The sequence below is a fragment of the Pinus tabuliformis genome, chromosome 7 (genome assembly GCF_031772625.1).
Source record: "Pinus tabuliformis cultivar Carrire ecotype Pingquan chromosome 7, CPIR1, whole genome shotgun sequence".
Taxonomy (NCBI): Eukaryota; Viridiplantae; Streptophyta; class Pinopsida; order Pinales; family Pinaceae; genus Pinus; species Pinus tabuliformis.
In genome coordinates this window covers 268,879,028-269,023,206 of record NC_142293.1, presented here as the reverse complement: position 1 = coordinate 269,023,206, position 144,179 = coordinate 268,879,028, and the positions used below count along the sequence as shown (strand labels likewise).

Sequence of the window (144,179 nt, the reverse complement as noted above, 5' to 3'; positions counted from 1 at the left end):
ACAAACTTCTTTCCTCTTCAGAAGTGGCTGGAAGTAATTCGATGGCCATTTGCAATGACGGGATTTCGCATTCAATGGGTAACACATCTTCGAGACCATAAACTAGTTGGAAAGGAGTGAACCCTGTTGATGTTTTTACTGAGGTTCGATACGCCCAAAGCGCTGAAAATAGCATGTTATCCTAATTCAACCTATGAATCCCAATGATTCGTCGGATCATGATGACTAGAACTTTGTTGATCGCTTCAACCAAACCATTAGCCTTTGGATAATACAGAGTTGAACTATCGTGACGTAAGCCAAGCTGGCCTGTAAGTTGAGTCATCATAACATTTCGAAAATGATGCCCATGATCAGTGATAATTGCTTGTGGAACACCAAAATTAGCAATTATATGATTGAACACAAAAATAGTAGTTGTTTTTCCATCTGCCTCAAATGTAGGCATCACCTTGGCCCACTTGGTAAAATAATCTACCGCGAGGATGAAATACGCATGCCCCCCGACTGAGTGAGGGTTACATGTAATAAAATCGATACCCCATTTTGCAAATGGACCAATGACAATGATAGGGTGGAGAGGAGCAGGTGGAGTGTGCATCTTTCGATCAAAAATTTGGCAGTTGTGGCATTTTCGGACTACGTTAATACAATCTTTAAACATAGACGTCCAGAAATAGCCAGTGCACAATATCTTTTGGGTTGTGGCATACCCAGACATATCACCGCCACACGGTCCAGAGTGACAGTCATTAAGAACCCTCTCAGCTTCGTCATGAGTTAAACAACGTCGAAAAACAGAGTTCGCTCCACGACGATAAAGAGTATCTCCAATAATTCTGAATTGTTGGGACTCGAATCATATTTTTCGACATTCTGACCTTGAGATTTTTGGCCGAAAGGATTGGGTCTGGAGATAAACGATGATATCCTCATACCATGGATCTAAAGTGCTGATTAGAAACAAGGATTCATCTGCAATGCGCTCCTCCGCAACAGCTTCCATGTCAGCACATGGGAAATCACACATTAACTCCGCAAAACTAAAGATTTCTTCGACTTAGACTTTTCAAATTCCAAGTTGAACTCCTGCAGGATCACAATCCATTTGGAGTACTTGCCCCCTAGAAACTGCTTCGTTAAAATATAAATCATAGGGTTGCAATCAGAAATTACTATAGTTTTACGTAGTAAAATGTAATGACGATAATGTTGGACAACTTGAACAACTGCCAATGCCAATTTCTCCACATGTTAGTATTTTAGCTCAGTTGGATTTAAAGTTCGACTAAGGTAATATATCACATGTTCAGTACCGAATTCATCTTCCTGAACTAGCACAATTCCAATGGTGGAATGCGAGGCGGCGAGATACAAGAAGTAGTCCTGGTTGTAGTTGGGAGGATGCAATAACGGTGCATGGGTCAACGCGTGTTTTAGTGCATCAAAAGATTTATTAGCTATCTCATCCCAATAGAATGGAGTATTCTGTTTCAACAACTGGGTAAAACCCTTTGTGATCTCAGCGTAGTTAGGAATAAATCGACGTAAAAAGTTTTCTTTCCCCTGCAAACTTTGGAGTTGACGAAGACTCGAAGGAGGAGGAAATTTGACAATAGCTTCAACCTTCGAGGGATCGACGTCAATGCTGGCTTTCGAAACAACAAACCCTAGTAACTGACCGGTTTCTATACAGAAAACACACTTGTGTGGATTCAACCTAATCCGATAATGCCTACACCTCATAAAGATAGCTCGTAAATGGATGAGATGATGAGCTCGATGTAATGAATGAGCAGGAAAATCATCGAGATAGGGTTGCACAATGTGCTTGATGTCATGAAACACATAAGACATGGTCCTTTGAAAAGTTTTCCTGACGTTCTTGAGCCCAAAAGGTAATTTGCAATAAGCAAATGTCCCCCATGGACAAATGAAAGTTGTTTTTGGTTGATCAGCAGGTAGAATATTGACTTGATTGTATCCAGAAAAACCATCCATGAAAGAGAATATTTAGCTGCCGGCACAATCATCAATGATTTGATCGATATAGGGAGTTGGGTAATTGTCTTTTGGACAGGCTCGGTTAATGTCCCTATAATCAATACATATTCTTATTGTCCCTTGCTTCTTGTTAATAGGAACAATATTTGATACCCAATTCGTTAACAGAATCGGATAAATGAAACCTGCTTTGAGTAATTTTTCAACTTCTGCTTTAATAGCAACAACTTTTCGCAGGTGTATCTGACGCAAATGTTGCCGGATGGGTTTAGCATCTGAGTAAGTTTTGATTTCATGAACAACAATTGCGGGGTCAATTCCTAGCATTTCCTCATATGACCAGACAAACACGTTATGGAATTCTTGAAATATGGCCTTATATGTTTGAATTTCATTTTCCGTACAAGAGGCACCTATATGAATGTTTTCAACAATTTCAGGCTTAACCGAAATATCAATAGGAATAGTTCAAAAAATGTTTCCCAAATTTAACTCTGAATCAAGATTGTTCATTGGATTCTGAGGTTCCTTGACATATTCAGTTGTAAAAATAGATGAAAAATAATTTTCGAAATGATCACTCTCGGGTAAAAACGAAGATCTATGATGAAGATCCTCCCATGGTAAATCATCGACACATAGGATTTCATGAATTTGCTCATCAGTGTGAACAAGTTCTGAAAACGTTGTTGAATCTAAGTTTGATGTTGAAAGTGATTCCTCATGGACCACATTCATTAAGTAAATTTTGGTTGAATATGGGTCGGAAAGCAACTGCACGGCCTGATACTCAATTTCATATGGACTCAAAGGCATAACATCACTGAGTGAGTCTATCTTATATTCAGAAGGTACGATCCAAGGATCATCATAAAGAATAGTGTCTGAAAAAATCATATGAATGGTTGCAGTAGAAGACGATGCATTGATAGGAGGAAAAGGAAAAGTTCCCAGTAAACCAACATCTTTAACTAGTCCTACTCCAACATCCTTATACGGGATAGTCGTTTTTCTGACATGCTGAAAACTTTCAGAAGAGGCATGGTCAGATGAAAAGTAAGTCAGCTGGTATATAGTTACGATCTTCCCATTATGAGGGAACTTTATAAGCCAAAATACCGATGAAACGACAACTGTCATAGCGTAAGACCAACTACGACCCAAGAGAAGGTTGTAATGTATAGGGGCATCAACCACCTCCACATCTAGATTAATAGTTTTGCCTTCTACCCCTATAGGTAAATCCTATAGAATTCCAAAAGGATGAAACCCACGGCCATCAAAGGCCTTTAGAATCATTGGGGATTGATTTAGCGAAGGAGAACCAGCAATCTCCAACACTGTATTGAAATAATACACGTTGAGGCTCCCTCATCAATCACAGTCCTATAAATAGGTCGGTTTTTTACTAACACTGGGATCTGGAAAGCCATTTGATGAGGTAAGTGTGGTGTACTATTCTCTAGATAAAAAATTATAAGATTCGAGTCCTGAACGTCAACAGCTCCTATAATAAAAAATAGTAATTTATGTTGTGTTGGACATGATTGCAGCACTTCCAAAGCCGACATTACCGAAGGTGAAACAGCTAAATATTCAACAATGTTATAGTTCTAAGCCGCTCTCGCATGTGGATTTAAAGATGACTTTCGAAGTATACCGTTGGCAGGCGGTTTGATTACTAAGTCTGGGTTAGGTTTCTCGATCTATAGTGGATCGGAACCGGGAGCTGAAGTTGATGGGTTCAAATGAGAAGATTCTACTTCTTTACCATCAACAGGACTTTTACTACGATAATCATGCGATCAAGTCACAATCCTAACATGGGACATCATCATTATGGGTTCCTCGGAGGCATTTGAGGAAGAACCTATCATCTTACTGTCTTGACTTGGAAAAGGATCCTTCAAAACAACAAGCATTTGGGAACCTTTAACAATTTTCAAAACCTCTACATGATGAGGGCAGTCTCTTGTAAAATGCTCTTCATCACAAATGATACAAGGATAACGAGGTTTGCGTTTCTCATCATTTGATTCCACTTTTTCTGGTCTCTCTTTTGAATTTTTATCTGTTTTATTTTTCTTCTTCGCTTTCTTCTTACTGCCGGATTTTGATTTGGTCGTAGATGACTCTACAACATGAATACCAGTGGAAATTTCCGTGGAAGAATCTCCTGTCGGGGAATTTGGTAAGGTTATGATAGGAGAAGAATTCTTGGAAGGATTCTCCTTACTTTTGGTATTAACCATACCAATCATACCATCAATCGCAAGAGACCCTGAAGGAGCTGCAGTTATTTTATTTTGCTTAGGAAGATCGGGGATTTTCTCGTGTAACGTACCTGACTACGTATAAACTAAGTCAAGGTACTGTGCTTGAGCAATTACTTGCTCCTCAGTAACGACGCCGGCCTTAGCTACATCCTTAGTGCTCTTTGGCAGTAAAGATTTTACAAACCATTCAGCTAAGATCTGATCCAGAATAAAAACCTTCACTAAACGCCATCGACGTCTCCATTCATGAATGTGATCTAAAATGAAAGTTGACGTCGACTGCTTTAATGAAGTTAATAATTCCGTGCCACTATCATATCTGACTGGCAACTGAAAATGAGTTAAAAACGAAGTAGCTAACTGACTAAAGTTATAAAACGTGGCTCGTGGTAACAAAATGTACCACTTGGTTGCAAGACCAATTAGAGTGCACTGGAAAAGCCTTAAACGGATTGAATCATCTGAAATGGAGTTAGACGCACACCAGAGGTGATAAGTCATCACATGGTTCGACGGGTCCTCTCCTGGTTTTCCTTCAAACCTAGGAATATCACTAGGAAACTTATTCGGCATTGGTGGCCAAAATGGAAGATAGTTAATTGGATCGTTCGTAAGGCACGACAAGTCAGGAAAATCCAAAGTTGCGATAAACGGTAACCGACAATTAAGGTCCCTGAAACTCTGGGTCATGAGACCAGCCCTAGGAGGAGGATATCCACGATAACTAGGAATTGGAATTGCATTTGGGATATTTCCTCCCGGAAAACCAACATTAACCAGACCATACTGGGGTTGCTGAGGTTGTTGATATGTATACCCAGGGTACATTTGATACTAATATACTGGCTGCTACACAGCAGGACCAAAATGGTACTATCCCTAGTATGGTTGATAATTAAATTGAGGTTGACTTGTGACAACCGTACTTGGACCGGGCTGTCCTACAGGCATCTGAACTGAAGTTTGAATTGTGGATCGAGACTGAGGTAAAGATGTCTGAGGAGTAGATATAGGGACAGTAGAAACCGGAGCTGTCGATACTCCAGAAGTAGGTGTGGTAGATTGAACAGATGTTGTAGCATTTGTTTGAGGCAGAGTACGAGGCGTACTAGGCCTAGGCTGAGAAACTACAGAAGGTGCAGAAGTTTGAATAGTAGACTGGACCGGTTGCTGGGGTGAACCAGAAACCAAGGGTTGTCCAGCTTGAGATGACAAATGTACATTCTGTTGCAAGACCTTTTGAGTTTGAGATGGATCCCACACTAATTTCATTCCAGGGTATGGACCCATAACAGGTTGAGAATATTGAGGACGATAACCGAGTTGAGGGTAGGGTTGATAATTCAACGGTACATTTCCTTGAACATATGATTCACCAGAAGGTGGTTGGTAACCTTGGTTCCGGTACTGACCTTGAGGTTGATAACCTTGAGGCACGTACTCGTACTGGGGTTGACCTTGAGGTACATATTGATACTGGGGTTGACCTTGAGTTACATATTGAGTTTGGGGTTGACCTTGAGGAACGTACTGTCCCGTAGGTACGTACTGTCCTTGAGGTTTCCCCCCAGGATGCCCCCAGGTGATACTTGAGGACTTTGAGGCTGGGCCCTAGGTGGTAACTGACCACCTTGAGGTTGAGGATTAGGAATAGTACCTGACATCATGAGAATATCTTCTACACTCAACGACTTAGTTCCATTATTTCAAGTTAATAACCCGGTTGAGGAAATGCTCCCAAAAGGGTACCAGAAAGTGACTGATACCTAGAGGGAACAGAAGGACCGCTGTGCAAAAAGTTTTCCGGAGATTGAGAAAACATGGACGACTATCTTGACATATTTAACGGAGGATAGTAACCCCTAGGTGTTGGGTGGTAAGGAATACAAAGTGGTGAAAAACTTAGTCCCGTGTTTTCCAAAAAGTTAGTCAATGAAAGATACCAAGCACTGCACCTAGGTGGACTGTAAAATATTGATTCACGCTCCCTAAGCTCTATAACAGGTTGATTTTCAGGGATAGGGATGCCTTCTTCTTCTTCCGGAGTAGCAAGTCCTTCAATAGCTATTAGTCCAGAAGGAAGATATTGTGTAATTATTCTTTCTACCCTGGGTGAACCAGGACCACTAGAAGTTGGAGAGGTAAACTCTGATGTTGGAGTAGCAACAAATTCAGTTTCAGGTTCATATATTTCAGGTTCCTCACCTAAATCACTAGTAGATGAAACACTACCAATAACTTCAGAAAAAGAAATAGATTGTGGATTATAATCTGCCACTAGAGCTTGAAAATCAGGATGTACCACTAAGGAAGACTCTGCTTCTTCAGGTGACCCTACTCCACTGTCTCTAGGAGTAATAAGGGCTCGTATCCCTTCAGGTTGGCTCGGTAAAAATTCAGGAGGTTGGTCCCGAAGTCTTTCCTCGGTAATTGAGCCATGGTTAAATATTTTAACTACTTCACATGCAAACAAAGAAAAATCTCAGTGAAAACCACCTAAAGTCTCTAAAGAACCAAACAAATTGAATCACACACCTAAACAATCTAGGAGATCAAACCACACACAAATATTAACTTTCCGTACTAAAAACACTAGTTGGTGATGAAATCCAACGTCGCAGAGTTCAATACAGAAATGGCGGTTGGAACAATTACCCCGACAACCTGCTTAATGAATAGACTGGCACAAGTTCCTCCACTAAACCATCTTGATTAAAGAGAACCCCCCAGAAAATCCAAGTGAGTCTAGATGACGTCTGCTCCAAGTACAGTGGGATCTTCCCTCCACGGTCACCTTAGGAAGAATCCTATAGAATATGGTCACTATGGTTACCAACGGAAACAAATATACCTGGGGGAACAGTCTATGATCCGATACACACACAAGGGCAGAGTAACAAGCTCAACCTCCTTGAAGGCTCCTTGACATAATCCAAGGTTTAGAAACAAGTGACCCCAAGCTCCTCGACAATGGTTAATCCAAGGTTTACCGTTTTTAATACGTGAATATCTGGCATCATTCCCAATGAGGAAGGATTGATTCCCACACTGGTTCGGACACGATCTCGCGCTCCTCCTTTAAGAGGAGCTTTCCCAGAGCATAGATGTAACAATTGGATTCTTCTCCTACCGCAAGATACAACTACTTGTTTGCTTTACTGTCTTGGAGAGTTAATTACTCCCTACTCCAAGATACTAGCCTAAGCTATGTTGGTGTAATAGAGTCCTATAAATAAAAAGATTACTAGATAGATTTTACTTTAAGCGTTATTTTTATTGGTTTTTCTTTAAGTAAAGAGGTGCGGAGAGGAAACTTGTGGTGTGAAGACTCGACTTGAAATCACTAAAAAATGCACTTAAGATGATTAAGCAATCTTTTCCCTTCAATGAATTTCTAATTAGGAAAGAGTTTGAGAATGCAAATGCTTGTGAACACAATTCTTTCTTAACAAACAAATCAAAAGAAGAGCTTTTTGTCTTTTCCAATGCACTCGAAACGAGACAACTAGTTATATTCACAAAAATTTCCATTTTCTTTCAAACACTCAAATACTACAAAAACAAACTTTTTCCAAAAGAGATTTTTTATTTTTTATAAAAGACTTAAAACTATGGAAAAATGAAATCTTGAGATCTATAAACTATAAAAAATTATTTGAAGTAAAAGCCTACAAGATCTATTTTCAAGGATGTTTTACTTAGCTACAAGCACACTAAGGACTAATTTGTCCAAAATCACAAATCAGTCAAAAACAACCAATTTTTGTTTTCTTTTTAAAAATGAAATCCAAACTTTTAACACAAGCCTTTTTGAAGTTTTGCAAAGGGAAAATACAAGATGGGTTCCTCAAAAAAGGTAGATTTTACAAATGGTCAGACTCATAAGAAGGCCAGTAAAAACCAAGGTGATCTGAGGCTTCTACAGCTTCTAAGCTCTGAGCTACTACAAGACCAAAATGAAAATCAAGCTCGGCAACCAAACTTCCAGGAATTTCACCTAAAACCCTAACACCAATGGAATTAACCTAAGGAAAGTTCCTGACAAGTCACATGCAGGTATGGGCGGGGGATAACAACACCTAAACAAAAACTAAGCTGACTAAAAGAGAAAATCTTAAGTTTTTCAAAATTTTAGTAGGGTCTACAGGCCCACAGTTCACACAGGTGCGGTACCGCTCTGTGCGAAAAGAAAAAGTGCAGACAAGTCTGCACTGTGTTGCAACCCGAGGGTGCGGTCCTCTCCCAAAGTTATGAAAAACAAAAAATAATCCTGGACCTACTAAATCTACCCAATTCCACACACAACAAGCCAAAAACAGAAAAAAAAACACAGTTTCTCAGGTCAAAGCAAAAACAAGGAAAAAATCAAGTCCCCAGCGGAGTTTCCATTTTGTCACACAGAATGAGTCATTCTTGCGGATAAGATCGACCTCCTAGTATCTAAAGATATCTAGTGACAATCAAGCCAATCAAACCCAATCTTTCTCTAAATATGCAATTCATAAACAAAGGCAAACAAGTGTTTTAGCCCTACTTTGGATCCAATGCAAGTTTGTGGAATCCTCTCTCTTTTGATCCAAATGAGCTCCCTTGTAGCAAATCTGCAAACACGAACAAGCACAAAAATTAAATAGCATCTGAAAAGCCAATGTAATAAAGCATACTTAACATGATGATCAAGGAATTCATGAAACAAATGACATAAGACAATTTGTTGAGAAAAATGAATCTAATTTTATTAATTCAAATCAAAGAAGAATTTTACAACGTGTGCCTTGATGTTGTATAAGCTCCTCCCAGGGTCCAGCAATAAGTCTCCTCTACTTTGACAAGTTTCACTGTCTTCCCAATGAAGCCAAAAGGTATGTGATCTCTCCTCTCAAGCTTAACTAGGAAGTCTCAATTCCACCAACATTTACTCTCAAGAATGTTCAGCTTCTAACCTCCCTAGCAACCAGACTAATGCCTTAATTTATAGTGCAATGGAGGGAAGTTACTAGGTCCTCCTTCAAAGGGATAAAGCCCTCCTTCAAAGGGATACCTCCTCTCATCAAGGGATTAACTCCTCTTTTGGGATGCATGAACCACCTAAGAGCGAACCATCTATGCCAAAACTCCTTCTAGAATCATCTAGAATTAACCCAAAGTGATTTTTTTATAATAAACTTGTGCCTTTTTGACTTTCACAGGGGTCTGCACCCACTCCTTTAGAGACAAAGCGGGCAGGTCCGCAGGTAATGTGAACAGGGTGTGTGGGACCGCAAGTAACAATGAGAGAAAGTGCGGAACCATAACTTTATTGATTTTCAAAGGTCTTTCTCTCATTTTCAAAGCTTGACATGAAGAGTTGAGGTCTGAGACATGCTTAGGAGGACAATATGAATGATGATAGACCCATACTGACTGCAAATAGTCATGGTGAGAATATTTTGTGTAACACTCTCTATCTACTCTCTCTTCCTGACTCAGAAGATAGATTTAAATAGATGTAATACAATTCCCTCATATATAGTGAGGGGTTGCCTTCTAGGGAAAAAAACCCAAAATCAAACATAAATTTTACCGTCATATCTCTGCCTAATGAACGACCCAAATTGACTACAAAATTATAACATTTTACAAGGAAATTTTACATCTATTCTTAGCTTTGGGGGTGCTTCCTCCGATCTCCGCACCATGGGGGGGCTCCCAAAAGGTTGCAGCCGCCCCTCCGTAGAACCCCCCCCCTGTAGTGAATATTTTACAGGCGAAGTTGTCACCCCATTTCGAGATAGGGTCCAATGCAGCAATACCTTTGAATATAGAAGATAATCAGGCTCCACATGCAACATGCATGAAATTAGTGAAGAGAAAATAATCTCTTTCACTTAGTTGAATTTAGAATTCCATGCATTAACCTAGTGGGAATGTTATGTTGCCACCCAAATAATTGAGTAGGAACCACTAGTAAATCAATGGGAAACATTAGAGTCTCATTATGTGGTAGTTCTATCACATTGGATATGAGTAAGAAAGAAAATATAATGGAATCTCTTTCAGCAGAGACACGGACAAACCATACAAGAGTCCACCATTGACTTTTAAAAATGGGCCATTCAATTGATTAGATCTCCTAATAACCATAATTTTTTAAGTCAATATTTGGGAGGACTACATAACAATATCCAAAGACAACTGATGGTTTGAAAACCCAGCTCTTGAGGACAAATAACATGGTAAATTTATGATGTGTATTGTTACCTTCAGTTTTTTATTATCTAGGGGTTGAGCACAAAGGGGGACTGTACTTATTTTTTTCAAGATTCTATTTGTAGGTTGGTTTATTTAATGTCGAGCTTGTATATTCAACACAATTGCAGATTGTCAACATAGGTTACATGAAATAGTAAAGATCTTGGATTCAAATAAGTGAGAGAAATGTTCAAACCCCATGGAAGACATGATTGGTTGTCAAGATGAGAAGCACAAACTTTGTAAGGAATAAAAATTCTCTACTTCTATTTTTACAACTTGAAGAGAAGGGGTTTAGAAGTAGTAATGCAGATAGTGTGGATGAGAGAAAATAGGCTTTCATTGGGATAGTTATAATAGACAATAAGCTTCTCCTTGGCCTAGAAATAAGCTCTCAGACAAATTATATTCTATTGTCAAAGCTTACCCACCATATCCATATGCCTCTCAAATTCATCCCTAGTCATGTTGTTATAATTTGTTAATATCTTCACAATTATAATCATTTTGTTCAACATCAAAGCCTTATAAGTAGTCCCTAGCATGCCTTTCTCCATAATTTTTGCAGATGCATGGAGCAGATCCTCCAAAGTGTACATCTAAGCTTCCCCACTGCAGAACATAAGAACTTGACTCCTTTGCTACTCATAATGAAGGCTTTTAGCATCTGTATTAACATAATACATATCATAACCAGTCTTCTCAATTGAAATATTATCACCTGCAGCATTTTCAACCTCATCCCCAGGTTTCTGCTATCTATACCTCTTGCCATAAAAGCTAATAAGGAACACCATGGAAATCACCCCAACAACGGATCCTGCAATAATTCCTGCTATCATAATTTCATCAGATGCATGGAGTAGATCCTCTGAAGTGTACATCTGAGCTTCCCCACTGCAGAACATAAGAATCAACCTCCTTTGCTACTCATATTGAAGGCTCTTAGTATCTATATTAACATAATACATATCATAACCAATCTCCTTAATCAAAATCTTATCACTTACGACATTTTCAGCCTCATCGCCAGGCTTCTGTTGTCTGTACCTCTTGCCATAAAAGCTAATAAGTAACACCATGGAAATCACCCCAACAATGGATCCTGCAATAATTCTTGCTATCATAATTTTAGCAGATGCATGGAGCAGATCCTTTGAAGTGTACATCCGAGCTTCCCCACTGCATAACATAAGAATCAAACTCCTTTGCTACTCATATTGATGGCTCTTAGCATCTGTATTAACATAATACATATCATAACCAGTCTCCTCAATCGAAATCTTATCACCTGCAGTATTTTTAGCCTCATCCCCAGGCTTCTACTGTTTGTACCTCTTTCCATAAAATCTAATAAGGAACACCATGGAAATCATCCCAACAACGGATCCTGCAATAATTCCTACTATCGATACTAGATTTATCCTTTCATGCCTCTTAAAAAATGGCGTAAAAGATTGCTCCATTGGCAAGCTCAATAGGGCATGAAGAGGGGATCACTATTATGTTAAGCATGTAGGGCCTGAGCAATGGGCTCCCATGGAGCCCTGGATTTCCTGCAAATGAAGAAGCATTGAACATGGCCATAACAGTAGTAGTTGGAATTCTTCCATAGAGTTGGTTATTAAAAACATTGAATGATTTCATGCCAGACTGATTAAAACTAGGAACAAGGCCCTCAAAACGATTGTTCTCCAAAAGAAGAGAATACAGGATTGGTCCATCAGAACTTGAAAGGAAAGGACTCTTTGAGTGTTCATTGTCCCTTGGAGCATTCACTATTCGAGATTGAGAAGATTGAGTGACTTGAGGTTCTATCATGCTATAACTAGACCCATTCCACTCTTCAACACCCCTAGTTTTTCATATTACTCATCTTCACAACCCTGCTTCTCCAAAATGAAAAAACATGCCCGTGGTTACAAACTTATTTCAAAAAGCCAACTATATAGTAACCCATCTACAGCCATTACAACAACAGATTGAATCTATCATAGGCTTTAAGTTATTCTATGCAAGTAAAAACCAATCCGGGATATAATAAAATTTGGGTATTTAAACATTCATCATATTCTAACAATGGCATTCCAAAAATCTCAGAAATTCACTCAACATTGTTGTGGGGAAAAGTATCCGACTCGGATGACTCTATCCCTACTCTAAAGGTGACAGTCTTTAGCAACAACTGAAAGTAAAGCTTTGATATTTTCCTTTATGAAAGTACAGAGAGAAGGAAGAAAAGATTAACCAACCTGGTGTCTTTCGCTTAGTCGATCCTTATCCTCTCTCTTTGTCTCTTGTTCCCAGCTCCTTGCTCTCTTTGCCGGTCCAGCTACACACAGATCCTGCACAAAACAAGAGAGGAAACTACAAGATACAAGTACTCATAACTGATGCATGGATTAGAGTGAATCAAATATACATGTAAATACAATACATCAATGCAATACAAGTATATAGGAGAACATGAAAAACTTTATTGATAGAAGTAACAGGGTTCTGAGAAGGTTACAACCAATGATGGCTCCAATCCAGCAGCACCTCCCCAGCAGCAAGAACTCTCCTCTTCACCTCTAGTAAAACAATCACCCAATAGCTCTAACTGTAAACCAACAGCACCTCCTTGCTTTACACAAAATTCCAGCCTCCTCAGACCTCATAGAAGAGCTCTATATATAGGAGAGAAGAAGAGAGGATGAGTCAGCTTGAGACTGACATGAAGCTGCCTTGTGTCCTCTCCCTCTTCAGTTAATCTTCAGTTCTTGAGTCCACTTGGAGATCCTTGCTTACACATGGTGATCAAGTACCTCTTACTCATCACAGGGCGAATCTCATGAACCAAGTGTCAGTTTGGAAGCTTCCTGGGCAGTTGACACCTTGCAGAATGACTGTGCCACTTGGCCAATCTCGCCCAGCGCAGGTAGCCTTCATTAGATTTGACTTCTAGCGCAGGTACAAGGAGGAGCAGTTGCATTCCAGCGCAGATGCTCAGTGGAGCAGCTGACATGATCCAAAAATAGCCTGTTTTGAAGTGTTTTCAGGTGGAGAACTGATTGGAAGTGCTGTTGTTTGATGACCTTGTTCTTTTAGGGGTAAGAACAACATGTTTAGGGACTGAGGATCCCTGTAATTATTGACATTTCATGCTCCATGTTGCGAGGCACAAAAATGTCTATAACAGTTGCCCCCTAAAGTATGAGGCCGTTTATCGGGTGAAATGCTTTATCTAGAGGGTCCGAAGTTCATTCCAGTGCTGAGGAGGCGCCCTGTAATACAATACAATACAATACATTATTTTTCATTCTATTTTCATGATCTAGCTGAGGCGGGCATTCCCATGCTCATCTTTTATAAATACATTTTGGTACATATGACAGACGATCGTCTGAAGGTAGACTGATAATTTTCTGCTGAAATTATCATCCTTTGAATAGGATGATCATCTGCTGCAATGATGTACATGGCAAATGCTTTTATATTTCCTGAATATATATCGCAGCCCGGATGGATGAAACTAGATCCGGGGTCTTCAAACTCGTTCTATCTTCACTCTAAGTACAAGTCGATCCATGTGGGAATTTCGCTGAAGTCGAACATGGAAAGACATCGCTTGATTACCGGTCAATAATGAAAACCGTTAACAAGCGCGAGAGGAATCACCAATAATGACGATGACCCTCAAGGTACTGCAGTACAATTCACGTGGCGTGAATAAAGGACTTGGCGTCGAACGCCACGCAAAATCTTCTGGTCGAAGGTCATTGACGTATACCTGTCGCCGGAAGTGAGAAACTTGCCATTGAGGCATGCAAGCTTCAAAGTACTGATGGGGGTGTTCCTAGATCAACTTCTTGGATAATGAGCTGAAGTCGACAAGAAGCGATCCGTCAAAGGAGGGCCTTAATGAATCCCACATCAATGACACGGAACGGAGCTAATGATTTTAGTGGAGGTGAAAACAAACTGTGACATATGATTCAGGGTGGCGATCATGAATGGATGAAGGATAATGTATGGCAGTGGATGGGACACGGTTGACACTTTCAGAATGACCCCTCTTGAACATATAACGACACTGATGCGATGGATCGGTAGCATTACCCCAAATGTGGATGGTTTGGCGAGGACCATGATGATGAGACCGGTGAATGAAACAACCCAACCCGATGTGGTACGGAGGAAAAGTGTCATGTTCAAGAGTGACTTGCTACCATTAAACTTTGATGTTCTCCCAATTTTTCCCCAGTCATTTCTGACCAGTACCTCTTTATTTTTGTCAAGCTTGAGGAGGATAACATATGCTTGTTCTATAAGCCGCCCTTCGGGCAAGCCCATCGCTATGTTTTAACGAGCCTAGCGATAGGGAAACTCGTTCTCGTCTAAAGACAAGTTTGTCGCTATTTAATCATTTTAACGAGTCTAACGACAAGGAAAACTCGGTCCTTTTCATTTTTAGAGAGTCTAAAAAGGTACAGAAAGTTAACTCCATAATCCCTTTTTCGTCAGCTAATCCCTTAAGTCCGAAAAAGTATAAAACAATACAGAAGGGATGGCTGTTCGGTACTTTTAACGAGCCGAACAAGACAAGCACTCGATCCTTTTGTGCAATAATCCCTCAGGTCCAAAAAGATTAAAATTTAGAGGAGGGATAGCGTTCCGGTCATTTAACGAGCTGGAAGGCCAAAACTCGGCAAACTTTTCATATTTTACGAGTCAGTGAAAAGAGCTCAAAGAAGACTCGTCTTTTGAGGAACGAGTGATAAACAAGGATAGCAGCAGATTCCAGGTACAGGTTGGAATTTTCCAATCACGGCAGTGTCACAAGGGTGGCTAGGTGAAATCACTCTTCGCAGCTGTTCCTCAAAAGAGGTAAACACACAAATGGAAGTGAATGATCGGCCAAATGAACAATGGAGGTGATGGATGAAAACACGATCAAGGTTCTTATGGCTGATGAATTTACAATCTCAAAAGGTTATTTACCAGGATAGGTTCATTTTTTCCATGAGCTTGAACTCTGGGGGAAACTTTTGCTCACACTTTTCTATTTTTTAACGAGCATAAATTCAATCATAAAACTGCTCGAATTTTGCGTTTATTTTTTAACGAGCATGAACTATATGCTAAAAAACTGCTCGATATACCAGTCATAATAAGAACGCCTCCTATGAGATAACCATTTTTTAAGGAGCTTTATCTCACAAAGCTATGCTCCAATTTTGGCAAATTTTACTTTTGCCCCACAGGCTTTTTTCATGCAAGGTCGGAAACGGCTAATCCTACGAGTTTAAAGGGTTAGACCTACAGGTTTAAAGGGAGGACCTAAAAATTTAAAAAATAAATAGTCGTCCCTTGCTTGCATTCCAAAAGTTTGCATGCCCCCAGGTATAGGGTAGAATTTCGAGACTGCCCCTTTATCAACGAGGTTTGCCTCTTTCTTATTATCCGAAGAGGGTTCTATTTGCTGCCGCAAATAAATCTCTTTCTTCGGCGGTGTCTACCATTGGGTTGTCCAAAGATGGTTACCCTCTGTCACAACAATATAGTCCCCTACTTTGTAGGCTGCCCCTGCTTATCCTTCAAAACATATGTTTTAATGGGCGAGGCTTGAATTCAAAGATGGTTACTATTCGTCGCGATAAGGGAATTCCTACTTGGGCATTGCCCACTTTTTTAGACAAAGGTGAATGACTCTTTTGCCAAACACATAACTTTAACAAAAGAACACTATTCCAGAACAACCCCACTTCCTTCCACGGACGGGGTACGGACTAGTCATATTCTTCTGCGGAAATTCTTCCTTATACCCGGGGTTTCTTCTGCCCGAAGCAGACCAGGGTGCATGCCCCCTGGGTCCTAGTCTTTCTTTCCGAATCACTCGCATTCATCGGGAAGGAGGACTGGGGGTGGAGGCGAATCTTGAGTGAATAGACCCTTTAGGAATGGTATTTGACTATTTGCGATGCGAGATCCCGGAAACGAAAGTTGGTCTACGAGCTTGACCACCCTTCCTTCGTGTGGAAAACACATTACTCTAAAGAGTGAGGAGACTATCGCTCCCATGCAATAAATATAGTCGCGTCCAAGGAGTAGGTTATAATCCAAGGGTCCTTGGACGACCATCACGTTTATATTAACGGTCTTCCCTTTCAATGTAACAGGTACATTGGGGAGGATTCCTAATGGTCGACTGGTTCCTTTATCAAAACCTGAGAGATTTCTCAACTCAGGTAAAAGCGCTGGGGAACCCAGTGCTTTCCAAGCAACAGAGGAAAGGATACTCACAGACGCCCCTTCATCAATGATAGTACCAGCCATAATCATTCTATAGATCTGGACAATGATTCTGAATGGTATACTGGCTGGTAACCGGGGTCTGCCTAGTTCATTCCAATCAAAGGATACAACCAGGTTGCTTGGTGGTGGGACCGAATATACGGCCGGATATGACTCTGATGCTGTTCCTCCCTGCGATAAAGGAATGGGCGCATTGCCCTGACGCTCATCGAAGTCGGTGCTGATGAAAAGAACCTGGACGGTGTCATCCTTATTCTCTTCAGTGAGGGTGTCGCATGAAGATGACTCTTCGGCGACGGTGTCATTTGAAGACGGGTCTTCAATGACGGAGTCATTGGACGATAGAACCTCTGAAGGAAGAACTGGGTCAACTGTCGTTTCGACCTTTAGACTTTCGTCTGGTCTAGATTCAGTAGGTTCATTCTCAATGACCGACACTTCAGCTGACCACTTGAGCGGGTCAACTGGATTTTCAACCATCGAGGGATTAGGCGCGAGTTTTCGGTATCCAGGAGGAAGTTGCAACGGTGAAATCGGGCGATCTTCCAAAACTCTCTTTGCCTCATCTAAGAATGGACATTTGTGGATGGCATGATTGCCTTCACACAATAGACAGGGTGATCTTGGTCCCCTTCTTCGTCCTTCACTCTCGCTGGTTGACGGAATGCAATCAACATGACAATCAGAGGTTGATGCTACCGGATTGTGCAACCTTGGGGACCAGTCCCTTAGTATCCGGGGAATACAAGGACAATCACGATGGAAGTGGATCCCTTTGCAAATGACACATGGCGATTTAGGCCCGGTCGGTGCGGTGTGTGGGTTTTTGTCAGCTTTCTTCTGCTTGCCCCCAGTCGCCTTCGCCAGAGGCTCCTTCTGCTTCTTTTCTCTCTTCTTCTTTTCCTTCTTCTCCTTGGGAGGCTGACTTTTACCAGCTCTACCTTGCGAAGATGAAGGATCAGAGGAAGTATCATAAGAAGTGGAAGGCTGGTGGGTAGTTCTAGATTGTTCTGACTGTTGATTCGACTGCTTAGGATTAGTGGCGATCTGGACTACATTAGTTGAAAAGAGCCATACAGGGAGGCCGATTGTCAATCCTGGAAGTGACAATGTAGCCATATGAGGCGCACCAACATCTCCCCAAGAGGAGAAGGGATTTGGACTTCCGCCAAGGTTACTTCCTTGGTTGGTGGGCTCCATACTTTTCAACTGAAAGATCAACGTGGGAATAACAGGTGATTATGTTCCGCTTAAAATAAATTTTATTAACGACGCTTTTAGACACAAACTTGCTTTTTCATGTTTTAAGAGTCGAGAAAAAGCTAAAGATGACTCTAGTCGCCTTCGATGTATTAACGAGCCTGAAGTGACAAATGCTCGGTTGGACTTTTTCAGTTATAGAGTTTGAAAAAGGCCAAAAGAAACTGCTCTGGAGATCTAGGCAGAGGGTGTGCCAAACCTTTCGCGAAACCACAGAATACGTTTTACGGTACGGGTGGTCGATCTTCGTGAATGCTGTGTTCACTGCATCGCGATCAGTAGGGCGGCCGACACGGTTTCCTAAGGATAAAGGATAAAAGCCTATAGGGGTCTCCCAATATACGCGACGGTACGCGGGAGCACAAGTCCGTGTTAGTGCCACCGACTCTCAGGAGGAATCACCCACCTTCGTAGAGATCGACAGTCACTATGTTTAACGACGCCGGAACACGTCTCTACCTAGACCTCTAGATGTTTGCGTTATGTTACAAAGCGTTGTTATGTAAATTGAGTTTATTTTAATGTTGATCTTGTTTAACAGTTTGCCTTTCAGGGTCGCCACGAGATGTATATATACAACTTCCTATATGCAATCTAAGATGAGAAGCAAATCTTTTCAACCTTTCAACTTTCAAAACCTTAATCTACTGAGGGAAAAGAAAGACACAACTTTTTCCACAGATCATAGAACACACACTAAAATGCACATTTTCCTAAATCGTCAAGCACACAGTCAAATGCAAAATGCACAATGCATGTATTTCTTTTCGTTATCCTTAATGTTGATGTAAGACAGAAAGGAAACTGTTGTATAATTTTGAATCTAATTTCAAGTAGAGATAAACAAGCTTGTCCAATAATAAAAAAGACACCTTATGATCGACTTGTTTAAACACAGGAAATGTATAGATCCAAACCATAAAATGAAAAACAAACAAACTCAAACAGCCATGAACAGTAATAAAACTAGCTCATAAGATCACAAAGACACTTTTACAGTTCAGGATCTAAGAGGCCACAACTATACTGGTTCGCTTTTCACAATGGGAAACTGTAACTGAAACAAGAAATACTGAAAGAACATTCACAGTTTCATCACACAACTGAGGCGGAATAATGTCAAGGAGAATGGTTTACAGCAAGTACAATGACCAGCAAGCAATCAGCAAAAAATCAGTGAAAACAGGGCTCAGACACAAAGGGAAACCTCAGCAATACACTGGCTAACTGGACCAGCGCAGGCTCTGGTCTGTCAGTTTGATTCTCAGCGCAGTTCCCGAAGGGAGTACCTGCGCTGGAATGCAGACTGCCTATGGACAGCCTGCACTGAGACACGAGAGTTGCGTTTACAAGGAATTCCGGGTCATAAAAAGCTCAAAAATGCACTGTTTTTGCTGAAATAAAAAGCTATAGGTCAAGTACAGGCTAAGGGATGATCAAGAGGATGAAAATCTATCACAAAGAGTAAAGAGTCTTTTGTAGATAAGCTCTTCAAATCTTGAATTTGCTCAGCAAATGAGCAAGAGTAGCAGTCCCTCTACTTCGCTTTTGATATAGTCAAAAGCTTTTCGATTTGGTACTCTTTTCTTCAAAAAATGAATAGCAAAATACTACAAACACCAACAAGATACTGGGTTCCCCAGCGGAGTCGCCAATTTGTTGTGGGGAAAAGTATCCGACTCGGATGACTCTATCCCTACTCTAAAGGTGACAGTCTTTAGCAACAACTGAAAGTAAAGCTTTGATATTTTCCTTTATGAAAGTACAGAGAGAAGGAAGAAAAGATTAACCAACCTGGTGTCTTTTGCTTAGTCGATCCTTATCCTCTCTCTTTGTCTCTTGTTCCCAGCTCCTTTCTCTCTTTGCCGGTCCAGCTACACACAGATCTTGCACAAAACAAGAGAGGAAACTACAAGATACAAGTACTCATAACTGATGCATGGATTAGAGTGAATCAAATATACATGTAAATACAATACATCAATGCAATACAAGTATATAGGAGAACATGCAAAACTTTATTGATAGAAGTAACAGGGTTCTGAGAAGGTTACAACCAATGATGGCTCCAATCCAGCAACACCTCCCCAGCAGCAAGAACTCTCCTCTTCACCTCTAGTAAAACAATCACCCAATAGCTCTAACTGTAAACCAACAGCACCTCCTTGCTTTACACAAAATTCCAGCCTCCTCAGACCTCATAGAAGATCTCTATATATAGGAGAGAAGAAGAGAGGATGAGTCAGCTTGAGACTGACATGAAGCTGCCTTGTGTCCTCTCCCTCTTCAGTTAATCTTCAGTTCTTGAGTCCACTTGGAGATCCTTACTTAAACATGGTGATCAAGTACCTCTTACTCATCACAGGGCGAATCTCATGAACCAAGTGTCAGTTTGGAAGCTTCCTGGGCAGTTGACACCTTGCAGAATGACTGTGCCACTTGGCCAATCTCGCCCAGCGCAGGTAGCCTTCATTAGATTTGTCTTCCAGCACAGGTACAAGGAGGAGCAGTTGCATTCCAGCGCAGATGCTCAGTGGAGCAGCTGACATGATCCAAAAATAGCCTGTTTTGAAGTGTTTTCAGGTGGAGAACTGATTGGAAGTGCTGTTGTTTGATGACCTTGTTCTTTTAGGGGTAAGAACAACATGTTTAGGGACTGAGGATCCCTGTAATTATTGACATTTCATGCTCCATGTCGCGAGGCACAAAAATGTCTATAACAAACATTACATAAACTCATCAACGAACCTCATGCAAAATTTATCATAAAAACAAGATAACTAAATACATATTGTCACCGCATACAAAATAAAGACCCCAGATTTGAAATCTAATAAATGCAGCCAACCTTTGGGCCGATAAGCTTCATCTTATGGCCAAGATGGGAAAAGTCTTGATGACTACTGGTTCTTTCATGCAACAACTAAAATTCAAACAAACTTTGATTTGAATCTCTGATTGCTAATTGTTAACAATAGCTAATTTTTTTTTAGATGCCATTGTAACCGAGCCAAACCATCTCCTGATAGCTAAGTTGCATAGATGCCGCTGTAATTGCCAAAATCCGATCTTGAAGCTCCTAGGAAATTACAAATTTTGAAACTTCGATTTTGAAGCTCTCAGAAAATTGTTAAATGCTTAGAGGGAAATTTAAAACTCAAAGTTGTGATCACTAAAAACGAAAGGAGGGAAACGAAAATGTCTTAATTTAATTTGATGAAAAATGGGTAATAAAAAAAATGAGGTAGGTTATAGTAAGAAAAATATAACACATTATATGATTTTTGCATAAAAATAAATTCTTTAGTCATATAAATAATTTTTTATTATTTTTTTTGTTGGAAGAAGAATGAAATATTTTATTTATTTATTTTATTTTTGTAATTTTACGAGCACAAATTTTAAGAAGGAAGAGATCACAGATTAGATTAGTTTTAAATAGTCTTTTTTTTTATTTATTCATTTTTGTAGTTTCTTTTTTAGTTCTCTTTACTTTCTATGTTGCTAGGAAAATTTAGGAAAATATTCGAAAATCTCCCTAAGCTAAAAGATATCAAAAAAATAATAGATGTTGATGTGGAGGCATGGAAATAGGTGTAGGTAATGGGGAGTAGTGAAAATGAGGGTTTGGTTGCAGACAATGAACTCGAACCATTGTCTAGGTTATCATTGGTTTTCGGTGATGGCGGCCTGCCCATCGGCTTGGATTGATTTCGCTTACCTATGCCCTACACCATTTAGATTATCACTGGCTCATTAACTAGGTGACCACCTCCTTTTTAGTCCATCTGGTCCACTCTTTATTTTTTTTCGCGGCGACCTGCACTGCATTCCCTCTTGACCTGACATTTGTCAATTATAGTTTTGGGACGATTATACATATATTTTCGTTATCATGGAGGACAACGTCGTTGATTACTCCAAGGACCCCTCTCCACTCGACCCCCATTGGACTATCTTCCCCTCGCATTTGCCAGTTATTTGCTCGAATCTTTCGCTTAACATTCTCTCTACCCTAGCAGGGTCTTATAGGGTTTACTATGTCCCGTTATATCCTACTTTCACCTCTTCAGCTCTACAAACTCACCATTTTGGGTCGTCCTCCTCTACCTTGTTGTTTTCTAGCTACCCATATCTGGTGGATTTCCCACCTGGAACCGACCTCCCTCCATTATCCCCGACCTTCCTTCAGTTCATTTCTACCTGCCTCATTCCCCATATCCATCGCATCAACCATCATCCTCTTCACCTGCCCTCTTCCACATCCCACCACCGATGAAATCTCAAACCTTCTTGGCCCAGCCACTTGAACCTGTAGTCCCATTCCCCCTTCCTCCATCCCACGACCCTCCCACATCTAGATGATTTGCTGATTCATCTTCCCCCCAAATCAGTTTGTCTAGGAATCCTAGCTTGGAGGCTATATCGAACCTGCCACTATCCCAGTAGGTGAGAACACCGCCCATTTGGTCGGGGTGCTCTACAAAGCGCTTTAAAGGGGTTAAAAAGGGCAATAAACAGATATCCCCCACTTTTGTGGTAGATATACAGATGGGAGAAGTTATGGATATGTTCGACCAAGTTCTGGTTGGTCGTGTTTGGGGACGAGCATACTCGGCAACGCATTTGAGGTATTGGGTGCTAGAGATTTGGCGTCAGTTCCTCATAGAATTGTCATCAGTGGTAACTCTCTCTTCAGGATGGTTCACATTTTTCTTTCAAAGGCCTAAGTTTATCCCATGGGTGTTATCAAAACACTCACACATTGAATGGGCCCCGGTCCTCCTTAAGTGTTGGAGCCCCCTCTTCAATATTGAGCGTGAACACCTTCAGGTTGGACCCATCTGGGTCAGATTACCTAGATTCCCTCTACATTTTTGGTCAGAAGACATTTTCAAATGGATAGGAAATTCTCTTCACAGGTATATGGACTTCGATAAATCCTACATGCTGATAGGCAGCATGTCCATGGTGCACATTCTGGTAGTCCTTGATACCAGAGAAGTTCTGGAGGGAAGCATGCAGCTGCATTGGTGGGACACTTGTAGGATTCAGTTATTGGACTATGAGGGAGTCCCTTACTGATGCAGGAGATGTCAAAAAATTGGACACATCTATAAGGATTGTCCCGTTCTTACATCCAACTTGGCTTTGGTCGCTTGGTCTAAACATGCTTGTGCAAATCTCAGTATTGATTGATGAGGGAAGGCACCTACAGGTGAGATGGATAATCAACATTTTGACACTCAAGCTGCTTGTGGCATAGGCACTCGCAAGGAGCAATTTTCTCCCCCAACGCCACGTATCACCAGATTGCGTGCGGCTACGGCGGCGACTGCCTCTGATGCAGGTACTATCTCTAACCCTCCTTCTTTCCATATGATGTCATCTATTTCTTCTCCTAGTCTATCTGTTTGTAATGTTGGCTCTGTGCATTGTCCCCCTATTGTTTGCACTCTGATTACCACTGCAACTATTTACTGCCCCACCCCCCCTACCATCTTTACGATTGTGGACTCCCCCTCCCCTCCTATGTCATCTGATGAATCTATTTTGGGACATGGTTATTTATTTCGTTCTATATCTCATATACCTTTAGGGAATGGTAGTGGCCTTGGCATTACACCTCATCTTCCTTCTTCCAAGTCGGCCTAAGGTCGACAATCTAACATCTCCAAAGCCATTCTTCAGCCTAGTCTAGAAGTGGCAACTGGTAGATAACTCCCCATTGATTAGGTCCTTAAAGCACTGACCTCCCCCCTAGCTCCCCATGAAGTGTCTCTCTTACAACTATAGGGGGTTGGCTAGCCCTGCAAAGATATTAGCCTTTCGTCATTTTATGGAATTAGAACCGGTGGATACTATATTACTACAAGAAACCCTTGCGACTGGTATGCAATTTTTTCCCACCGTTTAGGCTATGCTACTTTGATGGCACTTCACTGCACTAGATGCTCATGGGTGATGTGGGGGTTTATTACTGGGTATTGACCTCAAATCCATTAGACTATTAAAATTCTAGGGGGGATGGGTTTCATTGCAGCAGATATTTACTCAATAGAGCTTGGTAGAGAGCTGTATATTTTTAATGTCTTCGGACCCTGCAACAACAGGCTCAATTTCTAGCAAATGATTCTAGACATGAAAAAATCCCATGCTAGGAACATTATTATTTTCAGGGATCTTAATTTATCTTTGGGACATGCTGAGTCTTGGGGCATCAACTATCAACTAGACTCTCTATCAGATGGGATATTACATCTTATGGAGAATCACCTATTGATTGATATCCCCTCGCCCAACTTAAATCCCACCAGGAGAAAACGAAGGACCAAGAGTGCAACATTAGCTAGAATACTGGATTGGTTTCTAGTAAAGGAAGCACTTTTGGAACAATTACCCCTTTATCTAAAATGGGTGGGATATGAGGGGTTATCATATCATCATCCCATATATCTATAGATTGTTGGCGGTGTTAGAAAACCTAATGCACCCTTCAAGTTCAACTCAACCTTGCTAAATGATGAGGGCTATATACAGTTGACTACTCAAACATGGAAATCCATAGATGCTCAACAGGGTTTAAGTCTCTCCAAGACTTTTTCAAAAAAAATGGAAATCATAAAAAATAAATATATTAAATGGGAAAAGGACAAAAGGATTAAAGATGTGATGATACTGAGAGACACTGAACTAGAGATTCAACAATTTAATGGACTTGAGATTTGTGGATTCACATGTGTTGAGGCTTAAGAGCATTTGATCTGGCTTGAAATCAAGCAGAATTAGATCTTGAAAGACATGGCAGAAACATGGTGACTCAGAAGTAAGGCCATCTAGTTAAAGGAGGGAGATGAGAACACAAATTTCTATCATCGTGTTGCAAATGGGCGCAGGTCATTAACACCTTCTGGAATCTCAAGGATGAGCATGGAACACAAGCAAATACCTTTCATGAATTGGCCAACCCTGGTATGTCTCACTTTGGACTTTCATTCAGAGCTCCCCCTGATGCTTGATATTATCAAGGTAGTTGTACTATTCCACAGATATGTCAATCAGGATGTCGATGAAGATCTACTTAATCCTGTAACAATATGGGAGGTAGATGCTACTATTAAGTAGTTTAATAAGGATAAAAGTCTTGGATGAGATGGTTGGTCACTTGAATTTTATATTGCATTCTTTGATATAATTGGACAAGAGTTATTTTAGATTATCAAAGAATTTCATACTTCTGGGCAAATGTATGATGCCTTCAATTCAATATTTATCACTCTCATTCCCAAGTTGGATGACCCACAGAGTTTTGATGATTATAGACCCATATCCCTATGTAACTGTATATACAAGATCATTGCTAAGATCATTGCAAATCAGCTCAAACCCATCCTATCTGAGCATATATCCTCGGAGCAAGTTGCATTCCTTAACCATCGACAAATTCATGAAGTATTGGGCACTACACAAGAAGCACTTCACTCTATCAAATCAGAGAACCTCAAAGGTATGGTACTTAAAATTGATTTAGCAGAAGCATTTGATCGCACTTGTGGGATTACATCCAAATGCTTCTTACATATCTTGGCTTTCCTATACTATTCATTCAATGGATTATGTGTTGCATTAACAATGTATCTTATAGCGTTTTGATCAATGGATCTGTATCTTCTTTCTTTCATGCAGAACGAGGATTGAGACAAGGATGTCCACTCTCCCCTCTACTCTTCCTATTGATCATGGAATGCATGAGCTGACTCATCACGGCGGACCGATTGTAGGGTAGATATAAGGGCATCAAGATCACAAACATCTGTATTCTCACCCATCTCTTATTTTTCGATGACATTCTTATTTTTCTGAATGGATCCCTTGGGGATTCTACAGCTTTTGCTGATGCATTCCGTTTATTTTTACATGCTACTGGGATACACTACAACAACGAAAAATCTAGTCTATCCATTTATGGGTGCAGTGAGAATGAGATCCATTCTTCTTTACTCCGCTTTCTCTTTATCACTGAGGAGGGACTCGAATATCTGGGATTTAGGTTGAAACCATCAAACTATCAAATTGCAGATTTGGTCTGGCTAGTTGCCAAGATTGAAAGAGGATTAAATATCTGCAATAATAGGTGGTTGTCTCGCCTTGGTAGACTGACTCTCATCAAAGTTGTCTTGGAGGCCACTTTTGTCTACTGGATGTGTTTAGCTTAGATACCTAAGGGAATCATCCGTAGAATACAACAGTTATGCTACAAATTCCTTTGGAGGGGTAAATAGACTGGACACACCTTTTCTTGGGTTTGCTAGGACATGATCACACTTCCAAAGAAATGGGGCAGATGGGGACTTCAGAATCTTTATTATTTTCCTAGTGCTCTAGCAGCCAAAATGGGCTGGAATGTTTTGTCATCCAACAACCTATGAACAAAGGTTATCTACCAGAATTAAATCTCCCCATTACATCTGCTTGACTGGATTAGGTTACCAACATGGGATAGGAACAACATATCCACTGTCTAGTGGGTGGTACTAAATACAACAAGTTATCTATGGGATGGATTGACCTGGAGGATAAGAAAGGGTTTCTCTGTTAAGATTGGAATGGTCCCCTGGATTGGATGTGGACAAGCTAATATGCTCCCACCTAGACTTATCCATCACTTGTCAGATTCAGGACATCAATTGTACATGTGTTCAAAAATCACATTTCTGCTTGTCTAAATGAGATGATATTTAGATCAATTTTGGTCCTCTCAAAAAGAAGAATTTAATGTAATCATCATATCCATCAAATGAGTTATCTCAAGGTGGACTTTGGCCCTAGTTTCCAAATTTAACACAATCAAAATTTTAAAATATCCTGTAAAAACCCAAATAGAAAATGGGGTAACAAATCCCATGACATCTAACTTGTGATCTATGGTGGGAAATCCTCAAAGTATCTCTGAAGAAATATGTCTCATTGAGGCCAAGGTCAAGAAGAGGTATGATGCCTCACTAATTTGGTAGTTGAATAAGTTTGAATCTTGGTTTGTCAACTTGGCCCTAAGTAGGCAAGGAAAAATGGAAGGAGGTGACCCCCTTGGAAGAGTTTTATAGGGGAAGGCCACATGAGGCCTTATATAAAGATCTAAATCAAAGTATCCCCCTCATAAAATGTTATATACATGTATTTTAATAATTTAGATAAAGACCCATCCAAATGTTGATAAAGACAATAGAACATCCCTTGAATCTCATAATAAATGGGGGCATCTACAAATGAGGTGATCCTTTAATTCTAGTATCTCGTGTATATGGAAAAGCTAGCAGATGTTATTAAGAAGAGGAAGGTCATTATGATTAGTTTCTACTCAACGTGAATGTAAACCCACTTTGAATGCACCAAGGGGGATCTTAAGGGAAACATTCGATGCTCTTATGCGTATGTGGTTAAACAAAAGGGCCCCCTTTCATTTGCATGAAGTGTTCCTGGTACAAATCCATGTTAGAGTCGAGGCCCTGAAATAATGAAGTCTAAGTACATTGAATGTATTGCCTATAAATAACCTCTCTAACAACCTAAAAAAAACATGCAATGATGTAATTTACATTGGAGGTGTAAATCACTTGAATTATGTTACAAATTTAATCGTGCCCCCACAAAAATTTGTCGTGCTTGCATATGATGATGCTTCAACCTTATTGGAGAACAACATCACAATGTAAAAGGAATTGAAACATGATGTAACTTTAATAGTGTCCCAAATTCACCCCCTAGATAACCACTCATGGCTAATTTAAGGTTATTTCAAGCATTGGTGTGGATAATATTATTATTTTTTCTCTTATGTGTATAATTCTACATTGACACAATTGAGTTTCGAGGTTAAGGACTTAAAATTAAGGGGATTTAGATGTTAGTGGTTAAGGGGTTGGCAGTTAAGGTGTTTAGGCGGTGAAGGGTGAGGTGTTAAGGGTCACATATTAAGAGGATAAGGAGTTATGGATTAGGAGCTGGTTCATGGAATATTATAGTTTAGGCGTTAGTGTCTTAAGATTTAATGAGTCAAGGGGTTTATGGGTTATGAGTTGTGAGTGTAGGGGTTAAGGGATTATGGATTGGGGGTTAAGGGGATATGGAATTTAGTGGTTATGAGTTAAGGGATTATGGTTTGTGATAATTGGACCCTTAATCCCTTTATCGCGACTATTTGGGGATCCATTATCAATTGCTCCTTTTACCTTCCCTCTAGGTCCCCTAGACCCTATCAAATTAAATCCTAAGCCCCCTTTTCATTCTATAATGTTAGGATTATAGATCTTAGTAAACCATGATTTTACCTCCAATTTCTACCATTTATGCTACCCTTGTGTCCCGTTTCCTCGTTCAATACATTATAACATACCCCCCCACAATGTTTTCCAACATGCCATTCCACTTTTCATAATGATATGAACCCCCAAATTTGGCCCAAATGCCCCTAAGACTACACCCTTGGGCCACCTTGGCTAATGGATTAAACACATTAGGGGTTACAGGTTGCGATAAGGAAGCCCCTAATCCCCTTATCACAACTAGAAATAGGCCCATGAACACCATGAATATCTATTGGAGGTGTTGCGATGAAAGAAATAATGAATGCAAAAGTTGTGGTCAATAGGACAGGGGTCATCAAGATGTTAAGCCATCCAATATAAACATGGTTTTCAATTCTAGTGATCTAGTCACATAAAATACCCCATAAATTTGTGCTTTGGGACACCCCTACGGTTTACTAATTAATCCAAACGAGAATATTTTTTTGTTGATGTGACAATGGCAACAACCTTGAGTTGACACAAAATGACACTTTGTGAGCCTTGCACAACTAGGTTCTTGATTTCATCATCGACAAGAGGCACAATTGAAAAGTGGAAAACATCTCACATTTAGGGCACTTGGTCACAAATAATTATGCATTTTTTTCCACTAAGGGTACATTTCACATTTCCCAAGGCAAAAATTACATATTTGGATTAATTTTGGATAACTTATCACATTCCACTACTTTCATGCATGAAGAGGAGTTCCCATCCTTTAAGAAGATTTTGGAGGATTTCATGGCATAGTCAAGGGTCACATGTATAAAATAAGAACAACATAGCCAAGAATAAGAAAATTGGCATTTGTGCTAGGTGTCAAGGAGTGTTAGGGAGTTCCATGGAAACACAAGGGGGAACTAGCTCAAAATGCATGGAAATGAATGAATAAGAGTGTGTGATAGGGAGTATCACTGAGTTTCATATGTGTTAAGGAGGGAGTGAAAAGGTTATATGCTATGCAATGCCAAGGCATGCTATATTTCCAAGGCATGTCAGGGAGTGCTAGTGAGTTCCAAAGCATGCCAAGAAATGTAGGGGGTGCTAACACATGCCACATAGTGCCAAGGGATTGTTAGATGTGCTAGGTGCTATGGCATGTCAAGTTGTAAACTATGTTGCTTAGTTATTTTATGGCCACAGTTCGACGTGAGCCTTGACATGGTAACTTGTAAATTGTTAAGTAGGATAGGTTGAAATTATACATGAGTAGCCTACGATGAGTTATAATCAATTCTTAGGTCAACAAGGCATAGTTTAGTTGTAGTAATTGTAACTTTGTCAAGTTTTTATAGTCGAGGCAAGACTTGGTTGGGTTCCCAAGTCCCGAAAAAATTAAGGGTAGTTGTGAGGGAATTATAGGTAAGGAGTGCAAGGGCATGCTAACAAATGTCGAGAATTTCCAATGCATGTTGAGGAATCTTAGGGAGTGTTAGGGCACCACAAGGGAGAACTAGGTCAAAAAACTTGGAAATGAACAAATAAGTGTGTGTGCGAAGGAGTGTCAATGAATTTTAGGTGTCTCAAGGACAAAGTGTGTTAGGAGAAGGTCATAATAAGAATTGTAGGAGGCAAGCCTATGTTTACAACTATAAGGGGTGGTCAAAGCATTTTCTGACAAAGGGATACTTTGGGTTGGGCACAACATTGTTTTGAAAATGACTTGGTTGGGTTCCCAAGTCACAAAAATAGTAAATCTATCTATGAGGGCATGATAATTAGAGAGTGCCAAGTTGTGCTAGGGAATTCCAAGAAGTACTAACACATGATAGACAATTCCAAGGCATGTTAGGCATGCTAAGACAAGCCAACTTCTAAGGCATGCCAAGATGTGCTAGGTGCCAGGGTATGGCACGAATGCATGCTAGGGAGTGTAAGGGTGAAGTGCCAAGGAAACACAAGGAAACACTAATTTCAAATGCATGGAAATGAAGTGTCAGCGAGTTCCAAGTGTTGTAAGGAGGGACTGACAAGGTATGCTATGCCATGCCAAGGCATGCTAGCATGTGATGGAAAAATACCAAGATGTGCCAAGCGCCAAGGTGTGCCAATGTGTGCTAAGGAGTGTTAGGGAGTGCAAGGGAAACATAATGGAGAACTAGGTATAAATGCATGGAAATTAATGAATAAGAGTGTGTGAAAGGGAGTTCCGAGTGTGTTAAGGAGAGAGTGACATGGTATGCTATCTTTCACTAAGTCATGCTATATAGTTAGGGCGACATGAAACCAATATGTGCCAAGTGCCAGGGTGTGTCAACATGCGCTAGGAAGTGTTAGGGAGTGCCATGGAAACACACGGGAGCACTAGGTCAAATTAATGCATCAAAATGAATAAATAACATTTTGTGATCGGAAGTGTCAGTGAGATATAGGTGTGATGATGGAGTAACAAGGTATGGTAGGTAGTGCTAAGGCATGCTAGAGGCTAGGGAAACATTCCAAGATGTGCGAGGTGCTAGGGTGTGCCAATTCATGCGAGGGAGTGTTATGGAGAGCCAAGGAAACAAAAGGGATCACTAGTTTCAAATACATGGAAATGAATGAATAAGAGTGTGTCACAGGGAGTGTTAGTGATTTCTAGGTGTGGCAAGGAGGGAGTGACAAGATATGTTAGGTAGTGCCAAGGAATGCAAGATTTCTAGGGCAACACGCCAAGATGTGTCAGCTGCTAGGGTGTGCCAATGTGTGCCAATGAATGTTAGGGAGTGCCACAAAGACATAAGGGAGAACTAGTTCAAAATGCATGGAAATGAAGAGATAAGATTGTGTGATAGGGAGTGTCAATGAGTTCCAAGTTTTCTAAGGAGTGAGTGACAAGTTTATATGCTAGTTAGTGCCAAGACATGCTTGAGTGCCATGGCATGTCAAGGAGTGCTAGGTGTTATAGACATTTTTGTGCCCTACAACACCAAGCATGAAATTTCCATAAACCAAGGGCTCCTAAGTCCCTAAAAGTGTTGTTCTAACCCCTAAAGGAACAAGGTCAACAGATTACTGCTTCTCCCAGAAGTTCTCCACCAGAAACTACTAATAATTGGTCAAAACAGGATCATTTCAGCTGCTCCACTAGCTAAGTGCGTTGCATTGCACCCAAATACACTATGAGGGTGCGTTGCATTTCAAAACTCCCTTCTGTAGGGTGCGATGGGTGAGAAATGACAAATGGCAGTGTCATTCCGCAAGGTGGAGAGGCAATGGAAGCTTCTAGAATCTTCTCCTGTGACACTTTCCTCACTGAATTCGACCAAGGATGAGTAAGAGGCCCTCAGTCTCCAAGTGGAAGCAAGAACTGACAGAGCAAAGACACTAATAAAATAACAAACTGACTCATCCTCCTTACACATATCTATATATGGATCCCTCATCCCAAAGATCCAGAGGATGGAATTTTGCATATTGTAAGGAATTGTTGTTGGTTTCTAGAGACAAACATCATATTGTTGGGTGATTTATGCTTTGTTTGAGGTGAAGAGGGGCTTCTTTGCTGGGAGGTTGATGCTGGGTTGGAACCACTGGTTGTAACTCCTCCTGGATCTTTTCTTATTTATCAATAAAAACTATTTGAGTTTTCCTCCATGCTTTTGTATCATTGATGCTAGTTACATTTGTATGGTTAACTTAAATCTGATCCTAAGTTGTTTATGAATATAGATCTGTGTCTTTGTATAGTGCTCTGCTTCTGTGATCTTACAGGTACTTTGTGAAGCTGGGCATGCAAGGGAGCAGGTAGCTGGAGACCATCAAAGAAGAGAGGGATTGGATCAAAGGATTAGCGCAAGACACAGGTTGGTTCTTTCTAATCCTCTCTATATATAATTCATAAAGGAAATACAAAAGTAGTTTTTCTCTGTTTGTTTCTAAGGTAGTTGTCACACCTTAGTGGGATAGAGTAGTTCTAAATAGACACTTTTCCCTGTAACAAAATGGCGACTCCGCTGGGGAGATAATTAGTTTGTTTGTTTATCATTTTTGTTGTTTGTTTCATAAACTTATAAGTAGCATTCGAACTGCATTTGCCATAACTGCTGCTTCAATCCATTCACTGGATCTGTTTATGATTTTAACAGCTGATTCAAAAACTATATGATTGCCCTTGTGATAGCTCTTAGATCCTCCTTAGATCTACCCCTGATTTTTGCATTACTGATTGCTTTTTACTCGGCCAAAAACCAAGGACTGAACTGTAAACTGTGACCCGGAACCCGGATAGAGTCTCGTTTCTGGCCCAGCGCAGGTACTGTTAAGAGATCCTGAATTTCGGCGCACTTCCCGAAGGGGAAACTTGCATTGCATTTCAGATTCTCTGTGTTACAGGTGTGCTGATCAGACTAGCTCTGTGCAGCTGTGGTTCCTGTGCTTCATTATTTCCAGTTCTATCCCTGAATTTTGCTGCCTGTGATCAGTATATGTCTGTTTGAAACCTCTTTTCCTTGTTGTTATTCCGCCTCCTTGTGCAAAAGAACTGTAGACGTTTTTGTGTGTTTTTCAAGTCGTTTACAGTTTTCCTTTGCAAAATTAGCATAGTCTTGTTGTCATCCTTTGATTTGAATCTATCGCAAGTGTCGATTTTGATCATAGGAGAAAGTTTGATTGCTGTTGATGGTCGATTATCCTGTTACTTTTGCCTTTGGTCTGAATTTGTAATTTTCTAGTGTCAAGAACAAGTTTTCATTTCAAAATCGTAAGGTGTCATAATCATCTCTGCTTTGATTTCGAAAAAGAGCTTGTTTATATTTGTCGCTTGAAAAGAAATTTAGATTTGTACATCAACTTTCTTTTTAGCATCAATACTAAGAAAGTCGAAAACAAATACATGCATGTGCATTTGCATATAGACAGTCTGTTTGGCTTGATTTAGGAAAAGTGCATTTACAGTGTGCTCTTTGCTCTTTGTGAAAAGATTTTGTCTTTCTTTTCCCCTAGTAGCTAGGATTTTCATTGCACAAAAGAGATAAAAGTTTGTTTATCATCTTTAGATTGCATTCTAGGAATTACATCTACATCTCGTGGTGAACCGGAAAGGCAAACTTCATAAACAAGATCAACTTAAAATAAATTCAATGAATCTAACAACGCTTTTGAACTTAACGCACAACATTTAGAGGTCTAGGCTAGAGTGGTATTTCGGCGTCGTAAAGCCTGGTAACTGTTGTCCTCACTGATGGTTGGGTGATTCCTCCACTTTGAGATGATAAGTTCCAGTATGGACTTGTGCTCCCACGTACCGTTGAGTATATTTTGGGAGACCCCTATAGGCTTAAATCCTTTATCCTTAGGAAGCCGTGTCTGCCGCCCTATCGATCGCAATGCACTGAACACAACATTCGGGAAGATTGACTGCCGTACCGTAAAAAGTATTCTGCAGTTTTGCGATTGGTTTGGTACTCCCTCTACCTAGATCTCCAAAGCAGTCCCTTGCGTTCCTTTTCAGACTCCTTAACGAAAAAGGTCCATCTGAGCACTTGTCACTTCAGGCTCATTAAAAATCGAAGGAGAATAGAGTGATCTTTTGTTTTTTCTCGACTCTTAAAAACTAAAAAAACAAGTTGTGTCAAAGCGTCTAAAATTCATTTAATTCGGAAACATACTTCCCATTTATTTTAGTTGATCGAGTAATCCGCAATCGTGGAAGAAAGTCAATTGAAACCCTGTCGTTCACGAAGGCTTACGAGTCAAGTGTCTTTGTCTCCGGAATCGAAGCCAGTACAGACAAAGCGAACTTGTTTAACCAGTTCCAAATCTCCTATTAAAGTTATAACAAGTGTTCCAACGACATCAGAGACTCCGGTTACTCCAAACATTTATGGAATCCTTGCCTCTATGGAAGAAGTTCAACATCCACAGAAGGACAGTGATACTGATCCTAGTCTGAGAGTAAACACTTATGCTACCGATCCAGTTCCATTTTCGACTGGTTCGGAGAGTCTTTATTTTCAAACATCTGTCGCTGTCGATTCCATACCTTCTTCGGCACCAGAAATATTCTACAGACCTAACAGTCTTCCCCTTCTACCTGGTCTGATTGCCATAGAAGAAATTGTAGAAGATCCTCAAACAAGTACTCCAACGCAATTTGGAGTCAGGATCACTCTATATCCTTCTTCGTCAGAAGTTAGTCTGCCACCAGTAGAAGCTCCTATAGAATCGCTAGGTAATCTTTTGGATAGACTAGAAATATCTGAACAACCGTCAACATCTAGGACTGTGTCGTCTAACACAGCGACGACAGAAATCCCTGGTATCACTCCGACAATGTTCACCGGTATACCGTCTGTCTCGACTAGCTCTCAGCGGCTAGAAGGAGCCCACTCAGGGGCCATTTTGACAGTATGGTCCGTTCCCGTTTGTTCATCCGGAATAATATCCGAAAACTCGTGTGTTGAGACTCAAAAAATTGATCCATTTGGAGGTCAATTTGGGCAGTCCGGCCACCAAGGGCAAACAATTCCCTTGAGTTCTAGATTACCACCGTATGGGGGGTAGTATACCTTTTCATTATCCCCTCCGGGAGGATATCCATACGGGAGTTCACAACAACATTCAGGTTATACTGGAATTACCTCAAGTGGTTGGGTACCTATACTACCTCAACAACCAAGAGTTGTATACTCAATGCAACAATGCGTACCTATGTCGAATATCCCAACTACACCAGCTATTGTGACGGTGTCGCAAGTTCAAGCGCTGCCTGTTGTATGCCAACCTTAGATATCTGAGGTTGTAATGCAACAACCCTTTGACCCTCCGACTCAACCACAATCGCCGACTGGGGGAACGACACAGGTTCAGATAGGTACAATTACCCCTCATCTTGGTGAGACTGTTAGTATAGGGCAACACCACATGGCTTCACAACCATGGCTGGTGCAATACCAACAACCGCAATTCCAACAAGTATACCAAGGTTCTGAGCAACAAATCTTTGCTAACGGTGGACAGTCATACATTCAAAACAGTCAAAATCAACCATTTTACAATGGTCATGTCCACCAACCTTACCAAACATACTAGCATCAAATGCATTATGCCGGTATGCAAAGACCAACTGTTCAGGCAATCCCACCTTATCCTGGGTATGCTTTGCCTAACCTGAATCAGCAGTTACCCTTTGTGGCAACTTTGGAGTTACCTGATTTAAACCGGTTAACCAACGATCCAATTTCTTACGCCCCTTGGTGGCCATCGATTCCGCATAAACTTCCATCAGATATTCCTAAATTTAATGGAAATCCGGGTGAAGATCCATCGAATCACGTGATGACCTTTCATCTATGGTGTTCATCAAACACCCTAAATGATGATTCGATAAGACTTCGCCTCTTTCACAGGACGTTAATGGGTCCAACGAAAAAATGGTACATTGAATTACCTAGAGCTTCATTCGACAACTTGAGTACCTTAGCCACGAATTTTTTAACCCATTTTCAGTTACCAATAAGGTACGAAATGGGAACAGAGCTTCTTACCAACTTCAAACAAACAATGGCCACTCACATATCTGATCATATACATGAGTGGCAACGTCGTCGTAGAATGGTAAAAGCATATGTCCCCGATCAACTATTAGATGAATGGTTTATCAAGTCATTACTGCCTTCCATCACAGAATATGTGGCAAACGGGGGGGGGGTCGTAACAGAAGAGCAAGTTATCGCTCGTGCGCAATATCTGGACTTGATTTACACTCAGTTTGGCACGCTCTACGATAAAATACCTAAAGCCCCTAGACCAGAATTCTCAATTCCTCCTCCTCCTAAATTGAACAATGAATCTCATACCGGCGATGGTGTGATTGGCACAATAGACACGAAATCGACAAAGGCTACTTCTAAAAAGGCCCGTAAGATTTCAGGTCAAAATGCAAAAGACGAACTTCTTGCTTCAGAAGTAAATGTCGTATCGACAGATAAAGGTAAAGAAACCAAACAACTAGGGAGCAAGAAAAAAGGCAAAGGGAAGAAGAAGAAACGAGAGGAATCATCACCTCAAAAATATTCTTCAAACCCTCCTGGAGATAGGAAACCAAAAAATCCATGCTTGATATGTGATGAAGATCATTGAACCGCAAATTCTCCACACAGAGCTGAGGTTAAAAAATTCTTTACGAATTGAAAAACCTCAGCAGTGTTAACTGATTTGTTTCCAAATCCAGGAACAAATCTTGTTGAAAGCGGAAATGCTTCCCCGTCTCAAGTGCTAATGTTGTCGGTTTCAAAACAGCAAAGTGATGCTTTGATATCGACAAGGAACAAAGATTACGGGAATCCACAGCTGTCGAACAACAAGGATAAAGATCAACCTACTAGTTCGACAACAACTTCGACAGAAGTGGCGCCACCCATCATCCCTGAATTGACAATAAAACCACCAAAGGGAGTAGTACACAAGTTGACGTTTAATCCCCACGCTAGAGCGGCACAACATTATAATATGGTGGAAGATTTGGCCCAATTTCCATCCACTATGTCGACTCTTGAAGTACTACAGAATTTCCCATCCCAAAGGCAGGCTTTATTATCAGCCATTGGTGGGATTGATCCAAAGGATTCCAATCTTGTATCATTCGACCATAAAGGATACAATCCTCAGTTACCAGCTCAACTAGCTTTCCTTGTTCAAGTGAAAGCCCTCAACAAAACTGTTCATCGAACAATTATTGATGAGGTTGCTGGAAAACTTTAGGATTTCCAACCTTGTCGTGATCTTCGACGACATTAAAAGCATTCGACGGAACGACATATACCGCATATGGTATCCTAAGTAACTTGAAAGTTGAACTAGGAGGGAAAACGGTAGAAATAGATGTTGAAGTCATCGATGGGAATCTTGATTACAACATCCTACTAGGAAGACCATGGATATATGCCATGGCAGCTGTTGTGTCGACCTATTTTAGGAAGATTGCATTTCCCTTCCAAGGAGGGATTACAATTGTCGATCAACAAAACTTCCTCCCCAATGGTTCTCAAGTTATAGGAAGCATTCCCATGATCCATGGAAGCCCCCATTCGCTTCAGAATATTGAAGTAGGCCTACTGAAAGATCCTATACTAATGGGAACTTTCACCTTTCCACCTCCAATCAACTTGGCGGAAGTGGCATCAATAGGAACCTGCAATATGATATCTTCTAAAAAGATCTCAGAAAATGATCGACATGGATCATGCTATGGTTTTGCCCCCAAGCCCAAAGGAAGTATTGTAGCAATCAATGTTCCTAGCATGGGAGGCAAACCCAAATCAATGCTCATCAAGCATTTGGATAGATAGGTCTAAAGAATATGGTACCCCTTCAGATCCTTGGTCGCAAGTGCATGTCGCAGACGAAGGAATTATCCAATCAATGGTAATTGAAGAAGCACCATGGAATGATTCCCACCATCGTTCCCTTCTTCCGGATTGTGGAGAAGATACTAAAGATGACCTTCATCATCCTTCAGTCTTTCATTTCCTATCAAACACTGTAAACAAGGTGGATTCCGAGCGAAACTTGTCCAATATTGAAGAGACTATCGCCATAAATATCTCGACCAAAACAGATGTTGTAGAGAATATTTATGTCGGCAAATGTTGTTCTCCTTCAGAACTAGAGATATATAATGCTCTTTTTCACGAATTCAGAGATGTCTTTGCTTGGTCATATGACGAAATGCCAGGCATTGACTCAAGTATCGTTGAACATGAAATTAAGATGTATCCAGATGTCAAACCAGTACGACAACGGCTACGGCAGGTGCACCCCAAGGAAGCCGCTGCCATTAAGGCAGAAGTTGAAAAACTTCTCCATGCTGGTTTCATCTACCCGGTTTCTCTAACCGATTGGGTATCGAATATTGTCCCTGTTGTGAAGAAACAAGGAACAATTAGAGTGTGCGTTGATTATAGGGATGTAAATCAAGCTTGTCCAAAGGACAACTACCCTACACCCTTCATTGACCAGATAATTGATGAATGCGTCGGATGCAAAATCTTTTCATTCATGGATGGATTCTCCGGGTATAATCAAATAAATATCCACCCACAGGACCAGTCAAAGACTGCATTTATTTGTCTGTGGGGCACATTCGCATATTGAAAATTACCCTTTGGTTTAAAGAACGCAGGGGCGAAGTTTCCGAGGGCAATGAATTATGCCTTCCATGACATCAAAAACATCGTTCAACCATACCTCGACGACCTTCCTGCTCATTCACAAAAGCGGACTGATCACTCGCAACATTTAAGAGCGATATTTCTACATTGCCGACACTACAAGATACGACTCAATCCACACAAATGTGTGTTTTGCATCAGTTCTGGTCGTTTACTTGGCTTTCTAGTCTCAAAGGACGGGATTCGTCTTGACCCATGTAAGTTCCAGGCAATCATAAATTTTCCTCCACCTTCGAATTTGCTTCAAATTCGGAAACTCCAAGGGAAAGCGAACTTTCTGAGGAGGTTCATTCCAAATTACGCTGAACTTGCTAAAGGTTATACACGTCTTTTGAAAAAGGAAGCACCCTTTGTCTGGGATCAGGCTGCGCAAGCTTCCTTTGATGCTTTAAAATATTCCCTAATGAAAGCATCATTAATGTTCACCCCTGATTATCAAAAAGATTTTAACCTGTATCTGGCTGCAGCGGATACGACCATCGAAATGGTTTTAGTTCAAGAAGTCAATGGAATTGAACATCCTATATATTATTTAAGTAAAAACTTAAATGATACAGAGAGCAAATATTCTTACGTTGAGAAGCTAGTGCTCGCAGCTGTTCAAGCGATACAGAGATTTCGACACTATGTCCTCTTTCCGAAAACTACCATTCTATCATATTGCAACCCCATGACTTATATGTTGTCACGATAGTTGCTGGGGGGCAAATATTCAAAATGGATAGCAATCCTACAAGAGTTTGATCTGGAATTCGTAAAATCCAAGTCAAAGAAAGCTCTAGTTTTTGCAGAGTTATTGTGCGATCTCCCATCGTCGTCCAACGATGACACATCCGAAGAAACAATCATGGATGAAAGTTTGTTTCTGATATCTGCAAGCAATGAGTGGTATGGAGATATAATCATTTATCTCCAAACTCAAAAATAGAGGCCAAACACCTCCCACTTCGAACAAAAATGTATTCGATACCATGCGAAAGACTACATGATCGTCGGTAATACACTTTACTGTCGTGGTATCGATACAGTTCTGAGAACGTGCCTCACCCATGAGGAGGCCGAAAAAGTCTTGAATGATTTTCATTTAGGTGCGTGTGGGGGGCATCAATCTGGATATGCTACGGCACAAAAAATCTTACGAGTAGGATACTTCTGGCCAACAATGTTCAAAGATTGCATAACCGCAGTCAGAAGTTGCCATGCTTGTCAAATTTTCGATAGCAAAACCAGAAGACCACCCGCACCTCTGCAACCAATAGTTGTTGTTGGGCCATTCGCCAAATGGGGCATCGATTTCATGACATGTAACCCCACCTCGACCGGGGGGCATGGGTACATCATAGTCGCAGTTGACTATTTTACCAAATGGGCCGAGGCGATGCCTACATTAGATAATACTGGTGAAACAGCTGCCCTTTTCTTTTTCAATCATGTAGTTGCCAGATTTGGCATGCCACAGGCTATAGTCACAGATCATGGATCGCATTTTCGCAATCACATGATGGTCGAATTAGCTGCCAAACTATGGTTGTCTCATGACAGCTCTACTCCATATTATCCGCAAGCCAACGGACAAGTTGAAGCAATCAACAAGGTCCTCAAACGCATGCTGCAAAGGACGATTGGAGTTCACAAAATAAAATGGAACCTAATCCTGTACTCAACTTTGTGGGCTTACCGAACATCGGTAAGGAATGCAACCGGGTTTACACCTTTCCAACTGGTATATGGCCTGGAAGCAGTCTTACCGATCCAGTGTGAAATCTCGTCTCTCAAACTCGCAATTGATCTCCTCCCCGGAACTTTAGAAGAAGAAGCTTGTTTCTTGGAATTAATTCAATTGGATGAAACCCGTTGTGATGTCGGTTTGGCTAACGAAGCTCATAAGAAACGAGTCAAGGCGCAATTCGGCAAAAATGTCAAACCCCGTGTCTTCTAAGAAGGTGACTTAGTCTTGCTTTATGACCAAGAATCCGATAAATTGGGAGCAGGTAAATTTAAGTCTCAATGGATGGGCGCCTATATTGTTAAACGAGTGTTAGAAAAAGGAGCCTACGAGTTAATGGATTATGACGGAATTCCGCTGGCGCAACCTCGTAATGGGTTGTACCTCAAGCGTTACTATGCGTAATGGTAACCTGTGTGCTTTTGTTATGTTTTTGTTTTCGCTAAAGCGTTTATTTTGGTCAAGTAATCCACTTTTTACATTTGTTGCAGATGTCAATCCTGTTGGAGTCATGTGTTGGATATGCCGACGGAACGAGTCATAGTTCGCAGAACCTATCCTCCGTAGCTTGGTCTATTTTTAATCCAAGCGGCGAGTTAGTAAGTTTCAGAGGGGTATGTATTAGTCGATCAACAACTAACATCGATGAATATAGCGCATTGATAGAACTCCTCTCTGATGCCATCACACATGGTATACGCCGACTAATTGTCAGGCTAGACTCACAGCTCGTAATACTACAACTCAATGGTATATATTCCGTCCAAAACCCAGCTATTTATCGCATGTTCCTAAGGGTTAAGATTTTTGAAAGACAATTTGATTTTATTCAATATCAATATATTCCTAGAAACTTAAACACATTAACTAACTCATTAGCAAACTATGTGTTAGATAGACATTTGCAACATTTATAAAAAGAAACACACCATCAATGTTTGCATGTGGATCATGTAGCTTAACCAAAAAATCCAAAAATCAAAAATATATATAATTGTTTATGGTTTACACATAATGTTCTGTAACCAAGAAAAAATCGGTCAAATGAACCAAAAACTCAAAATGCTAGGGGGCACCCTAGTCTAATGATGCTCGTGATAGCAAGTCACAGCCTGTGCGATCATGCGTAAGAGACGAGTCCATTGTCTGGGCACACCAGTAGTATGCCGCTGTAACCGCAAAGGTAGCTCGTCAGTCCTCACATCTGGAATACCGAGAGTGAGGTCCTCAATCTGCTCCTGTAATGTTGTGAGAGTCTCAGCCACATCGAGGTCACAAAGAATAGCCCTTCCGACGGCCTCTCCTGCTGGGGCAGCAGCTGGTATTCTCAGGAAAACTACTAGACGAACAGGATGAACATCTGCATGTACACATGAGTTTGATTAAAGTCTTGATAGAATAAAGCACAAGGGCATTATAAACAAAAAACGATAAACAGGAATATGGTCAAAGATTTTACCAATGGCACCCCATTGTTCGCCATCCGGCAGTACTAAATCTGGATCACCCCAAAAGTCCATGCCAGTGTATGGATACTTAGAATAAACCATCTCCTGACGATCAAACCACCTGAAGAAGGTATCAGAAAATGAAATCTGAGACTGGCCAGCATGCCTAGACGTATGGTCAACCCATCTCTGCATACGTGGTTCAGTAGGAGAAGGTAAATCGAGTGCAATGTACTGCGGCTGCATCAGTGGTATCTTCTCCAAGGCAAAGGTGGTCAATATAGAACCATACCCAAAGTTCTTCAACCTCCCGCTCTTTATCTTGGTCAACTGTTCTTTCATCACAAGAAGTATTGCGTCGCACCAGTTGAACACCTTCGGTTGGAGGCATTCCAAGGCATGCTGCACGTAAGATCGGTTGGCTACATGAAGGGCCGCACCACCGGCCATCCTACCAAAAGTAAACAGAATAGTCCTGAGGGACCTGTTAGTGACATCATGGATGATGATCTTGGCGTCTTTACTTGGCTGAGATCCTTCTCTGCAGTACCAGCGAACATAATCTCTCATAGAGTTGCCTCCTCGGGCCGAACCTGACAAAGAGATGGGGGCACCCCGCCTCGACAAGCTAGTCAAGAAATAGATGTCTACCACAGTCAAGGGGATAGATTTTCCCCTGATCTGGAAAACCTGATTGGTGGGATCCCAGGCATCAAGAAAATACTGCAGTAAGTTGATCTGTTGTCTCATGCTAGAAATGCAGAAGAACTTCAGCAAGCCACAGTTCCGCAGCGCATTCGCTGTAACTGGATCATGTAGGGCGAGCATGTCCTCTTCTTCATTCTCACGTTCCCGCCATGTAATGGTCATATTACTCCAAAGATATCTGAAAAAAAACAAGAGAGGAGTTAGATCCTGATTTTGGTAAGAAGCAGGAAAAATTTCCATCAAAAATTGTGCATCAAAATCCCTTTTTGCGCCCAACGCACCTGCAACAGTGTTCTAGGTGCGTTGAATCTCAGATAGCCTTTAGACAGGCCAACATTCAACGCAGCTTTCGATACACAGAGGGTGCGATGAAGGCAGAACGAGCCCTACAAATCCCTGGGGCTCAGAAAAGCTAGGAATCAAGCTCAAAATGCAAAATGGAAACCATGAAATGAAAGAGCTCAGGTTTAGCTCCTACCTGGTCCAGACGGCGCCGAGAATCGTCCACAGAATCTCCCGAAATGAGCTGATGAAAATCGAGGGGGAAAAGCACCTCCAAAGCTCCAACAAACCAAGTTCAAATGAAATGGTAAAATGAGAGGTAAAAACACTTTTTCATTACTTTTACATAGTTCAAAGTAAAATATTAGTGTTCTAACTCGTTTTCAAGCAAATATTGTTCATTTTTGACTAGTTTGATGGAGCAGTTGAAAATACAGTACGATCTTTGAAAGGACAAAGCTATTTATGGTAAAATCAAAACAAGACCATCTAATCAAGCAGTTTTAGCTCATAGTTCAAGCTCGTTAAAAAATAAACATACGACATGAGCAAATGTTTCCACTCGCATTTAAGCTCGTTAAAAAATGAACTATTCCCCGGGTAAATAACTATCGTGAATGTAGTACTTCAGTTGTTAAAGCCTTGGTCGTGTTTGCACCATCACCTCCACTTTTCATTGGCCGATTATTCACCTCCATTTGATTGTTTACCTGTTTTGAGGAACAGCTGTGAAGAGTGATTTCACTAGCCATCCTTGTGACACTGCCGTGATTGGAAAATTCCAAACCTTACCTGGAATCAACTGCTACCCATTTTATCACTCATTCCTCAAAAGACGAGTCTCCTTTAATCTCTTTTCAACTGACTCGTAAAATATGAAAAGATTGCCGAGCCATTGGCCTCTACAGCTCGTTAAAGGGAGAGGAAGTGCTATCCCTCATCTAGATTTTAATCTTTTTGGACCTGAGGGATTATTACACAAAAAGATCGAGCGCTTGTTTTGCTCGGCTCATTAAAACTATCGAAAATTCATCCCTTCTATATTGTTTTATACTTTTTCGGACTTAAGGGATTAGATGATGAAAAAGGAATTTTGGAGTTACCTTTATGTTCCTTTTCAGACTCTCTAAAATTGAAAAGGACCGAGTTATCTTTGTCGTTAAACTTGTTAAAAAGATTAATAGTGACAAACTTGTCTTTAGACGAGAACGAGTTTCACTATCGCTAGGCTCGTTAAAACATAGCGATGGGTTTGCCCGAAGGGAAAATTATAGAACAAGCATATGTTATCCTCCTCAAGCTTGACAAAAATAAAGAGGTACTGGTCAACAATGACTGGGGAAAATTGGGAAGAAAACTCAAAGAAACTTTGTTGGTAGCAAGTCTCTCTTGAACATGACACTTCCACTCTGTGTCTGAGTCGGGTTGGGTTGTTTCATTCACCGGTCACATCACCATGGTCATGCCATACCATTCACATTTGGGTTTAATGCTACCAATCCATCACATCAGTGTCACCGATATGTTCAAGAGAAGTCACCCGTGTCTCACCCACTACCATACATTATACTCCATTCTTTCATGACCGCCACCCTGAACCTTGTATCATCAGATCGTTTTCACCTCCATCAAAATCATTTTATCCGTTCCGTGTCATTGATGTGGGATTAATTAAGGCCCTCCTATGACGGGTCACTTCTTGTCTACATCAGCTCATTATCCAAGAAGTTGATCTAGGAACACCCCATTCAGTACTTTGAAGCTTGCATGCCTCAATGGAAAGTTTCTCACTTCCGGTGACAGGTTTACATCAATGGCCTTCGACCGAAAGATTTTGCGTGGTGTTCGACGCCAAGTCCTCTATTCACACCACGTGAATTGTACTGCAGTACCTTGAGGATCATTATCATTATCGGTGATTCCTCTCGCGCTTGTTAACAGTTTACATCATTGACTGGTAATCAAGCGATGTCTTTCCATATTCGACTTCAAAACATTTCTCACATGGATCGACTTGTACTTCGAGTGAAGATCGGACGAGATTGAAGACCCCGGATCTAGTTTCATCCATCCGGGCTGCGATATATATTCAGGGAAATAAAGACATTAAATGTATAGCATTGCAGCACAGATAATCATCCTACCAAAAGGATGATGGCTCTATCAGAATCATCAGTCTACACTCAGACGATTGTCTATCCTATGTACATGAAAATGAATTTATAAAGCTGAGCATGGGAATGCCCGCCTCAGCTGGATCATGAAAATATTATGAAGATAATGTATTGTATTGTATCTTATTACAGGTCTCCTCCCAACATTGAAAGAACTTCAGATCCTCATAATAAAGCATTTCACCCGACACCAAAAGGTTAACGGCCTCATACTTTAGGGGGAAACTGTTATAGACGTTTTTGTGCCCTACAACACCAAGCATGAAATGTCCATAAACCAAGGGCTCCTAAGTCCCTAAAAGTGTTGTTCTAACCCCTAAAGGAACAAGGTCAACATATTACTGCTTCTCCCAGAAGTTCTCCACCAGAAACTACTTAGAATTGGTCAAAACAGGATCATTTCAACTGCTCCACTGGCTAAGTGCATTGCATTGCACCTAAATACACTATGAGGGTGCGTTGCATTTCAAAACTCCCTTCTATATGGTGCGATGGGCGAGAAATGACAAATGGAAGTGTCATTCCGCGAGGTGGAGAGGCAATGGAAGCTTCCAGAATCTTCTCCTGTGACACTTGCCTCACTGAATTCAACCAAGGATGAGTAAGAGGCCCTCAGTCTCCAAGTGGAAGCAAGAACTGACAGAGAGAAGACACTAATCAAATCACAATCTGACTCATCCTCCTTACACATATCTATATATGGATCCCTCATCCCAGAGATCCAGAGGTAGGAATTTTGCATATTGTAAGGAATTGTTGTTGGTTTCTAGAGACAAACATCAGATTGTTGGGTGATTTATGCTTTGTTTGAGGTGAAGAGGGGCTTCTTTGCTGGGAGGTTGATGCTGGGTCGGAACCACTGGTTGTAACTCCTCCTGGATCTTTTCTTGTTTATCAATAAAAATTATTTGAGTTTTCCTCCATGCTTTTGTATCATTGATGCTAGTTACATTTGTATGGTTAACTTAAATCTGATCCTAAGTTGTTTATGAATATAGATCTGTGTCTTTGTATAGTGCTCTACTTCTGTGATCTCACACGTACTTTGTGAAGCTGGGCCTGCAAGGGAGCAAGTAGCTGGAGACCATCAAAGAAGAGAGGGATTGGATCAAAGGATTAGCGCAAGACATAGGTTGGTTCTTTCTATTCCTCTCTATCTATAATTCATAAAGGAAATATAAAAGTAGTTTTTCTCTGTTTGTTTCTAAGGTAGCTGTCACACCTTAGTGGGATAGTGTAGTTCTAAATAGACACTTTTCCCTGTAACACTAGGGTGTGATATGAAGTGAAAAGCATGCCATGAAATGCAGGGGATACTAACACATGCCACATAAGGCTAAGGGATTGTTAGACATGCGAGGTGCTATGGCATGTCAAAATGTAAACTGTGTTTCTTAGTTGTTTTATGAGCATGGTTGGATGTGAGCCTTGACTTGGTAACTTGTTAAGTGGGGTGCATTGAGATTGGACATGAGTATCCTAAGATGTGTTATAGGAAGTTCTTAGGTGAACAAGGAATAGTCTAGTTTTAGTAACTATAGCATGGTTAATTTGTTGTAGTCGAGCCAGGAATTGGTTGGGTTCCCAAGTCTAAAAAAAAGTAAGGGTAGTTGTGAGGGCATGATAGCTAAGGAGTACTAGGGCATGCCAAGGAATGAAAAGGTGTGATAACACATGGTAGACAATTTCAATGGATGATGATAAGTGTTAGGGAGTGTCAGGGGAACACAAGGGAGAACTAGGTCAAAATGCTTGGAAATGAATGAATAAGAGTGTGTGCCAAGGAGTGCCAGTGAATTCCAGGTGCCAAGGATGAAGTGTTTTAGGAGAAGTTCAGAATAGGACTTGTAGGAGGCAAGCCTATGGTTGTGATAAGGCATCGAAAAAGAAATTTCATAGAAAGGGAAAGTTTGGGTTGGGCACAATATTTTTTTGCTAATGAATTGGTTGGATTCCGAAGTCACAAAAAAAGTAAGGTTATCTATGAGGGCATGAAAACTAGGGAGTGCCAAGGTGTTCTATGGAATTTAGGGTTCACAAGTCGTGGAAAAATGTAATCCTAGCTGTGAGGGAATGATTGCCAAGGAGTGTTATGGAATGCCAGGGCATGCTAACATGTGCAAGATAGTACGAAGGCATGTCAAAAAAGCTAATATGTGCCAAGTGTTAAGGCATGCCAAGATGTGCAAGGGTGTGATAATGCATGACAGGGTCTATCAAGGCAACAAAAGGGAGGAACCAATTAAAGTAATACAAGGAAATGAACTCATAATAAGGTTAACAAGTCATCAATTTACCTTTTCCATGAGGGGCATGTTAGGCACAACAACACTAGGTGCCAATAGGTGCCAAGTGCCAAGTGTCAATGCATTCTATGTGCCAAATCTTCCTTTGTTGCTTCTCATCTACTTTCAATAATTGATCTCAAACAGATTTAACATTAAACCATGCCAAAGCATACAAGTCATCTCAACGCATGCCAAACATGCTAAGACTTTCCAAGTGCCAAAATGTGCCAAGTGCCAATGTGTGTCGGGGAGTGTGATGCATGTTATGAAGTGGTAGACCATGTCGAAGAGTGCTAAGGTGTGCTAGAGAGTGCCAATGCATGTTGAGGAGTATTAGGGAGTACTAGGACAACACAAGGGAACTCTAGGTCAAAATGCATGGAAGTGAATGAATATGAGGGTGTGTCAGGGAGTGTCAATGAGTGATAGTTGTCATGCCAAGGAGGGAGTGACAAGGTATTCCAAGCATGGGTAAGGCATTCCAAGGAATATCAAGGCATGTCAAGAAGTGCTAGAGTGTGCTAGGTAGTTCTCGGGTCTCGTAACATATTCCAAATAGTGCCAAGGCATGCTACGACATGTCAGGTGTTAAGACATGCTAGGATGTGCACAGTGCCAGAGTATGCCAATATGCATCAAGGAGTTTCAAGGCAATAAAAGGAATAACCAAGCTAAAATGCAAGGAAATGAACACATAATAGGGTTAATAAGTCAGGACTTTATCTTTTTAGAAAGGGGAATCCTAGGCACACTAATAATATGTTCCAATACGTGCCAAGTGCCAATGTGTGCCAAGTGCTAATGTATGCCAATGCAATATTATGCCAAGGTGTTCCAGGGATTCTAGGGACTACAGGGCATGCCAACACATGCTAGGGTAGTGTTATTCTATTCTATTGCATGCCAACATGTGCTTGGGAATCCTAGTCATGGAAAGATGTTCTAGGTACAAATATGTTCCAAGTACAAAGATGTTCCAAGACATGTTAGGTGACAAGGAATGTTAGTGTGTTCCAAACCATGTTAAGGTTTGCCATGAGTGTTGAGGAGTGTTAGGTCTCTCTCATTAATATAATTGACAAATCTTGATTACGTATTAAATAATATAGTTCCTACACACACTACTGGAACTTTATCTAAAGGGAATTTGCTAGATAATAAACCTAATAGAGATGAATTGTCTGTTGACTAATAGGAAAACTATATTCTTATGACTTGAGGGAAATGATACACACTAATTACTTCTTAACAAATTGACTAACTATAACCACTATGGCCTTGGAAACATAATGAAAAGGACACCAAAACAATGGTACTAAATCATTATATTTTGACAAAAAATATAGTTATAGGTACATAACATCATCAAAAACTCATTGGAATGATCAAAGATGATGAACATTTTTTTACTGTCACCAAAAGTAACCAAAAAGAGCATTGTTGAGGGTCAATAAAATATTGTCACTAGAAGTGTCACCAAAGAGAGAATTAGTGATGGGACTTTAACGACCCTCACCAAAAGTGTCACCAAAGAGAGAATTAGTGACGTGCCTTTAACGACCCTCACCAAAAGTGTCATTGAAAATGGCTTTGGTGACAAACCTTAAAGGACCATCACCATATACACTTACAACAACATTTTTTTAAAGATCGTCACCATATGCAACATTGGTGATGGACCTTAAAGGTCTACCATAGGCATGAAGCATCATCAAAAACTCATTGGAATGATCAATGATGATGAACATTTATTGATCATCACCAAAAGTAACCAAAAATATCATTGGTGAGGATCAATAAAAGATTGTGACTAGAAGTGTCACTAAAGAGAGAATTAGTGATGGGCCTTTAACGACCCTCACCAAAAGTGTCACCAAAGAGAGAATTAGTGACGGGCCTTTAATGACCCTCACCAAAAGTGTCATTGAAAATGGCTTTGGTGAAAAAATTTAAAGGACCATCACAATATACACTTACAACAATGATTTTAAAGACCATCACCATATGTGACATTGGTGACAGACCTTAAAGGTACGTCATAGGCATGAACCTCACCAATGACCTTTTTTCTTGTAGTGAAAGGTAAAAATTATGAAGCATCTACAAGTAATTTTGCACAATCCATTGATAATGAAGAAAATGAGAGGAAAAGACATGAGATTTTTCATATTAGAGTTATTTCCAAGCATCCAAAGATTGATACTTTATTTGATAGTGGATCACAAGTAAACTTGATTTCTAAAGCAATTGTAAAGAAGTTGGGATTACTAACCACACCTCACAATAAGCCCTATCCATTAGGTCGGGTATGTGATAAAGAAAAGCTACAAGTGACACGAGAATGTAAACTTAGGTTTGCTATTCGGTCAACATTAGTAGATGAGGTTGAGTTAGATATAGTTCCCTTGGATATATGTGGTATTGTTTTAGGAAGTCCTTACTTGTATGATAGAAAATTCATTTTCTATAGAACTGAAAATAAGTATCAACTCACTAAAGATGGAATAGAATATATTGTAAGAGCTTATAAACTCAAAAATAACTACTCTCTCATAAAATTTGGGCAGATGAAAAGAATTGTAAATTCATGCAAGCAATTTTTACTAATGGTTGTAAAGGAAAAGAACCCTAATTAAACCAATCTATTTGAGGGTTGTGATGTGAAACCGAAAGTTGATTTAGTTAAATTTTTTTCAGAATATGATATCCTATCTCAAGAACCTAAAGGTCTGCCACCCAAATGGGAAATAGTACATGATATTCATTTGCAGCAAGATTCTCCATTACCTAACATCAGAATGTACAGGTTACCCGCTTTAGAGAATACAGAGACCATGAAGTAGGTACATGATCTGCTTGATAAAGGGTTCATAAGTCCAAGCACATCACCATGCGGATCTCCAATCGCGTTGGTGAGAAAGAAAGATGGTTTGTGGAGGATGTGTATTGATTATAGAGAACTAAATAAAATAACGATCAAGAATCGTTATCCTCTTCCTCGCATTGATGATCTATTAGATCAGCTGAAAGAAGCAGTTTACTTTTCCAAGTTAGACTTGCATAGTGGCTATCATCAGGTCAGAGTAGCATAACAAGATGCATGGAACATAGCTTCCAAAACAAAGCAAGGGCTGTATGAATGGCTAGTTATGCCTTTTGGCTTAACTAATTCCCCTGTCACTTTCATGAGAGTTATGAATGGTGTACTCAGACCTTTTATGGATGATTTTGTAATTGTATATTTAGTTGACATTCTTGTTTTCAGTAAAACATGGGAAGAACATTTGAAGCATGTAAAGCAAACTTTAGATGTTTTGAAAAGAGAAAATATCTATATGAAGTTATCAAAATGTGAATTTGGAAAAACATTTTTAAATTATTTGGTTCGTATTGTAGGGGGTGGTGAATTGAAGATAGATCCCTCTAAGGTTGAAGTCATTGTGAACTAGCCTAAACCCAAATCTACTACAGAAGTTAGGAGTTTCTTAGGAGTAGCACAATATTGGAGAAAGTTTATTGCTAACTTTTCCTTGATTGCAGCTCCCTTACATGCTTTAACATGATTGAAAAAGGTGTTTCAGTGGGGAGGAAAATAGCAAAAAGCCTTTGACACCTTAAAAGAAAAAAATTAGTACAGCACCCGTGCTAGTACTGCCAGATCTTCAACATCCATTTGAGATTGAAACAAATGCCAGTGACTATGCCATGGGAGCAGTGTTGATGCACCACATTAAACCCATATGCTATCATTCTGAGACATTTAATTTTGTAGTAGTTAATTATCCCACATATGATAAAGAATTGTATGCATCAGTATAGAGTGTGAAATAGTGGAAACATTACCTAATGGGCAAATAAACAACTATACGTATAGATCATCAACCACTTCAATATTTACACTCACAAACTAAATTGCAGAAATCAAGACACTATAGGTGGATGGGTTTTCTACTTTAGTTTCATCTTATAATCAAATGTAATAAGGGCATACACAATAAGGTTGCAGTTATGTTATCTAGACCGATCATAAATGCATCTACTATACTTAAGCATAACTCAGTAATGCATGAAAGACACATTGAACAATATGCTCAAGATATAGATTTCAAATATGTATATGTAACTTTAAGTCATGGTAAACAAGTAGAATAATTGGATTATTATGTTAAGGAACAACTCTTGTATCATTTTGGAAACTTACATGTTCCACAAACTGAAAGAGTTAACATAATCCGAGAAGCACATACTTCTCTTATATCAGGTCATTTTGGTGTAAGTAAAATAGTTGCACAATTGCAAAGGTTATGTTATTGACCAAGAATGCATGAAACGGTTTCTAGATATATTAAAGGGTGTACCATGTGTGCTAAAAGCAAGCCCAACAATAGAAAAATAGGCTTGTACACTCCACTTCCAATTCCTTCTCGTCCTTGGGAAAATGTTTCCATGGACTTTGTTGGGGGATTGCCAAAATCTAGAAAAGGTAATGATTATTCATATGTTATTGTGGACAAGTTCAGCAAGATGTGTATTTTAATACCTTGTAACAAGAAGATTACAGCTGAACAAACAACGAAGTTGTTCTTTCAGTATGTCTGGGTTCATTTTGGGTTACCCAGTTCCATTATATCTAATCGATATTCCTGATTTGTTGCGAAGTTTTGGTCAAGTTTGTGGGAATTGATGGACACAAAATTGAAGAATAGCACAACATTTCATCCACAAATAGATGGCCAAACATAGGTGGTCAATAGGACAGTGATCCAGTTGCTCAGGGGCTATTGCAGCAAGCATCCCAAGCTTTGGGATGAACATTTGCGTTATGTGCAACATGCTTACAACCGAGCCAAGCACTCTTCTACTCAAAGATCTCCTTTTGAGACTTGTTTTGGTTTTACACCAAAGTCTCCCTTGGATTTTGTCTTTGCAAAAGACATAGAAGTTCATGGACACAGTGATGTGGACAAAGAAACGAAGTTCATTGAACAGATCCAAGAAATTCACTAGGTAGTACAGGAACAACTGGGAAGAAGCCAGGCCAAGTACAAGGCAAGACATGAAAAGCATCAAATTGAGCATAACTTCCAAGATGGTGATCAACTTTGGTTGTACATCAACAAAGACAGAATGAAAGGTGAAAGTAAGAAGCTGAAACCAATAAGGTATGGGCCTTTCAAGATACTTGAGAAAATTGGTTAAAACACTTTTCGCCTTGATTTTCCAGCTTACATGCATATCTATTCAGTCATTAATGTAGAAAGCTTGATATTGTACGAACCTTCATTGATTGAAGATCCCGAAGAGCAAATTCAATTGCCTTCTATTAATGATTTGTTTCCTGAATATCTTAATGAGTTGTAGGAAGACACAGTTCTGGACAAGAAGGTGATAACTACGTGTAGAGGGGATGTTGAGTACCTCAGAAACAGACTCAAAGGTTCAAAACCAAGCAGTGCACGATGGATAGAAATTCGACAAGTGAGGAAGCTATATCCTCACTTGATTGATGCTTAAAAACCAACTTTTGGTGGTCCAAAAGATTTTTAGTGGGAAGGCGTGATCCAAAATGGATCCAAAAAACCCTCTAAGTCTTCAAAAATAAAAATCTATCGCAGAAGATGAACCTTCACAAAAGGCGGATTACACTATCGGGAGAGAAAAAACATGAAAAATGGCCAAAAATAGAGTCTATTGGAGGCTTGAAAAAAATTTCACAAGAGCCTTTGGATCTGGCCAATCAACACTCCAGATCTGATCGGCATATCGCAATTGGTGGTGGCAGGCAAAGTCCATCAGAGGTAGCTTTATGGGAAGTGTGATAGTGATCAGCATGATTAAACGAGGACCATCGATCAAGTGTGAAGATCAACGGTCCTTATTCAACTGCGCTATCGCATTGCTAATATATATATATATATATATATATATATATATATATATATATATATATATATATATATATATATATATATATATATATATATATATATATATATATATATACTTAATCGTGCCCCGAAGGATCAGCGATATGCAATTGTGATATTGGAATATCACATCGCAGCATTATAAGGGTTGATGCCAAGGCGGCTAGTGACCATGCGATGCGTCGATGGCTGATAAGGCCGATTGGAGCATCGGCACTAAGAAGCCAAATGAAATGTGTGACTTGTGATATATAGGTGGGCCCGAAAGGGTTATGAATGCGATATTATAACATTTGAAGTCCGATATGGAGCATTTTGTTAGGTTTCCTTTGTACTTGGGGTTTTTTTCCATAAACTGAAATACGAAGAAAACTGTGACTAAGCGATTTGCGATAGCGATTTAAAGGCGGACCCGATGGAGTTAGGGTGGAATTGATAATATTTCAGGTCTGATAAAAGGAATTTGGGTATATTTTTACAGTGTTTCTTTTTGTAAACAAAGAATCACTGCTTTTGGAATTCTAACATGCCAACGGTCCCTTTCGTTGCATAATAGGTGGCCACCATTCTTGAAGATGTTTAAAAATGATTGTTTAACACTTAGAGGGGAAATGAGAAGACAGAGGCCGGAAGCCAAAGAGCCCAAAAGGAAAAATGAACATACCAGCACCAATTGGATTAAAAGCCATAGAATGATAGAGACAGGGCAGGAAGTGCTGAGGAAGAGAGAAGACAAAGACAGAAAGTGAGAGGGAGAGTCTGTGTACTCAGATAGACTTGAGGGATTTAAGTAAACTCCTGATGTTTTGTATCTGTTGTGTTGAGACTCAATTTGAGCTCACATTTTGTAAAACGATACTATTTAAGACATAATAGAAAGGTCACCACTAAAGGCTAGACGAGGAGACGTAGCCCAGGAGTTTTGGGTGAACTCCTTGATTATTTGGTTGTGTTATGTGTGTATGTTTATTATGTTTTTCTAACTGCTCATTGTGTATATTATTCACAATCTTATCGATCTATTGCACTAAGTGATATAGGAAAATCCATGCACATGAGTCTGTAGTACCTTAAAATTAATCTAAGATCTCATTTTCAGATCAACTAGAAGGAAATGTTTCCGTTCATGATTTTCCCAGCCAGGAAGAGATCACTTTTGCACTTCTCAAAGAAGCTCCCCACATCAAGGACTAGTGGGAAACCTACTATGAGTAGAAGGATGAAAGTAAAAACTCACTATTTTCAGCCACACCCACTTGAAACTCATTCCGGGATGCCATCAAGGAGAGGTACTACCCTGTTGGGAGCTACGAGGGGGGTATTTTTTAGTAGGGGCTATTTTGTAAGTAGCGGTTTAGGGATTTTGTTTGGGGGTTAAGGGTCTAGGGGATAAGTGTATTTGATAGTAGGAAATAGGGAATAGGGATGATATTTAGGGATATGACAACAAGATGTTGGAATGCGGGATATGACAACAAGATGTGGGAATGAAGGAAAATGGTAAGTAGGGAGGGTTTTTAGACAACCTAGGGTTTGAAAATTTATATAGCAAACAAACTCAAAAATCCTGAAATGAGTGTTGGGAGGATGGTTTAGATGGTTGTTAGGGTAGTTTTGGTGTTTGTTGGCCATATGTGCAGTGCATTGTAAAAGTGCGTAGTGCCCTATTGTACGCGCAACGCCATCCAAAATTACACTGGCACACAGGCTCTATGCTGAGCACTCTAGTTGTATGCGCAACACTCTGGTTGTGTGCGTATTACTCCCTTCTCTATGTGCAGTGCCTCCACAATTTTTCCGTCTGCGCAATGCACCTTTCTCTATGGGCAGCGCCCGACCATTTTTCCCTATGCGCAATGCTCCTTGCTCTATGCGTAGTGCCCAAGGTTTCTTTGGCCATGAATTCGCTTAAACTCCCTTCTCTCTCTTTGTCAAATGAGCATGATGAAGTTTGAAAAATGATTTTGAAGTCTTATATAGAGGATGATTTTAATTTTTTCTTAGAAAATACCCACTTTATAATGTTTGTTTGGAACTTTTACTTTGTCTTCAAATCTCTGTTTAATGCTTTTCTTCCTTTGTCTCTTTTCATGTGGATGATGCTTTGATTGAGCTAATTTCTTCAGTGGCACATTTCTTGCAGCAAGGAGAAATGCTTGGGTAGCTTATGGGAACACTTATTACATGAAATGGCTTGAATTACATCAAAAAATATGAACAAACTAAAATACTTTGTTTTCTTCTCAAAAACATGTTTTTGAGATGAAAATTAAATCAGTGAAATAAGAACTTTATATAATAACCATGACTTGCTACCAATCAATCTTTGTTTATTGGTCTTCATCATACCTTTGCTTCCCTTTATTTACACAGAAACTATGCTTTTGACCTTGGAAATGAACCCTAAGATCTAACGAGAACATGACTGCCTTGACTCTAAAAATAACATAATTGAAACCATAACTGAATGCAACATGGAGATGGGTTAGAAAATGTACCTCAAGAGGGAAATTTTGATTTTCCAAGAAGAATACAAGCATCAGTGGACCATTTTGGCATGACCTAGTGGAATGATAAAAAAATTAGTATGAGACACCTAAAATGAAAATGCGAAGAGCAGATTTGATCCCTGATGGAAGTATGCATATACTGACACTAACAAGATCCATGATAGATGATGTATACACAAGAAGACTTTTAGAATTACTGAGGTATGTGCCTTATCTCATGGAGGATAATGCCAAGATTAAGAGGTTCATTAGTGGATTATCGACTACATTCAAAGACAGGATCAAGTTCTATGAATCTAGATCATTGGAGGAGACCATTCGAATGCTAATAAATGGCTATGAACAATTGAAGTGCAAAACTCAGACTAAGCCAGATTGGAGAGGTAGTTCAAAGAACAAAGTAAAATGGGATAGAAGGTAAGCAAGGCCTCAGGATACACGTAACAAGGATAATTTTTGACCACCTAAGAAGTTCAATGCATCAGATAGTGGACAGGGATTTTGATCAGGAGAATAGAACAAGGAGACAGGATAGAAGCCTATAGAATGTTGGATTTGTGGAAAATATCATCGTACGAGAGATTTTCCAAGAATCAGGGTGGTAGATATATAGTGCGTAAGAGGCTTAGACTATTGGGGATGTTGGTCATATTATTCCACGTATCTATGCAACACTGGATAAAAAATAAGTAGACCATCAAGCATCTATCATTGAGATGGATGTAAGATTTGTGATCAAGTTATTTCTATTTCGTTTGACACTAGATCTAATTATAGCTATGTGAGTCCTAACTTGGTGGATAAGTGTGGTTTGAGTAAGGAATTTCATGCAAAGTATTTGTTAGTGTAGTTGGCTACAAGTACAAAGAGGCGAGTTCATCAATGGGTAAGAGCTTGAGCATTTGATTTGAATGGTATGACTATGGTAACAAATTTGAATATATTACCATTGGGTTCATACAATATCTTGTTGGACATGGATTGGTTGTATCTTCATATAACCATGGTAGGTTGTTATCAAAAATCCATTGAGTCTGTTGATGAAAATGGAGAACCAATAGTCTTATAGGGTAAGAAGAAAACTGCATCAGTTAGGATGGTGACAATTATGCAAGAAAAGTACAACCATGGGAAAGGGTGCAAGATATTCGCAGTACACATTTATAGTGATAAGGGTAAGGAGGTTGAGGATGCAGATGTGTTGAACAGGTACCTAGTTTTGCAGTAGCTTCAAGATGTATTTCTTGACGACATTACAAAGTTTCCACTTCATAGGAAGGTATACTTTTCTATTTAGTTAGTGCCAAGGGAAACTATAGCATCAAAAGCACCTTACAGGATTAGTACACCTGAGTTGGTTGAGTTAAAATTGTAGCTGAAGGAACTGTTGGACAAGACATACATTAGGCTGAGAATATCATCTTGGGGCACACCATATCTTTCATGAAGAAGGAAAACGGTACTCTCAAATTATGCATTGATTACAGGTAGTTGAACAAAATGACTATCAAGAATATGTATCCTTTGTCAAGGATCAATGACTTGTTCAATTCGTTGAAGGGAGAAATAATATTATTGAAGATTGATCTGAGATCCAGATGCCATCATGTATGCATCAAAGAGGAGGAAATTTAAAAGGCTGCGTTCAAGACCGGGTATGGGCATTATGAGTTGATTGTTGTTCCATTTGGCTTAACTTATGATCCAACTACATTTATGTGCTTGATGAATTATGTGTTGTGTGCGTATTTGGATAAGTTTTTTATTCTGTTCATTGATGATATATTGGCATATTCTAAAACTCAGGCAGAACATGCCGAACATTTAGCAGCAGTGTTGATATTGTTGAGAGAGCATCAATTGTATGCTAAGCTCAGCAAGGTATAGTTTCTTTCAGACTAAGGTACACTTCTTGGGTCATGTTGTCTCCAAGGAGGGCATTGAAGTAGATCCATAAAAGATAAGGGCCATCATGGAGTGGGTAGCTCCTAAGAATGTGGATGAGGTGAGATCCTTCATGGGCTTAGCAGGCTACAATAGGAGATTCATCAAGAACTTCTCACAGATCACTTATCATATCACATCATTGTGGAGGGAAGTTAAGAAGCTAGAATGGACAAAGGAGAGTGAGGCTAGTTTTGAGGAGCTCAAGCAACTGTTGATACATGCACCAATGTTAAAGATTGAAAACCTAAACAAAGAGTTTGTAGTATGCATAGATGCTTGCAAGAGAGGATTTGGTGGAGTCCTTATGCAAGATGAACAAGTGTTATGCTATGAGTCCCAGAAATTGAATGAGCACGAGAATAACTACCACACTCATGATCTCGAGTTGGAAGCAATTATACATGCATTGAATACGTGGAGACACTACGTTCTACGCAGGAGGTTTACATTGAAGAGTGATCACAATGGTTTTTGATACCTATTTTCCCAACCAAATATGAATGGTAGGCAGGCTCAGTGGTTGGCTACGATCAATGAGTTTGATTTCAAGATCAGATATATCAAACATAAAGAGAACATACTGATATATGCTCTTAGTAGGCAGGTACATGTAAATCACTTAGTAGCTATGAGCTCCTATGGGACAAACTAACATGGTAGGATCTTATGAGCAGGTTAGAAGGATGTTAGATATATGGATATTGTGTACAAGTTGTAGTAGAGCATAGGTATAGGTACATGTACATGTGATAGTAAGGGTATATGTTTAGGGGATGGTATAGGCGATGATACAAGTAAAGGTAGTGGTACAGGTGTAGGTGAAGGTGCACAGGATGTGGACTATTGTCGTACAGTAGATGGCATTGTAAGGTTCCAAGACAAGATATATGTGTCAAATAGTAGTGAGCTGAAGAAGGTGACCTTGAGGGAGTTTCATGTGAAACCATATTTGGGTCACCCACGTTATCAGAAGACATTGACAATAGTGAAGAAATTCTACTATTAGTCGAATTTGAAGAGGGATGTAGCATAGATTGTGGCTAGGTGTTTTCATTGTGAGTGAGTTAAAGAAGAGTTCAAACATCTAGTTGGAATGCTACAATCGATCGTGGTTCCAGAGTGGAAATGGGAAGTCATTTCGATGGAATTCATCATAGAATTCCCGAGGATAGTGAGACAACATCATTCCATCATGGTTATTGTGGACATGTTGATGAAGGTTTCACACTTCATTCTGGTGAAGTCTACATTCTCAGCTAATGACGTGACATAGGTATTCATTACATATGTTGTTAGATTGCACAGTGTTTCGAAGAATATTGTGTCAGATAGGGATGTGAAGTTCACTTCCAAGTTTTGGAAGGAGTTGTTTGTAGGTTTGGGCATAGGGTTGGCCTTTAGCACAACTTATCATCCATGGACATATGGACAGATATAGAGGGTCAACAGGATATTGGAGGACAAGTTGAGGTTGTATGTGATGCATCAACAATGGAAGTGAGAAGAGTATCTCCCCTTGGTAGAGTTCACGTACAACAATGGGTATGAGGAATCCTTGAGGATGAGTCCTTTTGAGGCATTGTATTGGAAAAGTTGCAATACTCCTATCAATTGGAGTGATCCAGTTAACAGGGTGTTGATTGCACTGGATATGTTGGCAGACATAGAATAGGAAATCCAGGAGATCAAGAAGAATCTAGAGGTAGCACAGCATAGGTAGAAAAGTTATGCATATCAGAACAAGTTGTTCAATGAGTTCCAAGTTGGGGAACATGTGTACTTGCACATCAAACCAAGGAAGAGCTCCTTGTGGATTGGGTCATGTGATAAGCTCGCACCATGGCTTTGTTGACCCTTTAACATTATTGAGAGGATTGGTCCAGTATCATATTGAATTACACTACCTTAGATAGGGAATGTCCATGATGTTCTCCATGTGTTATTTCTTAAGAAGTACGTTAAAGATGTTGATAATGTGATTGACTAGTCTATATTGCAAATGGAACCAGATAGATAATTCTAGCCGGAGCCTCAGTGCATATTACAAAAATAGGTGTTCACGCTCTAGAACCAAGAAATCAAGAAAGTTGAGATGTAGTGGAAGCAATTTGGTCCTGATGAAGCTACATGGGTGATGGTGGATCATATGTAGGCTATGTATCCTTCATGTTTCCCAATTGAGGCAACACAATTTTTCCTTGATGATTTTGGTGTGGTGTTTTGGTATATGTTTTGGTGATTTTGCTATATATACATATGTATATGGATGTAAATACCGCCATGAGATATGTTATAAAGCTCCAATAAGCAATATGGTTTTCATGCCATTATGATGTCATGGTTTGATGTTTTCATGTTGGTTGATTGTCAATAGGTTGATCATTGTAAATACTTCATCAAGATAAGTTATAAACATCCATCGACAATATATATTTTTCTTATAGCACCTTTGTGGTTGTAGGTGTTGTTGAACACCGAAGACAGTGTTCCCCCAAGGGGGAGGGTTCTATAACAACCCTTGTGAAAAATCCATTTAATAAAAGTTAATAAAGGAAAAACAATAATCATGAATGACGGGACACTTATTCCAAGCTAAATGTTGGGAAGAATCTAAGTGATGTGGATCACTTATGAGTGTTTATGGCTAAGGAAATTGGCAAAGGAAATGGTTAAGGCTTTGGAAAGGAAAAATGGTATTTTTGTTGGAAATAATACTGAGAGGGGGGGTGAATCAGTATTATCTAGCTATTTAACAAATCTTCCTTATTTGATCTTTTGAATTATTCTTGCATATCAGTACCATAAAATAATGAGCATGAACAAAGAAAATAGATAGTCACACCAAAGAACACAAGATGTAAGGTGGAAACCCAATGTGGGAGAAAACCACCTGCTGCAATATGTCTCTATCTTCTTTCAATTTAGAAATTCTTTTACAATGATTTTGTACTGGTGCAGTCCTTTACCAGTACGCAGGCTGCAACCTGCAGAGAGCTACAACTCTCTCTCATTTTCCAGTCTCTCCTGGAAGGGAGCTACAACCCCCTACTTCTTTTCATGAAGAATCAAATGATCAACCAGTATACAGCAGTTACAGTCCACTACAGTTATCAGATCAGTAATCATAGAACTAACCCAGAACACCTTATGAACAGAAAGATACAGTCAACAGATCATCTTAAGACAGGGACGCAATTTTTCTTTCTGTGGCCTGCGACTGGACGCAATTTACCTTCTGCTGCTCTGCGTGCCGACGCACTGTTCCTTTAAACTACTCTGTGTACCGGCGCACCCAACAGTACTATCGCGCCGCGTCTTTTGCTTCAGAGACGCATCCAATAATGCTATCGCGCCGCGTCTTTCGCTTCAGAGACGCATCCAATAATGCTATCGCGCCGCGTCTTTCGCTTCAGAGACGCACCTGAGCTCTTACTGTACTGCGTCTCGGCGCACTTGCCCTTCACTGAACCTGCGTCCCTTCAGATATAAAAGATATGACGATTTCAGAACTAGCCCAAACAGTCAGATCTGCAGATCTGATCATGCGCCATAGAGATCACAGTCCATTAGAAGATTCGCCCTCATAGATCTGGACTAGATCTCACCAAAAGATATTCAACCAAAGACAGTGATTAATCCAAATGAACTCCTTTGCTTTATATAGGCAAGCTCCTCCCCAAAACATGGAACAATACCACGAGCCGACACCATAGAAACACAAAACCGTCGGCTAGATACCACACAAGAAACCCCCACGTGCTTTTCTCTGTCTTGAAATGTGTGCACTGGGTGGACGCACCCCCTGAACGGTTGGCCTGCGTCCCTGGACGCGGGTTCTGCATGGTATACCTGCGGGGACGCACTTTCTGAACAGATTGCCTGCCTCCTTCTTAAAAATAGAGAGCTGATTATCAAGAATAGTGATCTACCACCTGAATGGGTTGCCATCAAGGACAACACCTGAATCATAATGCCAACAATCTCCCCCTTTGGACTTGATGGCAACCTCATGATCTTCAGCTTCATTCTCCCCCTTTGACATCAAGGGCAAAGGGTATGCTCCCCCTACGTTCATGCTCTTCCAGATCTGCAAATAACCAGAAATCCACCATGAAAGAGATAGAGACATATTGCAGCTATTTCCAAGATCTCCTTCTTCATAATGCCAACAATGCATTATGTGCTCCCCCTGAGCCTATACCACCAATAAGAAGATGTTCAACAATAAGATGATGCATCAACAATCCCCAGCTTTTGCCTGAGGTATTCAAAAGTGTCCCTGGGCAACGGTTTGGTGAAAATATCAGCAACTTGTTCCTTAGAAGGAACATACTCCAACTTGACCTTCTGTTCAAGTACTTGTTCCCGGAGAAAATGGTACTTGATTGGTATGTGCTTGGTTTTTGAATGCATAACCGGATTCTTTGAGATGTTGATTGCACTTGTGTTGTCACATAAGATAGGGATTGGAGGTGTACAAGTGATTTGATAATCCTGCAAAGTCTGCATCATCCAAAGGAGTTGGGTGCAACAAGATGCAGCAGCAACATATTCCGCTTCAGCTGTAGACAAGGCAATTGAACTCTGTTTCTTGCTGAACCAAGATACCAGTCTGGAACCCATAAAGAACGCACCACCACTTGTGCTTTTCCTGTCATCCACGCTTCCGGCCCAATCTGCATCTGTATAAGCATGAAGAGTGAGATCTGTATCTCTAGGATACCATAAGCCATAATTTTGAGTCCCTTGAAGATATTTGAAAATTCTCTTCACTGCCTGAAGATGAGTCTCCTTCGGATTTGCCTGAAATCTTCCAACTATTCCAACTGCATGCATGATGTCTGGTCGGGTACCTATCAAATATAGTAAAATTCCAATCATAGATCTGTAGGTTGGTTGATGTACTGCTGCAGATTCATCATTTGCACTGAGACTACATCCTGTGACCATGGGTGTACATACTGGTTTTGCATCTTCCATGCCATATTTCTTCAATATCTGCTTGAGATACTTGGTTTGAGATAAAAGGATTCCTCCTTCCTTTTGTTGGATTTGCAAACCAAGGAAGTATGTCAGTTCTCCTAGTAAGGACATTTCAAATTCTTTCTGCATGACCGAGGCAAAGCTTTGACTCATAGCTTCTTCATTGCTGCCAAAAATAATGTCATCTACATACACAACAAGTATTAGCAATTTGTCATTTTCAACTTTTATGTATAGATTGCTATCTGCTGAACCTTTTGAAAAACCTTGTTGATGAAGATATTTGTCCAACCGGTAGTACCAAGCCCTTGGAGCTTGTTTGAGACCATAGAGAGCCTTTTTTAATCGGCATACAAGATTTGGATCATTTCCAAGAATGAACCCATCTGGCTGTTCAATGTATACTTCTTCATCCAAGTCTCCATTCAGAAAGGCTGATTTCACATCCATTTGAAATACTTTGAAGTTCTGAAAACTTGAGAGAGCAAGGAACATTCGGATGGCCTCAAGTCTTGGAACAGGAGCAAAAGTTTCTTCAAAGTCTATTCCTTCTTGCTGCGCATACCCTTTACAAACAAGTCTGGCTTTGTTTCTAATTACTTCTCCATTTTCATTCAATTTATTTTTGAAGACCCATTTTGTTCCAATAACATTCTTATCCTTTGGTCTAGGAACCAGCTCCCAAGTGTTGTTCTTTTCGATTTGCTCAAGTTCTTCATCCATTGCTTTCACCCAACATTCATCTTTGCATGCCTCTTTCACATTTTGTGGTTCAGTAGAGGAGAGTAATGCCAAATAGCTTGAAGCTTCTGCAACTGTTCTTCTAGTTTGTATACCTGCTTCTTTCTGTCCCATGATCTGAGATTCTGGATGGTTCTTCTGAACATATCTGGATGGAGTCTTTTCTTCTATTCTTGTTCGTTCTTCTGCGTCTTCGTGAGGTTCTTTTTGAGATTCTTCTTGAGGTTCTTCTTCTTCATCATTCTGTCTTTGAGGGTAGCTTTCATCTTCTTCGATGTCTTCACGATGTATTTGCCTAGGAATGTATCCCTTCTCATCAACCACTACATCAATGCTGTTAACAATTCTGCCAAGTCTTTTATTGTAGCATTTGTATGCTTTGCTATGTGGAGAATAGCCAAGAAGAATGCCTTCATCTGCTCTAGGATCAAGTTTGCCAAGCTGCTCCTCAGTATTCTTGATATAGCATTTGCTCCCAAAGATTTTGAAGTGCTTTACCGAAGGAGTTTTACCACTCCAGAGCTCATGAGGAGTTTGAGTGCTGTTCACCCAGACATTTGTCTTGTTGAGAATAATAACCGCAGCATGTGCAGCTTCACCCCAGAAAGTTGCGGGAGTTCCTGATTCATCAAGCATAGCACGAGCCATTTGTTGGATTGTTCTATTCATTCTTTCAACAATTCCATTTTGCTGAGGAGTTCTAGCTGTAGAGAATTCTCTCCTTATCCCATGTTCATCACAGAAATCGAAAAATTCATTTGAAGTAAATTCCCCACCTCTGTCGGATCTGAGGCACTTAATTTTGTGACCTGATTCATTTTCAACCAAGGCTTTGAAGGATTTGAATTTTTCGAATGCTTCATCTTTGTGCTTCATAAGTCCTAACCAAACAAACCTGGAGAAATCGTCAATAAATAATATCAAGTATTCCTCTCCTCTAGGTGTTCTTTTCCTGAATGGTCCACATACATCTGTATGTACTAGCTCAAGAGGCATGCTAGCTGATCCTTCTTTCTCTGGAAAGTTAGTCCTGGTTTGTTTTCCAAACTGACATGATCTGCATATGGTGTTGTCAGGAATTTTGATATCTGGAAGATCGCGAACTGCCTGATATTTGCTTGCTTTCCTTATTTGTGAGAAGCTTAGATGTCCCAACCTTCGATGCCATAACCAGTGCTCTTCATCCTTGCTTAGATAGCATTGTTGTTGTCCTTCTTCAAATATGTATAGATTATTTGGAGTTCTTTTTCCTTTGAGAACTGTCTTACCTGTATCAAGATCACGAACAAGACATCCATTTGATCTGAATATAACCTCGGTTCTTTGATCACACATCTGGCTGACACTTAGTAGATTATGTTTCAATCCATCAACATACAAAACATTTCCAGCCTTAACATCTTCTTTTAAAGGAGCAATACCTTTTCCTTTTATAGTTGCAGGAGTATCATTTCCAAAAGAGACTTTCTTTCCCTTTTCTAAAATAGAATAAGACTCAAGTTTTTCTTTATCACCTGTCATATGCTTCGAACATCCACTGTCAATGTACCATAGATTTTCCTGTCCTTCTGCATAAAATGCTATCCCACATCTTTCTGTTTGAGGTTCCTTTATTCTCCATGTTTTGGTGCCTGAGGCTTGTTCCTTTTTCCGCTCTTGTTCCTTTCTTTCCTGAAACCTGCTTCTGCATTCAAAGTCTTCATGACCAAAATTATTGCAAATAGAACATTCAACTTCATTTTCAAGAGCCGAAAAGTTGTTATAGGTCCTTTTGGTAATCCCTGTCATACTTCTTTGTTTTTGAGCTTCCCTAGTCATGATTGTTTTATACGCAACACATTGAGCTGCTTTGTGACCAAAGTTATGGCAAGAAAAGCATTGTCCATTGAAGAAGCTTCTGCGGTTATTGAATCTACCAGCCAACTGATTGTAATTTTTATTTTCATCTATTCTTGAACCAAACTGGGAAGATTTTACCTGTGGCTGGTTGTGGCTTTTGTTCACCCTTAAGCTGGATTGCCCCTGATAGTTTCTGTTTGAAGTTTGTCCCTGCTTTACCTGATGTTCTTCATTGTGCTTTTGCTCATTTCTTCTTGCTGCATCAAGATAACTTTTTGAAGTGGATGCTTGAGAAGTTTCTCCATTATAGCCCAGACCTGTCTTATTTAGTGGAGACCGCTGCACACTGATAATCTCATCCAAAGTTTCAGATCCTCTGACAAACTTGAGATTAATAGCTTTTGTTTTCTCAATTTCTTTTCTAAGACCAACAATTTCACCTTCTAATTTTTCAAGATGTTTTTCTTTTTCATCAATTTGAAATTGTAGAGTATCAATGATCATGTTCTTTTCTTCTATACATCTCTTGAGTCTAGTAATTTCATCATAAAGGTTATCCACATCTACAGCATCCTCATAATCATCATCTTCAAATGCCATTAACAACCTATATTTATTACCTTGTTCATCTTCATCACTGTTTGATAAGCCATCACTATCTTCATGGGTGTAGTAGCTTTTCTTATTTGCACTTTGTTTCTTGTTCCATCTAGCTGGTTCCTTTCCTTTATCCTTATAAGGACATTTTGCAGCATAATGACCTACTCTTCCACAAGCAAAGCATTTGAAAGGTAGCTTACCTCTGAACCTTCCAGAACCCCTTTGAAGATTTCTGACAAAATTTGATTCTTCTTCCTCTTCTTCTGGAACATGGCTTGCTTCATAGTGATCTTCTTTGCCTGATGCCTTAAAAGCAGCCTCCCTTCTGTCTGATGGACCTCCCTTTCTCATTTCATAAGCAGTTAGAATTCCATGTAGCTGAGACATAGTGAGAACACGGAGATTTTCTTTTTCTTCTATTGCAGATACTTTAGATTCAAACTTGGGGGATAATGATCTTAGAATCTTTTGAACTACTATAGACTCTTTTATTTCTTCACCCAAATTTTTCATACAATTAACAATCTCATCTACCCGAAGAAAATAATTAGCCACACTTTCATCATTATACATCTTGAGAGTCTCATATTGAATCCTGAGAGTTTGAAGTTTAGCTTGTTTTACCTGTTCATCTCCTTCATAGCTCGTGATCATTTTGTCCCATATTTCTTTTGCTGATTTGAAGTGCATTACCTTCATGAATTCTGTTTCGGATATACTTCCTAATAGAGTACTGACTGCTTTTGCATTTGTTTCATACTTCTTTTTCTCAGCTGGATCTGTAGGAGTAGCTGAAGGAAAAGCATAGCCTGTTTCTACAATGTCCCAAACTTTTGTACCAAGAGATTGAAGATATGCAGTAACTCTTACCTTCCAATAATTGAAGTTTGTCCCATCAAAAACCGGTGGCCTGATTGATGCTTCTCTCTCGTAGTTGCTCATGATGAACGATCTACCTTCAAGCGATCAAGCTTTTCTGAAGGACTTGCTCTGATACCAATTTTTGGAAATAATACTGAGAGGGGGGGTGAACCAGTATTATCTAGCTATTTAACAAATCTTCCTTATTTGATCTTTTGAATTATTCTTGCATATCAGTACCATAAAATAATGAGCATGAACAAAGAAAATAGATAGTCACACCAAATAACACAAGATGTAAGGTGGAAACCCAATGTGGGAGAAAACCACCTGCTGCAATATGTCTCTATCTTCTTTCAATTTAGAAATTCTTTTACAATGATTTTGTACTGGTGCAGTCCTTTACCAGTACGCAGGCTGCAACCTGCAGAGAGCTACAACTCTCTCTCGTTTTCCAGTCTCTCCTGGAAGGGAGCTACAACCCCCTACTTCTTTTCATGAAGAATCAAATGATCAACCAGTATACAGCAGTTACAGTCCACTACAGTTATCAGATCAGTAATCACAGAACTAACCCAGAACACCTTATGAACAGAAAGATACAGTCAACAGATCATCTTAAGACAGGGACGCAATTTTTCTTTCTGTGGCCCGCGACTGGACGCAGTTTACCTTCTGCTGCTCTGCGTGCCGACGCACTGTTCCTTTAAACTGCTCTGCGTACCGGCGCACCCAACAGTACTATCGCGCCGCGTCTTTTGCTTCAGAGACGCATCCAATAATGCTATCGCGCCGCGTCTTTCGCTTCAGAGACGCATCCAATAATGCTATCGCGCCGCGTCTTTCGCTTCAGAGACGCACCTGAGCTCTTACTGTACTGCATCTCGGTGCACTTGCCCTTCACTGAACCTGCGTCCCTTCAGATATAAAAGATATGACGATTTCAGAACTAGCCCAAACAGTCAGATCTGCAGATCTGATCATGCGCCATAGAGATCACAGTCCATTAGAAGATTTGCCCTCATAGATCTGGACTAGATCTCACCAAAAGATATTCAACCAAAGACAGTGATTAATCCAAATGAACTCCTTTGCTTTATATAGGCAAGCTCCTCCCCAAAACATGGAACAATACCACGAGCCGACACCATAGAAACACAAAACCGTCGGCTAGATACCACACAAGAAACCCCCACGTGCTTTTCTCTGTCTTGAAATGTGTGCACTGGGTGGGCGCACCCCCTGAACGGCTGGCCTGCATCCCTGGACGCGGGTTCTGCATGGTATACCTGCGGGGACGCACTTTTTGAACAGATTGCCTGCGTCCTTCTTAAAAATAGAGAGCTGATCATCAAGAATAGTGATCTACCACCTGAATGGGTTGCCATCAAGGACAACACCTGAATCATAATGCCAACAATTTTTGGCACATTTATTTATGAAAATAATGGAGTTGAAAGTCCACAGGTTGCATGTGAGGAGGAAATTGAAGGAAAATAATGGAAAATGAAGAAAATAGAGGCCTCATTCTTAAAATTCCTTCAGAGGATCAGTTGTAACCTTTTGTCAATTTAGTTTTGGAGGTATCTCGTTATTCTCTCTCTCTCTCTCCCATACTCTTGGAGACTTAGAGTTTTCTTGGAGCACTCTTAGTGGGTGTGGCATATTTGGATTCTTGGATCAAGAAGGCAAAAGAAGAGCAGAAAAGCACAAAAAGGCATCAGGATCAGCAACTACATCATATTCTCTTGTAGGTACCAAATTGCATGTATGATTCCTTCACTAGTTTTGGCATGAATGACATAAGCATGAGGATTTTTGGTTGAGATCTATCATTGACATGGAGGATTGTCTGGATTGAATGATCAACGTATATATGACCTAATGGATGGAATGAAAGTTTATGTGTTGAGACATCAATGGTTCTTAGTGACTCTCAGCTAAGTATGAGATCCCTATGCTCAAAACTGTTATTTATACTTGTCGATTACATATGCATGATATGTTTGATGAAATTCCTGTCATGGCTAGTAGGAGTCCAATTAAGGTCTTGAACAAGTATTTTATTTAGTACTATCATTTCCATGTTATTTTATTGATTTGAATAGATGGTTCAAGTTTGGGCAGTGACCTGGCCTCTAGGTTTGAAAAGGTGGCTCAAATCTCGGAGTCGTTGGTAGAGCACTGACAATATTTGTCTATGGTTGTTGGAAGGAAAGCCGCTGAGAATGATTTTGTGCTTCTACTCATTGTCTTACCTATAGCATGGGAGAGATTGAGCCTTAAATTGTCTAAAGGATTAGTGGGACCCCAACACAAGCTATCTAAAGTATTGGATTGCTTCTTGAGGGTCTTGTAGCTGGTGATTAATGTTTGTATGATGTATTTTCATCAGTTCCACTTCCCTAACATGACTTAGGAGGTCAAAACATATCATAGTGGCCTCTTGTCACATGTTTACCCCGACTGGTCGGTTGCTTGGGTAGATTTTGGAGGATGTGTTACACCACTTCATTTCTTTCACTTGGTTTGGACTTCCCAATTTAGCTCCTACATCTAAGGGGCAATCCTACCCAGGCATAACATGATTCCTAGTAGCAACAACCTGATGAGTAAAAAAGAAATATCATGAACAAATAACATGCCGATGTAAACCACTCCATTTTTTTCACTTGGTTTAGACTTCCCAAATTAGCTCTTATTACCAAGGGGCACCACTACCTAGGCATGACATGATTCCTAGTAGTGACAACCCAATGAGTAGAAAAGAAATCTTATGAATCGATGAAATCCCCATGTAAATCACTCCTTTTTTTTCACTTAGTTTGGACTTCTGAATTTAGCTCCTACGTCCAAGGGGCACCACTACCTAGGCATTTCACAATTCATAGTAGCGACAAACTGACGAGTAAAATAGAAATCTCATGAAATGAAGGTGAGCCTTTCCCTAAGTTCTAGATAATCACTTGTCTCCCCCTCTATGGCGGCTACAATTTTAGTGTCCCCTAGGAGTAAGGTTGTTATCTCCAATGTGTATACTGCAATAATCTTTCGGAGGTCTCCCACAAAAGGTGACATGTCTATAGTAGCTAAGAAGGAACTATCCAAGCTATTGTGTCTATGACTACCTTCATTCTACGGTTAAAGATAGGTAGGTTCTGCAAGAAATATTTGCTCAAATTAATTCCCTTCCTACCATGAAAATGAGTTTAGTGAAGGTAGAGGTATTGAGTTCAAGCAGTTGACTTCATATAGATGCCTTAAGTGAGACGTCATATTTTATTTCATATTCATGATAACAAGTCCGATAAGGTAAATGCAATCTGTATCGATAAAAGAAAAGCATTTGTTAAATATTCAAGAGTTGTGGTTGGTAGAAGCTTCCCATACATCATGCTTTAAGGTTTGGCTGATATTCATCGAGAGGCATACAATTGAGGGGATAAAACACTTTTTTTATACAGGTATTAGGGAATTAAACCTGGTCTACAAACAAATTTTATCTGATAGTATTGGAATTTCACTCTATATCAAAGAAAAGTTTTCAGTATAAAGGTTCATCTCTACTTCAAAGAGGAGAATAACCATTTGTCTCTACTTCAAAGAGGAGAATAACCAATAGAACGTTTGTGGGACAAATTCGAGGAAGTTTCCAAGTTATATTTTCATCTTAATTCTATAGAGAAGGTTCATTCAAATCCTTAATACTTATATCATTACATATAGCGTATTATTTATAAGACCTTAGCTTTGATTGGAGACTTCAGATTCTGAAATTCCACTCGGGATTCACCACAACAAATTTAGATCCAATATCCATTGCTAGAAGATCTACATCCAAAGGAATATAAATTAGAAAAGGAGACTCCAAAAAATAGTAAAGGAACTTCAAATTTAATTTGTCCAAAATAGTTATGGTTATAGATTTTTTTTTTTATTAACAATGCCAACTTGAAATGCATTCCTAAATAAAGGAAAATACTTTGACAAGATCCATGGCCACCAGTAAAATAAATAGAGACTCGATTGAATACCTAAAATTAATTAAGAAATCTATAAAAATGAAAATATCTAATCCAATCATCGTTATTCAATATCATATATATATATATATATATATATATATATATATATATATATATATATATATATATATATATATATATATATATATATAGTGAATAAGATATATTTGAATGTTCTTGACTCTAGCACATGGATTTATCACTACCAATCAATATAAATAAAAATTATCCCATCTGCTGGAGTGTAGAAGAGAATTTTTTCCTTTTTCACATTCTTCGTCCTCCCATATGCTTCCTTTGTGAGATAATATCTCCTGGTGAATATGGATGAAGTTTCACAATCAAGAGTCACATATATTGTTGTTCCATGCAAGTACTTGCTTCTTCTAGTTATTCCTTATTGTATTCATTCCTTTGATGTATCCAAACCTCAGTCGATACAGCTAGAGTTGCACAATCAATAGTTACATATATTTTTGTTCCCTGCAAGTACCTGCTTCATCTAACTATTCCTTACTATATTCATTCCTTTGATGTATGCAAATAGTTGAATGGATGGAAAATGGATCGTATGTGTATAGATTCATTGCTCTATATAGAAATGACCTCCACTAAGAGTTAGACATGAGTAATTCATCGCAATTATGAGACTGACCATGTGTGTAGTTACTAATGAATTACAGGTTGGTGACCTAATGAAGGATGTCCAAGCTCGAGTAAGTGCAGGATATGGAGAATCTCTCATGAGCATCTCTATTGGTATGCCATATTTATCCATCTATGCTCATTAGAATTCATCTCCAAAGATATCAACAACTTGTATGTGAAAACATCCTTCGACCTCAAGTTGACGATTTGAGAAATAAATGAAACACCAGTAAGAGAATTTCATGGCCTGAATGATTAAATTGCCTGAAAGAACTTATAGGAATGGGACAAATAGCTTAGGTCGCTAAGTCCACTGGCGTTGAAAGAGGCGAGAAATAATTCTTTCATATCAAGGCCTTCGAGTGGTTCGTTAATGTAACTAACTTGTAGGGTTGTAACCAACTTTCGATGAACTCTCCAGTGCATATGATGATTCAATAAGGGATAATTATAATTATAATTTACTTTTACTTTTATGTAATTTGACCAATTCAAAGTATTTTATTGATAATTATCATTGTTATTTTCATTATTATTTCATTTTGATGTTTAGAGGACATTACAAATCTCTACATACTAGGTTGGATAGTGGCTCTCTACGCAATTGGTTTTAACCATTTATTACTTTTAGTTGAGCACACATGCAAATGTTCACAAACAGTTACCCCACTACAACATCTAGCCATAGCTCCTTTGTAGATTTAATTTTAAAAATGTTATAAAATAACATTAAAATTAAATATTTTTAAACATTTTGATTACGAAATGAGTTATGGTTTTTCAGAAAGTGGTATTGGTAAGCCATGTATTGGCCCATGGTATTGTAACAAAACATATTTACAAGTTAATAGTATCCATCGTAAAATGGGGGTTAATATACATGGTTAAGAATATTGTTATATTCTATGTTTATTGTAAGTATTAAGTTTTAGTTTTAAAATTGCTATAAAATTAAAGTGAAATAAAATATTTATAATAATTTTTTTTAAATAAGTTAGGTTTTTTGGGTATCTAGTAGCCATGGTATTAAGCGATGATATTTTAAGGAATCATATTTAGAAGTCGATAATATCCATGGTAAAATCAGTTGAATATTCATGGATAAGGCTCTTATTATATTATAAATACTAAATTTTTATGGACTTATTAATTAATTTTAAATATGTTACCAAATAATTATTTTAATCTATATAGTAAAATGGATGTTACTTTCGAACTACTATTTATATGTGATATTAGATGAATATTATGACTTTCTTTTGTATAATTTTTTTTTCATCATTTAATTAACGAAAACAAAATTACAATATATAAGAAAAAAAAAAAAAAAAAAAAAAATTGAATTTAAAAATTATTTATGATCAATGTTATACTACACACCAGCATAGATTGATCTTAGCTCCTCATCTACCAAGCCCCCCTCTCGGTGCTTGGTAGATGAGACATTAATATGGATCTATGTTGGTTATAATTATTAATTTAATTTAATTTTTGGTTTTATATAATTTGACTAAGTCAAAGTGTTTTATTAATAATTATAATTATTATTTTATTTTGATGTTTACATGACATGACAACATCTCTACATACTGGGTTGGAGAGTGACACTCTATGCAATTACATTTAACCTTTTATTATTTTTTAATTCAGCACACATGCAAATCTTTTCAAACATTTACATCATTACAACATATTCCCGTAGCTTTTTCCTATAAGATTTTATTTTAAAAATGTTATTAAAAAACCAAAATTAAATATTTTTAAATATTTTGATTTCGAAATGAGTTATGGTTTTTGGACAAGTGGTATTGATAAGCTATGGTATTGGCCAATGGTATAGTAATAAAGCCTATTTACAAGTTAATATTATGCATAGTAATTAAATATTTTTAAATATTTTGATTTTGAAATGAGTTATGGTTTTTGGACAAGTGGTATTGACAAGCTATGGTATTGGCCCATGGTATAATAACAAAGCCTATTTACAAGTTAATATTATGCATCGTAAAATGATGGGTTAGTAAACATGGTTAAGAATCTTGTTATATTGTATGTTTATTGTAATTGTTAAGTTTTCATTCAAAATTTGTTATGAAATTAAATTGAAATAAAATATTTATAATATTTTTTTCAAACGAGTTATGATTTTTGGGTATGGGGTAGTGATAAGCTATGATATGGGCCCATTGGCCCATGGTATTGTAATAAATCCCATTTAGAAGTTGATAATATCCATGGTAAAATGGGTTGAATGTAAATATTAAAATTTTATCTATTTATTAATTAAATTTAAATATGTTATGGAATTATTATTTTAATTTATATGGTAAAATGGATGTTAGTTTATAACTACTATTTATATGTGATACATTTTAATGTGATATGTATATTATGACTTTCTTTTATTTAAAAATTCATTCATTATTTTGTAATTTGACAAAAACCAAATTACAATATAAAAAAATTGAACTTAAAAAATATTAACATCTAAGTTATAATATCTAATGCCTACACATCAACACGATACTTGGTTGTAGAGAGCCTCTTCAACACTATATTGGGATGTAGGCAATTGGTAATTATATGTATTTCCATGTTATAAGTCATGTTATGGTTTTAGTGTTAGCATTAATATTTTTTTTTATTATTAGTTGGCATACAATTTGATATCCCAATTATTATGTTATTGAGAAAAAAAAAAATAATTTAAACTTAAATTTTCAAAAGCTTCTTGTAGATAATAAGTAGTTTTATTTCACACAAAATTATATAATGATTTTGTTTGGTATAAAAAATGTATTATATCAAGCTTATTTTCTAACTTCTATGTTTACGAGTATGTTTGGATGTGAACTTTTACAAAATCGACTTTAACATTACAAAAAGAATTTTTGAATTACATCATTGACAATAGTGACACCCTTTTAAGCGTGAGACTGTTTTATTTACCCAAAATTATTTAATGATTTTGTTTGGTATAAAAAGTGGATTAAATCAAGCTAATTTTGTAACTTCAATGTTTATGAGTATGTTTGGATGTGAAATTTTACAAAATGGACTTTATCAACATTAGAGATCATGGGTTCAAATCCAAAGAAGGATAGAGTATACAAAGGTTTTGAATGGATTCACTACCCCAAATAACACCTCGGGTATAGTAAAAAATCACAATCTCATCCACAACTATATCAGCATGACAACCAAAAATACCAACATATCAAATAGTTAGAGTGCACCCTACCTTAACAATTTCACACAACTTCAACTTCATGTCAATAATGCAATTAAATATTTATACTCTACCTCAACAAACTTTGCATACACATCTTGATATAATAATATTACCCTAACATAATTATGTTGGAGTCTTTGGATCTAACTAGGCGATCAAATCCTAGGCCCAAACTCAAATGCAAAAGTCTTGATGCAAAGGTAGATCGTTGGATATAAATCAGTCTATTAATATGATGCCTAAGTGCAAGTATTTCAAGGAGGATGCTAAGGTTTTGTGAGTGTTGATGCAAAGTTTTTGTTTTATTTTTGCTTTTGTATCAAGAGAATTGGTAGATTTGTCATTTGTCATTGAGGAGGTCTAGGGTTGAGTCAAAGGGACTACCTCTATACTCCTAAGCCTAAAGTAACAACCCAAAAGTCATGTTAAGTGGATTAAACAAGTTGTGAACTTGTGGGCGGGTGTAGGAGGAGGGGGTGTGTGTTGACATTTCAAGTGCAATATATGCAAGAACAGTATTTATGAACTATCGGTAATTACTTTGAATGATATAGATCTTCTTTTAACAATTCCAGTTTGTCATTAACAAATTACACTTTGAAATTCCAAGCATAAACCATAAAGGCAAAAGAGATCACAATAAAAAAAAGTGAACACAATATCTAGCCTCAGAAAATCTACTTGGAGAAAAACCCAACAACCTTTCCTTAGAGAAAAGTTTCAGTTCGATCAGAGTTACACCTAATGTGGCTAGTCAAAAGCTATGTCTATGGTCAAAATTTCTCCACAACCCTCATGTCAAGCCTCTAGCAACTCGCTATGATAAGATGTACCCTATGCCTAAATTCATCAATTAGAATATGCCGAAAAAACTCAGCGTCCTAGAATTTCAGTGTTCGTAAAATATGTTTCCCAATAACTATCTAGAAATGTGGCCTACCCACAAGCTGTTGCATAGAAAAATTCACACTTACAAGTTTAGAGATATATATGTGAGCTCAAGAGGGAGAGAGGTATTTGTAATATTCATCCTTTTTCTACTCATTTAACCTTCACTTGGATGCCTAGAAAATGTCTTGTTTTGATGAGATCAAATGGTTCTCTTATGTAGGAGGTCAAATGCCTTTTAATAGATGTCATTTCCTTGAAAAATGGCTGTGTCTCTTCAGTGGGTTCGACTTGACTTGAGGGAGGCCCGACTTACAACTTTTTGGAGCCAAAAATTTAATCTTCAAATTTTCTCTTTGAAATTTCATGAAGAACATGTCTTACAATACTTTTTCAAGGACTAAATAATCAAAATAACATTAATATCATGTCCTATAAGTTATTTATAAATTACAAGGGCTAAAATACAAATTACGAAGACCAACTATAACTAAAAGAATTCAAGAGAAACAAATATTGGTCAACAAACTAGTTATGATGCAAAGTTTTTACCATGCTCTAAGGCAACCACTCACCCTTTAACACTACCTCCAATGTTTTAGATTGATCATGACGTTAAATATTTTTACTCCTTAAAAGACACATTCTCATACCACTGACTTTTTTCAAATCACAATATCATTAATATATTTTTTTTGTAATCTTGGGAGGACTATATCTTCATCATGTCCAAAATATCACGCCTATGAGGGAAGGGAATAGAATTAATGGCTTCACATCAAGAGTGCGTGAACATAGCACCCAATCACCATCTATCCAATACCCTGTGGACAACAATATCTTTAATATCCAATACCAAGTGGACCACAATTGTATTATTTGTTTCTAAATATTTTCGGTTAGATTGTAAATATGTAGTCATAAAAATAGGTTTGGAATATAAACTTTAATTTATTGCTTGAAATGAAAATTTAACCTACATACATACATCTTATGTACAGATCTAACATTGAGAGGGATCAAATTTTTTAGGTGCAAACTTCTTTAGAGTGAAAAATAGAATGTTTTAATTTTCATTGTTTAAATTCATAGAGTATATATAAGACCAAATAAATGTATTTAACATAAAAACTTATTTTTTCATGAGAGGTACATATTTTTTTTAAATGATATATATATAATTGACATCAAAATATTTTAGATAACATGTACATCAAGGCATTTAATCATGCAAATTAAAATTTATAGATATATATATATATATATATATATATATATATATATATATATATATATATATATATATATTGTAAGCTTGGTAGGAGAAAAGCAATGTGGTTCTCCATTAGTCAAAGAGGTCGGCACAACTAGGACACGAGAATACTATTATTCTTAGTCTAGGAGAATACTACTATTCTTAGTCTCCCATGTGATATACTTGGGTGGTGCTTGCTTAGAGTTCCCTACAATCACACTCTAACCTCAAACTTATTTGAAGAAAATGAAGGGATATGTTGATGTGTGGCCCCAGTTTTGCAAGGACCACATAACCTTTGGTACAAGTGAGGATTTGATATTTGTAGTTCAATATTTCAATCTTCCCAGCACTAATTATGAGCATGAGACTCAACGATTGGTATTGGACCCTCTCACGTTTACCTCACAAATTCTTCGTCAAATTTCAGATTTCCCCATTAGAATTCCCTTTGGAATTGTAACGGGGAAATCCCAAATGTGTTGAGGAATTTCTAAGTATATGTGAGAAGGTGCAATACTAATATACATCCCGCATGTTGAGTCCTATATGAATGACGCTCATAGTCGGAAGACTGAAATACAAAACCACATAGATCAAGCGCTAGCTTGTTCCAACGATTATGGTCCTTGTGAAACTAGGGGTTAGAGTGCGGTTTGTTAGAGTGTGATTTGTAGGGCACTCTAAGCAAGCTCCTAGACTAAGAATAGTAGACTTCTCCTATCATAGTTGTGCCCTAGAGTACCATGCTATTTCTCTCGTGAAATGCAACAAAATGTATATATATATATATATATATATATATATATATATATATATATATATATATATATTATTGGTAACCCACATTAAATATTTTTTTCATATAGTATATTAAAAAAATAACAATCTTTTTTTCTATATATAGATATATGTGAAGTTGACATAGGCATAAATTAGTAAATATGGATCTTCAAACATTTTATTTATATATTTTGTTGAAAAAGATTTGAAAAGTATAAAATTTAAATATCTTACTTGTACATTTTTTTACTTCTAATAATTCTATAGCATATATTATTTTTCTATTGTTTATTTTAAATGTGCTGATTGATAGACATATTTCCACATCCTCTCATACTAAGTTGTAAAGTAAACATCAAGACTCTGAGTTTTTTTATATTTTTCATATTTTTCAATTATTTTAATACTAAATCAAAATACCATAAAATTCAAATTCACTTAGTATATCAATAATTTACTAATAAAATTAAATTTTAAATCAAATTTACAATTCATATTATCATATAAACAATCATATACATGAATTACCCCATAAAAATTTAAGATGAATTTATTTAAACCCAAAATTTTATACCAATCATATTCTGCAAGCACTTTGTCAAACATTTTTTTTATATTTTAAAGAATTTTATACCAATTGATATTCTACGGACTTCTTTGTATTTGCGTGTCATACATATTCTCAAATGGAAAAAACGTTCCGCAGGAACCAATTACTTCCTAAGACACTTCGCGGCCTACTGTTATCTGTACACTTAAAAATCCACAATCGGTAATTTCTTAATTAATGCAGAGGAGATGATGTTTTGCAGAGGTAAGACACTGAAAAGCCGCGCTTTTATAGAACACCTTGAGTCAACAATGCAGAGATTGGACGCGGAGAACCCAATGCTCATGACATCGATAATCATGACAGTGGGTTCAGCGTTGCACATGGAGAACCAATGATTATCGTCTGCATTTTTATTCTCATGAAGAGTATTCCCACTTCTCATGAGGAACAGAACTCACTTTCAATGGTTTGTTCAAGGTGTTTGTCATGAACTCATTGTCTTAACATAATTAATAATAATAAAAAAAAATTATATGGTGGGCTCACCTATGACCACACCCCGTAAATATATGTTTACCCATGTGGGAATTCCCGCCAGACCTTCACGCAGTATCTACAGGTATATACATGGCAATTGATTTAACATCTGGTTCAAACCCAAGGTGGGCAATCTATGTTTAAGACCTTAATATTTATCATACCCATCGATTATGGGTTTTTTTCGCTTTACTAAGGTTTGATGCAATATACGTTTGTTTGCGGGCCATGAGCTGTCATACCTCTGTGATATAAATGTGAAGCGCCACATGGAATACGAAGGAGCCAACTCACCCCTCTCCGTGGCCAGATGGCTCATCTTCACGTGCTGTCACGTGTCTCCTGGAGGGTTGACCTCTGGGGTTCGCGCCAATCCATCCCGCCAACATCAACGATGGTGATCCCTCCTTATCATCGGACGGCTCAGCTTTGTTTAGGGTTTGTCGATCCATATTTAACCACCGGGATCATCGGACTTGGTTCATTTGCGCCCATTGCAGCAGCTGAGCTCCTCCACTCCTTCGTCAAGTTCCTCTGCAACTCCTCCGGTTTGCATCCTCCTGCCAGGTAAAGGTTCACTCCACTAACTATTTGATGTTTAAGTTTCATAGCTAACCAGACAGTTTTGTATATAAGCTTGGAACCCTCGTCATACCCTGACTGTGGTCTTTGTTGACAGACGGATGTACACAGGTCGGATGCTGTCCATAGATGGTCTCCATAGCGTGCCGGAGGGTTTGGATAACGAGCATTTACAGGTAAGCTTACTCCACTATATACTTTATCTTTGTTACGGTTTTACTGTGTTGATGTGCGATGACTCTGGCTGAGACAGGGCTTGTGTTTTATGCCTAATGTCTCAGGTCCAACACCATGTCCAACCTCTTGTGCGCTTAGCAGGCGGTCTCTTTATGCCTATTTGATCCGCATGAGACCTTAGGGTTATGGCGTTACGCCCTTCATTTATGTGTTTATGTATTGAACAGTTAGGGTCTCAAGTTCGACTGTTAATGTTTGTATATCTGAACGCTCTTCCGAGCCGTTGACAGAGATGTAATGTTATATGTAGTTCTGTTATTTAATAGTTGTATTACTTGCGGCTTCCGCATTTTACCCTGTCAGGACCTCTCACGGCTACAGGGGTGTTTCCACAGTTTCTTAATAAATATAGTTTCTATTCACATATTCTATCAATAGAGGCTAAATATCATTTCGTTCTTGCATTGCCGGTGTAAATGAGGTTTATATGTATCGTGCCTCGCTGTTTGTTCGTTTTCTATCTAATCCATGACTACATAGTTTTTGTGGTTCGTTGTCTTACGGCTTACTATGGTTTACCCATTGAGGGTTTCACATGCAATATTTCTTCGAATACCTGTTCCTATTCTTTATATATATATATGCATGCTCGGTTCACCGTCTTTATATGTAACATGTTATGTTCACAGTCTTTATATTAACATGCTCTGTTCAAAGTCTTGATATATATATATACATGCGATTTGAGTGAGCCCTGTACTCGTTATATGGGTGCAGAGGCCGCCCTTCCGCGAACATCTGATATGGTAACCCACTGCTGGGTTAACACATAGTTATTAATCCATTATGTACTTACTGTGCTGCCTTAGTTCAACATTATGTGAGGGTTTCGTTATACAATATGTTCAGGTACTTGACTCTGTTATATGTGCTTGTAACTTATTCTGTTTCTATGGTTACGTTTTGGCGAGCACCACTGTTTGATCTGTATGATGCTTCTTTTCACGGCATCGTTCCAGAGTAATATTCCACTACACAGTTGTTAGTTTTACAGGATATTTTATAAAGTTGCTAGTAGAACATGATATTTCTGCTCCGGCAGCGTTGGCTCATACTTTACTGTTCGTATACATCACATCTCGTTCACATCTTTCTATTTAGCTTTACACAGTGTTATCATAATGAATATTTCTATACAGTTTAATTCGCAGTTATACACGAGTTTGTATAATGATGTTGCTTACTTGCAAGCACCGAGTCTGTGCTAGATTACTGTAGTTAACTTGCTTATTTCTTCCAGTATTTCCAGACCCTTCCCTCCAGGTCTGTGTTCTTTAAGGTTTTCTATTCGGTTGATACTCAGGTTTCCTTACTTGTTAATTGACACAGTCTCCCAAACTACCCCAACAGCTCTCAGATTGTCTCTATTCTGAGCGCAGAATAACTATGTAACCCTTAAATAAATACAGTTTACAGTGGCCGCTACAGTTACACTTTTCATTCACAACAGTTTAAAGACTGTAAGCATTACCTAGTTACCCATCACTATAACTTAAGGAAATAATACAACTTCTGCTCTACCTGTACGCTTCAATACCTGTACTTGTTCATTATGAATCTTTTGTACACCTTAATACTTATTCCTAATCAATAATTGGATTAGAAGATGCGTACCTGGTTAATCCCGCTACTGATGTTCTTATTCACAGAAGTCACCTGCAATGTTTTTGCTCTTATCCTCCCAACCTTGAGATCCACTGCTGTTGGATTCTCCCCCCGAGCCGTCTTGCAGGCCTGCAGCCCTCAACAAGACCCTTGCACCACTGTGCTAGGTTATCTGGTCATCACCAGACTTAACCTCTTTTTCTCACTCTGCTCTCTTGGAATTCTTCTCTCTGCTTGTTCATCAACAACCCAGAGACTTTTCCTTCCCAGGACTTTTTCCCTGGGTGAGAAGCAGTTGCATCAGTTTTATAACTGATTCACTAAAAATAGAAATCCTCCTTCAGGAGGCTGCCAACATTTTCAAGAACATATCCATGTAATTTAAAAATAATTTAAATATTAACTTTCTTTATTAATAATATCATTCCAAGTCATGAGTAACCACTCAACACTTTTTACCACAGTAATTATCCAGATTTACAAGTTACCAGGGTCATTACATCTTCCCCCCCTAAGATTGGACATCGTCCCGATGTCTTCTCTCATTAAATAAATGTGGATAAGTTTTTCTAATGATTTCCTCGTCTTCCCATGTAGCCTCCTCAGGCCCATAGTGCTGCCACAGCACTCTAACTTGGGTAATAACCCGTTTCCGCAGCCGCACTTCTCTCCAGTCGAGAATGCTCTGTGGTTCGACCAGGACCTCGCCTTCTGGTTCGACCTGCAAACCACCAATAACTTTAATCAGTTCCTTAAAAAATAAGGCTGCTTAATCAAACAACCAGATTAATTCTTACCCGCACATCTTGCCATCGAATGACATGTTTAGAATCATATACATATTTCTTTAGGACAGACACGTGGAACACATTATGAATCCTAATGTGACTTGGCATGGCAAGTTGGTAGGCCACTGGCCCAACTCTAGCCAAGATCTGGAAAGGTCCAAAGTATCGAGGAGCCAGCTTGGCGCACCCACTCCACTGCAGGGCGCTCCTTCTGGTTTGTATCCTCACAAACACATGGTCGCCAACTTTGTATTCCGTGAATCTTCTTTTCCTGTCCGCAAAGATTTTCTGTCTATCTTGTGCAAATTTTAAGTTTGCACGCACCTTTCTTACCATGGCTTCCATGTCTTTAAGCATTTCCGGACCCAAATTCAGCTTGTCTTCCGGTCCACCCCAACTTGAGGGTGTGCGACACTTTCGTCCATACAGGACCTCAAAGGGACTTAGCTGAGTCGAAGTGTGATATCCGTTATTATACGCAAATTCGACCAGATGTAAATATTCTTCCCATTGACCTGGTTTCAGCATTACATATGCTCTCAACATATCTTCCAGCACCTGATTCACTCACTCGGTTTGACCATCGGTCTGCGGGTGATAAGCTGTGCTGAAGTTCAGCTGAGTACCCAACTCGGCAAACAATGTCCTCCAAAAGGTAGAGGTGAATTTCACATCGCGATCTGATATAATTACCTTTGGTAACCCATGCAATCGGAACACATTTTGCATGAAGAGATGAGCAATCTGCACCGCCTTGTAGGTGGACTGCACAGGAATAAAGTGCGCTGCTTTACTTAAATTATCAACCACTACCATGATAGAGTCGTTGCCTTTCTTTGTTCGGGGAAACCCTGTTATGAAATCCATGGAAATGGTTTCCCATTTCCACTCCGGAATGGGCAAAGGCTGTAGTAGTCCAGCGGGATGCTGATGTTCTGCCTTTATTTGCTGGCATTCCAAACATCGTGCCAAGTACTCCACCACTTGTTTCTTCATTCCTGGCCAATAGTATTCCTTCTTAAGCGCAGTGATCATCTTTTGGTACCCAGGATGACCAGTGTAATGGCTGATATGAAACTCATCCAGAACCAGCCTTCTAAGATCTTTTACATCAGGTACATACATTTTCTTATTAAAACACATCATTCCAGCACTATTTAGCGTATATCCTTGCTGTAATTTTTCCTTATCAGATTGTTGTACTTGCTGTTTTAAATGATGGTATTCAGAGTCAAGACCAGCTACTGTTTTTATTTGCTCAATTAGCGAACTCTGCCATTTGCTGACTGAAAGTTCACATAAACAGTGAACCTTCCGACTTAATGCATCAGCCACTCTGTTTTCCTTGCCTTTTAAATGTTTTATTTCGAAATCAAACCCACTTAGGAAATCTGCCCATCGGCCTTGCCTTGCATTCAGGATAGGTTGGCTGAAATAATGTGTCAAGCTGTGGTGATCTGTTAACAGCAGAAATTTCCTCCCTAGGAGGTAATGCCGCCACATTTTCAGCGCATGAATAACGGCTGTTAATTCCAGATCATAAGCAGAATATTTTTGTTCATGCTCCTTTAGTTTCCTTGACTCATACGCTATTACCTTTCCTTCCTGCGTTAAAACCCCTCCCACACCCTCCTTGCTTGCATCGGTGCATACCACATAATCCTTGTTAGGATCAGCTATACTCAAAATGGGTGCCGTGGTGAGTAAGTGCTTCAGGCGGTCAAAGCTCTGCTGACATTCCGGTGTCCACCTAAACACTTTCCCCTTTTTCTGCAATGAGGTGATAGGATAGGCTATCCTAGAGAAACCTTCCACAAACCTCCGGTAGTAACCAGCTAATCCCATGAAGGACCTGATATCAGCAACATCTTTGGGTATGGGCCATTCCATAATGGTTTTTATCTTCTCTGGATCTACAGAAATTCCTTCTTTAGTAATTACGTGTCCCAAATACTGAATTTCCTCCTTGAAGAAATCACATTTTCTGAATTTAGCGTATAGCTGATGTTCTCGAAGAGTCTGTAACACCAGCCTAAGATGCTCTTCATGCTCTTGCTGGGAGCGAGAGTATATCAGAATATCGTCAATAAATATCAGCACAAATTTGTCCAAAAACCGATGGAACACGCTGTTCATCATACACATAAAGGTGGCAGGTGCATTAGTCAAACCAAACGGTAGCACTACAAATTCGTAGTGGCCATAGTGTGTCCTGAAAGCAGTTTTGGCGATGTCCTCATCTTTAATCCTGATCTGATGATAACCAGATCGCAGATCAATCTTGGAAAACACTTTGGCCCCTTTTACTTGATCAAAGAGTTCATCTATCCTGGGTAAGGGGTACTTGTTTTTGACCGTGAGTTTATTCAGTTGTCGATAATCTATGCACATGCGAAGGGTTCCATCCTTCTTCTTCACAAATAATACCGGAGCTCCCCAGGGTGATACGCTGGGACGAATGTACTGTTTATCCAACAGCTCTTGGAGCTACATTTTCAACTCTGTTAGCTCTGGTACGCTCATTCGGTATGGTGCCCGCGATACTGGTGCTGCCCCCGGTACTAGCTCTATAGTGAAGTCTATGTCCCTCTTTGGAGGCAGTCCCAGTACCTCTTCAGGAAACACATCTGTAAATTCCTGTACCACTGGAATATTGCTTAATGCGGACATCTTGTCTTTCTGGTTTGCATAACCCACTTGTATGGCATAAATCTGACATTTCTTCCTAATACACTTAGCTAACTGAGTCGCAGTGATAGGTCAAATCTGGACATGATGTTTAATTCCCTGCAATTCCTGCTGCTGCCCCACATCATCCTTGTAATATATAGTCTTGGTTTTGCAATTCACCAATGACCAGTGCTTTTCCAGCCAATCCATACCAATAAGGATGTCATAAGAGCCTAATGGGAGTACATTCAGGTCTGTTGTTATGGATTGTCCATCTATGCTGAAAGAACAGTTATTAATTTTAGCTAAAACCCGTCTTTTGGCTCCCGTAGCCAACTGGACCAACCATGGGTTTTTGAACCTTTCCGATGATAGCTTACAATGTTCCACTACTTTTGGACTAACATAACTTAACGTAGCTCCTGGATCAATAAGTATAGCTATAGAAAGGTTTGAAATCTTACCTTCGAATTCCACCATGGATGGCTGGTACTCCGCTTGCCGGTCCTCTAAGGCTACGTTAATTCTTGGCACGCTGCGCGCCACATCTCCAACAATTGAGGCTTCATGGATTTGAGATATTTCATCAGTTCCTTTACGCTGTGGACAATTCTTAACGTAATGCGGCCCTCCAAACCCCCAACACTGAACTGGAGGTCTGGTTCCCTCAATCTCTGATCTAGCAGGTGGTTCGCTGATCCTGCTCTCGCTTGGCTTAGCCCGGAAGGTACCCTTATTTGTGTTTCTGTTAAACTGCCCCTTTCCAGCACTCTTACCGCCATTTCCACGGCTGCCATTGTTATTTCCAGCAATTCTGTTTCCTTTTCTTTCATTCCATCTCTTGTTTGGAATGTCTCCTTTTTGTTTGTTCTGCTGGTAACAAATTCTAGCCTTACGAATTGCCTCATCCATAGTTCGGGGGTTGTCAAACTCAATCCGTTCCCTTATGTAAGCTGGTAGGCTACTCACGAACCTCTGCACCTTGGCCTTCTCCTCTTTTATGTATGGCACATAACGAAGCAGAGAAGTGAAGCGATTTATGAATTCATCCATGGACTGCTGTCCTAGCCGTAAGTCATGGAATTCTTGCGCCTTCTCATCATAAAAGCGCTCAGTTAAATATCTCTCCTTAAAGTATTTCTGAAATTTTTCCCAGGTTATGCTTTGCTCACTTACTCCCTTCACAATTTTAATCTCTTCCCACCACAAGGTGGCTTTGCCCTGCAACTGGAAAATGGCCAGCCGCGCCTTCAGATTTTGGTCATATTCGTAAAGTTGAAAATATTTGTTAATATTAATCAACCAGGCTTCTGCTGCTTCTTCCTGCTCTCCATCGAAAAGTGGAGGTTTGATTTTTCGGAATTCTCCCTGTAATTCCACTTTCTGTTTCTTGGAGGTTTGCTGCTCTTGCACATTATCAGAATGGTCTTCCTGTTCTTCTGAAAGCTCAGGTGCGTAATCCAGTTCCTCAGTGCCCCTTTGCTGTTCTGCACTGGGGTTGGCTAAGGGTGGATTTTGTTTATCTGACAAGATTTTCAGTATTATTTCTTGTTCCATTGTTAATCGCGCATTGTCCTCTCGCAGACGCGCCATCTCACCTTTCAGCTCCTGGACAGTTTGCAGTATTGCCAGATTGGTACTACGTGTCTCAGCACCAAGTTGTACCCACAGCTCAGCATTTTCTTGAGGGATGCCGCCAGCTCCCAGCATTTCCTCCATCTTGCTATTAGCTGCTAGCAGGTAGCTGTCTCTGTATGGTTCTCCTAATTGGTACACAAGAAAGGCAATTAGCTGCATTGTTTTTATATATACATTGTAAGATAATCTTTGCTGTTCCAGAGGCCACAGTTTTGAAACCTCTAGCTCTGATACCACATTGTCACGACCTCATTGTCTTAACATAATTAATAATAATAATAAAAAAAAAATTATATGGTGGGCTCACCTATGACCACACCCCGTAATTATATGTTTACCCATGTGGGAATTCCCGCCAGACCTTCACGCAGTATCTACAGGTATATACATGGCAATTGATTTAACATCTGGTTCAAACCCAAGGTGGGAAATCTATGTTTAAGACCTTAATATTTATCATACCCATAGATTATGGGTTTTTTCCGCTTTACTAAGGTTTGATGCAATATACGTTTGTTTGCGGGCCATGAGCTGTCATACCTCTGTGATATAAATGTGAAGCGCCACATGGAATACGAAGGAGCCAACTCACCCCTCTCCGTGGCCAGATGGCTCATCTTCACGTGCTTTCACGTGTCTCGTGGAGGGTTGACCTGCTCTGGGGTTCGCGCCAATCCATCCCGCCAACATCAACGATGGTGATCCCTCCTTATCATCGGACGGCTCAGCTTTGTTTAGGGTTTGTCGATCCATATTTAACCACCGGGATCATCGACTGGGTTCATTTGCGCCCATTGCAGCAGCTGAGCTCCTCCAGTCCTTCGTCAAGTTCCTCTGCAACTCCTCCGGTTTGCATCCTCCTGCCAGGTAAAGGTTCACTCCACTGACTATTTGATGTTTAAGTTTCATAGCTAACCAGTCAGTTTTTTATATAAGCTTGGAACCCTCGTCATACCCTGACTGTGGTCTTTGTTGACAGACGGATGTACACAGGTCGGATGCTGTCCATAGATGGTCTCCACAGCGTGCCGGAGGGTTTGGATAACGCGCATTTACAGGTAAGCTTACTCCACTATATACTTTATCTTTGTTACGGTTTTACTGTGTTGATGTGCGATGACTCTGGCTGAGACATGGCTTGTGTTTTATGCCTAATGTCTCAGGTCCAACACCATGTCCAACCTCTTGTGCGCTTAGCAGGCGGTCTCTTTATGCCTGTTTGATCCGCATGAGACCTTAGGGTTATGGCGTTACGCCCTTCATTTATGTGTCTATGTATTGAACAGTTAGGGTCTCAAGTTCGACTGTTAATGTTTGTATATCTGAACGCTCTTCCGAGCCGTTGACAGAGATGTAATTTTATATGTAGTTCTGTTATTTAATAGTTGTATTACTTGCGGCTTCCGCATTTTACCCTGCCAGGACCTCTCACGGCTACAGGGGTGTTTCCACAGTTTCTTAATAAATACAGTTTCTATTCACATATTCTATCAATAGAGGCTAAATATCATTTCGTTCTTGCATTGCCGGTGTAAATGAGGTTTATATGTATCGTGCCTCGCTGTTTGTTCGTTTTCTATCTAATCCATGACTACATAGTTTTTGTGGTTCGTTGTCTTACGGCTTACTATGGTTTACCCATTGAGGGTTTCACATGCAATATTTCTTCGAATACCTGTTCCTATTCTTTATATATATATGCATGCTCGGTTCACCGTCTTTATATTTAACATGTTCTGTTCACAGTCTTTATATTAACATGATCTGTTCATAGTCTTGATATATATATATACATGCGATTTGGGTGAGCCTTGTACTCGTTATATGGGTGCAGAGGCCGCCCTTCCGCGAACATCTGATATGGTAACCCACTGCTGGGTTAGCACATAGTTATTAATCCATTATGTACTTACTGTGCTGCCTTAGTTCAACATTATGTGAGGGTTTCGTTATACAATATGTTCAGGTACTTGACTCTGTTATATGTGCTTGTAACTTATTCTGTTTCTATGGTTACGTTTTGGCGAGCACCACTGTTTGATCTATATGATGCTTCTTTTCACGGCATCATTCCAGAGTAATATTCCACTACACAGTTGTTAGTTTTACAGGATAGTTTATATAGTTGCTAGTAGAACATGATATTTCTGCTCCGGCAGCGTTGGCTCATACTTTACTGTTCGTATACATCACATCTCGTTCACATCTTTCTATTTAGCTTTACACAGTGTTATCATAATGAATATTTCTATACAGTTTAATTCGCAGTTATACACGAGTTTGTATAATGATGTTGCTTACTTGCAAGCATCGAGTCTGTGCTAGATTACTGTAGTTAACTTGCTTATTTCTTCCAGTATTTCCAGACCCTTCCCTCCAAGTCTGTGTTCTTTAAGGTTTTCTATTCGGTTGATACTCAGGTTTCCTTACTTGTTAATTGACACAGTCTCCCAAACTACCCCAACAGCTCTCAGATTGTCTCTATTCTGAGCGCAGAATAACTATGTAACCCTTAAATAAATACAGTTTACAGTGGCCGCTACAGTTACACTTTTCATTCACAACAGTTTAAAGACTGTAAGCATTACCTAGTTACCCATCACTATAACTTAAGGAAATAATACAACTTCTGCTCTACCTGTACGCTTCAATACCTGTACTTGTTCATTATGAATCTTTTGTACACCTTAATACTTATTCCTAATCAGTAATTGGATTAGAATATGTGTACCTGGTTAATCCCGCTACTGATGTTCTTATTCACAGAAGTCACCTGCAATGTTTTTGCTCTTATCCTCCCAACCTTGAGATCCACTGTTGTTGGATTCTCCCCTCGAGCCGTCTTGCAGGCCTGCAGCCCTCAACAAGACCCTTGCACCACTGTGCTAGGTTATCTGGTCATCACCAGACTTAACCTCTTTTTCTCACTCTACTCTCTTGGAATTCTTCTCTCTACTTGTTCATCAACAACCCAGAGACTTTTCCTTCCCAGGACTTTTTCCCTGGGTGAGAAGCAGTTGCATCAGTTTTATAACTGATTCACTAAAAATAGAAATCCTCCTTCAGGAGGCTGCCAGCATTTTCAAGAACATATCCATGTAATTTAAAAATAATTTAAATATTAACTTTCTTTATTAATAATATCATTCCAAGTCATGAGTAACCACTCAACACTTTTTACCACAGTAATTATCCAGATTTACAAGTTACCAAGGTCATTACAGTGTTTAATGTAGGGAATTAAACAAAATGGGCCATCTCTCCCAGGATACCTTGTTTTGGCTTTGGAGCTTTATTATGAAAGGTCGCAGAAGTCATTCTCATACCCTATAGTCAACTATGCAAATCTGTTAAAAAAAAACAAACTCTGGGCTAGAGATCATGCAAACATGTAAAAAACTTGTAAATTTTCAAAACCCAAATTCACTATCTAAAAAAAAGCAATTGCAAGCAAACTACCAATAATATAAGCAGCCACAAATTTATCAAAGGCAGAGAGGGATCAAATCTCTTTTCAACCTTAAAGAAGTTTGCGTCTCAAAAGATTTGATCCCTTGGGGTGTATCTGATATGGTTTAATTTCACTCTTTAAATAGGCTACATTGCACATGAATACTATGGGTCAATACCATGAACTTTTAAAACTGTGTCAATACCATGGGTAAATTTTTTTTATAGAAATTTTTTTTGTTTTTAATTTTATATTTTATTTTGACTGACTTAAAAAGTTTATATTAGGTCACATCATTTTATTTTATTTTTATGTAATTTGACTTAATCAAAATGTTAAACATTACTTTACATCTCTATCATACTGAGCTATTGAGCCCCTATCGACCCAATAATATTTAATTCAATATAATTAATTATTTAATACTCATTTAAATGGGATGACCAAACATGCCAAGAAGTGTCGAACGTTTTGAGCTAACCTAAAAGTAAGTTGAACACTTTAGTGCTTTCCAAAATTATGACTTTGTGCTTTCTTGTTGTGTTATTGTGTAATTCTCTAGTTCTTGGAGCTCTTCAGAGTGTCCTAATATAGTCATTTTTTTCCAAGTGTCTCTCCAAAAGAGAGTCATTTGACTCTCCCTAATTTCTGAGAATGCATGGTCTTGAACTAGGCTCTTACTGTGTCTTGCCATATTCTATATTAATGATCCTTGAGAGAGTTATAGGTTTCATAACTTAGCCAATTGAGAGGTATGGTGGCTATATATTTTATTCTATATTTTCTTCCATAATTTTGGCACACCTTGGATCCATGTTTGCCATAGTTTCACCCCCATCATCCTACTTAGAGTTTTCGGGTCCTAGATACCTAAGCCACCTATCATAGAGGCAAAGTTTCTCCAATGCAACTAATGACCATTTTCTGTCTTTCTTATTTCCCTTGTAGAGAGAATTTATATACAGAGTCTTGATAGCTCATAGAATAACATTATGATTTTCCATTATTTTTAGTTGGCACAATGGTATGGCTTGTAAAATTTATTTTAAAAGCACCAAACTTCTTTCGAGATTAAGTGAACTGAATAACCATCTTTTAAAATTTTGAGGGATCGAGTGTGGAGTGTCTTGCGAGTAGGCTATATGTATGGAAAATTCAAGCACTAGAGCCCTAACATACTTATCTAGTAGTTTTCTAAGGGGAAAAACAATGGAGCTCGGTTACACTTTTTGGCAAAAGAGGGCAAGTTTGGGTCGAAAAATCAATAGCTTGATTGAGCCATTTAAGTGCCTAATCGAGTAATTTTTAAGGGCTCGATTGAGCTCCTTGTGCGCTAAAATGGTAGCTCGATCAAGCCTTAAAAACTAACCCTTGATCAAGCTATAAAACTCGATCGAGCTATAGCACTTGATCGAGATTTATGGATTGATCAAGCTATAAGCGTGGATCAAGCATTAAGCCTTGATCGAGCCATATGGCTTAATTGAGCCCTTTTTTTAATATATACCGCTCTCGTGGTTTGTGCGTGCCATTTATACATAACATGGGAGTGCGGCCAATAGTTTAAGAGTAGCTTGACTAAGGTTATTAGAGATTGATCGAGTAATGGAGAGGTCAAACAAACCTCCCGAACATGGGAGAGGCTCAAAAAAAGATAGGTACTATATATTTTCTCTTTCGTATTTATTTTATTTTTTCGCAAAATGTAACAATTTAATTCAAAAAAAAAACAACCATGTACAAAAACCATGAAAACTAATTAATTAAAAAAAGAACCATACAAAAACTATGAAAACCACAAAAAAACCTTGAAAAAACCGTGAAAAACCCTTAGAAAATCACAAAACCAACCTAGAAAACCATGAAAAAAAACTTTTGAAAACAAATTCAAAAGCCACGAAACCAACCTAGAAAAATATTAAAAAGACCAAACCACAAAAAACTTTGAAAAACCCTTAGAAAATCACAAAACCAACCTAGAAAACCATGAAGAAAAACTCTTGAAAAAAAATTCAAAATCCATGAAACCAACCTAGAAAAATATCAAAACGACCCTTCAAAACAACCTAGAAAATACTTTGAAGCCAAAAAAAAAAACTGTAATGTAGGATTTAAATTTATTTCTTACTTGCAATGTCTTGTGTATTAAATGCATATTTTCTGATTTTGAATGTTAATTTAAACATTTCTTTCTAATTATTTTTCATTTTGAAGTTTTTCTTTAGAAATTTTGTGAAATAAATTTTCAATTTTAAAAAAAAAAATTGTTATTTAAAATGCATTTTAAATTTCTAGCAAATTTGACCAAGAATATACCGGGAAAAAAACTCAAAAACAGAAAATAATAAAATTATAAACAATAAATAAGTAAATTAGGAGCTTGAGGTTCAAACTTGCCAAGATTTTCATCATTATTTTTAATATAGCATTTGTTTCCAAAATTTTTGAAATGTTTTACCCAAGGAGTCTCACCATACAAGAGCTCATGACGAGTTTGAGTGTTGTTAACCTGGATATTTGTCTTGTTGAGAATAACAACTACAACAAATGCAGCTTCACCCCATAAGGTTGCGGGAGTTCCAGACTCATCAAGTATAGCATGAGCCATTTGTTGAACCGTTATGTTCATCCTTTCTACTACTCCATTTTGCTGAGGAGTCCTAGCTATAGAGAATTCCCTTCTTATTCCATGTTCTTCACAAAAGTCGAAAAATTCATTCGAGGTAAACTCCCCATCTCTATCAGACCTGAGGCATTTGATTTTGTGATCTCATTCATTCTCCACTAAGGCTTTGAATGATTTGAGCATTTCAAAGGCTTCGTCTTTTTCCTTCATAAGTCCTATCCAACACATCCTGGAAAAGTCGTCAATGAATAATATAAAATATTCTTCTCCTCGAGGTGATCTTTTCCTAGATGGACCACATACATCCATATGGACTAGTTCAAGTGGCCTGCTAGCTGATCCTTCCTTCTCAGGGAAGTTAGTTCTGGTTTTCTTACGAAACTGACATGATTTGCATATTGTATTGTATGGAAATTTGATGTCCGGAAGACCACAAATTGCCTGGTATTTGCATGCTTTCCTTATTTGTGAGAAGCTTAGATGCCCCAATCTTTTGTGCCATAGCGAGTGTTCATCATTCTTACTTAGATAACGTTGATGTTGTCCTTCTTTGAATATGTATAAATTATTTGGAGTTCTTATTCCTTTGATCACTGTTTTTCCTGTATCAAGATCATGAACACTACATCCATTTGATCGAAATATTACCTCAGTTCCTTGATCGCACATCTGACTGACGCTCAACAGATTATGCTTTAAGCCATCAACATACATGACGTTTCCAGCTTTGACCTTTTCTTTTAACTGAACAAAACCTTTACCTTTTATGAGAGTAGGGGTGTCATTTCCAAAAAAGACCTTCTTCTCCTTCTCTAAGGCACTATATGATTGAAGTTTTTCTTTATCACCCATCATGTGTTTCAAATAGCCACTGTCGATGTACCATTTATTTTCTTTCCCTTCTGCATATAAAGCTATACCACATCTCTCTGGTTGTGGTTCCTTCATTCTCCATGTTTTGACACTTGAAACTTGCTCCTTCTGAGTTGTCTGCCGAAACTTTCTCCTGCATTCAGAATCTTCATGACCGAAGTTGTTACAAATAGAGCATTCTATTTCATTTTCAAGAGCAAAAAATTTATTGTATGTTCTTTTCACGATCCCAGTCATACTCCTTTGTTTTTGAGCTTCTCTAGTCATGATTGTCTTATAGGCAACACATTGGGCTTCTTTGTGGCCAAAGTTATGACAAGATAAACATTGGCCATTGAAGAAACTCCTGTGATTATCAAATCTACCAGCCAAATGATTGTAGTTTATATTGACATCCACTCTTGAGGCAAATTGAGAAGGTTTTACTTGAGGCTGGTTGTAGCTTCTATTTGTCCTTAAAGTAGATTGCCCCCGATTTACCTAATAGTCTTTGTTCATTCTTGAGGTAAACTGTCCCTGATTTACGTGATGATTTCTATTAGGCCTTTGCTCGCTCCTCCTAGCTACATCAAGATAACTTTTGGAGGCGGATGCTTGAGATGCTTCTTCATTATATCCGAGACCTATCTTGATTAGTGGAGAACGTGGCACATTGATAATCTCATCCAGAGTTTCAGATCCTTTCAAAAATCTAAGATTAAGAGCTTTTGTTTTCTCAATCTCTTTTCTAAGACCAACAATTTCACATTCTAACTTTTCATGAAGTTTTTCTTTTTTTGGCCAGTTGGAATTGCAGAGTATCAATAATCATATTTTTCTCTTCTAAAAAAATTTTGAGTTTAGAAATATCTTCAACAAACCTTCTTCATCTATAGCATCCATGAAATCATCATCTTCAAAAGCCATTAAAAGTCTATAATTGTTACCTTGTTCTTCTTCATCACTATTTGAAATTCCATCACTGTCCTCATGAGTGTAATAGTTTTTCTTATTTACATTTTGTTTCTTGTTCCATCTAGTAGGTTCCTTACCTTTATGAAGCTTATCTTTATGTGGACACTTTGCAACATAGTGACCGACTCTTCCACAAGCAAAGCATTTGAAACGTAACTTACCTTTGAATCTTCCAGCACCTCGTTGAAGGTTCTTGACAAAATTTGATTCTTCTTCTTCTGATAGATGTCCTCACTCATAGTAATCTCCTTTGCCTGAAGCCTTGAATGCAGCTTCTCTTGTGTCTGATGGTCCTCCTTTCCTCATTTCGTAAGCAGTTAAAATTCCGTGCAGCTGTGACATGGTAAGGTTCCGTAGATTCTCCTTTTCTTCTATTGCAGAAACTTTTGATTCAAACTTAGGGGAAAAAGATCTTAGAACTTTTTCAACCACAACAACCTCTTTTATTTCTTCACCCAAGCTTTTCATACAATTAATAATCTCATCTACACGAAGGAAATAGTTAGCCACACTTTCTTCATTGTGCATTATGAGATTTTCATACTGAATTCTAAGGGTTTGATGTTTTGCTCGTTTTACCTGTTCATCTCCTTCATAGCTCAGAACAATCTTGTCCCATATTTCTTTTGCATATTTATACTGCATAACCTTGATGAATTCTAATTGAGATAGACATCCTAATAGAGTATTGATAGCTTTTGCATTTGTTTCATATTGCTTCTTACCAGCCGAATCTGTAGGAGTTGTGGATGGAAAAGTGTACCCTATATCTATGATATCCCACACTTCTGTACCAAGAGATTGAAGATAGGTTGTGACTCTTACCTTCTAATAGAAGAATTTGGTCTCATAAGAAATTGGTGGCCTGATAGATGCTTCTCTCTCATAGTTGCTCATGATGATGGATCTTCCTTCAAGTGATTATGCTTCTTCAAAAGGACCTGCTCTGATTCCAATTATTGGAAATAATACTGAGAGGGGGGGGTTTGAATCAGTATTATCAAATTCTTTTCAATATTCCCTATAGATTTATAATTTAATTTATTCTTCAGATGTTGACCATTAATTTGAATTTCAGTACCATATAATAATGAACAGGAACAAGAAAAACAAAAAGTCACACCAAAGAACACCAAATATAAGGCGGAAACCTAATGTGGGTGAAAACCACCTGCTGCAATGTGTCTCTATCTTCTTTCAATTAGAAACTTATTTTGCAATGATTTTGTACTGGTGCAGTCCTTTACCAGTACGCAGGCTACAACCTGTAGAGAGCTACAAGCCTCTCTCATTTTCCAGACTCTCCTGGAAGGGAGATACAACCCCCTTAGCTCTTGTACTAGCTGAGGTACTAGTACGTAGGTGCTCACCTACTTCTTTTCTTCCATGGACCACTTTTCATCAATTTTCAAACTGGATCCATGAACATCAAATAATAATCAAGTACATGTGAATCAACCAATCTCATTTTACAATAAACTAATAAATCAACCAATAGCTTCTTAGAATGCAGTAACCTGAAAAGCAATACGAGTAATCTAAACCCAGAACTCTACAACAATAGTCAAAAGGCAGCAAACAAATATTTCAAGAAAAGTCTGCAACTTCACTAATAGAAACCTGTGAATATCCGCACTTCTGTTGTGTCTAGCCTGCGCAGCTCTGCACCTGATTCGTCTACTAGACTGCGCACCTCCGCACCTGATCTGTCTATTGGACTACGCACCTCCGCACCTGATTCGTCTACTGGGCTACGTACCTCCGCACCTGCGCTGTCTACTGGATTGCGGACCTCCGCACCTGCACCGTCTACTGGACTACAGACCTCCGTAGCAGCGCCATCTATTGGACTATGGACCTCTGCACATGTGCTGTCTACTAGACTGTGCACCTTCGCACCTGAGTCGTATCTTGCCTGCGGACCTCCAGATATAAACACTTTATCAGTCCTTAATTGTACCCCAGTCTGTCGAATTCACAAATGTGATCATGCACCAAAGAGACCTCAACTTATCAGTAGATCCACCTTATAATTCACGATTTCCTCCTTGATTAACATCTAGCTTCACAAACCAATCACCAAAATTTCAGGTCTTAAGATATTCAATACTCACAAGTGTGTGGGCCAAATGATCTCCTTCCCTTTTTATAGTCTAGGCTTTTCTCAAACCATGGACCAAAACCATTGAGAAACAATACCAAGGACTCAATACTTGGGATCAACTCTTTTGAATACAATACCATGGACCAAAACCATAGGATCAAAAACTGCGGACTAAATACCATGGATCAATCATAAAATTTCCCACGTGCGCACACTTTTCTACATTGAAGTGAGTGAAATTGACGTCCGCACCTTTTGTTCGGAGAACCTACCAGTATGTCATTTTATATCATTTTGAGAGCCTGAACAGTGATTTGCCACTTGAGTGAGTTTCCATCAAGGACAACACCTGTGCCATAGCACCAAACCTGAGTCATAATGCCAACAAGTTTTTCCCAGAGGAAGGCCTTATGACGTAATTATAATTATAATTATTAATTATATTTTACTTTCAGTTTTATGTAATTTGACCAATTCAAAGTATTTTATTGATAATTATCATTATTATTTTCATTTTTATGTTTAGAGGACACTACAAATCTCTACATACTAGGTTGGAGAGTGGCTCTCTATGCAAGTGTTTTTAACCATTTATTACTTTTAGTTGAGCACACATGCAAATGTTTACAAACATTTACCCCACTACAACATCTATCGATAGCTCTTTTTTAGATTTAATTTTAAAAATGTTATAAAATAACATTAAAATTAAATATTTTTAAACATTTTGATTTCTAAATGAGTTATGGTTTTTTGGAAAGTGGTATTGATAAGCCATGAATTGGCCCATGGTATTGTAGCAAAATATATTTACAAGTTAACACCATCGTAAAATGGGGGTTAATATACAGGGTTAAGAATATTGTTATATTCTATGTTTATTGTAAGTATTAAGTTTTAGTTTTAAAATTGCTATAAAATTAAATTGAAATAAAATATTTATAATAATCTTTTTTAAATAAGTTAGGTTTTTTGGGTATCTAGTAGCCATGGTACTGAGCAATGATATTTTAAGAAATCATATTTAGAAGTCGATAATATCCATGGTAAAAGGGGTTGAATATTCATGGTTAAGGCTCTTATTATATTATAAATACTAAATTTTTATGGGCTTATTAATTAATTTTAAATATGTTACCAAATAATTATTTTAATTTATATATTAAAATGGATGTTACTTTCTAACTACTATTTATATGCGATATTAGATGTATATTATGACTTTATTTTATAATAAAAATTGTTCATCATTTTATTAACAAAAAAATTACAATATAAATAAATAAATAATTAAATAATTAAAAAAAAAAAAAATTTGAATTTAAAAATTATCTACATTTAACACCTACACGATCAATATTATACTACACACCAGGGTAGATTCATCTTAGCTCCTGATCTACCAAGCCCCTAGAGAGATTTATCTTAGCTCCAGATCTACCAAGCCCCAAAAGAGATCAAATATCTTCTTTCTATAAAAGAGGTTTAAACTCAATAGATTTGATCCCTTTGGGTGCTTGGTAGATGAGACATTAATATGGATCTATGTTGGTTACAATTATTAATTTAATTTAATTTTTTGTTTTATATAATTTGACTAATTCAAAGTGTTTTATTGATAGTTATAATTATTATTTTATTTTGATGATTACATGACATGACAACATCTCTACATACTAGGTTGGACAGTGACACTCTATGCAATTACATTTAACCTTTCATTATTTTTAATTGAGCACACATGCAAATCTTTAAAAACATTTACATCATTACAACATATTCGCGTAGCTTTTTCCTTTAAGATTTTATTTTAAAAATGTTATAAAAAAAACAAAATTAAATATTTTTTAATATTTTGATTTTGAAATGAGTTATGGTTTTTGGACAAGTGGTATTGATAAGCTATGGTATTGGCCAATGGTATAGTAACAAAGCCTATTTACAAGTTAATATTATGCATCGTAATTAAATATTTTTAAATATTTTGATTTTGAAATGAGTTATGGTTTTTGGACAAGTGGTATTGACAAGCTATGGTATTGGCCCATGGTATAGTAACAAAGCCTATTTACAAGTTAATATTATGAATCGTAAAATGATGGGTTAGTAAAGATGGTTAAGAATCATGTTATATTGTATGTTTATTGTAAGTGTTAAGTTTTCATTTAAAATTTGTTATAAAATTAAATTGAAATAATAAATTGAAATAAAATATTTATAATATTTTTTTGAAATGAGTTATGATTTTTGGGTATTGGTAGTGATAAGCTATGATATTGGCCCATTGTGATGCAGGCTAACAGGGCAAAGACAGAAGCAAGGTTGACATGGTTTCTGAAAAGGACGGTTGACATGGTTTCTGAAAAGGACACATAACACAGTTCGCTGGATGGATAGTATATCTGTCTTAATTTTATTTTACTTTTAAGTTGCCTAAGAATAATGTAATGACTTCTAATTAGGAGCAGTAGTAATTAGTTAGAATCATATGACTTCTAATTAGGAGCAGTAGTAATTAGTTAGAATCATATGTTTCCAAATAGTTATTACTGTTTTAAAAGCATGAAAAGAAAATGTGCTAGCCAGCTATGAAGAAGTTCCACATAAGATACAACTGATGTAACCAACAACACAAACTAACAGCAGTTATAAAACCGTTTGAAAACAATGCTACTAAACGAGAGAAACAAGCCCATTACAGGGTTCGACTGTGTATGAAAATAAACAGAGAGAGTAATATAAACATTCTGTGCACACACAATCCTACAGTGTCCTCAGTGGTTGTATAACTTTGCTAATAATTTATTATATGAATATTGTCGAATGTACTGCTACAGGTTTTGGTCCCAGAGAGGAAGATAAACCAGTTAGACGACAAGTAACAACACGAATCAATATAACCAGATAATTAAAAGACCTCATAACAGGTATGTGAAAATTACAAACGCAAGTCTAATCTATTCCATCATTAAATTCATATGGTTATAATAATACAGTCACCCAAATTCATCATACATTTACATACTGTCCAAAGTAGAAGACTGGACTCAATTCAAAGTCGTGGGTAATCAACCCTAACAGCAAACAAGAAGCCAATTCCTGTATGACCCAGAACAACAGCCAACGTCGTGCCTAGCGACGAAAGAAAGCTAAGTACAGACAAAGAGCAGCCTAAGGCCAACAAATAAAGTTCAACCAATAAAGTCGAAACACCCCTACAATCAAGCTACCAAACAACAGAGAAGCTACCCGTGTTTGCCCGAACAGTTGAGAGCTCAAACACCGAAACCCTCGAACGGTCTCACTTGCAAGAGAGCGACCAAGAGTGGTTAGTCTCCATGTAACAGTACCAACAAAGTTAAAAAGAAACTGAAGAGAACGAGAAGCGAACCATAATGGCACCATACCTGTCTGGCGAACCATAGCCACCATTCGACCACGAGGTGACCCTCCTACTCACGAAGGAGCCAAGACATCAGATACAGGTAAAGGAGGACTGCAAATATCCGCCATAAAACAAAGACTTACTAGACAAGTTGGGAGAGAACCCAATGGAGAACGCCGCTACCGGATTGCCGAAGTCTGTGGAAAAGGCTGAACCAGTATTGAAAGAAATATCAAGCATTACACAGCTATCGTATAACTTAAACCCTCACGAGATACAAACAACAATGCACAGAGGCGGAAACCATTAACAGAGCAACTGTAACCACTCACGAGACACAGATAGCAACACACAAAGGCGGGGACCCTTAAAAGTAAAACCCCAATTCATAGTAACAACCAACATGCAAGCCGAGGAACAGAGCCATGCGAAACTTACCAGAACCTTAATAAATCACGGGAAGAGCAGAAGCATCCCAGGCCGAGAGGTAAATGACCGAAGTCGAAAGGGCAACCAGGAGCTCACAACCAGCAAACTGGGCAGACAAGCCTCAAAAAACCACAACCAAAACCACCGAAGTTACAGATCTCGCAGAGCAAATGACCGGGAGAAACAATGAGAAACAAATGGGCGCGAAGGAGTAAAAACCCCAAACCAGGGCGGGTTCATAGAATCTCGAGGAGAGACAAGTTTTCAACAGGTAAGCCACCAGGGTACAAATCACCGTAACCCAAAATCAATACAACGCAGATTACAAATCAACCAACATAAATATCCAAAAATCCATTTTATTATTATATTCATTACGGTCACATAACACATCAGCGTATTGACGGCGGGACCACGTGGGATGGCCCCATCAAGTGGTATAAGAGTAGCATTTTAAGGAAACATGGGAAGATGGAAGTAGAAAGACGAGGATGAGGAAGAGGTGCACGCAGAGCAGCAGACGAGGGCTTGAGAGAACAATTGAGAATCCTTACTGCTCACTTGGAAGCAGTAGAGGCAGGTAGGCGAAGAGACCCGAAACTTGGGGATGATAGTGAAGACGAGGCAGCAACTGCTACAAATGGGTTAGAGGAAGAAGCCCGGGAGTTAAGACTGTTGAGATCTGTACTGTTAGCTAACAGAAAACCCAAACCTGAGATCCCTAACTATGATGGCAGTATGTCCGTTGATGTTTTGCTAGATTGGGTAAGTGAGTTAGACAAGTATTTTGAAAATGAGGAGATCGGTGAGGAAAAAAGAGTTAGATTTGCTGCGACTAAGTTAAAAGGACACGCTGCCTTATTGTGGGATAGTTTCCAAGCGGACAGGAGACGAATGAACAAGTTGCCAATAAGAAAGTTGCCAAGGATGGTGGCAAAACTGAAGGGCAGATCTTTGCCTAAAGACTACCAGGTTGAACTTTATCGACGAGTACATAATTTAAGGCAGAAATGTATGACTGTAAAGGAGTACACAGAGGAGTTTTATCGAGTAAATTTACGTGCTGGTTATGCGGATGATACTCGAGAAAAGATAGCGAGGTACGTGAATGGCTTGAGGTTGGAAATATTGGACGAGATCAGTATTCTCTCTCCCCGAAATATAGAAGAGGCCTTTCAGAGTGCTGTAAAGGTTGAAGAGAAAATTAACAGAAAATGGAGCAACAGGAGATGGAGAGGAAATGGCAGAGGACGAGGATAGTCCTACGGCAGAGGGAGAACTGCCACTAACAATGAAGAAGGCAGTAGTTCCAGAGCTTCAGGGACAACAGAGAAGGGAGATAGCACTAGAGGATGTCGGCCATATTAGCATGGAAGAGGAAATGGTCGCGAAAGGGGGACTAATGTCCAGTGCTACAGGTGCCATAAGTGGGGGCACTAATCCTTCGAATGCTTGGAAGCTGAGCACACTAGCCAGAGGGGAGCATTTGTTGCGCAACGTGAGGAAGCTGAAGCACAGCCTTGGGAGATAGAAAACGTGGCAGAAACAGGAGAGGCTTTAATTTTGAACAAAGTGTTGTTGAAGCCAGCCAAGGAGATGGCTGAACAGACCCAGCGAAAGGCGCTGTTTCGAAAAGTTTGAAAATCACATGGAAAGTGTTGTAAATTGATTATCAACAGCGGAAGTACAAACAATTTAGTTGCCACCTAAATGGTGGAAAAGCTGGGATTGAAGCAGCTTAAACATCGCACACCTTACAAGGTGTAGTGGCTACAGAAAGGCCACCAGCTATTAGTTGATGAACAGTGTGTGGTTGAATTTCACATTGGCAAATACCAAGACACGGTGGTCTACGATATTATGCCAATGGACGTGTGCCATATACTGCTAGGGAGACCGTGGCAGTAGGATCGGAAGGTGACGCACGATGGGAAGACTAATTTTTATAAATTTGTGAAAGATGGAATCAAACATATGCTTGTACCCATCAAAGAGGAGGATGAAGCAGAACCAAGTGGAAAAAAAGCATTGTTAATAGGAGGAAAACAATTTTTGAAGCATATTGAGGAAAATGAGGTAAATTATGTGATTGTAAGGAGGACAAAATCGATGTTGTTGAACACAGAAATGTCAGAATTGCCTACAGAAATTCGGGAGTTGTTAAAAGAATTTCAAGACATTGTAGTTGACGATCTACCAGATAAGTTGCCTCCCAAGAGGAGTATTAGCCATCATATTTATTTTATACCTGGAGCAAGCCTGCCGAACAAGGCAGCGTATAGAATGAGTCTGAAAGACAACGAAGAGATTCGTAAACAAGTGCAGGAGTTGCTGGATAAGGGACTGATCAGAGAAAATTTGAGCCCTTGTGCAGTACCAATAGTACTCGCACCTAAGAAGGGTGGAGAATGGCGAATGTGTACAGATTCGCGGGCTATTAATAAAATCACTATTCGATGTAGATTTCCCTTACCCATAATGGACGACATCATGGATTGTCTTAGCGGAGAAGCTTATTTTATGAAGATTGATCTGAAGAGTGGTTATCATTAGATCAGGATTAGAGAAGGAGATGAGTGGAAGACAACTTTCAAGACTAATGAAGGGCTGTACGAATGGCTGGCCATGCCATTTGGATTAAGCAATGCTCCTAGTACCTTTATGAGGTTAATGAATGAGATGTTAAATGAATTTATTGGCAAGTTCATGATAGTTTACCTTGATGATATCTTAATTTTCAGCAGAACGAAAGGAGAGCATCTTCAACATGTTCGAAGGGTGTTAGAGAAGTTACAGCAGAACAAACTTCTGATAAACTTAAAGAAATGCACTGTCCTGCAGAAGGAGCTGGTCTATTTGGGGTTTGTAGTTGCAGAAAATGAATTGAAGATGGACCCCAAAAAGATTGCAGCAATTATAAATTGGCCATCATCGAAGAGCTTATTTGAGGTATGTAGTTTTCACGGACTGGCAAGTTTTTATCGGAAATCTATTATATATTCTAGTGAAATCTGTTCACCAATGCTAGAGACCATCAAAAAGGCAAGTCAACCTTTTTGTTGGAACATGGTGGCAGAAGACAGTTTTCAGCTTTTGAGGCGGAAGATCACGGAGAGGCCAATCTTGAGGCTGCCTGATTTTAATAAACTCTTTCAAGTTTGGTGTGACGCAAGTGGAACAGCTATTGGCGCTGTGCTGAGTTAGGAAGACAGACCAGTGGCATTCTTTAGTGAAAAACTAAATGAGAGCCGACAGAAATACTCCTTGTATGACAAGGAATTTTATGCCGTGGTCCAAGCTTTAAAACATTGGAGGCACTACCTACTGGGCAATGAGTTCGTATTATTTTCTGATAATTCGGCATTACAGTATGTAATGCAGTAGCACAAGTTAAACCATAAGCACGCCAAATGGGTAGAATACTTGCAGAGTTTCACTTTCGTGTTAAAACACATAAGTGGGCAAGCCAACAAAGTGGCAGATGCCTTAAGCAGAAGAGCTTTGCTCTTACAAGAAAGTAGCATACAGGTGATAGGGTTCGAACATCTAAAGGATCTGTACCAAACCGACACAGATTTCAAGGAAGATTTTGAAGCCTGCCAAAATCCCGTATTGAGGAATGCAAGCCCATGGTTAGACTATAATTTACAAGAAGGATTATTGTTCAGAGGTGGGCAGTTATGTATCCCGGACTGTTCAATGAGGGAGAATATTGTTCGGGAGAAGCATAGTGGTGGATTAGCGGGACGGCATCAACAAAACTTTGGAGCAACTCGGAAATTTTTATTATTGGCCTAAAATGAGCAGGGATGTACAAAGATATGTAAACAGGTGTAAAGTCTGCCAACTGGCGAAAGGACACAGTCAGAATACTGGACTTTACACACCACTACCTGTTCCAAGTAGGCGATGGGACTTAGTCAACATTGACTTTGTCTTAGGACTGCCTAGAACAAAACGAGGATATGATTCAGTAATGGTGGTGGTAGATAGATTTTCGAAAATGGCCCATTTTATTCCTTGCCGGAAAACTAGTGACGCCACGTATGTGGCACAACTGTTTTTCACGGAGGTTGTTAGACTACATGGCCTACCCAAATCTATCATTTCAGGCAGGGATGTAAAATTCATAGGACATTTTTGGTGCACCCTGTGGAAAAAGTTGGGCACGCAATTGAATTTCAGCTCTGCGTATCATCCACAGACTGATGGACAAACGGAAGTGGTGAACAAGAGCTTGGGGAATTTATTACGGAGTTTAACTGGAGAAAATTCACGATTATGGGATCGAGCTCTCGCTCAGGCAGCACTTATAACGATTCGCCCAATTGTAGCACCGGACGCAACCCATTTCAGATTTTGTATGGCATGCATCGTCGGGGAATACATGAACTGCGAGATTTGGGAAATTTGGAATGGAGAAGCGTGGATGGGGAAGACTTTGCCGAAGCAATGAGCAAACTTCATGAAAAGGTCAAATTAAGATTGCAGGACAGCGTACAGAAATATAAGCAGCAGGCAGATTCAAAGCGAAGAGAAGTGCAATTTAATGTTGGAGATGAGTTCCTTGCGCACCTGCGCAGGGAACGGTTTCCTAAGGGCACGTATAATAAACTAAAATATAAGAAAATTGGTCCATGCAAGATCTTATGTAAATTTTCAGCCAAGGCTTACGAGATTCAACTGCCACCTAACATAGGCATATCACCTATTTTCAATGTGGCGGATCTATTCCCATATAATGCCCAAGCAGAGGATGACAGTGTGGTACAGCCAAAACGGGACACCCAATTTGGAGACAGTTCTTGGAAGAAGCAATTGCCTTCGGCTCAGTCCCATGAGATTGAAGGGATCCTCAGTACCCAGGTAGCTAAGAAGACACGTAGGAAAGAATATCTATGATACCTCGTCAAGTGGAGAGACCGTCCAATGGAGGACAACTCATGGCTCGACGCGACGCAGATACAGAAGGTTGGCTATTCGGTGGAGGAACTCATGGAACGGAGCCATGAATTTCTTTTACCCCGGGAGCCTGATGCAGGAGAATCTGGCTAACAGGGCAAAGAAAGAAGCAAGGCTGACATGGCTTCTGAAAAGGACAGAGATCACAGTTCAATGGATGGATAGTATATCTGTCTTTATTTTATTTTACCTTTTTTTTTAAGTTGCCTAAGAATAATGTAATGAATTTTAATTAGGAGCAGTAGTAATTAGTTAGAATCATTTGTTTCCAAACAGTTATATTACTGTTGTAAAAGCATGAAAAGAAAATGTGCTAGCCAGCTATGAAGAAGTTCCACATAAGATACAACTGATGTAACCAACAACACAAACTAACAGCAGTTACAAAACTGTTTGAAAACAGTGCTACTAAAGGAGAGAAACAAGCCCATTACAGGGTTCGACTATGTATGAAAATAAAGAGAGAGAGTAATATAAACATTCTGTGCACACACAATCCTACAGTGTCCTCAATGGTTGTATAACTTTGCTAATAATTTATTATATGAATATTGTCGAATGTACTGCTACAGGTTCTGGACCCAGAGAAGAAGATAAACCAGTTGGACAACAAGTAACAACACGAATCAATATAACCAGATAATTAAAAGACCTCGTAACAGGTATGTGAAAATTACAAACACAAGTCTAATCTATTCCATCATTAAATTCATATGGTTACAATAATACAGTTGCCCAAATTCATCATATATTTACATACTGTCCAAAGTAGAAGACTGGACTCAATTCACAGTCGTGGGTAATCAACCCTAACAACAAACAAGAAGCCAATTCCTGTATGACCCAGAACCACAGGCAACATCGTGCCCAGTGACCAAAGAAAGCGATGTACAGACAGAGAGTAGCCTAAGGCCAGCAAATAAAGTTCAGCCAACAAAGTCGAAACACCCCTACAATCAAGTTACCAAAGAACAGAGAAGCTACCCGTGTTTGCCCGAACAGCTAAGAGCTCAAACACCGAAATCCTTGACCGGTCTCACCTGCAAGAGAGTGACCAAGAGTGGTTAGGCTCCAAGTAACAGTACCAACAAAGTTAAAAAGAAACTTAAGAGAATGAGAAGCGAACCATAATGGCACCATACGTGTCCGGTGAACCATAGCCACCATTCGACCATGAGGTGACCCTCCTGCTCACGAAGGAGCCAAGACATCAGATATAGGTAAAGGAGGACTGCAAATATCTGCCATAAAACAAAGACTTAGCAGATGAGTTGGCAGAGAACCCGACGGAGAACACCGCTACTAGATTGCCGAAGTCTGTGGAAAAGGCTGAACCAGTATTGAGAGAAATATCAAGCATTACACAGCTATCGTATAACTTAAACCTTCACGAGATATAGACAGTAACACACAGAGGTGGAAACCATTAACAGAGCAACTGTAACCACTCACGAGATACAAATAGCAACACACAAAGGCGTGGACCCTTAAAAGTAAAACCCCAATTCACAATAACAGCCAACATGCAAGCCAAGGAATAGAGCCATGTGAAACTTACCAGAGCATTAATAAATCACCAGAAGAGCAGAAGCCTCCTAGGCCGAGAGGTAAATGACCGAAGTCGAAAGGGCAACCAGGAGCTCACAACCAGCAAACAGGGCAGACAAGCCTCAGAAAACCACAACCAAAACCACCGAAGTTGTAGAGCTCGCAGAGCAAATGACCAGGAGAAAAAACGACAAACAAATGAGCGCGAAGGAGTAAAAACCCCAAACCGGGGCGGGTTTGTAGAATCCTGAGGAGGGACAGTTGTTCAATGGGTAAGCCACCAGGGTACAAATCACCGTAACCCAAAATCAATACAGCACAAATTACAAACAACCAACATAAATATCAAAAAATCCATTTTATTATTATATTCATTACGGTCACATAACACATCAACGTATTCACGGCGGGACCACATGGGTCAGCCACATCACATTGGCCCATGGTATTGTAATAAATCCCATTTAGAAGTTGATAATGTCCATGGTAAAATGGGTTGAATGTAAATATTAAAATTTGATGTATTTATTAATTAAATTTAAATATGTTATGGAATTATTATTTTAATTTATATGGTAAAATGGATGTTAATTTATAACTACTATTTATATGTGATACATTTTAATGTGATCTGTATATTATGACTTTCTTTTATTTAAAATTTTGTTCATCATTTTGTAATTTGACAAAACCAAATTACAATATAAAAAAATTGAACTTAAAAAATATTAACATCTAAGTTATAATATCTAATGCCTACACATCAACAATATACTTGGTTGTAGAGAGCCTCTTCAACACTATATTGGGATGTAGGCAATTGGTAATTGTGTGTATTTCCATGTTATAAGGCATGTTATGGTTTTAGTGTTAGCATTAATATTTTTTTTTTTTTTTCAAAAGCTTCTTATAGATAATGAGTAGTTTTATTTCACACAAAATTATTTAATGATTTTGTTTGGTATAAAAAATGTCTTATATCAAGCTTATTTTCTAACTTCTATGTTTATGAGTATGTTTGGATGTGAACTTTTACAAAATCAACTTTAATATTACAAAAAGAATTTTTGAATTACATCATTGACAATTGTGACACCCTTTTAAGCCTCAAACATTTTGAGAATGTTTTATTTACCCAAAATTATTTAATGATTTTGTTTGGTGTAAAAAATGGATTAAATCAAGCTAATTTTGTAACTTCAATGTTTATGAGTATGTTTGGATGTGAACTTTTACAAAATGGACTTTATCAACATTATAAAAGGAAATTTTCAATTACATCCATGACAATTGTGACAACCCTTTAAGTTTCAAACATTTTGAGAATAATTCATGTCTCTTTAACTCTGCCTCATTGTAAGCCAAAAATCAAGGAGATGTAACCTTTATAACATTAATGCTTCAAGAAACATGTGTTAGGTATAGGTGAGATTCTTAAGAATGACCAAAGGAAGGAAAAATAATTTTTATTATTATTAAACTTATGCATTAGAGATTATACTTTAATATCCCACACTACGATTCATTTTTGCATGATTCTTGGAATAATGTGAATAATGAATATCCGCGTTAATATAATATAGTGGGTTTGATGACTAACTTAATTTAGTTTACAGTTTGTATATATCATGAGAAGCTCCAAATCATATATACATTTACTTAAATAATAAGTTATGGATGATGCTAATCATGCTATGGATGTAATCATGCTATATTATATAAAGATGTATAAAGAAACTAGGATCTCTTAGTTTCTTTTACATTGCTTTGATAGAATTATTACTTTCCAACAAAGGCCTCAAGATTTAGTACAATTTCTGCTTTTCTAATAATATTTAGAGTAAACATGATTCTCATGCTTAAGTATAATTCATGTGTTCAAGCTATTATTCATAGATCATCTAAGATGTAGTATAGTTTGATCAATCCCGATAGTTAAAACTGTGTTTTTCCTCATTAGTGATCATGGGTTCAAATCCAAAGAGGGATATAGTATACAAATGTTTCTGAATGGATTCAGTGCCACAAATAACACCTGGGGTATAGTAAAAAATCACAATCTCATCCAAAACTATATCAGCATGGCAACCAAAGATACCAAAATATCAAATAGTTAGAGTGCACCCTACCTTAACAATTTCATACAATTTCAACTTCATGTTAATAATGTAATTAAAGATTTATATTCTACCTCAACAAACTTTGCATACACATCTTGATATAATAATATTACCCTCACATAATTATGTTGGAGTCTTTGGATCTAACTAGGCGATCAAATCCTAGGCCCAAACTCAAATGCAAAAGTCTTGATGCAAAGGTATATCTTTGGATATAAATTAGTCTATTAAATATGATGCCTAAGTGAAGTATTTCAAGGAGGATGCTCAGGTTTTGTGAGTGTTGATGCAAAGTTTTTGTTTTATTTTTTCTTTTGTATTAAGAGAATTGGTAAATTTGTCATTTGTCATTGAGGAGGTCTAGGGTTGAGTCAAAGGGACTACCCCTATACTCCTGAGCCTAAAGTAATAACCCACAAATCATGTTAGGTGGATTAAACAAGTTGTGAACTTGTGGGCAGGTGTAGGAGGAGGGGGTGTGTGTTGACGTTTCAAGTGCAATATATGCAAGCACAATATTTAAGAACTATCGGTAATTACTTTGAATGATATAGATCTTCTTTTAACAATTCCAGTTTGTCATTAACAAATTACACTTTGAAAATCCAACCATAAACCATAAAGGCAAAAGAGATCACAATACAAAAAAGAGGACACAAGATCTAGCCTCAGAAAATCCACCTGGGGAAAACCCAACAACCTTTCCTTAGAGGAAAGTTTCAGTTCGACAAGAGTTACACCTAATGTGACTAGTCAAAAACTATGTCTATGATCAAAAATTTTCCACGACCCTCATGTCAAGCCTCTAGCAACTCGCTATGATAAGATGTACCCTATGCCTAAATTCAACAACTAGAATATGCCCAAAAAACTCAGCGTCGTAGAATTTCAGTGTTTGCAAAATATGTTGCCCAATAGTTGTCTAGAAATTTGGCCTACCAACAAGTTGTTGCATAGAAAAATTCACACTTACAAGTTTAGAGATATATATGTGAGCTCAAGAGGGAGAGAGGTATTTTTCATATTCGTCCTTTTCTACTCCTTTAACCTTCACTTGGATGACAAGAAAATGTCTTGTTTTGATGAGATCGAATGGTGCTCTTATGTAAAAGGTCAAATGCCTTTTAATAGATGTCATTTCCTTGAAAAATGGGGGTGTCTCTTCAGTGTGGTTGACTTGACTTGAGGGAGGCTTGGCATACAAATTTTTGGAGCCAAAAATTTAATCTTCAAATTTTCTCTTTGAAATTTCATGAAGAACATGTCTTACAATACTTCTTCAAGGACTACATAGTCAAAATAACATTAATAACATGTCCTACAAGTTATTTATAAATTACAAGGGCTAAAATACAAATTACGAAGACCAACTATAACTAAAAGAATTCAAGAGAAACAAATATTGGTCAACAAACTAATTATGATGCAAAGATTTTACCATGCTCTAAGGCAAGCACTCACCCTCTAACACTACCTCCAATGTTCTAGATTGATCATGACATTAAATGTTTTTACTCCTTAAAAGCCACATTGTCATACCACTGAGTTTTTTCAAATCACAATATCATTAATATATTTTTTTGTAATCTTGGGAGGACTATATCTTCATCATGTCCAATATATCACCCCTATCAAAAAAGGGAATAGAATCAATGGCTTCACATCAAGAGTGCCTTAACATAGCACCCAATCAACGTCTATCCAATACCTTGTGGACAACAATATCTTTAATATCCAATACCAAGTGGACCACAATTGTATTATTTGTTTCTAAAGATATTCAGTTAGATTGTAACTATGTAGTCATAAAAATAGGTTTGGAATATCAACTTTAATTTATTTATTGAAATGAAAATTTAACCAACATACATACATCTTATGTACGGATCTAACATTGAGAGGGATCAAATTTTTTAGGTGCAAACTTCTTTAGAGTGCAAAATAGAATGTTTTAATTTTCATTGTTTAAGTTCATAGACTATGTATAAGACCAAATAAATGTATTTAACATAAAAACTTATTTTTTCATGAGAGGTACATATTTTTTTTAAATGATATATATATATATATATATATATATATATATATATATATATATATATTGTAAGCTCGGTAGGAGAAAAGCAACGTGGTGCTCCATCGGTTAAAGAGGCTGCCACAACTGGGACACGAGAATACTACTATTCTTAGTCTCCCATATGATATACTTCAGCGGTGCTTGCTTAGAGTTCCCTACAAATAACACTCTAACCTCAAACTTGTTTGAAGAAAATGGAGGGATATGTTGATGTGTGGCCCCTAGTTTTGCAAGGACGAGATAACCGTTGGTACAAGTGAGCACTTGATCTGTGTGGTTCAATATTTCAATCTTCCCAGCACTAATTATGAGCAACATACATATCAGACTCAAGGTGTCAGACGCATATTGGTATTAGACCCTCTCACGTTTACCTGGCAAATTCTTTGTCAAATTTCATATTTCCCCATTGGAATTCCCTTTGGATGTAAGAGCATTTGCCTCAACGGAAAGTTATTTCTCGTGTGTGGACTACGTCCACAAAATATAGAAGGGCTTCAAACCCTGCCTGCAATAAGCCATGAAATAGGCTACTCTCATGAAGAAAGGTTTCCCTACGAGTGGGAAACCATGCCTGTAATGAGCCATTGAGTAGCCTACTTCATGGCTCTTTGCACGGAGGGTTTCCCACTTGTTTTCCGACACATTGTAAGCCTCTATTGTGCCGAGATCATTTTGGTCGTCCTTCCCTGGGGCGACATAGATAACCCCCTTCGAACAACATATATAGTAGGCAAAGTAAGACCTTCTCTTTGACATGTCGGGTCGTCGTAACCATTTGGTGTATGCGAAGTCAAAGTTATAAAGCATCTAAATATCTTCAAGGTTTTGTGGATGTAGTCCACCCAAGAGAAATAGCTTGTCGTTGAGGAAAACACTCTTACATCAAAAGGGAATTGTAATGGGGAAATCCTGAATGTGTAGAAGACTTTCTAGGTATATGTGAGAGGGTGCAATACTTATATACATCCCGCATGTTGAGTCCTATATGTATGACACTCGTAGTTAGTGTTGGGAAGACTGAAATACAAACCACATATATAAGTGCTCACTTGTTCCAGCAATTATCTGGTCTTTGTGAAACTAGGGGCCACACATCAACATATGCCTCCATTTTCTACATTCAAGTTTGAGGTGAGAGTGCGATTTGTAGGGAACTCTAAGCAAGCACTGTCGAAGTATATCATCTCGGAGACTAAGAATAGTAGACTTCTCCCATCACAGTTGTGCCAACCTCTTTGACCTACGGAGCACCATGCTGCTTTTCTAGTGAAATGCAACAAAATGTCAATCTCTCTCTCTCTCTCTCTATATATATATATATATATATATATATATATATATATATATATATATATATATATATATATTATTAGTAACCCACATTAAATATTTTTTTCATATAGTATATTAAAAAAAAATAACAATCTTTTTTTCTATATATAGATATATGTGAAGTTGATATCAACATAAATTAGGAAATATGGATCTTCAAATAGTTTATTTAAATCTTTTTTTGAAACAAAATTGAAATCTAAAGTTGATATTGAGATAAATTAGTAAATATGAATCTTCAAACAGTTTATTTAAATATTTTGTTAAAAAAAAATTAAAATGTAAAGTTGACATAAGCATAAATTAGTAAATATGGATCTTGAAATATTTTATTTATATATTTTGTTGAAAAAAATTTGAAAAATATAAAATTTAAATATTATACTAAATTGTAAAGTAAACATCAAGACTCAATTCCAAGACTAAAAAATGTTCCACAGAAACCAATTGCAAATGTGGATGACATAATTTATAAGCCTCGAAACCAATTACTTCCAAGACACTTCACGACCTCCTGTTATCTGTACACGTAAAAATACACAATGGGTAAAGATTTCGATCATATAATACTTTGTAATTAATTTAATTATTTCGATCATATAATTATTAAATAGGATAAGATGCTTCAGCCAACAATGCAGAGATTGAACGCTGAGAACCCAAAGTACTCTACTTAGTCTGAACCCAATACTCATGACAATAATTTTGACATCAATAATCATGACAGTGGGTTCAGCGTTGCACATGGAGAACCAATGATTATCGTCTGCATTTTTATTGTGGTGAAAACAGAGCATTGAATTGTCCGAAGAGTATTCCCACTTCTCATGAGGAACAAAACTCACTTTCAATGGGTGGTTCAAGGTGTTTAATCGCTGGCTCCAAGATTTTATGAGGGTAGGGAATTAAACAAAAGGGGCCATGTATAATATTTCAGGATAAAAGATGGTTGTAAATATTTTATTACTGGTGTAGGTTAAAAGACATTGGACAATGTGTTATTTACTGTTTTTTTTTAATTAATGATAAATGTTAACTTGAAAATTAAATCGAATTGTTCCTCCCAACCGTAACCACCCAAGGAAAGGGGGTGGGGAAGGGAGGAGAGGACCGTGCTGTGAGGACAGACGGGTCAATACCATGAATTTTTAAAATTGTGTGTCAATACCATGGGTCAATTTTTCTTTTATATATATATATATATATATATATTATTTTACATTTTTTTTTTACTAAGTTAAAAACTTTATATTACGTTACATGTTTTATTTTATTTTTATGTAATTTGACTTAATCAAAATGTTAAACATTACTTTACATCTCTATCATACTGAGCTATTAAGCATCTATCAAGACAATAATATTTAATTCAATATAATTAATTATTTAATTGTCATTTAAATCGCAATGACCAAACATGCCAAGAAGTGTCAAAATTTTTGAACTAACTCTAAAAGTAAGTTGAACACCTTATATGAGAGGCATCAATTCTTTATATGTCAGAAATGCTTCACCCCGTCCATTTGCTTGGTTTTCAACAAACGGACCAGAGATGATTTGTCATAGGAGATGAGGAGTTGTAGTTGATCTCTTATTTATGTCCACGCCTCATTTTTGCAAGTATATGCCAAATTAATATCTTAATGGGAGCATCCCACATTATCTAAGAAATCCCACGCTTTTTTCAGGATTTAAGAGAATGAGAGGTGAGGGTGATAGGAAAGGCTTGCAACAATGATTGAATATGAGATACAAATATCTCCAAGCTCCAACTCCTATATATTTTATCGAGAGGTCAGACATTTAATAATATTTTCATTGTATTGATTACCAACTAGGAATCACCATCTACTTGGAGTTCTATGAAAGAATTGTCTTTGGCATGTCATGAACCTAACGAAGTTATCACTATTTATCTTGCAACTACATGCATAGAGGAATAATGTTTGACCCCCTATTTGGAAGGATTCCTCCACACATGTTCAACCTAGCTTACCTTTATAGATGCCATCAAAGTTTAGCTTTATAAAACCCACGGGGTGAGGTGTGAAAATTAATTCAGAGACCATCCCTATATGTGTGGAGTGTGGAGATATATGGCAACCCATGGATGGTGAGAGCACTAGTTTAATGAGGATCCTGCCTCCTCATGGTTTGCCTCCCAATTTTCTTGTGTTGAGGAAGTAGATAGGATGGTTTCCTAAAAACCTTGATGTATTAGTTGCTAGACCACTCATACTCGAGATTCTAGTTATTTGAAAATCCTCTTGTTTCTTTCTTTTGAGGTTAACAATAGAAGGAAACTTGGTATGAAAGTTGAGGCTCTCTTAAATTTAAGGCTATGGAAGATTCCCTATCTCCGTTGATCGATTCTTTCTGTAAGACTATTATATCTATGATCCGAGTGCCCAAATAGAAGAAGAATATGATGCCATAATTTTGCAAAGAAGGAGCATAAATGATAAGAGTTCCAAGTATTCCTCATGATTCTTACATAGAGATAAATTGAAGGACTTTTCAAGCCTTTTTTCCTAATTTCATCCCAAGAGAGTGCTCATCTTCTAGAAGCCACCCATAGGAAGTGAAAACATTTACGGCAATATCCCTACATTCATATTTTGCACCAAATAGACTCTTAAGGAAGGTACCTATGGTGAGCTAACAAATCATAGAATTATTTTATTATGAACATCCCTTTTGTTTGGTATCCCTAGCATATTTTATCTAGGCCTTGTATAATTGGAATTTTCTAATATAGTATTTCTCGTTCTAATTTGGCCCAAGATTTTGTGGTTGGATGATCAGGTTAGTCGTCAATGATAATCCAACTTCTCCATTTGGTGGAGTTAGTGGGTGGTTTCCAAAATTATGACTTTGTGCTTTCTTGTTGTGTTATTGTGTAATTCTCTAGTTCTTGGAGCTCTTCAGAGTGTCCTAATATAGTAATTTTTTTCCAAGTGTCTCTCCAAAAGAGAGTCATTTGACTCTCCCTAATTTCTCAGAATGCATGGTCTTGAACTAGGCTCTTACTTTGTCTTGACATATTCTATATATTGATCCTTGAGAGAATGATAGGTTTCATAACTTAGCCAATTGAGAGGTATGGTGGCTATATATTTTATTATATATTTTCTTCCATAATTTTGGCACACCTTGGATCCATGTTCGCCATAGTTTCACCCCCATCATCCTACTCAGAGTTTTTGGGTCCTAGATACCTAAGCCACCTATCATTTTCGAGAGGCAAAGTTTCTCCTATGCAGCCAACGACCATTTTCTTTTGTTTCTGATTTCCCCTCTAGAGAGAATTTATATATAGAGCCTTGATAGCTCATAGAATAACATTATGATTTTCCATTATTTTTAGTTGGCACAATGGTATGGCTTGTAAAATTGATTTTAAAAGCACCAAACTTCTTTCTAGATTAAGTGAACTGAATAACCATCTTTTAAAATTTTGAGGGATCGAGTGTGGAGTGTCTTCCGAGTAGGCTATATGTATGGAAATTTCGAGCACGAGAGCCCTAACATACTTATCTAGTAGTTTTCTAACTGGAAAAACAATGGAGATTGGTTACACATTTTGGCAAAAGAGGGCACGTTTGGGTCAAAAAATCAATAGCTCGATTGAGCCATTTAAGCATCCAATCAAGTCATTTTTAAGGGCTCGATTGAACTCCTTGGGTGCTAAAAAGGTAGCTCGATCAAGCGTTAAAAACTAACCCTTGATCAAGCTATAGCTATAACTCGATCGAGCTATACCACTCGATCGAGCTTTATGGATTGATCAAGTTATAAGAGTCAATTGAGCATTAAGCCTTGATTGAGCCCTATGGCTTAATTGAGCCTTTTTTTTTAATATATACCGCTCTCGTGGTTTGTGCGCGCCATTTACACAGAACATGGGAGCGTGGCCAATAGCTTAAGAGTAGCTTGACTAAGGTTATTAGAGATTGATCGAGTAATGGAGCGGTCAAACAAACCTCGCCAACATTGCAGAGGCTCAAAAAAAGATAGGTACTATATAGTTTCTCTTTCGCATTTATTTTATTTTTTCGCAAAATGTAAAAATTTATTTTAAAAAAAAAACCATGTACAAAAACCAAGAAAACTAATTAATTTAAAAAAATAACCATACAAAAACTATGAAAACCACAAAAAAAACCTTGAAAAACCCTTAGAAAATCACAAAACCAACCTAGAAAACCATGAAAAAAAACCCTTGAAAACAAATTCAAAAGCCACGAAACCAACCTAGAAAAATATCAAAAATACCCTTCAAAACAACATAGAAAATACTTTGAAGCAAAAGAAAAATTGTAATGTAGGTTTTAAATTTATTTCTTACATGCAATGTCTTGTGTATTAAATGCACATTTTCTGTTTTTGAATGGTAATTTAAACATTTCTTTCTAATTATTTTTCATTTTGAAGTTTTTCTTTAGAAATTTTGTGAAATAAATTTTCAATTTTTTTAAATTTTTTTGTTATTTAAAATGCATTTTAAATTTCTAGCAAATTTGACCAAAAATATACCACAAAAAACTCAAAAATAGAAAATAATGAAATTATAAAAAATAAATAAGTAAATTAGGATCTTGAGGTTGATGTGATGAATATGGTTTCTCATAGTGAACCTCTATTTATAAAATAAGAAATTTTACTTTATTTTATTTTATTATGTTTAAATTAATTTATATTTTAAGTATCTTTTTAATAATAAAACATAGTACTATTCTAATTTTAAAAATAAAATAGTAATATCTAAAAAAAAAAGAGTAATAACAACAAATGGACAAGCTCGTGGAGGGGTACGAGGACATCTTCACCTCCCCCGCAGGGGTGCTTCTGCACTGTTAGGTCAAGCACTCCATCAATTTGACCCCAGGTGCATCGTTGCCCAATGGACCAATCTATGGGTGCTTTGTTTTAGAGAACGACGAAATCAAGAGACATATTTAGGAGCTACTATGGAAAGGTCAGATCGGGCCGAGTTCATTACCCTGTGGGAGCCCGATCGTGTTGGTACATGTTAGTGTCTGTATCTTCATCCCTCCATCAGTGATCAAAATTTCTCTTTTTGCATGCATTTTAGGTGTCCCATCCGATCAGTTGCACTCTATTAGGTCATGGATCATCTGATGGTAGTGGTTCTTTGTCAAATTTCCCTCATGCTTTTCATCTGCTGGCATATTTCCATATGTACAAGTCATATGCTATCGTTTTTATTTCATTTCATTTGCAGTAGTCATTTTAGGGTTTTCAAGTCTCATTAGGTTTAGGGTTTCCCACCATGGTCTTCAAAAGCTCAATAAGAGGTTAGCAAGCACATGAGGATGTCAAATAAGTTCATAAAATCACAAATTCCACTAATGATTTGCTCCATAAAGGATTTTTTCCTCAAAACTCTGTTTTGAGGTGAAAACAGGGTTTTCCATTCCATGTAAAAATTTCATGTATATTTAATGCTTTCGTATGTAATAAAGTATCATCTACAGCCCTGCGTCACCTTGCCAAACTCCAGCACTCCAGCTCCTACAAAAAAGGCAAGAAAATCCAAGCATTAGTCCATCAAATGACAAAAAGAGAGCAAAATTGCAAAACCGAGTTTTTAAAGAATAAAGTGAAAAGGAAAACTTTAGAAAGTTGGTTTTCTAAATGAAAAATTAAAATCAAAAGTATATAAAGGGATCATTTGTGCTAAAAGTGAGAGAGAAAAAGGAGAAAATCATATTTTGAGGTGAAAAGTGGAAAATTGCAGCAAGTTTCGAAATTTCCCTTGGTGCCATGCACTTGCCCGGCGTGGTGCACTAGGCACAGGATTTACATATAGTTTTGAATAGGCGCGACACACCTCAGTGTTGGCGCAGCGCACCAGTCTGCCAAGCCAAAAATTCATTCAATCGACCTTCCAAATCTCCAAAATTTTGCAAACACCATTCCTCCAAGTAAGTAAAGCCTCCTATTTGCCATAGCAAGACATTTTATCATCCTTGATGGTGTTTTAATAGGTGAAAAATAAAACCCTAATTTGCTTCACATTTGCATTGCAAACTGTCTAGTGTTTTGTAATTTTTTCATACTTGTTGTTTTTATTCCCCTATATAATTCTCCCATATCCCATCTCTCTCCACTAAATTTCCCTAATTTTATTCCCCTTTCCCTCTCTCAATTACACTCATCCTACTCCCTTTTTCCCAAGCCCTAAAACCCTAACACCTAATTCCAACTATTCCCCAAACCCTAATCTTCATTCCCAAAACCCTATCACTCCCTAATAACCCTATAGCTAGCATCAAAACCTTCCACTCATCAAATCTCTCTCATCAGTCCCACTCATCAAATCACAAGCGAGAAAACAACAGTCGCCTATTCTTGAAATAAAATCTCTTCATACTCATCATTTTACACCATACAGTGGAAAATATGGAAATAGATTCATCTTATGAAAGGGATGAGGAAATTGTGAGTGATTCCTCTGAAGAGATTCATGCACCAAGAAAACCACATAAGGGAGGAAAACACATCCGGGAGGAGCCCACCACACTCACAAAGTTACTAGCTTGCCCTCTTGCAGTAACATGCTTCAAACATCAGCCTTGCTACCAGTTTTTTGAGATGGTGGAGAGGGTGAAATACCACCATGAACTTGCTAGGCTATTTTTCCTTCATCTTCATAATGGCCAAGTGAACTTAGAGGGTGTTTCCTTCACTTTTGCACCTGAACCTATAGCTGCAGAAACAGGTATTCCAAATCTAGGTGAACAGTGGAATAAAGGATAGCTTGTGCGCAAAAAGCATTATGAGCCTTATATCAAGGCTAGTTATCAAAAGAAAATCAGTAGGGTCTTTCCTTTTAGATACGTAAAGGACACCTATGCTCCACTTATGAAGCTCATTATCAAATACTTCACCTGTGAAGGGAGATTGTCTCTCTTGTACACTTATAATGTTAGATTATTGATGCATTTCACTAGAGTGAGGATGATGAACCTCCCCTATTTCATATGTAGAAATATTCAGAAAATGGCTACATTGGTGCAAAGAAAACCTCTTCGTTAACAATTCAACAACATTTATCACTTTTCATTGATCAAGATTGTTGTTTTGCATCTACTGAACTTGTTGAATGTTTCATGGGATGCTTTCATTTCACATGAGGCTTTCAAAAGCCCTCAAATGACCCCATCAGTATTTCAGGAGGAAGGAGGGCCTTCAAATCAGCAAGAGGTTCATAGGACTCAAAAAACAGGTGTGCCAGTGTTTGTCACTTATGAAAATGGCACAAGAAGATTATTTGCAGCTGCCAAATGAGTACTATCTCCACCTAAGGTGGAAGGGGTCTCGTTTCCTTTATCAGACCACAGGCAAATGCTATCTTCACCCGGGGTGAAAGGGGATTTTCCTTCTTCTTCAGCAAAGTAGGTACAGGATAAAGGGAACCAACCATCGCATGAGGAAGGGCCTTCTGAAGGTTAGGAGAGAGATTTTATTTTGATTCAAGAGGTGGATACTAATTTGGGCTCCCAACACTCAAGACTCAAGGAGATCATCAAAGAACAAGAAGCTTACATCCATGCCTTATCTCTTAATCTTAAAAGGGCTGAGTGGATCATTAATTACCTTGAGCAATGGAACAAGCAGTTGCAGGATAAACTGACAATTATGGAGCTACAAACCATAAAAGAAAACAAGCAAGTAGAAAAAAGGAGGAAAGTCAAATTAACACCAATTGAGCAAGAGATTGATGCTGACTGGAATCTCGGCTAAAGAGGGAAAATATGCACTTGGAGAAGTTGCTTGAGAAATCCAATAAGGAGAAAAAGATGTTGCGGCACATGGCTTATCACTATTTGGCACGAAACAAAATTTGAAAAACTAGGATAAGGTGCCTAAAAGCCAAGTTGAGGAAGACTTTGAGGAGCAAGAAAGAGAAAGATAAGCTCAAGATCTTGGCTGAAGCTTCATTGGCCAAGCATAATACTCGATGCAGATCACTCATGACAAATTTCATGAAATTTGGAAAAAAAATTTGCAATTTTGAATTTTTCAAGGAAAAGACAGGTTTTTCAAGCAGGTGCGTAGCGCCACTTGGCACTTAGTTCCGATAGGGACCTATTTTGGAGGAAAACATTGAATTTTTGGATTCCTTATGAAAATTTATGCATGCCCAAAAATTAATAGGAAATTTTGACAAGTTTTGGACCTCCAAAAGGGTCAAAAACACCTCAAAAATGCCCTATCCGCCACTTTTTGGCCACATAGGAAGCATTGTTGTGAGAACTGATTTTTGGAGGGTCAAATGGACACCAAATTCAAATACTCCACCTTTCCTAGAAAGTAGGCAGATAGAGCTTTCCAGCAAGCCAAGGTAGGGAAAATTTGGTGAAGGGGAATGCCTCCAACTTCAGTTAGGAAAAAGCGCTATGCACAGAAAAAGTGGCGCTACGCATAGGATGAAAAAGTGCCAATTTTTGCTCAAAAACTCTGTTTTTCACCTAGTTTTCTTCTAGTTTGACTTTTACTCTCTTATGGTCAAATTCATGAGGTGACAATGTATTCTAGATTTTGGCCCTTGGTTTTGGGAAAAATCAGGCTTATTCATGAAGCCATGAAACCCATCATTCAATCCCTCTACAGCAGTCATAACCTCAGCACTAGTGTGGGTGAGATTTCCAAGCCTACCCTTGCATCTTTGGAATCTCTCCTCGCTAAAAGCCATTGGAAATGCCATTGGGAAATTTTACTGCAGGTGCCCAGAAACAGAGGAATATGCTAGAACCACCTATGCATGCATCTGTGTGGAAATGGACTTCAACGCCGGATTCCCAGTTGAAATAAACCTAACAAGTAAAGACTATGTTTGGAACCAAAAACTCGATTATGAAAGTTTCCTTTTCAGATGTCAATCCTGCTTTGAGACAAGCCATCTAGCCAAAAATTGCCCAAAAGCCTCACAGAAAAATTTTGCTAGAAAAAACCACCACAGATCTACATGGTGGGAAGGAGCACAAAAAAAAAACTACACTGTCATAAAATAAGAATTCTCTAGAGAAAACTCTGAATCACAAGAAATCAGGCAAGAAATAAACAACTCTGAAGAAAAGCAGGGACAAAGCCCCACCCAACAAATCAACAGTTATGAGGATTCGAATACCACACAAAATAAATCTTCATTTAATAGCAAAGCAGATCTCCTAGACCAAACTTCTACCCCGGCTATCTTCAAAAGGACGAACACAATAGATCGTGAAGCTAAGACACCAATGTCCCAAGAACCATAGGAGATGAAGGATGCAAGATAAAGGAAGTTGGAAAACGTAGAGAAAAAAAAGAAAGCTACAACACCAATCTCGCCAAGAAAGACGAGGAGCCAGATAATTAAAAACTAAGAAAATTAAAGGTCCGATAGACCAATTTGGTCTTAGTGGACGTTAACCACCACCATCATCATAATAAAAAATGATAAACAAATTGACTTGATAAGGTAGATAAATCAGTTTTAGGTGGTTTAAAGTTGAATGAATCAGTTTCCTAAGTTTTAGAGGCAAGTTGTTCCACTCCCTATTTTTGTGTTTCTAGTTTAGATATGGTTGAAACCACCCATCTTCTCATGGATTCGACCCCTGATGGATAGCACATGTGGTTTGGAGGTCTATATCATGTGTTTTTTCAGTCATTTGTAAATGTTGGACTCTTGTGAATGCTTTGAGCATTATTGTACATTCATTTTGTAGTTTGGAAAGAAAATAGACTAGGGTTTGCAACATTTTGTGGGATTATCGTGGCAAGGTGATTTAGTATTGTCTTTACTTCTATGAATCAAGTTATCATGTGTTTATGTGTGCCATTATCTCTCACTTTTTAGCTTAACTAAATGAATGAAGTATAAAGATGGAAATCATTGATATTGAAGAGGACTCGTGACACTTCCATGCCCTATCCAACTCCTCACCAGTCTTAAAGCTCTCCATTTCACTTAATTCAAGGTACTAAAGCACTTGCCTACCTTGCCCCACAGAACCCTCTGAAAAACCAATCTCATTCCCCGGACCCAAAACTGCCTTTCACATCTCATCCAACAAACCTACACAAAATTCAATCAAACTCCTCTGAGCATATACCTAGCCTAAAATTAGTCTTTATATCAGTCATCTCAAGCTTTACTTGCCATATTTTTCTGAGTTTGGCAAGGAGAGAGCCCTCTCCTGACCTGGTAGGGCTAGATATCAGGTTAAGCATGGTTTGATGTTACCCTAGACCTACCTTTCTGAACCTGAGGTAGATTTAGGCCCTAACGGTATAGAATAAGGATGGGACTTGGAGACTCTATATTGACTATCAGACATTGAACAAGATCACTATCTGGAAGAGGTACTGTTGGGCGATAACTAGTGACTTTTAAAACTCCTAATTATCCTCACATTAATTAGCAATCTGACCAAGTATTCTTATTTCAAAAGTGTACACTATATGTGGCTGCTATTTATCCTAGGGAGCAATGCTCTGAAATTGCAGTATAGATCTTTCATATACAAAAGTAAATTGATGCTTTTAGTAAATCCCAACTGCAATTAAAGAAAACGTAATCCTCTTAATGAAATCAAATCTTACATTCATCAAAGTAACAACAACATCAGTCAAGAGTACAATAGTGATAACTCATCCCTCTTTTAATTGATTTACTCTAAAACACAATCCTCAATAATTAATCTAAATAGCGAATGATCTCAATCTGAGAGTTTTTACTTCGATAGTCAATACTCTATACAGTCGATGATCTCAAACATAATATTTATCTAAATAAATTGGTCTCAAATAAAAGTAAATTGCATCAATGATAATATTGCAAAATATATAAAGCAGAGCGATACTGTTAAGACTGGAAAATAATAAACAACAAAGTGACAAAACTACGGAAAGTAAGAATATACTCAAACCATCACACTGCAAGAATTAGAAATGCATGATATAGGAAAAGTAGGTCAATCCACTAGGGGCTAGGCCTTTGCCACTAGTGAACACCGCCGGGTTACTTCAGGAAAGGAACAACACTTTATATATTAACCATGAAATTGAATAAAAATTACAGTAAATTCCTGTTTTTCTCAATAGCGATAGTCTATGATAAAAATCACAGTTTTCAGAATAATCACCATCCTCGCTTCCTTCTTACAAAGAGCTCCTTTTATAATAGAAAGGGTGAAAATTTAGATGACAAATGTGATCCCTCAAGATTTTTCGATCCTGAAGGATTCGCAACAGTTTTCCATCTTCGGACATTAATTCCTTTCTTGCACTGATTTTGCTGATTCGCTTTTGGCCTTATTTACAACTGCGCATTTCTTCCTTAGTTCAATTATTGTTGTTGCTTCATAGTGTTATCTCTCAGGTTGTCCCTAAAGCTCCTTAAGGGATACGACCGAGGTAACCACAAACAAATATTTGGACTGCAGGTCCTAGCCTACCTACAGTCAGAGAGGGCTCTCTCTTTATGATTTAGCTTTGTTGAAGACGATATTAGGCTAGTTGTTGAGTTCAAGGGGTTTTGTTTATGTTTGGTGGGAAGGAGGATGTTTTCAAGTAGAGAGGCAATGCATAGTGTGGTAAGTTTCAAACCATTGGGCATGGAGTCATGGAGTAGGACTGCTGGTGGATTTTCTTGGTCACAAGAGGAATGAGGAGCAAGGTAGCTGCTCGTGAAACAACACTTAAGTTTAAAAGGATAGAATGAGGGCTAAGGAATGAGAGGCAACAAAGAATCTCTCACTCAGCCTAACAGAGGGAAGATGAATGAGCTCTATCTAGGAGCAGCTAAGAATTCTTAAACAACAGTCATTCATATGTGAAATAAATCAAACATGAGCAATAAAGGAATTCATATTTATGCCTAAATCAATAGGAAAACATTAAGCAACCACAGAAACTGAGCATAGAGTGCAGCTAAGCAAATTCTAGACCAATCTTTTGTTCTGTGACTTGAGCATGTATGAAATTGAAATAACAAAGGTGAGAAACACTTATTGTTCCATATAGCAGCACATGAATTCCATCATTCACTCTTCAGCCATTAAAAACACTTCAAACAGTCCATCCTCCAAGCTTTAAGCAGTCTTTGATTAAAGAAATCATATCAGATACAGAGCGAGTCTCTAGAGGAGTCATACAACCAACCAACCCTTAAAACAGCGCAGAGGGTGGTATATAAAGAAAAATAGCTATAGACTTCCCTTGAAAAACTGTCAAGGGGGAAAAATATCTCTGAAAATAGATCAAAGAGATCTGTGCAGTCAATGTCATTGATCCTAATCTATGCTGGAAATAAATGCATGAAACAACTTAAAACGGCTGCGCATGAGGGAGCAGCCTCATCAAAATAGTTCTTTAGGGCTGCACATGGTCCTGCACCTTCAAAAGTGGTCTGAAAGAGTGCCTTGAGCCATGAGCTGTCCTCTGTGTGATAACTGCATAATTAAGGAAGCAGCACTGCTCCAAAATGCAACTGGGACCATTGTACTTGTCATAAATCTGCATTGAAATCCTTTAATATGCCTTCAAGTGGTCCTGTTGCCTTAAATGGCCAAAATATGTGAGTTGGTGAGCCATTACAGCTTAATCATGCTTTTCAATAACTACTGGGGCCTTTCTGAATTCATCTTCTTTGAACCGCAATATTGATACTCTCTGCCGCTTTCCTGATACCCTTTGACATGCACTTGAGCCTTCTCTTTCCTCTGATACACTTTACGCTGTCAAATCACCCATTTATGGCCGACGCTCGGCCTTCTACCGCTTTTGGGAGCTTGTCAGCCCTTGCCGATCTAAGAATACTACTTTAAATGATAAAATGCTGCAACATGATGAAAAAAGGATCGCCCACAGTTTTGTCGAGGCAAAATCATGAATTTTGGCACAAATAGAGCCATAAGAAATGTACAATGGGCCGAGAAAATCCGTGCTTGCCTTAGATTTGAGCGGGCGGAGGTGCCACATAGAAACCTGCATAAACCAACCCTCCCTTTGAAACAGGCAAAATACCTTTAAAACTGCAAATTTTGATGAAAAATGGCGCTTAGTGAATAACTGTTCATAACATTAAATGCTGGCCGTTTGATCCGGCGCGGGCCCATCGAACGATTGGCGCTAAATCACGAATCGGTGGACCAGTGGTCCCAACACATAACATCTCCGATGAGCGATGAACCAAGCGGACCCGAAAATGCATTGAGGCCCTTTTCATTTGAAATCGGGTCCGGCCCATCGGCGGAACCCAATCGGCAGATTTGCAAAAATTTGGTTAGCGGTCCCGATATCCCTCTACATTATGCTTTATAACTTTTCGGCTCCGCCAGTCAGAGCAATATATGGGGCAATGCGAAGTGGGGGGCCGCATGACAAGATCTGGACCGTCAGATCTGGGGCCCGATCCAATGGTCTTGGATCCGTCGGCGGATCGGCAGTCGGAGGGACTTGGGGGTAGCATATATGTGATTGTCGAAATATGGCGGACCCGAAATGCATTACAGGCCCACTTTATCTCTTTTCGGGTCCGATCCATCGGGACCCGCATATCGGCATATTTTCAATTAAAACGGGTCCGCGGACTCGAAACCCTTAACACTGCATTTACATACCATTTCGGCTCCGACTCGTCGGCAATACAAAATATTGCTAACACATAAAATCGCCTGACCTCCGATAGTGATATCACGTCGGAGGGAGGGCACCTGCCTTCGGAAAGCTGCACATATGGCTTGTAACATGCCACTTCCCCCTCCCGATAGAGATATCGCATCGGAGGGGGACCAAAAGACCTCTTTCTCATCGGAGCACACATTTTATTAAAATGCAAAGGAAACATGAATTCGGAGGGGTACCCTTTGGTGTTTTGGATGGATTCTAAGGCATCGGAAGGGGTCCGATGGCCAAAGAAAGGGAGGATTTTTTCATTTGTAGAAGGTTTTTAATGATGTTTTCATGGTTTTGGTATTCTTATGCCTTGGAAGGAGTTCAAAGGCACTTAGGAGGAAAGTGATGTGGTTTTGAGAGGGGTTTAGTGGCCAAAGAGTGTTTCATGCCTTATAAAGGCAAACCAAGGTAAAAGGGGTGATTTGTTAAACATGTGAAGGAGAATTATGCAAAGGAATGAGTCCTTATGCATTTGGAAGATAGTTAGGGGGTGAATGAGGGTTCTTACTGAGTTTCAGATAAACTTAGCAATTCCCGAGGATATATATGGTTATTTTTCAACCGGGGGAAGGGATAAGTATATAGGGGAGTTATATAGATAGTTTTAGTAGCGGAAGGGTACAGAGATAGGGAGTTACATAATAAAGTTAGTAGTTAATATGATAATGATGAGAAAAAGCGCTAAGAATGATGTCTTAGGCTATTAATGGGGAAAATGACTGGTAGAAGAAGTGTGAACATTCCTTTAGTGAAGCAGATCTTCACCAAGGCAGATGATATGGAGAATGATGAAATTAAGAGGTATAAAGCAGATCTTGACCTCTTTAGGGGAATTTAGTGAGTGATTTGGGGAAAGAGGAAGAAGGGGGAGTTAGACATGCATTTCTTGAAGTCCTTCAACTGAACAACTGCCTTCAACTTGTGATATGATAGATATAACACTTGACAATATGAATTGGATCACAAGCCATGATTCTGCAACCACAAAGCTACCTACCCAACCTACTCACCTAGCATTTTCTCTTCTTTTGGTTTGGGTGCACTTGAACTAGCATACCCAGCTTTCCATTCTTTCTTGTTGCTTGTGCTCCTATCTACTTCTACACTTATTTCAGCCAGGGGCTCAGATTAAGTTGTTGAGCACCCTTGTTTCTCTACCTAACTGCAAATCTGCCAAGATTAAGCTGTTTGGACAGATGTTCATTCGCTATATTCTACAACATGAAATTGAAACCCAGGGAAGCCAAGATTAAGCTGTTTGGCCTTCCCATACTTGAAAAGTGATCAAAATGGTTTACTCAACAAGACTGGAACAAAGCAGTAGCATTTATATTAGCTCACTTTCACGGATACTTCTCTGGTCATCTATAGCAAATATGGAGCATTGCAGCGAGCAAAGTATGACATATTTGGCATGTAAAAATGTCAATCATGAAAGATGATTAACCTGCCGCGGGAGGAGGCTAACACACAGGAAACAACGTTTGTTTTTTTTTTTTTTTCCTACATAAAGGGAGGTAATAATTAGCCAAATCATAACCGCAGATAGTTTCTCTATTTATTATTGTAATTCCTTAAAATATTAGCGCATTGAGATATAGAAAGTATAAAATAAAGAAAAAGGATGATGAGTTTAATGGTAAATGCATACCTTTTCCATTACACAACATACTCCCTTGCTTACCCTTTTTCATGTCATCATGAAAAGCATGTAGTTCGTATGTAGAGCAGTCAAAGAATAAGTTGGAGAAGGAAGGTCGTAAAGCAGTCTGAAACCATGATTCGTGTCCAAGAGCTCCAAAATGTGCTCTGTCTATCCTTCAGGAATTTCATATATAGCCCGATACCCTACAGAAGGATACCAAACAATGGGGCTTTGGAATCTACAACCTAGCCAATATGGGCCTTCACTTAAGATGGGGTTTCTATAAATAGCAAAGCATTCCGCAGCGAATTTATTTTTTTTGTAGTTAAATGGCTCTTTATTTTGTACTTTGCTATTGGAAACTATCCATCTGAACTTGGCTGCAACCAATGAGCTTTCCTTAATTGAGAGAAAGTACTCTACCCACTTCTGGACAATTTCTTTCTGAATAGGCCCTAGAATTTTGATTACTCCTTCCCTTTTCATCAAACTTTTGTGACTAGCCAGCATTTGTAATGGGTGTTTTGGTTCACCACTGACCCAAAGGTCTAGTCCATTTTCCTACTCTGGAACGTGTTATGGGCCTTAAACCATTTTAGTTGATTGACAACAAATGAAATAAAAGCTTGAAATTGCACATCCTCCACAAAAGCACTAGGGTTCTTTTCCAATTCTTTTTCTAATACAAAATCATGCAAGTAAAAATCACAAAGTAATCTTTGAATTTTCACTCCATGGTGTTTACAATAGTTTATGAAATCCTCAAATTTTTTCAATTCTATGGTTTTTCCAGCCCTGACAGCTTTGATTTTCAGCAGTAAATATCTTTCTAGAAAAAATAAAGCGTAATTGTTGGTGAGGGATCTGCATGCGAAAACATTAGTGTACAGTGAGCAAAGAGTATCTGTTTGACTCATGAATTTCTCCAATCTGAGCTTCATTTTTTCAATTCTTTCCTTTGCCCTTCATTATTTATCAAAGGTCTCACTTTCTAACGCAATCATGTCCCACAATTTCCTCTGAAATTCCTGGTATTTTTGTTGGGGGACAATTTCTATCTCAAGCCGTTCTATGGTAAGTCGAGCCTATGCTAGATTTTCTTGAAGATTCACTATATTGGGGTCAGTGCATGTCATAATATATTTGGCTTGAGTATCTATCTGCGTACTTTTATTATGGGACTAAATGCGTGTAGTCTGTATGCTTTTATTATGGATGGTCCTGCCCTCTGTCTGGGTAGCCATGTTGTAGGAGGGTACCACCTCAGTTTGAATAGTTAAGTCATAAAAATGTATACTCTCTATTTGGGCAGCTGCTTCTGCAACAGTTGCATGTTGTTCTGAGTGAATATGGGCTCTGTTTGAGTCCCAGTAACCTTTGTATCATGAAATTTAGTTTGAACGGTTGTGTTTATTGTTTCCGAGGTTTTTTCTGAAACCTTCAGAGCTGTTAATGTTCTTATCTTTCGCCTGAGTATTTTTACTATTTTCTACAGTCTCTGCTATTCCTTTATAGGCTTTTTACTTTTGTTTTTCTTATTTTTAGGAGGAACAACTATTCCGCTAATCGTTTCTACTCTTAATGAGCTTCGTTGCTCATATAGGCTTTCCTCTACAAGATCTGTCTCCTTTCCCTGGCTTGTTTCTACTTCTCTTCTTTGGCCCTCATTCTCTGTACCTAAACCAACTTGAATATATTACCGTTGGGTTCATATAATATCTTATTGGGAAACTCCAACATCAAAATCACCTTACAAGATGAGTACACTTGAGTTGGTTGAGTTAAAATTGTAGTTGAATGACGTGTTGGACAAGGGATACATTAGGCCAAGAATATCATCTTGCGACACACCATATCTTTCATGAATAAGAAAGATGGTACTCTCAAATTATGCATTAATTACAGGTAGTTGAAAAAAATGACTACAAGAATATGTATCCTTTTTCAAGGACCAATGACTTGTTCAATTTGCTGAAGGGAGAAATAATATTATTGGAGATTGATCCGAGATCCACATACCATCATGTATGCATCAAAGAGGAGGAAATTTAAAAGACTGCGTTCAAGACTAGGTATGGGCATTATGAGTTTATTGTTGTTCCATTTGGCTTAACTAATGATCCAACTACGTTTATGTGCTTGATGAATTGTGTGTTGTGTCCATATTTGGATAAGTTTGTTATTGTGTTCATTGATGATATACTGGCATATTCTAAAACTGAGGAAGAACATGGCGAACATTTAGCAGCAGTGTTGATATTGTTGAGAGAGCATCAATTGTTTGCTAAGCTCATCAAGGTATAATTTCTTTCATACTGAGGTACAGTTCTTGGGGCATGTTGTCTCCAAGGATGACATTGAAGTAGATCCATAAAAGATAAGGGCCATCATGGAGTGGGTAGCTCCTAAGAATGTGGATGAGGTGAGATCCTTCATGGGCTTAGCAAGCTACAATAGGAGGTTCATCAGGAACTTCTCACAGATCACTTATCATATCACATCATTGCAGAGGAAAGGTAAGAAGTTCGAATGGACAAAGGAGAGCGAGGCTAGTTTTGAGTAGCTCAAGCAATTGTTGATACACGCACTAGTGTTAAAGATTGCAAACCTAAACAAAGAGTTTGTAGTGTGCACAGATGCTTGTAGGAGAGGATTTGGTGGAGTCCTTATGTTAGGCCCCTATACTACTAGTGTAACCCCTTATTGTTATTAGTATAACCCACTTATTATATTTATGTACCCATGTAGTGCCCATATTGTTACTATTATGCCACATAGAAGCCCACCATTGTTACTGTTGTGCCCTACAATATTATTGTTATGTAGGCTTTGATTGTATTGGGACCACTTAGACTCCTATATATAGAAAGGAGGTATTTTCATTTGTATCATCCAGGAATTGTTCATGTATGTAATGTAAAGGAGGTTGCCCCCTCGAAGAGGCTGAATTCTAAGGCGTGGATCTCTCTTTTCTATCTTTTTGTGAGCTGGTTTCATAACATTTGGTATCAGAGCTTTGGATTCTAGGGTTTCACTGCTCCAAACAGGTCATCGGGGCATTTTCACTATAACATTTTTTCTGTGACGTTTCCGAAGTCGCAAAAAAAACCCATTTGAGAAGAATTGGCGCTGAACCTGGGGTCCGAATTTCAGATCATTTAGCATGATATTTTCGGAGATATGATCTGCGGAAGTTGGTCTTTGGGTAGACTCCTGAATTACACTCAAAACAGGTGACCTGGGGAAAATCGTCATAACTTTCTTTCTGAGCATCGGATTGAAATTTAGTAAGAAGGTACAGAAAGAGGACAAACTTTAGTTTCTGTTTATAGATTTTTCAGAGTCAAAGGTTGAAATAGTGACACGTGGCACTTCATACAAGTTAGCTCTACTGAACTAGTCTATAATCAGGTCACTGCGGGAGATTGTGCATAACTTTTTCTTGGAGAATCCAATTTGGATCAGACTTGTGGCATTGGAAAGAGGACGTAGAGGGATACTACAGGTCACAAGTTCAAAACTTAAAGATTTGAAAGTACAGAGTTACAGTCGTTTCAAGGTAGAGCCCCTAAAATCAAGAAAAAGCAAGATGAGGAAGTTTGATGGCAAGGATCTGGTAAATTGGATACTTCAGATGGAGCAATATTTTGATATACATGGTGTACAACTGTTACAAAAGGTATGTATTGCATCTTCATATTTAGAACTAGATCAATTTTTATGGTGCAAAGGGCTTTGTTCTCGTAAAAAACTTGTTACGTGGTCAATTTTCACAGAGGAAATGATAGCACATTATGAGGATATAAAGAGCAACACCTTCTTTAGAGAAACACCACAACAATTGGAAAGAGTAAAAGGGCTTTGTGACATAATGGAATGCAAAATTATGGAAACCAGGAAGCATACTCCTCACAACTATAAAGATGGAAGTGTTGTTTCTCCCAGCCTTCCACAACCTACAAGGGTTACACCACAACAATTGGAAGAAAAAAGAGAAAAAGGGCTTTGTTACAATTGTGATAGCAAATGCACTAAAGGTCATAGGTGTGCTGAGAAGAAATTATTTTACATAGAATATGAAGAGGAGGAAGACAAGGATCAAGAAACATCAAAAGAAGAGGATATACATCAAGACACCACCCCAGAGAAAGAAGAAATGAATCAGACCATATCTTGTAAAGCATTGGCAAGAATTACCACTCCTCAAACTCTCAAGATAGAAGGACATATCAAGAAGAAAAAGGTGCAAGAAGTGAAAGATCACATCGAGAACGAAGAAATGAATCCAACCATATCTTGTAATTCAATGGATGAAATTACCACTCGTCAAACTATCAAGATAGAAGGACACATCAAGAAGAAAAATGTTCAAGAAGTGAAAGATCACATCGAGCATCAAGAAATGAATCCGACCATATCTTGTAAAGGATTGGAAGAAATTACCACTCCTCAAAAGATAGAAGGACATATCAAGAAGAAAAAGGTTCAAGTAGAGAAAGATCATATCGAGCATCAACAACAAGTTCTCCAACTTTTAAAGGATAACGCCACTTCGGTGCAAAATCAAATGAAACAACAGGTAGATCAACATCGTAGTGAATTTTTTTTTGATTTGAGTGATTGGGTATTTTTACTGCTACATCTCAAGCAAGCTATTTATGAGAAGGAAATGTTGGCAATACTACATGCACTTAGAAAATGGCGACCTTACCGAATGGGAAGACGCTTCAAGGATGAGGATGTGGAAGCATTGTTTTGTGCTATTTATATTATCCAACCAAAGTGGATAAACGAAGCAACAGATGAATGGAAGAAGAACGAAGAAGTATGGCCACTTATTCAAAAGTTGCAAAAGATACCAATTCAAGCAATATTGCCAGAAATTGAAGAGGAAGGAAAAATCATATTGGAACCTGGAGCAGTCACAGAAACAAGAACCCGACAGCTACGAAATCGATCAATTTCAGAGTATCTCATCAAGTGGAAGAACTTACCCGCTGAATATTCCACATGGGAGGACAAGAATTTTATATAGAAGCATCAAGAACTACTCAAGCGTTGAGGACAACACTTTTTGAAGGAGAGGGGCATGTTAGGCCCCTATACTACTAGTGTAACCCCTTATTGTTATTAGTATAACCCACTTATTATATTGATGTACCCATGTAGTGCCCATATTGTTACTATTATGCCACATAGAAGCCCACCATTGTTACTGTTGTGCCCTACAATATTATTGTTATGTAGGCTTTGATTGTATTGGGACCACTTAGACTCCTATATATAGAAAGGAGGTATTTTCATTTGTATCATCCAGGAATTGTTCATGTATGTAATGTAAAGGAGGTTGCCCCCTCGAAGAGGCTGAATTCTAAGGCGTGGATCTCTCTTTTCTATCTTTTTGTGAGCTGGTTTCATAACACCTTATGTAATATGAACAGGTGCTATGCTATGAGTCTGGGAAATTGAATGAGCATGAGAATAACTACCACACTCATGATATCGAGTTTGAAGCGATTATACATGCATTGAAGATGTGGAGACACTACGTTCTACGCAGGAGGTTTACATTGAAGAGTGATCACAATGGTTTTCGATATCTATTTTCCCAACCAAATATGAATGGTAGGCAGGCTCAGTGGTTAGCTACGATTAGTGAGTTTGATTTCAGGATCAGATATATCAAATGTAAAGAGAACATACTAGTAGATGCTCTTAGTATGCGGGTACATGTAAATCACTTAGTAGCTATGAGCTCCTATGGGACAGACTAACATAGTACGATCTTGTGAGCAGGTCAACAGGATGTTAGATATATGGATATTGTGTACAGGTTGTAGTAGAGCATAGGTATAGGTACATGTACATGTGATAGTAAAGGTATATGTTTAGGGGACGGTATAGGCGACGATACAAGTACATGTAGTGGTACAATTGTAGGTGAAGGTGCACAGGATGTGGACTATTGCCATACAGTAGATGGGTTTGTAAGGTTCCAAGACAAGATATATGTGTCGAATAGTAGTGAGCTAAAGAAGGTGACCTTGAGGGAGTTTCATGTGAAACCATATTTGGGTCACCCACGTTATCAGAAGACACTGACAATAGTGAAGCAATTCTACTATTGGTGGAAATTAAAGAGGGATGTAGCATAGATTGTGGCTAGGTGTTTTGACTGTGAGTCAATGAAATAAGAGTTCAAACATCTAGTTGGAAAGATACAATCGATCACGATTCCAGAGTGGAAATGGTTAGTCATTTTGATGGAATTCATCATAGCATTCCCGAGGACAGTGTGACAACATGATTCCATCATGGTTTATTGTGGACATGTTGATGAAGGTTTCACACTCCATTCTAGTGAAGTCTGCATTCTCAGTTAATGATGTGGCATAGGTATTCATTAGAGATGTTGTTAGATTGCACAGTGTTTTGAAGAAGATTGTGTCAGATAGGGATGCGAAGTTCACTTCCAAATTTTGGAAGGAGTTTTTTGTAGATTTGGGCATAGAGTTGGGCTTGAGCACAACTTATCATCCATGGACAGAATGACAGACAAAGAGGGTCAACAGGATATTGGAGGACATGTTGAGGTTGTATGTGATGCATCAACAATGGAAGTGGGAAGATTATCTCCCCTTGGTAGAGTTCACATACAAGAATGGGTATGAGGAATCCTTGAGGATGTGTCCTTTTGAGGCATTGTATGGGCAAAGTTGAAATACTCCTATCAGTTGGAGTGATCTAGTTAACAAGGTGTTGATTGCACTAGATATGTTGGCAGACATAGAATAGGAAACGCATGCGATCAAGAAGAATCTAGAGGCAGCACATGATAGGCAAAAAAGTTATGCATATCGGAACAGGTTGTTCAATGAGTTCCAAGTTGGGGAATAGGTGTAATTGCACATCAAAACAAGAAAGAGCTCCTTATGGATTGGATCATGTGATAATCTGGTACCATGGCTTTGTGGACCCTTTAACATTATTGATAGGATTGGGTTAGTATCATATTGACTTTCACTACCTTAGATAGTGAATGTCCATGATTTTCTCCATGTGTTATTGCTTAAGAAGTGCATTAAAGATGTTGATAATGTGACTGACTAATCTATATTGCAAATGGAACCAGATAGAGAATTCTAGCCAGAGTGTCAGTGCATATATATTACAGAAATAGGTTCTCATGCTCTAGAACCGAGCAATCAAGAAAGTTGAGATGTAGTGGAAGCACGTTTCTCCTGATGAAGCTACATGGGAGATGGTGGATCATATGTAGGCTATGTATCCTTCCTTGTTTCCCTGTTGAGGCAACACAATTTTTCCTTGGTGATTTTGGTGTGGTGTTTTGGTATATGTTTTCGTGATTTTACTATATATACATATGTATGTGGATGTAAACACTGCCATGAGATATGTTATAAAGCTCCAATAAGTAGTATGGTTGTCATGTCCCTATTATGTTATGGTTTGATGTTTTGATGTTGTTTGATTGTCAACAGGTTGATCATTGTAAATACTTCATCAAGATAAGTTATAAATCTCCATCAACAATATATATTTTTCTTATAGCACCTTTGTGGTTATAGATGTTGTTGGACACTGAAGACAGTGTTCTCCAAGGGGGAGGGTTCTATAACAACCCTTGTGAAAATTCCATTTAATAGAAGTCAATAAAGGAAAAACAATAAGCATGGATGATGGGACACTTATTCGAAGCCAAATGTTGGGAAGAATCTAAGTGATGTGGATCACTTGTGAGTGTTTATGGTTAAGGAAATTGGAAAAGGAAATGGTTAAGGCTTTGGAAAGGAAAAAACCTATTTTTGGCACATTTATTTATGAAAATAATGGAAAATTAGGAGAAAAGGGAGTTTAAAGGCCACACGTTGCATGTGAGGAGTAAATTGAAGGAAAATAATGGATAATGAAGAAAATAGAGGCCTCATTCTTAAAATGGCTTCGGAGGATCAATTGGTAGTCAATTTAGTTTTGGAGGTATCTCGTTATTCTCCCTCTCTCTCTCTCCCATACTCTTGGAGACTTAGAGTTTTCTTGGAGCACTCTTGGTGGGTGTGGCATATTTGGATTCTTGGATCAAGAAGGCAAAAGAAGAGAAGGAAAGTGCAAAAAGGCATCAGGATCAGCAACTACATCATATTTCGTTGTAGGTACCAAATTGGATATATGATTTCTTCACTACTTTTGGCATGAATGACATATGGATGAGGATTTTTGGTTGAGATCTATCATTGACATGGAGGATTGTCTGGATTGAATGATCAATGTATCTATGACCTAATGGATGGAATGTAAGTTGATGTGTTGAGACATAAATGTTTCTTAGTGACTCTCAGCTAAGTATGAGATCCTTATGCTCAAAACTATTATTTATACCTATAGATTACATATGCATGATATATTTGATGAAATGCCTACCATGGCTAGTAGGAGTCCAATTAAGGTCTTCAACAAGTATTTTATTTAGTACGATCATTTCCATGTTATTTTATTGATTTGAATAGATAGTTCAATTTTGGGCAGTGACCTGGGCTCTAGGTTTGAAAAAGTGGCTCAAATCTTGGAGTCTTTGGTAGAGTACTGACAATATTTGTCTATGGTTGCTGGAAGGAAAGCCGCTGAGAGTGATTTTGTGCTTCTACTTGTTGTCTTACCTATAGCATGGGAGAGATTGAGCCTTAAATTGTCCAAAGGTTTAGTGGGACCCCAAGGCAAGCTGTCTAAAGTGTTGGATTGGCTCCTAAGGGTCTTGTAGCTGATGATTAATTTTTGTATGGTGTATTTTCATTAGTTCCACTTCCCTAACATGACTTAGGAGGTCGAAACATATCATAGTGGCCTCTTGTCGCATGATTACCCTGACTGGTCAGTTGCTTGGGTAGATTTTGGAGGATGCATTACACCACTTCATTTCTTTCACTTGGTTTTGACTTCCCAATTTAGCTCCTACATCTAAGGGGAAATCCTACCCAGGCATAACATGATTCATAGTAGTGACAACCTCATGAGTAAAAAAGAATTATCATGAACAAATAACTTGGCAATGTAACCCACTCCACATTTTTCACTTGGTTTGGACTTGCCAAATTAGCTCATATTACCAAAGCTTTTGAAAAGCTGCGCTTTTATCGAACACCTTGAGCCAACAATCGAGAGATTGAACGCCGAGAACCCAAAGTACTCTACTTAGTCTGAACCCAATGCTCATGACAATAATCATGACATCGATAATCATGATAGTGGGTTCAACGTTGCACAAGGAGAATCGTCTGCATATTTATTCTCATGAAAACAGAGCATTGAGTTGTCCGAAGAGTGTTCCCACTTCTCATGAGGAACAAAACTCACTTTCAATGGTTGGTTCAAGGTGTTTAATCGCTGGCTCCAAGATTTTATGAGGGTAGGGGATTAAAAAAAAGGGGCCATCTCTCCCAGGATACCTTGCTTTGGCTTTGGAGCTTTATTATGAAAGGCAACAGAAGTCATTCTCATACCCTATAGTCAACTATGCAAATATGTAAAAAAAAAAAAGCAAACGTTGGGCTCCACATCATCCTCAAAACATAAGGTGGAGTATGCAAACATGTAAAAAACTTGTAAATTTTCAAAACCCAAACTTCACTATCTGTAAAAAAACAATTGCAAGCAAAATACCAATTATATAAGCAACCAAAAATTTATCAAGGGCCGAGAGGGATCAAATCTCTTTTCAACCTTAAAGAAGTTTGCATTTCAAAAGATTTGATCCCTTGGGGTAGATCTTGTCTTGTTTAATTTCACTCTTTAAATAGGCTACATTACACATGAATACTATGGCTCAATACCATGAACTTTTAAAATTGTGTGTCAATACCATGGGTAATTTTTTTTTTTATAGATTTTTTTTTTTTTTTTAATTTTATATTTTATTTTGACTGAGTTAAAAAGTTTATATTACATTACATCATTTTATTTTATTTTTATGTAATTTGAATTAATCAAAATGTTAAGCGTTACTTTACATCTCTATCATACTGATCTATTGAGCCCCTATCGATGCAATAATATTTAATTCAATATAATTAATTATTTAATTGTCATTTAAATCGCGATGACCAAACATGCCAAGAAGTGTCAAACTTTTTGAACTAACTCTAAAAGTAAGTTGAACACTTTTGTTGTTGGATGATCGAGTTAGTCCTCAATGATAATCCAACTTTTCCGTTTGGTGGAGTTAGTGGGTGGTTTCCAAAATTTTGACTTTGTGCTTTCTTGTTGTGTTATTGTGTAATTCTCTAGTTCTTGGAGCTCTTCGTAGTGTCCTAATATGGTCATTTTTTCCAACTGTCTCTCCAAAAGAGAGTCATTTGACTCTCCTTTATTTCTCATAATGCATGGTCTTGAACTAGGCTCTTACTTTTTCTTTCCATATTCTATATTAATGATCCTTGAGAGAATTATAAGTTTCATAACTTAGCCAATTGATAGGTATGGTGGCTATATATCTTATTCTATATTTTCTTCCATAATTTTGGCACACCTGGGATCCATGTTCGCCATAGTTTCACCCCCATCATCCTACTAAGAATTTTTGCGTCTTAGATACCTAAGCCATCTATCATTTTCGAGAGGCAAAGTTTCTCCTATGCAACCAAAGACCATTTTGTTTCTTTCGTATTTCCCTTCTAGAGAGAATTTATATATAGAGTCTTGATAGCTCATAGAATAACATTATGATTTTCCATTATTTCTAGTTGGAACAATGGTATGGCTTGTAAAATTGATTTTAAAAGCACCAAACTTCTTTCCAGATTAATTGAACTGAATGACCATCTTTTAAAATTTTGAGGGATCGAGTGCGGAGTGTCTTGCACGTAGGCTATATGTATGGAAAATTCAAGCACGAGAGCCCTAACATACTTATCTAGTAGTTTTCTAAGGGGAAAAACAATGGAGCTCAGCTACACTTTTTGGCAAAATAGGGCATGTTTGGGTCGAGAAATCAATAGCTCGATTGAGCCATTTAAGAGTCCAATCGAGTCATTTTTAAGGGCTTGATTGAGATGCTTGGGCGCTAAAATGGTAGCTCGATCAAGCATTAAAAACTAACCCTTGATCAAGCTATAAAACTCGATCGAGCTATATCACTTGATCGAGCTTTATGGATTGATCAAGCTATAAGAGTCGATCGAGCATTAAGCCTTGATCGAGCCCTATGACTTGATTGAGCCCTTTTTTTAATATATACCGCTCTCGCGGTTTGTGCGCGCCATTTACACAGAACATGGGAGCGATGCCAATAGTTTAAGAGTAGCTTGACTAAGGTTATTAGAGATTGATCGAGTAATGGAGCACTCAAACAAACCTCACCAACCCCCTCACCAACATTGCAGAGGCTCAGAAAAAGATAGGTACTATATATTTTCTCTTTCGCATTTATTTTATTTTTGGCAAAATGTAACAATTTAATTTAAAAAAAAAAACAACTATGTACAAAAGCCATGAATACTAATTAATTAAAAAAAAGAACCATATGAGAACTATGAAAACCACAAAAACACCTTGAAAAAGCCCTTAGAAAATCACAAAACCAACCTAGAAAACCATGAAAAAAAACCCTTAGAAAAAAAATTCAAAAGCCACGATATGAACCTAGAAAAATATGAAAACGACCCTTCAAGACAACCTAGAAGATACTTTGAAGCCAAAAAAAACCTTTAATGTAGGTTTTAAATTTATTTCTTACTTACAATGTCTTGTGTATTAAATGCATATTTTCTGATTTTGAATGGTAATTTAAACATTTCTTTCTAATTGTTTTGAAGTTTTGAAGTTTTTATTTAGAAATTTTTTGAAATAAATTTTCAATTTTTTAAAATTTTTTTGTTATTTACAATGCATTTTAAATTTCTAGCAAATTTGACCAAATATATACCACAAAAAACTTGAAAACAGAAAATAATGAAATTATAAACAATAAATAAGTAAATTAGGAGCTTGAGGTTGATGTGATGAATATGGTTTCTCATAGTGAACCTCTATTTATAAAATAAGTAATTTTGCTTTATTTTATTTTTTTATGTTTAAATTAATTTATATTTTAAATATCTTTTTAATAATAAAACATAGTACTATTCTAATTTTAAAAATAAAAGAGTAATAACAATAAATGGACAAGGTTGTGGAGGGGTACGAGGAAATCTTCATCTCCCTCATAGGGGTGCCTCTGCACTATTAGGTCAAGCACTCCATCGATTTGACCCAAGGTGATTTGTTGCCCAATGGACAAATCTATTGGTGCTTCGTTTTAGAGAATGACGAGATCAAGAGACAGATTTAGGAGCTACTGCATAAAGGTCAGATCCGGCCGAGTTCATCGCCTTGTGGGAGCCAGATCGTGTTGGTAGATGTTAGTGTCTGTATCTTCATCCCTCCATCAGTGATCAAAATTTCTCTTTTTGCATGCATTTTAGGTGTCCCATCCAATCAGTTGCACTCCATTAGGTCATGGATCATCTCATAGTACTGCTTCTTTGTCAAATTTCCCTCATGCTTTTCATCTACTGGCCTATTTCCATATATAGGGTTTCCCACCATGGCCTCAATAAGAGGTCAGCGGGCACATGAGGATGTCAAATAAGTTCATAAAATCACAAATTCTACTGATGATTTGCTCCATAAATGATTTTTACCTAAAAACTCTTTTTTGAGGTGAAAACAAGGTTTTTCCATTCCATGTCAAAATTTCATATACATTTAATGTTTTCATATGTAATAAAGCATCATCTGCAGCCCTGGGTCACCTTGACAAACTCCAGCACTCCAGCTCCTACAAAAAAAGACAAGAAAATCCAAATAAAAAGAGAGCCAAACTGCAAAACAGAGTTTTTAAAGAATAAAGTGAAAAGGAAAACTTTAGAAAGTGGGTTTTCTAAATTGAAAAATTAAAGCCAAAAGTATATAAAGGGATCATTTGTGTTGAAGACTTAATTTGTGGTAAAAGTGAGAGAGAAAAAGGAGAAAATCATTTTTTGAGGTGAAAAAAGGAAAATTGCAGCAAGTTTCAAAATTTCCCTTGGCGTGATGCACTCACCTGATTTACATACGATTTTGAATAGGCGCAGCGCACTTGGGTGTTGGCGCGGCGCACCAGACTGACAAGCCAAAATTTCATTCAATTGACCTTCTAAAGCTCCAAAATTTTGCAAACACCATTCCTCCAAGTAATTAAAGCCTCCTATTTTCCATAGCAAGACATTTTATCATCCTTGATGGTGTTTTAATAGGTGAAAAATCAACCCTAATTTGCTTCACAGTTGCATTGAAAAATTGTCTAGGGTTTGTAATTTTTTCATACTTGTTGTTTTTATTCCCCTACCTAATTCTCCCATATCCCATCTCTCTCCTATAAATTTCTCTAATTTTATTCCCCCCCCTCTCTCATTTACACTCATCCTACTCCCTTTTTCCCAAATCCTAAAACCTTAACACCTAATTTCCACTATTCCCTAAACCATAATCTTCATTCCCAAAACCCTATCACTCCATAATAAATCTACAACCAGCATCAAAACCTTCCACTCATCAAATCCCGCTCATGAGTCCTTCTCATCAAATCCCAAGTGAGAAAATAGCAGTCACCTATTCTTGAAATAAAATCTCTTCATACTCATCATTTTACACCATACAGTGGCAAATATGGAAATAGATTCAGCTTATGAAAGGGATGAGGAAACTGTGAGTGATTCCTCCAAAGAGATTCATGCACCAAGAAAACCACATAAGGGAGGAAAACACATCTGGGAGGAGCCCACCACACTCACAAAGTTACTAGCTTGCTCTCTTGCATTAACATGATTCAAACATCAACCTTGCTACCAGTTTTGTGAGATGGTGGAGAGGGTGAAATACCAGCATGAACTTGCTAGGTTATTTGTCCTTCATCTTCATAATGGTGAAGTGAACTTAGCGGGTGTAGGGTCTTTCATTTTAGATACCTATAGGACACCTATGCTCGACTCATGAAGCTCATTATCAAATACTTCACCTATGAAGGGAGATTTTCTCGCTTGTACACTTATCATGTTAGATTATTGATGCATTTCAGTAGAGTGAGGATGATGAACCTTCCCTATTTCATACGCATAAATATTGAGAAAATGGCTACATTGGAGGAAAGAAAACCTCTTCATCAACAATTCAACAACATTTATCACTTTTCATTTATCAAGATTGTTGTTTTTCATCTACTGAGCTTGTTGCATTTTTCATGGGATGGTTTCATTTCACATGAGGCTTTCAAAAGCCCTCAAGTGACCCCATCAGTATTTCAGGAGGAAGGAGGGCCTTCAAATCAGCAAGAGGTTCATGAGACTCAAACTACAGGTGTACCAATGTTTGTCACTTATGAAAAGGGCACAAGAAGAGTTTTTGCAGCTGCCAAATGAGTACTATCTCCACCTGGGGTGGTAGGGGTCTTGTTTCCTTTATTAGACCAAAGGCAAATGTTATCTTCACCCAGGGTGAAAGAGGCTTTGCCTTCTTCTTCAGCAAAGTAGGTATAGGATAAAGGGAAGCAACCATCGCATGAGGAAGGACCTTCTGAAGGTCAGGAGAGATATTTTATTTTGATTCAAGAGGAGGATACTAATTTGGGCTCCCAAAGCTCAAGACTGAAGGAGATCATCAAAGACCAAGAAGCTTACATCCATGCTTTAGCTCTTAATATTGAAAGGGCTAAGTGGATCATTAATTACCTTGAGCAACGGAACAAGTAGTTGGAGGATAAATAGACAATTATGGAGCTGCAAACCATAAGAGAAAACAAGCAAGCACCAAAAAGGAGGAAAGTCAAATTAACACCGCTTGAGCAAGAGATTGATGTTGACCCGGAATCTTGGCTAGATAGGGAAAATATGCACTTGGAGAAGCTGTTTGAGAAATCCAATAAGGAGAAAAATATGTTGTGGCACATGGCTTATGACTATTTGGTGCGAAACAAAATTTGCAAAACTAGGATGAGGTGCCTAAAAGCCAAGTTGAGGAGGACTTTGAGGAGCTAGAAAGAGCAAGACAAGCTCAAGATCTTGGCTGAAGCTTCATTGGCCAAGCATAGTAATTGATGCAAATCACTCATGCCAAATTTCAAGAAATTTGGCAAACTTTTTGGCAATTTTGAATTTTTCAAGTAAAAATTAGGTTTTTCAAGGAGGTGCGTAGCGCCACTTGGCGCTCACTTTTGATAGGGACCTCCTTTGGAGGAAAACTTTGAATATTTGGATTCCTTATGAAAAATTATGCATGCCGAGAAATTACTAGGAAATTTTGACAAGTTTTGAACCTCCAAAAGGGTCAAAAACACCTCAAAAATGCCCTCTCTTCCACTTTTTGGCCACACAGGAATCATTGTTGGGAGAACTAATTTTTGGAGGGGCAAATGGACACCAAATTCAAATACTGCAATTGTCCTAGAAAGTAGATAGACAGAGCTTTCCAACAAGCCAAGCTAGAGAAAATTTTATGAAGGGAAAGCCTACAAATTCAGCTGGGAAAAAGCGTTATGCATAGAAAAAGTGGCGCTACGCACATAAAAAGTGGTGCTACGCATAGGATGAAAAAGTGCCAATTTTTCTCAAAAACTTTGTTTTTCACCTAGTTTTCTTCTAGTTTGATTTTTACTCTTTTATGGTCAAATTCATGAGGTGACATGACGCAAATTTATGTACTATGATGTAAAAATGATAAAATATTGACTTGATAAGGTAGATACATCAGTTGTAGGTGGTCTAAAGTTGAATGAATCAGTTTCCTAGGTTTTAGAGGCAAGTTGGTCCACTACCAATTTTTGTGTTTCTAGTTTAGAAATGGTTGAAACCACCCCTCTTCTCATGGATTCGACCCTTGATGGATAGCACAGGTGGTTTGGAGGTCTATATCATGTGTTTTCTCAGTCATTTGTAAATGTTGGACTCTTGTGAATGCTTTGAGCATTATTGTACATTCATTTTGCAGTTTGGCAAGGAAATAGACTAGGGTTTGCAGCATTTTGTGGGATTCTTGTGGCAAGGTGATTTAATATTGTTTTTACTTCTATGAATCAAGTTATCATGTGTTTATGTGTGCCATTATCTCTCTCTTTTCAGCTTAACTAAATGAATCAAGTATAAAGGTGGAAATCATTAATATTGAAGAGGACTCATGAAACATCCATGCCCTCTCCAACTCCTCACCAGTCTTAAATCTTTTCATTTCAATTAATTCAAGGTACTAAAGCACTTGGCTACCTTTCTCCAGAGAACCCTCTGCAAAACCGAGCTCATTCCCTGGACCCAAAACTGCTTTTCACATCTGATCCAACAAACCTCCATTAAATTCAATCAAACTCCTCTAAGCATATACCTAGCCTAAAATTAATCTTTATAACAGTCATCTCAAGCTTTACTTGCCATATTTTCCTGAGATTGACAATGAGAGAGCCCTCTCCTGACCTGGTAGGGCTAGCTACACAGTTAAGCGTGGTTTGATGTTACCCTAGACCTACCTTTCTCAACTTGAGGTAGATTTAGGCCCTAACGGTACAAAAGAAGGATGGAACTTGGAGACTCTATATTGACTATCGGACAGTGAACAAGATCACTATCTAATATAGGTATTGTTGGGCAATAACTAGTGACTTTTAAAACTGCTAATTATCCTCACATTAATTATCAATCCGACCAAGTCTTCTTATTTCAAAAGTGTACATTGTATGTTCTTTATCTCAGGGAGTAATGCTTTGAAATTGCAGTGTAGATCTTTTAGATACAAAAGTAAATGGATGCTTTTAGTAAATCCCAACTGCAATTAAAGAAAACTTAATCCTCTTAATGACATCAAATCATACATTCATCAAAGTAACAACAACATCAGTTGAGAGTACAATAGTGATAACTCATCCCTCTT

General features: G+C 38.3%; 2 protein-coding genes and 1 long non-coding RNA gene across 3 annotated transcripts; 2 read left to right on the top strand and 1 right to left on the bottom strand.

The window, feature by feature from the left end:
* Nucleotides 1-82,299: 82,299 nt before the first annotated feature.
* LOC149246905 (uncharacterized) lies at nt 82,300-86,199 on the bottom strand. The gene is made up of 3 exons (XM_089442847.1): nt 85,816-86,199; nt 84,867-85,725; nt 82,300-83,018 (listed from the first exon to the last, which is right to left on the bottom strand). Exons 1-3 carry the CDS (start codon nt 86,197-86,199, stop codon nt 82,300-82,302), a joined length of 1,962 nt encoding a protein of 653 aa, XP_089298973.1.
* A 638-nt stretch (nt 86,200-86,837) lies between these two features.
* Nucleotides 86,838-87,391, top strand: LOC149246904 (uncharacterized). The gene is made up of 3 exons (XR_016265601.1): nt 86,838-86,907; nt 87,020-87,098; nt 87,204-87,391. It is a non-coding gene; the product is annotated as an uncharacterized LOC149246904 (long non-coding RNA).
* Nucleotides 87,392-100,600: 13,209 nt separating this feature from the next.
* On the top strand, nt 100,601-133,012 carry LOC149246903 (uncharacterized). Its single transcript, XM_089442838.1, has 2 exons — nt 100,601-101,053; nt 132,680-133,012. The coding sequence occupies exons 1-2, from the start codon at nt 100,601-100,603 to the stop codon at nt 133,010-133,012; spliced, it is 786 nt and encodes a 261-aa protein (XP_089298964.1).
* The last annotated feature ends 11,167 nt before the right edge of the window (nt 133,013-144,179 follow it).

Excerpts from the sequence above, each read along its gene's own strand:
- LOC149246905 (XM_089442847.1), bottom strand. The coding sequence starts at position 86,199 with ATGCAGCTAATTGCCTTTCTTGTGTACCAATTAGGAGAACCATACAGA. Across the intron at positions 85,726-85,815 it reads AGGAAGACCATTCTGATAAT|GAAGAAGCAGCAGAAGCCTG; the intron begins GTGCAAGAGCAG and ends GATGGAGAGCAG. Across the intron at positions 83,019-84,866 it reads ATCCATGGTGGAATTCGAAG|TCAGCAAATGGCAGAGTTCG; the intron begins GTAAGATTTCAA and ends GTGAACTTTCAG.
- LOC149246903 (XM_089442838.1), top strand. The coding sequence starts at position 100,601 with ATGTCCGTTGATGTTTTGCTAGATTGGGTAAGTGAGTTAGACAAGTAT. Across the intron at positions 101,054-132,679 it reads CCTTTCAGAGTGCTGTAAAG|GTGCTATGCTATGAGTCTGG; the intron begins GTTGAAGAGAAA and ends TAATATGAACAG.